The sequence below is a fragment of the Sprattus sprattus genome (assembly GCF_963457725.1).
Source record: "Sprattus sprattus genome assembly, chromosome: 13".
In the NCBI taxonomy this organism is placed as follows: domain Eukaryota; kingdom Metazoa; phylum Chordata; class Actinopteri; order Clupeiformes; family Clupeidae; genus Sprattus; species Sprattus sprattus.
Genome location: NC_137911.1, coordinates 3,632,912 through 3,777,090, shown reverse-complemented (window position 1 = coordinate 3,777,090; position 144,179 = coordinate 3,632,912). Strand labels below are relative to the sequence as shown.

The 144,179-nt window shown below is 41.3% G+C and overlaps 5 protein-coding genes across 7 annotated transcripts; 2 read left to right on the top strand and 3 right to left on the bottom strand.

Moving 5' to 3' along the window:
- Positions 1-33,505: 33,505 nt before the first annotated feature.
- On the bottom strand, positions 33,506-92,541 carry col12a1a (collagen, type XII, alpha 1a). 3 transcript variants are annotated; one of them, XM_080850116.1, is made up of 66 exons: positions 92,426-92,541; positions 91,454-91,557; positions 87,903-88,019; positions 87,632-87,775; positions 87,230-87,280; positions 86,688-86,951; positions 86,307-86,471; positions 86,019-86,192; positions 85,486-85,779; positions 84,757-85,359; positions 83,659-83,937; positions 83,235-83,510; positions 82,714-82,989; positions 74,402-74,671; positions 72,534-72,800; positions 72,022-72,214; positions 71,796-71,917; positions 69,674-69,823; positions 69,442-69,561; positions 69,104-69,268; positions 68,838-68,984; positions 67,927-68,069; positions 67,170-67,299; positions 65,824-65,969; positions 65,043-65,166; positions 64,779-64,915; positions 63,568-63,697; positions 63,205-63,344; positions 62,983-63,115; positions 62,859-62,882; positions 62,619-62,758; positions 60,456-60,585; positions 60,186-60,325; positions 59,799-59,928; positions 58,600-58,742; positions 57,062-57,191; positions 56,821-56,963; positions 56,514-56,643; positions 55,956-56,075; positions 55,631-55,777; positions 55,344-55,460; positions 54,243-54,395; positions 54,056-54,130; positions 53,830-53,969; positions 53,604-53,727; positions 53,198-53,341; positions 52,808-52,972; positions 52,673-52,711; positions 52,302-52,440; positions 50,859-51,001; positions 50,326-50,435; positions 42,833-42,991; positions 42,443-42,520; positions 41,184-41,270; positions 40,659-40,712; positions 40,183-40,278; positions 39,783-39,836; positions 39,204-39,257; positions 38,987-39,040; positions 38,466-38,537; positions 38,096-38,131; positions 37,793-37,859; positions 37,509-37,691; positions 37,332-37,409; positions 35,828-36,001; positions 33,506-34,431 (listed from the first exon to the last, which is right to left on the bottom strand). In XM_080850116.1, the coding sequence occupies exons 2-66, from the start codon at positions 91,521-91,523 to the stop codon at positions 34,277-34,279; spliced, it is 9,357 nt and encodes a 3,118-aa protein (XP_080706242.1). In that variant the 5' UTR covers positions 91,524-91,557; positions 92,426-92,541; the 3' UTR covers positions 33,506-34,276. The 3 variants fall into 3 exon arrangements, with proteins under 3 accessions (XP_080706242.1, XP_080706244.1, XP_080706243.1); XM_080850117.1 differs by lacking the exon at positions 33,506-34,431 and adding an exon at positions 34,469-35,585; XM_080850118.1 differs by lacking the exons at positions 65,043-65,166; positions 65,824-65,969.
- A 1,315-nt stretch (positions 92,542-93,856) lies between these two features.
- On the bottom strand, positions 93,857-96,582 carry LOC308373894 (cytochrome c oxidase subunit 7A2, mitochondrial-like). Its single transcript, XM_080849557.1, has 4 exons — positions 96,487-96,582; positions 95,547-95,636; positions 94,224-94,308; positions 93,857-94,061 (listed from the first exon to the last, which is right to left on the bottom strand). The coding sequence occupies exons 1-4, from the start codon at positions 96,511-96,513 to the stop codon at positions 94,006-94,008; spliced, it is 258 nt and encodes an 85-aa protein (XP_080705683.1). The 5' UTR covers positions 96,514-96,582; the 3' UTR covers positions 93,857-94,005.
- Positions 96,583-100,934: 4,352 nt separating this feature from the next.
- Positions 100,935-107,149, bottom strand: tmem30aa (transmembrane protein 30Aa). Its single transcript, XM_080850646.1, has 7 exons — positions 106,717-107,149; positions 106,416-106,535; positions 105,581-105,688; positions 105,341-105,428; positions 105,083-105,229; positions 104,736-104,948; positions 100,935-102,613 (listed from the first exon to the last, which is right to left on the bottom strand). The coding sequence occupies exons 1-7, from the start codon at positions 106,963-106,965 to the stop codon at positions 102,420-102,422; spliced, it is 1,119 nt and encodes a 372-aa protein (XP_080706772.1). The 5' UTR covers positions 106,966-107,149; the 3' UTR covers positions 100,935-102,419.
- Positions 107,150-110,567: 3,418 nt separating this feature from the next.
- lrrc74a (leucine rich repeat containing 74A) lies at positions 110,568-131,110 on the top strand (the record flags this gene model as incomplete). The annotated part of the gene is made up of 12 exons (XM_080849689.1): positions 110,568-110,720; positions 110,962-111,069; positions 113,891-113,984; positions 114,075-114,124; positions 114,206-114,287; positions 114,398-114,483; positions 125,388-125,582; positions 126,037-126,132; positions 126,475-126,618; positions 126,810-126,914; positions 129,683-129,768; positions 130,525-131,110. The coding sequence occupies 12 exons, from the start codon at positions 110,568-110,570 to the stop codon at positions 131,108-131,110; spliced, it is 1,785 nt and encodes a 594-aa protein (XP_080705815.1).
- Positions 131,111-134,385: 3,275 nt separating this feature from the next.
- rps6kl1 (ribosomal protein S6 kinase-like 1) lies at positions 134,386-140,093 on the top strand (the record flags this gene model as incomplete). The annotated part of the gene is made up of 10 exons (XM_080849688.1): positions 134,386-134,521; positions 134,958-135,082; positions 135,489-135,581; positions 136,175-136,222; positions 136,880-137,012; positions 137,266-138,354; positions 138,800-138,889; positions 139,165-139,247; positions 139,685-139,780; positions 139,983-140,093. 10 exons carry the CDS (start codon positions 134,386-134,388, stop codon positions 140,091-140,093), a joined length of 2,004 nt encoding a protein of 667 aa, XP_080705814.1.
- Positions 140,094-144,179: the final 4,086 nt, after the last annotated feature.

The window sequence follows — 144,179 nt, the reverse complement described above, 5'->3', positions numbered from 1 at the left end:
TGTGATAGAAATTAGTTTTCTACTATATATTGGAAGACTCAGTCCGTGGATTTGTCAGTCATGTTTCAGGTTTATTCTTATAACAATGGCGGCCTACCATCGTGAGACAGAGGCTTGAAGTCACACACTCACTCACAGTGTTTTACCTTAGCTTATCTGCCTTTCTCTAGTGAGAAAGGCTCTTATATACATAATGTTTAAGGGGTGTTACCATTGATTCAAAATAGGCCATGGCTGCAGACACCTTTGTCCCAAACCTGGGGGGAAGGGAGTTCTCACCTCCACCCCCAGGTCTGAACAAAGAGCCCTCACCAAGAAATGTTTTAATGCCAATAAAAGTAATATATTTATACTAGGTATAAATAAGTTGGAATTATTGCAACTAACCAGTCCCTTCATATGGGGTCTTTGTACATAGCCTGGAGCCAGACATGCAAAGGATAGGTGATTAATGACCATATTATTAGTTTCAAAAGGACTGATGGACACAGATAGAAAGACAGACTTGTGTTTTGAAAGCTAGATGCCACTGACTAAAAGGAATTGGGTAACTAATTCCACCTTTAAATGACTACAGATGAAAAGAGTCTGGATTGAGACTTGCTGCAGTATAATGACAGCCATCGTAATAGAGCAAGAAGGAGCATTAACCTGAATGGAGCCAGTTATGGGTGGGTGTCAGTCCAGTAGCTACTCTTGAGGCAAGCATTAGTGACTTACATTTTATGCCAGCAGCCACAGGAAACAGCAGAGAGAGAGAAGGTTATAGGAAATAGGATATTTGGCTTTTTAGGTCCATCAAGGATCCAGAATAGCACTGTGATGCAGGTCATCTGCAGGTTTTTTTCCCCATGCTTCATGGGCAGAACACAGATAAAGACTCTGCAGTAGTCATGGCAGACAAAGCCTGCTATCTGCACAGCACTTGTGTGGCAGAAGGGGAAGGGAAACAACAAGTGTTGTACACAGCATGCATTTGGTAGATGAACATAATATATATACAGACATCCGTTGGTAAATACATGATACAAACAAGACCAGTTTAGTGGGTATACACTGTGATCATAGGGTTACTGCTACAGGGGTAAGGGGAGTAGGAACAGTAGTAAGGAGAGATAAGAACTGATGAGTGGGACACAGCCCTCACTGACTTCAGGGTTGCTTTCACAGACAACAGGCATGTTTTAATGGAGTCTCTTGAAACTGGACCAGCTTGGGTCAAGTAGATAAACCCAATTCAAAACTTATCTCATTCTTGAGTTTATAATTATTCAATAAGGATGGGTAAGCAAAAGCTCTTTGATCAGCTTGTTGATTCAGGTACCATGAGCCATTATGTTGTGGGAAAAGGAACTAAAGGCAGTGATTTACCATGGTCATGAGTGTAGGTATGCAGGTCTGAGAGACGACCTGCAGCAAGTCTGAAGAAATGGGCTGTAGAGGACATTGGATGGTTGGAGTACTGTGGTTGGGATGTATCCCCCTCAGTAAGATGGAAAATGAGGAAGGAGATTAGCCATTGCATGGAATTAAACAAATCATGAAACAAAAACATCCTTCGGCTCTCACTAGATGGAGAAAAAAAAATCCAGAATCCACAGCCAAATGACCCACCTCATGACTCATGATTTTCTATGATCAGATATGTCAAGCAAATAGTGAAGAAAAGTCAATTTCCAACTTTCGTGTACATCAAAATGCATTTCTGATCTATAAATTGCACACTCCTGCATTTTCCATTTGACATATTCTGTCTAAAATGTATGTATTTTATATTTAGTTTTTCCTATGTTTAATAACTTAACTTAATATGTGTATAATAACTTAATATGTGTATTGTTTATTGTTTATTGTGTACGTCTATTGTTTGCACTAATGTCCCACAACAAAATCCTGGTAGGTGAAAACCTACTTGGCAGTAAAAACTTTTCTGATTCTGATTCTGATTATAATTAGAGCCATTTATGGACATGTCTGGTGACTGACTGAAGATCTGATTATAAAATGGGAAAGGTTCATTTTGTGTTGCATTATGAGGATATATATTTTTGAGACATATTTTGGTCACAATGAAACTCCATGGCCATGCGCTATCCGACACAAAGTATGTAAAAGAAGTTGGTTAAAATCACTGCTTTGGCTTTTGTGCAAGTTTTTGAGGAAACCAAGATCAATCACAATGAAGAAATAAGAGACAGTGGGAAAGTAAAGGGAAGAGTGCAATACACATAAACTTGGGCTAGGACATACTTGGAATCACATGACCATAATTCGGGAAGAGGGCAAAATCACACATTACAGAAAACAGATGTAAACAGTTATAGGTAGAGTTCCACAGAAGACACAGAAGAGTTATTATAATTCACATTGTGCTCATGGAGAAAAGTCTGCATTTCATTTTACCATTGCTGTTTATTTCATCAGTAAATAGAATAGAATTCAAATAGAGAAAAGAAAACAGTTTTTCCAGTTGCATAAACATCTGTTTTAACTTGTCAGGAGCACCCTACTGCCTGCAATCTACCTGAGCTGTGGAAAAACTGTGGCTGACTGGATCATCTGCAGAACTCTTCCTACACACAACCCAGATCTCCACGATATTTGTAATCATATTTTTCATATTATTTGTAGTTCACTGGAATAAATGGTGGATACCCAGCTATGGAAATAAGCAGAGTCCTGAAGCAGGGTGGTGGGTTTCATTATTGTAAATAGAAAAAATGGCTCTTCCTTTGGTTAATGACAAAAAAATTACTCTTCTGTGCCTGTGTGTCTTCTGTAGAAGCAGCATCACACCGATAAATAAAGGAGATGCTTGGGTAGAGTAAAATGGAAAAGGGTAGAGAACAGGCAATGTGACTTTCGTGAATGAAACCATAAAAAGGGAAGCATAATTGTAACATATCTGTACTATTAGTCATAATTACAAAGTAATGTGGGGACCAAGCCAAAATAGCCACGTCCACAAGAAGGCCACAGACCACTAGATTCATATATCTGACATGTACCAAGATACAGTTTTTTGTTGGCCTTCTGGATTCCATGAGAGCACCTATCTTAGTTAGATTCTCTTTTCATTTTTATTACTACTCAAAACTTAACTTCATGTAAAGGTTGTAGGTAAACTAGTTAGTATGCAATTAGCATTTGACTGCATTATCTACACTTGCATCTCACAAAAGAAAGAAGAGGAGATGGGAAGCTTTTCTACGCCTGATTGATGTAGGGAGACATAAGGCAGGTTTTTACCAATATGTCCACTGTGGATAAAAGTATTTGAAAGTCACTGGTGCAGACAGACTTCTCATGCACTGCACATTCTTTCTGATAAAATTGTTTCTCATATCATTCTTTAAGGATGTCAATAAATGTGCCAAACAGGTGTTGTTCCGATACGCTTCAAGACATTGGGCCCTATCTTGCACCCAGCGCAATTGACATTGTCACCGACGCATGTATCACTCCTATCTTGCACCCGGCGCACAGCGCGATTTTCCCTCCAGAGGTGCGCTTCGAAATGAACTTGCGTCGACATGGGCGGGGGCGGAACAGAGAAGGCGTTTCTCTGGCGCAAGTGGTATTTTGCAGTTTCAAAACAACGCTGTGCGCCGTGCGCCATTGACCACAAAAAAGCTGGTCTAATGTCATAGGCGCAATGTCTAAAGTCTGTAACGCGTATTCAGAACACTATTTTAAGGGCGCATGTGCTTGCCCGCACAGTATAGGACCTATAGGCTACACTTTACTTTTGTCGTCTTCACGAGAGATTTACACCAATTTTTTGGCAAGCCATATATAATTACAAGGAAAATAAAGTATTTACCACATGAGGAAATGATTGTGATATCCGTATCTGATAGGTGAAAAATCACCCTAGTAAGTTCAGGACTCCGGAGCTGCATGAAAGTATATTTATTAGACAGACAAACAACAACAATTGCAATTGGGCTCCCCTACCAGCCGAGGCTGACAGTGAAGCCCTGATAAACTCTTCGCACAAAGTTTATATAGTCAGAAGTTTAGCTTTCAGCAGGGATGATCACGTGGTGGATTTCTCACGTCCGAGGCTCCCTGTCTTGCAAGGATGGCAGTTTTGCACAAGGTCGGAAGAAGCACAGTTCCTTTCTTATCTCCTCTGGTCTAAACATGCTCTTGTTCATATGCAGACTTAGTGGCACCTAATATTCTAGTTACACACACACACAGAGAAAAGCCATGCTCCTGCTTTCATAAGCACATAATTCACAGGAATATATTCAAACAAGTCACTTGATTATTATATTCTTAAGTCATTAACAGTGTTTGGAAATAATCTCTATCAGTATCCAAGACATTTTAAAACTAGGCATACATCTAGCGTACACATTGACCCAAATGATTCAGGTTAATTGAAGCTGCGTGACATTTGATTTATTGTAAGGCTTTGTTGCATTTATGTAATGCCAGTATTATTATAAATCTTGTAAACTCATCTCTGTGTATGTGGACTTTATTTATGTACCTTGGGTTTGGTCAGCTGGTGCACTGGCTTGGGTGCCGATTTCCATGCCCCCAAATCCCTGCACGCTTTCAGGCGTGAGGGTAGACGTGGCGATGTCCTCTGCTGCCGTCAGATCCTGGATCGAGGCAGATCCACCTCCCGTGAGGCCACGATAACGTGTGTTACCTTCCAGCTTGGATGTCCCACGTCTCCGGACGTCATTATAGCGTTTTCGGCACCGTTTTCGGGTGCCCCGTAGCAGAAACAATCACGGCAATATCTTCCCATGCTTGCTTGACTTTGCTAACTTTTGGAGAGTTTCTCGCATCCCCATATACATCTATCTCCCGGCTTTTTACAAAGCCATACAATAAATCAAATGTCACGCAGCTTCAATTAACCTGAATCATTTGGGTCAATGTGTACGCTAGATGTTTGCCTATTTTTAAAATATCTTAGATATGGATATCACAATGATTTCCTCATGTGGTAAATACTTTATTTTCCTTGTAATTACATATGGCTTGCCAAAAAATTGGTGTTAATCTCACGTCGGTCTCCTCGGCTGTGAACTTTTCTGGTCTTCCACCAGGTAATTCCGCCATCAAAATAACAAGCCGCTATGGACTGTGCGCTCCTCACTCTTAAAGGGAATGTGAGATGACGCTCGGATTGGTTTATTGCATATTACGCCCAAACCACACCTATGGCTGAGTAACCTCCTTTGGACCAACCCTTTTGACACTTGCGCTGGACTCAAGTGTGTTTTTTCCGCCGTTAAAATAGCAACTGCGCCATAGAGCCGCCCACACAGCTACTCGCGTTTGGCGCCGTCCTACTTGCGTTTCTGATCGGCAAGATAGGGCCCATTGAGTGCAGTGCAGCCTTTTAGCAGGTACTAAGGAAATGGAAAGTCCAAACTAGTCACAAAAGCAGGGCTCCGAGAGTGTGAATGAAATTAGATATTGGGTGGTAGGAAGCTACAGCTATGATGTAATATGCTTTGTTCATTGTTTGCTAGCAATTAACTACATGGGTAAATAGGGTGAAAACATTGGGTTTCTATATTCTGTTGACTTTCTGGTAACAGGAACAGAAGTCTTCTTTCATGGCCAATATGGAAAAAAAGGATCTGGAAAGCATGGCAAAGCTCAACAATGTCAACCCCTCTGATCTGTACTTGAGGGGTCTAAATACTTGAATAAGATATGCTAATAGTATGGAGAAAACTACCATCTAACGCTATGGTCACACCGTACTGTACAACTAGGACACAGAAACCGGGTGCAACAATTCAAATGCACGTGATTTCAGAATATTGGGTTGCAGTTTGTTTTCTTCCTTTTTTCCAAGAGAAGTAGTAGTAAAGGATGATTTAAAATGCTACTGAGATGCTGCAAACAGGGCCATCGCTAGGCACACTGTGATACTAGTAACAACAATAAAAATAATCCACAATCTATTTTTCAGACTACAACACCATTAAATGAACAGGCTATGCACTAAATATTTGACTAAAATAATGAAGGATTGGGGTCCTCCCATCCTACAGAATGCACACATAGGCCTATCACAGAATAAACTTCAAAGTTTCAGCTAGCTGATGTAAGAGAGCTAAATATCTTAGCCTATAGGCTACATTTAATGTTACAAGCCTAGTCTTTGGGGAAATAAGCTAACAATCAGCATTAAAGTAAGTGAGTAAGTTTTTTGTTCTAAGAAAGTAGTTTAACACATGATAAACACATACCATCCGTTTAACACATCAGCCTCTCCTGCTTCAGATGTAAGTTTAGCCTCTCAACCGATCTGCTATTCCTCAAAGTAAAGCATGACATGTTGCACTCCTCAACAAAGACACAGCTCCATTTCGCTTAGTGCAACATTTACTGGACATTCCCACTAAATGTCCCTTCTAAAGCAGCTTGCACACTGCCCCGACAAACGCCAACATTCTCCAACAAACGCCAACAAACACCAACAGGTGGGTCAATGTGCGCCAGCAGTTTGTGTTCGTTGGTCATTGTCGGGTACTGTCGGAAGAGTTCAACATGTTCAGTCAGGTCTGGTAAAGTTGCAGAATGTCTGCCCAATGTAGAGAACATTCTGACAGCTCGTTACCTTGAAAACTAGGCTCAACTCGCGTTCATAACATCATCGAGCTCCCTTTAATGTCGTAGTTATGTTGGTTATCCCAAACCAAACCAACGATTTTCTAGACAGATATTTGTCTATTTTAACTTCTACGACACGTTTAACACTGCAACGTGTTTCTAAGTATTAATATTAATGTGTACGGTAACACATTACATGAGTACATTTGCGCTTATGTTAGTTATCAGCCACACCTACTTTGTTCCAATTACTGCGTTGGTTTTCGAAATATTAATATGCACGCAGCCTGCCTTTACATACTGTCGTATTAAAAGTTTTGGCACCCTCTGAGGCTGCATGATAATTTGTTCTGTCTTCACCAAAAAAAGATCACAGTGGTATTATTCATTTTCTATTAAACACTGAGTACTGGGGTGTTTTCCAGACAAAGACATTTAGTGTAGCAGTATTTAATTGTGTGAAATGAAATCAAATGGGCTGAAAAATAGGCTGTGCAAATATTTAGGCACCCTAATCATTTTAATGATTTGAATACCTGTAACTACTCAATACTGAATAATTGCAACACATAATTAGTCTGATTAGCTTGTTAAGCCTTCAATTCAATAGAAAGGTGCATTCAATCATTAGGACCGCTCTTCAAATGTATTAATTGATCTGATGACAGACCCTGGCCGCAGCTCTGTCAAGTACACATCTAAGATCTGGGAACACTGGCATAAGTGCCTTTTTTAGCCCTTCTTTCCTTGTGTATTTATATGCATTTATGAATGTATATTTATATGTAATTTATTGATTTTATGTATTGTACATCTCCCATGTGGGCCTTGAGCCTGTAATAAAGTTTATTAATTCTCCTTGATTCTCCTCTGAAGACCGACAACATGGGGGCCTCAAAACAACTGTCAAATGATCTGAAAACAAAGACTGGCTGTCTGTGCGTATGAGCCAAACTACAAGGCACTCACAGACAGTGTTCAGTCACAGCCACCACACTGACTTGAATTTACTTTAATCCAAGAAGTTAACAGACCAGCATTTCCCCTATACATTTCATTGCAGTTTCCTCATGGCATTAACAGATCGAAAATAGCCTTTCCTTTTCATCATTTCCTGATAAAAACGATTATATATATAAATATGGGAGTCATATCATACTGTCAGAGTTGTGGGTCTGAGAGAGGGGCAGTTAAAGTCAACATAATCGTGCACTTATATACTGTGCACTGAGGGCCTGATTTACTTACATGCGACCGCTGCTTAATCTGCGCTTGCACATTAACGCACAGTGTTTTTGCGCATTTTACTTGGTATTTATCAAACCAGATCGCGCTGGGCAATCTGTGTTTACTCCGCCCTATATAGGAACTGATTTACTAACACTGCGACCGCTGCTTAAACTGCTGGTGCACATTAACGCACAGTGTTTTTGCGCATTTTCCGTGGTATTTATTTAGGAAGAGAAAATGAAGGTTCAGCGGGGTGGAGATATATATATGTTGGTTCACGTTCGCTCAATCACTGAACCTGATTCAATGTGTGCGCTGCTATATTGTTGTTCTGCCCGCCATCACCTACAGCGAGATGTTTAAAAGAACACGATTATAAAGAATATGCTATTGGTGGCATTAATGCATAAACTGTCTATTATAACAATATAGATGTGTACATGGCGAGATTAATAATTTCTACAAGGGACATGGGTTCACTACAATATATATGGACGTGGGTGCAATCAATGGTTCCGATTACGTTCGGAAAGTTTGCGATTTCAAAGTCCAGAATTGCGTTCAGAGCCGAACTTGCGGCATTGTATGGGTAGCTAGCGATAGTCATGGCTCTGTGTGTGTGTGTGTGGGTGTGTGTGTGTGCGCGAGTTCAATGCCTCTCTCTCTCTCTCGCTCCTGCGGGCAACGAGAGTGAAGTGTCTTTCGCCCGTGTCTGCGGGGCAACGTGAGTTATAAGTCAATGTTAATGTTGATGGTGGAAAGGGGAATTCACTTTTCCACAAACTGGTTGAAATTATCCGGAGGCCAATATTTGCAAATTAGTTTTAACAACTGATGGAATGGAATGTGATCGCTGGGTGGAGGGTTGGATGTCTCTCTGATCTGGTCCAGTAATTGAAGTATTGCGTGGCTGGTTAACCTGTACCGTCTAATGATTTGTGGTTCGCTTAACTGAAAATGTGTTATACGAGTTGAAAAAAATATTTCTGTGCGCTGTCTCTGTCTTCTTTCTTCACCTTGCTGTTATCACTGCTGCCATATCAACGTTTTCAGACTCAATGGAAATGCGCTTCCTGGTTAAGACGTGCTTTTATGAGGCGGAGAATTAGCGCGCAAATCGGAGACGTGCGCTTGCCAGGCAGTTTATTAAATACCACGCAATACATCATTAGGCGCACTCCTCCCATTAAAGTGCGCTTCACGCCTACGTTACCACCCACGTCTCCGTGCCATCCCACCTGTTGGCAGGACACACCCTCAAAGCGTTAATATGCGACTCTACTCAAATGCGCCCCCTTAGTAAATACCGTTTTATGTTTACGACCGCTATTTTACGCCAGACATGGGCACAATCCTGTTAGTAAATCAGGCCCTGAGTATAGTAATGTCTAGAGCACGTACAGAGTGATACAGATTGCATGGGTTGTGCAGAGCATGTACATGCTAAAAGTGCAGTACACTGCAGAGAATGCATAGCATGCTGTTAGCAATATAGCTAATTCTGATACCATCAGAATGTAATGTAGGCGAAAATCCCCCTAATATAAATATATTTCTTCTATTCCTCTGAAGATTAACTTTCTTTGCGAAAGTAATTGTGTATCGATTGTACTAGCCTTAGAGCCAAAAATGACTGAGAGTGCATAAACAGCAATGTACACACAGTGTGTGTCAGCATGTTTGTAATTAAACAGGATATTCTTCAAAATATTAGCTAACTAATACATAGAGTGTTTGATCCTCCTCACAATATGATTCTAAACTCTAAAACATTGCTTTGACATTCCTCTACCCTCCTCACGCAAGCATTTTGTCCTGGGCTTGGCCTCCTTTATCTCTCATGTCCTTCTGCTTTGTCCATCCTGATGCTTGGCTTAAGTCATTCTTCCATTGTTCCAACTGCGAAACTCCCTAACAGCAGGTGTATACAGAAACTAAGCAGGCCACGGAAATGCCTGTGAAATACCCCCATCATGCACTCTGTGTTCTCCTTCTGGTCTGTGAAATACCCCCATCATGCACTCTGTGTTCTCATTCTGGCCTGTGAAATAACCACATCATGCACTCTGTGTTATCATTCTGGCCTGTGAAATAACCACATCATGCACTCTGTGTTCTCATTCTGGCCAGGGTTATCCGAAAAAATGTCAGGCTGCACTGAACAGTGTGGCCAAGCCCTCAAGTTTCTAAAGAGTTGAGTCTTAGTCGTACCACTCTAACTGAGATAAGATCAGATGGACTCAGGCATGCTCACATGGGGTGAGTTCAGAATGACCTGTCTTGACATGTCTGTAAATGACTATATCTAGACTTGTTTACGACAGTCTTTTAGCACTTTTCATCATCCAAGATGTCTAGGTTTTATTTGCTATTTGAATGACGGCGTGACGTTTTCTTAGGATTATGAAAGAAATTACTGAAACATATTAGAAAATGGAATCATCTGACACATAAGAAATAAGAGACCTATGGCTGATTTAAGATGAATTACCCTGATCTAAACCCTGATGATTCACACTCATGTGTGCACATTCTTTCCATGTGAAAGTCTGACGGCACAAACTGCAGGGAGTCTGATAGGGGTGTCTGGCGTTCCCACAAGTAAAAAACCAGGATCAAGGAAATCCTCTACCACTGCCACTGAGCACTGCCAAATCCACAAACGATGAAAGCATCTGCATCTCTGTCTGGCATTGCACACTGATAAAAACTGATAGCCAAAGACATGCTCACTTCTTGACTATTTTTAGGCCCCTGAAATGGTTTGCTGAAGTGACTGGAAAAGGACATGAGGGTATTTGAATCAACTGCAAGTAATAATTTAAATTGCGATGAGGTAAAGACCAAATGACTAATAAAAAGGAATAAAGAGGTGTTTAAATGGTAAAACTCTGTGAATACAAGCTGTTCCATTCTTTTATAGTGAAGTTGATTATTGTTTCTAAACATAATGCACATGAAGACATGGACAAGTAAATTTGCTAAGCATAGACCAGATTTGGCCATATATGTAGTAGCACAGTAGCCTACATTGTAGGTAACAGAATGGCAGAGGCGAATTGATGTCCGAGTCATTGTTTCCAGGGCAGTGTTGAGCTGGGACAATATAACCGTTCCCACTTATTATGAACGCCACGCGACAGCCCCACTAGATTAGCGTGGAACCATTGATTTTCGTTTTGATCCGTTGCACCCCCGTCGGACTGGACCCCTTTTAAAGAGGGTGGGGCGATTCAGTTTTCTGTGAATAAGTCGAAAACCGTAGGGCCTAGGAGGACCACTTATTTCATGTATAGTGCCACCTTGTTACAAATGAACAGAGATGGGCAGTATTTCAATTACTTGTATTTGAAATACTAGTTAATCTGCTTTTGAGTATTTTGTAATTTGTATTTGATAGGGCTGATAAAAAATTGAATGTAATTTGTATCAAAATACTTTAGAGTGGAGTCATTTTGTATTTAAAATACTCAAATTACTTTCTCCGGTGATTAGGCAGAAGGAGATTTTTTTTTTCTGCCGGATTCTACCACGAGACCATCTGATCTGCCTCTGAATGTCATTGTCGAATCAGTCAATTTGCCAAAAGTGTTGCTTCTTATGCTTCGTTACGCCACTGAATAGCCCAAACCTGAATGTTCTGTTTGTATAGCAAATTGTGAGAAAACTGAAAATTCTGAAAAAGTATTTCCTGTATTTTAAAAATACAAAATACATGTATTGTATTTTGTTACATTTTCTGGCAACAGTATTTTGTATTTTATTTTGATACATTTATTTGACGGGTATTTTGTATTTTGTATCAAAATACATTTTGATGTATTTTTGCCCATCTCTGCAAATGAAAAAGCAAAAATGGAGTGTTATAAAAAATATTAATTGTAAGTTGACAAGATCAGAACTGCACGAAATCGGGGTGTGGGATCATTATGACACCTTCTGATTGCACGTTAGGTTTCGTGGAATTCCGTTCATGGGGGGCATGCAATAAATTGATTTATATGGTTATACACCAACTGGCCTGTAGGTGGCGCGACACAGTTTTGTTCAAACATCCCGAGAACCGTAGGGCCTAGGAGGGCCAAATTGTTCTTGTATGTTTGTGTTAAGGGGCCATGTCATCCCATACCATAACCGGAGGGTAGCGCCACTATCTCAGGGTCTGGGGCGACCAAGAGGGCAGACGCGACCGGCTGTCAACCCAGGGTGGCTACCGGACGCAGAACTGCCTGGGGCCGGAGGGACGCCCAGCCCTACCGGGGAACGCTCCCCTGTCGGCGCTTGACTCGCCCCCTCCCACGTCGGTGCGTTCTCATAACGCGAGACGTCTCTGGGCCCTGGCTATAGCCATAGCCACACAAATGTCACACCGGGGCGTCACTGCTCAAGCTGCCTCCAGCAGCGGTCGCTCTTCTCCCAAGCATGACCACCGTCAGGGTATGCTTGGCGCGACATATCTGAAACACAAGAAAGATTAAAAGAGCACACTATTACCGTAAACCAGAGGTTAGCAACCCAAGCTAGCAGGCTAGCCCCATGCTAGTAGGCTAGCCAACCAAGCTAGTAGGCTAGCAAACCAAGCTAGTAGGCTATCAAACCTCGCTAGCAGGCTGGTCAGAGACCGGCCAGCCTTACAAGTTAGACTTTCTGTACGACGAGTCGAACTTGTAGCACTCTTGAGGTAGTGAAGGTTAGAGAACCTCTACGAACCAGCTCATATCAAGTTAAGTTTAAAATAGTAACAAGTAATACGACCGTCAGGAATGGAGCGTCGAATAGTCCTTGGAACGTCCTAATATTACGCAAAGATTTTGAAAAGGAAGATGGAGGAGCGCACCGTGGTTTTTATAGGCTCCGGTGGGGGCGGGGCCAGAGTGCGGCGCACTTCTCCCTCTATAGCGGCGTGAATGAATAAGTTCTTCGAACAAGTCCATGACACTAGGTCAAGTCCCGTTATTATATCGCAGTTCCTGCGATAAGGAACTGCGTTATCTCATGGTACATGGCAGTGACAAATCCAGATCTTGGCCTCGCCAGTTCAAATAAAATGTGGAATGTTTACAAGCGGGCATCACAGTTAAAGTTGTATTAGTATTGATTGATTCACATCGATATGAATGGATTACATGACTAACAAGTGGTGGAAGAGGAATATAAAAATATTTGTTCAGTGAATTAGCGCGTTCTGTCCAAAACAGTCACATTCAACGTTTCAGTTTCAGTTTCGTTTCAGTATTTCAAAGTGAATGAGAGGGAGCACAAGAACAGTGGGCATCTAGCAGCGATTATCATATCATAGACATATATGATGCATGTATGTATGTCTATGGGCAGGATCTCAAGCATGTTGTTGTTGTCCAGTTGTAATCTAGTTTCGAGAGTTACATGCGCGCGTTGTTCGATTTCCAGCGCAATCCGATCACTTATCTGGGGGTGTAAATTGGATTTCAGTCGGATACAGGAAATCTAGATTTGGGGAGTTACATGAATTGGATCTTCGATTGAACCCCGACTACGCTAGGAAACTGAACACATGTAACCGCACTGACTGTTTTGAATTGTAACAGCAGTTACATAAAATCTAAGTAAACAAGGTATGCGTTTTCCTGCCTGCAGTTCTATGCTAGCTCTAATAAATGAGGTTGATACATCTTTAGAAGTGCCTTACGCCTCTTCTGACTTCCGCTGGAACAATTGTAGATAGGTGCTACCAAAATGGACCATGTTTTTTAAGCCTGATGTATGACATGCCCTAAATAGATTAGCCCCATGGATGGCCTCTGTGTGATTATAACTGTTTCACAGTTTCAGCCCATTCTCTAGTAGTCTAAAGGCACTTTCAGTGACTCAAACAATGCCTTTGTTTTATTTTGTCAGTGAGGCTGATGCTGTCTTTTTCCATTTAAATATGTACATTGTTAGCTCTTTTATACAGAATTGATTTACAACACGGACATCAGTGTGTGCATGTTGTCTAATTGATCATTCATTGTTACATTTTGCTCCAGTGGACAGTTTCACTTTTTTAGGCTGCAGTTGAATATTTAGACGAGACCACAGTTAACCAGTCAATTTGACAGAGCAATAAGTGCCTGCCTGACTCATCTCCGACTCCACTCGAGTGATTGAACGTTCCCTTTAAACATGTCGCTGGGAGGCAGCACAGCGCTTTTTCACTGCCGTGTCCGTGCTCCAAATTCATCCAGTTGTAAACTTGGCCTTACGGAGCAAACACCATGGCAACGGTCCAGGAGATCCCATTCTCAAAAGGCAGCCCTGCTGCTGAGTCACTGGATGACAGCTTGACTCATTCAAACCAATGGGGGTTGGAGCACAGATAATACTCACAGTGAACCACCACAGAAAAGTGATTAAAGCAGCTGTCTTGAAAGTCCTGTCTGCAGACAGCCTACAAGGGCTTGCAGCTGCTGCCTAATTTTGGCATCTTCTAAGGGAACAAAAGTTGGTTATTGTGGAAAAAAGAAACAGGTTTTACTGGCACATTACAATGTGACTAAAATATTCACACTATTGCTGTGAAAATCATCAGCCATTTTTTTTTTTTTTTTACATTTTGGATATTTTCTTAAGTCAGACAAATGTGATGTGATGGAAAATGGACCACTTTCTGAAAATGGGTGGAAAAAACTTCAAAAAGACTTAGATGTAGCTTTGTGAAGAACATTGAGAATTATGAGTGCTTTTTACTCCGTTTACTCTTTACAAGATTACCCCTAGTGTTTCACAGGCTCACATCAGACATCCACACCTTTGTGCTCCAACAGCTTTTACAAGCTGTCTGTTTACTGTACCTGTTTATGGCTGGGAAGAGTGCCCCAAGTTCAGCAGTTAACAAGCCCAGGTTGGCATCTTAGAAAAAGATGAATGAATCAAGAGGGGGCAGACACTGCAAAGCCATACTTCCTGTTCACATACGCTAATAAAGTATCAGGCACAGGCACAGGCACAGACTTAGGCTACCTATTAAATTACCCACAAAGTTTGAAACTGGTATCAACTACAGTCTTTGAATGGTGGTAGTTAGTATTGAATGTGAAGATGTGCTCTAGTCTTCTTCACTGCATGGGGAAATTAAATTAATCTGAAACATATTGTATGCACAGACCCCCTAAGGCCCAGTTTTGCTATTTTCGGATATAAGATGAATAACTCAGACATGTGGGTAGTCATGTCCTTTCCTGGTCCCAATGCAACAGAGACTGTCTGATGAATTTTACAGTGCTATGACTGATTGTCTGTTAATCAAGCCCACATGGTCATATGGAGACTCTTTGAATGAAAGTGGGTGTCGGACATGACAAAGTGTCATATGACAAATGATTCGTTTTTTTCTAAGATGCTGTTACATTGCCAACATTTGTTTTGTTATATCTTGAAAAGGTATATTGCACCAAGTAAATCAAATCTCAGCGATATCTGTACACATCATGGTAAGACAACATTCTGCTCTCTTGGCATTTCCTCTTTACCATAACATATACTCTCCACCCACTGGTCCATAGCCACCTCCTCTGAAGGAGAACACTGGGTTATTACTGAGACTAGTTTCCTCTGTATTCCCATGCCCCCCTTGCTGAAGGACAGTTGGAAATGTAAAATAAAAACAGCATGGGTCCTTTTCTGTTTCATGAGCGTTGATTACTTTTCATGCCTCTGGCCCCCAGGTCAGTGAGACTGCACCGCGGGGGGCTGCTGGAGTCGCACGTGCTAAAGGGGGAGGCGTTATCCTCTTTCAAACCTACAAGTCAAATTTGGGAAACCGACTAGACCAATGAAATGTGTGCTCTCTCAACTCCTTTCACAACAAACCTTTATTGACCTGTAAAGAACTGGCTTGCTACACATTTGACAAGTGTCAAACAAATAAGCTCTCTGCAACAATGTATATTTTCACACCAGCATCCAAAGCATCTAATCTTTTTTCCTGGAGCACTGAATATCTTTTTCACTTGAAACAATTTAAAATAAAACATTTTTCTAGGTTCTCTGGAGATGTTAACTGGTATTCACATAAGATGATAAAAACTGTACATGCCATGTGGTCACATTTGTAATCTGTAGGGGGCTAATAATGAAATACCATTCTAGCGTGAATGCCAGAAGATGTCAAAGGGCCATGGAGTGAACTAATATACGTGCATATCTGTACGTATTGTCCTGGGTTTGGTCCATTAACAATGCATCATTGTCAGTTGTATTGGTGGGCATGTTTTATGTCTGATTGTATGAAGAGGCAGACGAGGGCTTGTTTGTATTCAGTTTTAATAAGTACATTCTTCCTCAACTACCACAGATGATTCCAAGCACACATAAATTAAATTGTTCTATAATACTTGTTGGCATCAATAACATCAACAAGGACACAGCTTTTTTCATAGCCCTGTAATTTCATTTCATAAACTGTACAAACCAGGAGTGTCAGATGGTATTTGTTCTCTTGACAGTAACAGCTGTAAAATGGATCCATGGTTCAAGATAATTGCTAAATCATACAAGGCTGTATAGTATACTAGCCTAATAATTTGAGAACAGAAAACCACAGCACCACTATCACATAATGAAGGCAACCTGATTATGGCCTACAACACAAATTAAATGCTAATATCAACAGACAACACAAACACAACACAGACACATATGTTTTGGTACACTTTCCTAGAACAGTGGTTCCCCAAAGTGTGGTGCAGAACCCTAAACAAACAACGGTCATTTTGGTGATGAGTTTACAGCTTACATAATATGGTAATTAAGCCTACTGTATATGCTAGAAGGCATAGCTATCTTAATTATGAACATGAACATTAATCGACCCAAAGAATGGAATAAGACACAGCTAATCACAAAAGCACATTTGGGCCCAATCTCAATACTTCCCCTTACCCCTTATCTTCCCCCTTACCCTTGAAATTGCACGTTCATGTGAGAGCTAGTGGTGTCTCAATACCCAATTTGATCAAGATTAAGGGATAAGATTGAGGGCTATGTACCCCTTATTTTTAAGATTATCTGAGAGCTCACTTGCTCCTCCAAGGGCTATCCCAGAGCACATAGCGAAACCAGCTCGGGAATTTTCAAAAAAACATGGCTGCTTGAAGCAAGGAATATTTTACATGAATAAAGCTATCTACACAACTTTTGATATGTTTATAATGACTCGGTTTGATCTGAAATGTACTACACGAACGATGCATAGTACTGTAGGTCTTAACTGAAGCTTTCAAACGGTAGTTTTAGGATACAATTAGCGCGTATACCACTACTTCATTGGCTTATATGGTAGCTTGCCAGCTAGATGCTACATACACTACATGTAAGTATTTTTGGCTTATAATTAATTTAAAAATGACGACAGTCTTGTTTCGTGCTCTACACAGTTGTATACATATATATTTGCAACCATGTTCTTCATTAGACTTTTTTTAAATCGCTAGTTTCATAGCTCATACAGTCACGCATGACGTACCCTAAACCGAGTGGCGTCTCATTTCATAGGGGAAAGTTTTCAGCCCTTGGCCCTTACACTTGCAAGTGCTAGGGTTAAGACAAGACAAAGACAAAGCAAAAGGGGCAAGGGGAAGAATCGAGATTCGGCCTTGATCTTGCTAGTTTTGATACATTTTAAAGTAACAATGTGTAACAATTTTACCAGAAACGAGGAAGCAAACAGGTTTCGCCGCTAGGGGGAGCTTCAAGCCAAAAACGCCTTAGTGCTGCTTTAAACAAGAGCTCTTATTAAATAAAATTTAGGATTTAAAGGGGATTTAACTGACAAAATATTTTACTTTAACTGATTGATGAAATAAATTGTAGAAATGTATAAAAGAATGTTTAAAAGAAAAGCTATGCAACAGCTAATGGGCATCTTTTTTTATTTTGTATTATTTAACACGCTATGGGGTGCCCAATACGTCGATCGCGATCGACTGGTCGATCGCAGGGCCAATCAGAGTAGCTCACAGAACTCAGCCAAAAAAAAAAACGAAAAGAAAAAATAATAAATCCCGTTTTCAGAAAAGCAATTCATCCTACCATATAATGATATTATAATGTGCCCGCTGATTGACGTGTAGACAAGTTTGTTACACCATTACCATAACAACCATAATGTATCTACCTGATCTCATAGCCTACTACAGACAAGCCCAATTGCTTTCCTTTTACCGCTTAATTTTCGTTTTCGCTGTAGCTCGATTCTCTGTGTAGTAGCCTACAAAAAAAGTTTCAGTTTGAACAGTGAGTTCTAGTATGAGAGTGTGTACTGTGGGCCAAATGCCACTATCTATGTATGTATGTTAAAAGAAAATCCTAGTGTTAAAAAAAGTTAAATTTCAATGTGTGGATTTTTTTTTATTATAAATGTAGGCTACTAAATTGTATGGGCAATGTAATGTCACTGTATGAAATCACATGCTGATTATTGTGGATGTTACTGTTGTTATTTCCAGGGTTGGTATGGAAATTAAACTCAATCTTAAATTAATTCAACTTGTCATTTAAGTGTGAAACCTAAGTGAAATAGCCCGTATGACACTGTGTGTTCGTTTTGGTATTGTACATTTTAAAAAGACACATAATGTGCGTAGTAAGTGGATCATTCTGACCCAGACACTTAAAAGGTAGATCACCATTCAGAAAAGTGTGGGCACCCCTGGGCTATAGGCTATATGACTGACTTAGTCCAGAAAATAAACAAGAAACAGGCCAACTATACAAGTCAAATTAAAAAAGTTCCTAAATAAGGATGGCTGTAGGTTAGATATTATTCATACATTTGTATTCATGAGAGAAAGTCAGTGCAAACGTCCAGACAGTAACATAACATTTGTAGGCACTAAAATGTTTGTTTTATCTGAAAACTGTCTTAAGGTATAGTAAAGACCAATCTTAAGAAGTTATCTCTTAGAGTAGGTATACCTAAACTAAGGACAATCTGGGAAACGCCTTGAAACATTCAGGTACATCTTAAGTTATAACTTACGACTGATGTAGCGCTAACAAGGCTCTGGGCAACGCTCCATTGGTTTTCTGTACCCATATCATAGTAGGCCAGGGATCTTCAACAGGGGGTCCGCGGAGGTACTGCAGGGGGTTGCGAAATCTTTGGTTGATAAGACAATTTTTTTTAATATTGAAAAAAATAATAATAATAATTCAGCCAATTTTTTTCCCCACAAATTTAAATGTCTTCCGAATCAGAATTGTATTTAATCCCTTTACATTTACATTAACATAAATCCAACATATTGTAGCGAACGTATAAATTGATCGAGAAGACGTTATCTTTCAGTCCAATCGACACATTCAGCTACCCACAGGAGCTCTCTCAACCTGGGCACCAGTTCACTCACAGCACCTTTCATGCAAATACGACAGCACAGGCACTAGCCAATCAAATCGCGTTTCTGCTCAAGTCTAAAGAGTGCGAAGATCAAAAATAAGAGATGGCGGACCAAACTCCATAGCTGGTCTTGTTTGTACCTATAAATTGTTAGTTTGACATTTTTTTGCTTAAATTTCAAAAAATAAATAAAGAGAAATAGACACTGTACAAGGTCAAAAAACGTTAATTGTAGCTGAAAAATAAGTCTGAGAGGATTTGCGAGGTGTATGAGCCCCCTGGCTAATGTTAGCATGCTACTACCTACAATCTTAACAACTTGCTAGCGGTGTGATTGGTTTGTTGACCTGTCAATCTCACTATAACATATATGTTGTCAACACAACTCCATCCGCCAGACTCCTCCTCCGTCATCCGTTGGATCGTGTCAGTCAGGAGTTATTGAAAAGAAGATACATCTCACTAATGTGGGAGGATGTGTGCCATCGAAAGATGCTTGAGGATTCACTGTCCCTTTTTTATGTATGATGAAATAAAAACATATATCTGTGAATTATTTTAATAAGTTGAAATTAATTGTTAGCTCAGAGTTGTTTGCAAGTGGTATGTTTATAAATGGCAGTGGCACGGCCACCCTGTACCTTTCATGTTGTTAAATGTTAAATTAAATTCAATGTTAAAAAATGTTAAGTTAAATTCGTTGTTCAAAAAAGTTAAAAAATACAAATGTTAATGAATATATTAACCTTTGTATTATTTGAATAGCTGAGTATCGAATACACAATAACAGGGTAGCTATGTTTATTTGGCACTAGGCCCAGTATATTATAAACAAATGCAATTTTATTTTATGCAATTTATAAAATAGGGGGTCCCTGCTCATCTCGCCATCAGTTTGGGGGTCCCTGGCCTGAAAAACGTTGAAGACCCCTATAGTAGGCTATTATCTGTACCCGTATCATAGTAGGTTATTGGTTACTTGTCCCGACAGATGTAAGCCTACGTCACCTGTCCTCCAAGGACCTGCCAGCCCGGGGCTTAAGCCCTCCTCAGCTCCGTTGTTAATCCGGTCCTGGTGTCAGGCTTCTTTCATTTCCTGGACTATTTAATCAGTTGAATCTTAATCACAGGGGTTAAGGGGCAGTTTCATTTGATATTTTTTTTGTAATATGTACTTATGCCCTCTATTTCAGGTGCTTCTTGTGCCAAAGTGTATGTTTCTGATATTAGTAAGGCCGTGTCACTAGGTTTAGCTGAATGGTTCGGTCAGGAAGTCTGGGGCCTAAACATTATTGTAAAATCTCAACATTAGTTTGTTTGCCATGCTCTAAGTTCTTGCAACTCAGCTGACCAGCGTCCAAACCACATCTCACCACTTCTGTTGAGCTATGACATGCCACTCTTTTCCATTATCCAATCGTGAGGCAATGGTTAATGTGGACTTTTGGAACTATGTGCCAGTCTGGGCAGAGGCAAAGCATTGGCACATATTTCTGATTTGAGATCATGATTCACTCAAGTCACATCTACCAGCCATCAAAGACGGAATGAAAAGGGATAAAAGTGGAAACAGAGGGCATCCCATCCTCACCCACATGCCTGCCAAAGTCAACAATACATCACACTATAAACCATTTAAATGGGGAATGCATGAAGGGAACTCAGACATGTTGTTTATGGTTACTTGCCACAAATGTAAAAAGTTCAAAATTTCATCCATAAAGTCATAAGTTATAAGAAGTCAGCTCAATTGGCAGGTAAAGTCCTAATCAACTAGATCATGGGTTTGATTGCCAGGGACCACCAATGAAAATGTATCTACTATGCTGTAAACTACTTTGAACAACAAAGTCTTTAAGAGTAAATTCGAGTCTATCCAACATTACTTAATCTAAGTTCTAACATTTATTATCGTTTTTTTTAGAGCTCATCAGTGCTGTGACAGAGGTGGTTAGTTTGGGAAATATATCATCCAGGAGGAGAGCATCTTGGTGCATCAAGACAGTTAGCTATCAGACATTTCTGATGCAATAAAACATTTTGTTTCTGTAAATGTTTAGTTTTTGTTTCTTGTAAATATTTGTTTTTGTGTAAAATTTGGCATTTATCATTTTACACCATAACTCACTACCACAGCCCCTTGTAACTACAGCTTGTCAACATAAAGCCAAGAGTCAAACATTTCTCTGAGAGTGCACACAATGCAGACATATCAGGGACTGCATGAGACTGTGCCAGCTGATCATTGCCTAAATAGCCAAGATCACACCAATGAAAATGGGACCGCTTTTTGGTTGTTTTTTAATGCAATCCATTTGTCCAACCATGACTGTATAGGCCACGTGTGGTCTCATCAAAATGTTAATGGTTCAACATTTCCAGATAAAACTAAACATTTCACTAAAGGCTATTATCTACAATATGAAAGGATTTGTAGACTTGCGAATTACTATCGACTTTTCATTTACTCATATCCAAATGTTTTGCATTAACACCACTCCCTTAAAATGATACGATAGAACATTTAACAATCAGTCTAAAGGCTCACATGAAGTCATTATTGTGTTCCCCCCCCCCCCCCCCTATACTGTACATCAAACATATTTTGTACTGAATGTCTTTCATCTCAGCATGGAAAACTGTGCTTTACACCGAGGCCGCACGGCATACAGCATGCAGAGCCACACGTGTACGGTCCTCTGGTTTACATTAATACAATGTGCTGAATTCTCCGTAACTCTCACATGCAAGCCAGCACCAACAGTTATGTTGCCGGTCACATGGAGTCCATAGATGCAGAGAGAGGCATGTACATGCACTCATGAAAGGATGGATTCTTCAGGTGAGAGTTGACAGAGGCCATGGAGAGGCTTGTCTCGGTGTTTCTCAGCTTTGAGTTTTCACACTGAGAGGCTTGTCTCAGTGTTTCTCAGCTTTGAGTTTTCACACTGAGAGGCTTGTCTCGGTGGTCCTCAGCTTTGAGTTTTCACATGGAGAGGCTTGTCTCAGTGTTTCTCAGCTTTGAGTTTTCACACTGAGAGGCTTGTCTCAGTGTTTCTCAGCTTTGAGTTTTCACACTGAGAGGCTTGTCTCGGTGGTCCTCAGCTTTGAGTTTTCACACTGAGAGGCTCGTCTCAGTGTTTCTCAGCTTTGAATGGAAGCACAGAAGACATTAGGCAGAAAGACATCTGCAAAGTCAATCACTGATAAAAATGGGACCATCAGTGAGCAATATCATACCCTTGGAATGTCTTGTCCCTGCAGATTTTAGAGCAATTTTCTTTTTTTTGTTGTTGATAATTTTATAGTTTTATTTGTAATTTATCTTTATTCATCAATTATATCAGTTATACTGCAGCAGTGTGTTTATCCTGTTGTTTGAAAAAACAACAGATGAACAAATGACATTCAGATACTTTTTATGGTTCATGTTATAAAAAAACAATGGAATCTGTTATTGTAATTAAGAGTATTACTGTTAATCAACAGAGATTAGAGACTGTGACATACATTACATACATGGCCACTCAGACTTCCACATCATTCCACACAAAGTGACCCTCCAGAAAGTTCTTTGATTCCAGGCATGGCTGAGCACCTTTAGAAGTCCTTTGAGTTGTGCTATGCGTTCAGTAGCATAAAGGCTATTCAACACTGTAACACCCTTAAGTAATACCATTGATTGTATCATCTATTGTACAGTAGTTGAGGTGCTGTTTATTGTTGATGAACATCAGTTGTTTGAGTTAAATTATACAGGAATGACTTGCCTTTGCCAAGTCTGACAAAACAAATATTTTGTGTGGGGAATACAGTCACCTCCCACATTCTGCCTTCTGTTTGCACTCATGAACCAAGACCTGTCACAGGACAGGAAGACGAACACCAACATGACTCCTCCAGCACTCATGAACCAAGGGCATGTCACAGGACAGGAAGACAAACACCAACATGACTCCTCCAGCATTCCATTAGCGCCTACTCACTCACAGAGTATCTGTTTAGCAGAGGGCCTGCTCTTCTAACTCATGCAGTCCCTGGGCTTGGATGACAAGGTATTGCAGTGCTGGACACGACCTCTGACCTTTTGGTAGACTGGGAACGCATCCGCACTGATTTCACATAGGCAGGTTCACATGTGTTTGCATGACTTCCTTTTGCTTTCCTCCTTGTAAGGGCCGTGGTGATTCACTTGGCTGAACACTCAGCCTCCGGACCCTTCACCACCCACAGAGCAGGCTGAGAAATGAGAAGGTGAACGCCGCCACACATCTGTCCCCTTCTCTTTCAACATTTACCCAAACACGGGGACTCACCTAGTCTGAGACCATTTTTGGTTGTGTATTAAACCGAAATGAATTACTGACATCCAAGGGAATCTTGAGGTTTCAGGCCAAAGAGGCTATTAGCTCATACTGTTTATAGAAAGACAAAACAAATAACATTTCAGCTATGGTAATAGCATTAGAATCCTTTTAGAATGAATAAGCACTCATTTATATGAGATTTAATACATAATATTTAGTTAACTGGGATACAGGTATACACTGTAAATTATACGGGCATGTTGCTGATCTGAGGTGGTTAAAATAAAATAAAATAAAAACAATGCTCAAAATCATATACAAATAATGTTTTCCCTGACTACTGAGATGACCCCATGTTCCATTGTGATCCAACTTTACAATCGTATAGTCAATTCTCTGTTTACCTCTGAGTAACCTGACACCTTCAGTGCTCCCAAGTTGTCCCATGTTGTTTGTAAGAGGGTTGGAATGACCTTATTAGTCCACACCCAATTCATCTGTGGCCCATACCATCACACATTTCCTTTCCACTTGGCAGCTCAGGTTAGACTTCCAAATGAATACTCCTCAGGGACATATGAATGTGTTAATGTGATAGGACTGCATTTTGCAAGTCCCATGAGACCTGTTAACTCCAGGCACATACAGGACAGTTTTGTTCTTAAAACTGAATTAGAATGTAAAAAAAACGTATTTAGAATGATTTGTATAATTTGGCATTGGCAGTGACCTTGCCAGTTTCATTTAACCGTTAAGCCCCATAAGCTATATTGTACAATGAAAATAACATTTCAAAATAGTGGTTTTAATATTTAAATAATCTTTAGTGAAAAATACATTACTCATGGCTACCCCTATGATGTCACATCAGATTTCCTTCCCTGGAATCTATCAAATGAAACCACGGGCAAATCAGTTTCTCACAATGCTCTTACACCATACTTTTACCACATCTTTCCCTTACACGACAACATTGCTAATTATGTCAGTAAAGTCTCTCCTCAGAATGATGCAAAGCTTCTGAACTACAACTCACTGTGAAGAAGTCCGAGAAACCCCACCCTATGACAGCCCATGGTTCTGAAGGACCTGCACCGAACCCCATCTGTACAAAGACTGATCTACTCTTGCTGTGAGCCATGGGACTAGATAGGACTGTTTTACGGCATGATTCTACATAGTTTCAGAAGCTCATTACTTATGAAACACATTACCAAGAGTCCTTGCAGGAACCTGGAAACATTTATCATCTTTAATCCCTCACAGGCACCCAAGCCACCAAAACATATTTTAGAATGCAGCTATGACTGATATATAAAAAAAAACATTCAAATCTTCTCGTACATTAGCGTTGTAACCTTACAGCATTGTTTTAGGTAAGTGAAATTCAAAGTCTGCCAGGGTAAACATGGGAATATACGGCAAAGCCTGCTAATCAAGTTAGCACTTGTCAGATTTGAAAACAAACCTCTCTGCTCCTTCCTGTTCTCCCTCATCATGCTGAAATCATACATTCCCTGTTTAGACTGATCTCCCGGCGGCCCAGTCCCTGATTATGAGCTCCGCTTTGCTTCTGCTTGATGAAAGGTGCAGACTCTCACCCAAATCTCTCTAAAATGCAACCCTGACTGTCCAGTCAAACTTAAAGGAACCTGTCCACATGAAGATATGCTTTTGACCTCATTACAAAATCTTACTGCATTTTATGTCTTGATAGGATGATGTTGAATGTTGATACCCTCAGGTTTTAGTCTCATATCATGTAACAAAATCATGACTGAAGATAGGGTAATATACATGACAATCCCAAAGCCATTTGAAATGTACTCATAGTCTTTAAGGTGAAAATTAATTTAGTCACATTTAGTCATTTAAAACACTCAATTTAGTGACAAAAAGATTGACAAACACCCCCCACATTGTGTCAACCCCGAGTTGCAAACTTTTAGAATATGATTTATAAATGTCCAATAATTTGCCGCCAAATACTTAACACACCTCTCAAACAAACACAATGTGCTATGCAAATGCAAGACACGTCTATCAAAAAATGTTTTGCGAATTAAAATGTTACTCACAAACAAATAAAGGACATATTCCACAAATGTAAACTAAAAAGGGACATAAATAAACGATGTTTTGTATATCTGTATAATCAGTTTTACAATGTACTTTTTATTTTTACAAGTACACAGCAACCACAACATTTGTGGATCACTTGATTTTTGGCAAAGGCACCAAAATAGCAGGTGGCAGTACAGGGGGGGTGTAAAGAAAGTTGATTTGTTTTGTTTTTATATTAGTCACAAAACTATTTTGATTGTGTTGTTTAATTTTCGTTACATTGTTATTATCAGGTGGTATTATCAATAGCTCTCTTTTCCACATTACTTTAAGGTATATCACACATTGCGTACGTGAAGCTAACTATAATGCTAGCTGTTTTACTAACGCTATAATGTAATTTATTCCACCCCGGTTTGTACAACACATCCAAACGCTGTGCTCTTCTTTTAATTGTTCTATTTTTGATATCTGGATGCGCAATAAAGTTTCAGTTTGCACAAGGTCAGACTTGGTAGGCTATTCATTATCTTTTGTGAAGTAGGATTATAGCCCTAGATCTCCTACTTTTAGCCTTTGCACTCTGAACGGTCTCCAGCTTTCTTTGTGTCCTTTTCTGTTGACCTGAAAGGAAAACCAACTTTGATTTCATAACCTGTCACATCCATGTGACCGACATTCTTTATAAAGACCGTCCAGAAACCCATTACTAAATCCCCAATACTTGAAACTTCGGGCTCTAGTTAGAAAGACACAATATAGCCTTGCCATCATAAGGAATTGTTACATTATATATTTTCTTTAGTTATACACAGGAAATGTTACAAATTCCTTGTGCTATTGGTTGGAGACTTTCAACATCGCCCAAACCTCTCCATGTAATTTGCAAGTAGACATAATATCATCATCATCGTCGTTTTTATAGGAACTGCTCTTTAATGCAATGTGGTCTATCTTTTTGTTAACTTATCAAGTGGTAGACTCAATTCAAAAATGGGAAAATCACAATAATTTAAACATTAAGATGAGAAAAGATATTGATATAACTGACTTTGTCAGTGGATTCATGTTGTTTCCAGCCCGGGTTGATTGGATCATTTTAGACAGCTGATGGATTTTGACACAAAAATAGCCTCTGGACCATAGCCTTCTTTTCGAGAGTGGAAAGAGCTTGTTAATGAGAGAGGACATTAGGGCTGCACACCATGCACACCAACCAAACTGAGCAGAAATTATTTTGAGGTTTACAGGATTACAGCAATTTTGGTGGGATAACATTATCGCTACACTATAACCCTTTGGGGTTTGATGGAATGGGAGGTCCAAGCATGAAGTCCATTCAGAATGCAAAGACATAAATAATGCATACTGAGACTGAGCTCTGCTAATGCTAACTGAAACTTTGTTGTGCATCCAGGTATCAAAAATAGAACAATTAAGGAATAAGCACTGCATTTGGATTTGCTGTACGAATCGGGGCAAACCAGCTAACATCATAGCATTAGTAATACAGCTAGCAAAGTTAGTTAGTCTGCAATGTCTAGCTATCTGTGGGATAAACTTTAACTTAATGGGGAAGATTAAGATATCGTACCTGATAACAAAGATGTAATGAAAATGAAAGAATCAAAATGATTTGTGACTAATATAAAAACAAGACAAATCAACTTTCTTGTTCTGTAGTTGCACGATCCACAGACAATTTGATAAGGTGAATGGAAGGCAGATACCCCTGTAGTGCCACTTGCTGTTTTGATGACTTTGCATTTGTGGAACCTGTCCTATTTTTTTGAGAATAGCAAAGTGTTATTTTATTATTATTATTTGCAAGAACATTAAACTTCTTTGATAGATGTGTTTTGTATTTGAAAAGCACAAATTTATATCACACTATGTTTGTTTGCAAATAATGGGGTATTTGCAAATCTTTTTGTCAATCATTTTTTAGATTTAGTCAATGAAGCCTCACTATTGTTAGTCTATTTTTAGTAATAGGTCTATTTGATATAAAAGTACATGCAGTAAATGTATTGAATGTCTGATTGTCATATTAAGACATCATGCAGTAAAGGCAAAGATACATTGTATATCATTTTCTGAAACCAAAACAATGACCTAACAAATTAATAAAAGGTTTCTTTGTGAGCGCTTATGTTAATGTTGGATCACTGCATGTAGTAATTTTACAGAGCAAACTAATGAAAAACTTGATTGGAGCAACTAGATTAGACTCCCCGATGCTAATATTTGCTAACAAGACAACTACTCAGGATTGCTAGGTGCTTTGTCAAGCAGCACAGGGCCCTGTTAGGCGTAGAACTGAAGCTAAGATAATCAGTCTAGCTCGCTAAATGAGATAATCTAGCTCACTAAATGAGAACAGGCTATACCGGTCTGGCGACGGGTGCTAGACTACTTTATCGTCAAGTTAATGTTTCCCAGGCTAAACTCGTAAGCTAAATTGCGCGTGCACGTCCTGCTTCAAAAGGCAGGAAAGGTCGATCAACAAAACCATGATTTTTTTTTACGGTACAATAGTCTAAACTCAAAGAAAAAGACTCATTTTTTTCTCCGCTAAGGCAGGATATGACCATGAACGCGTTATGAAGAATTCAAGACCATAATCATGTAAAAATCCAACACGGCCACAGCTGCGACAGCAATATAAGAAACTGTGTAAAGGCTGTCTAAGACGTGATATCTTTTCCAAAGTCGAATATGTGACTTTGGTGCAGCAGTTAGAGCTCATGGTTTGCATGCAACAGATCGCTAGTTCAACCCCCCTCGCCTCCGTACTAATTGTAGTTCAGACAGGAAACTCTCAGAATAAGTAAAAGATTTTATTAATGTAAGTACAAGGTAGTATGTTTGGTCGTGGCGCCCTAGACCTGCTCAAGCTGCTGCTGCAAGATAAGTTGCACATTGCAACTGCTGCAGCAAAATAAGTTGCACATTGCAACTGCTACACAAGACAAAGCTGCACATTGCAACTGCTGCTTAAACACAATTTACACTGTAAATTACTGCCACAATAAATACAAGCAGGATTTAACGAAAACCCCCTTTTACTAGAAGCAGATCTAGACAGGTGGAGCTGGGGAGGAGGAGGGAGCAAATAAGCGGCGTCATACTCAAAGCTGAGTGAGCCTGGAGACCGGAGGATTTAAACTAGCGCGGGCGTATGAGAGCGAAGGTGATTGGATATGTTGTGTTGTCACTAATTAGGGGCGCCTCTCCCGTTTCCTTTATGAACTTGGTCATTTTTACATCTCCTTGTAAATCGCTTTGAATAAAACGTCTGCTAAATGACTAAATGTAAGTGTATTACAGTTTTTTACAATCGGATACACACTAAAATCAAAAGTGTAACACAACTATCAAAACCTTCACTCAAGGAGCAAAACAACGGCTCAGATCTGCACAACTATAAGCACATTTAAAAATCACACTTTTTGCGAAACCATACACACAAGTGATTTGCAAAGCACTAAACACACTTTTATGCTTTAGACACAGACGTATATCAAGAGGTCACTTCCTTGCAATTCCAAAACACTCTGTCAAGTTACCACACCTATGAGCCGGTCAAATAAACACAGCCATCAAGTGCCCAAACACATGATTGCTTAATTGTAGACACAACAAACAGGTTTAAGCACTATAGAAATGCAGCAGATGAGTAACTGTAATCTGTCTTCAACCAAAATGGAAGGAGTCAAAAGAAGAAGTGTGAGGGTGAGGGGGGGAATCCACAAAGGAGGAGAAGGAGGAAGAGGCCGAGGCCATGCCATGAGGCTGAGGTCAAGGTGGAAGTAGAGGAAGAGGAAGACCTGTAGCAGGAGGAAAATGTGCTCAAAGAAGACCAAATGTATCAAATACAGTAAACTTGAAAGGAGGACAGGCCCATATTCACGCAAGAACAAGATATAGAGATCATAAACATACTTTTGGCAAATACGTAATGCTATCAGGCTCAGAGAAATTCAAGCAAACATTATCAGTGACCATGCCATTTTCAATACAGTAATATCCATCAGGTCTCTCAGTCAACACTGGCGACACTGACAAATCTGTACATTTTACTGTAAATGGAATTGTAACCTGTATTGGAAACATCTTTTCACCTTTGTCTGATATTTGCTGAGCTTACAATGTTATGCACACTACTGAAGTAGCATGAAAACTGGGACATGTTTTGTTGTGATTCTCCATGTTGACATGTTGACTGATTTGGGTATATGGAGAGAATTACGTAAATAATATTTTCATCAGCATTGGTCTTTCTTTGTGTACTTCACTTACACTACTCTAATCACTGAGAAGTAGTATTGCTAAAAGTGTTTTAGGTTTATAACAGAAGTGTGTAAGTGGTACAAACAGAATTCAGTATATGCAATGTGTGTGTTTCATATGGTAACAAAATATGGTTTTGTTAAATGAGTGTGTAGATTTTACGAGAGTGTTTCATTTTGCAATGGATCTGATGTTTTTGCTCATTGGGTGTGTGGTTGTGCTTATTGTGTGAGGCGATTGAAAAGCAAAACAAAGCAGTCAAAATTGTGTGTATCCGATCGTAAAAAACTGTAATAAGAAATTCAATAAATTGAAGCAATGAAAATATATTGTGTGTATTTCTCTCTTCTTATCATGCATCCACCTTAATCATTTTCTGCACAAAAACTAGACACGTTTGCAAAACTAGACGTTTGCAATGATGTTAGTTGCATTTGGTGATGACGTATGGTTAATAACATCGTCCTTGGTCCGTGTATCTTCTGGCCAACCGATTTTCGTTTTAAAACCAGGAAATGGAAAACGGACAACGAGCCGTCTCCCGTCTACCGTCTCGGAGTAGGAAAATGGGAAACGAGGAACAAACCTATTTCCCATTTCCCATTTATTTTCCAAACGGGGAACGGGTCGTTTTCTGTGGTTCGTGTGCGTGGTTATGAATGGAAATTCGGGTAAATAAAAACAGGGGCAATTTTCCATCACTGATTTTGCATTAATATGACCCGGAACTTGATGTCTTTTGTCACGGTCTGTTAATCATGGCTACCGTTGATGAAGTTGTAAGCAACAAGTGTCCGAGAATAGTAGGCTACACCATCAGCGGACTGGCCCCGAGCTGCAAGACCCCTGTCTCCATCCTCCACAGGCACCAGGATGTGAAGATAATGTGTCCGAGGACAGTGCACCATCAGCTGACTGGCCCCGAGCTTCTAGGCCCTTGTTTTCATCCTCCACAGGCACCGGGATGTCAAAAATATGTGTCCGAGGACAGAGCACCATCCACGGACTCTCTACGAGCTTCCAGGCCCTTGTTTTCAACCTCCACAGGCACCGGGAGGTTAGAAATATGTGTCCGCCAAAGATGCACCATCAACTGACTCTCTACGAGCGTCTAGGCCCTTGTCACAGAACCAGTCCCGGGTCATATTAATGCAAAATCAGTGATGGAAAATTGCCCCTGTTTTTATTTACCCGAATTTCCATTCATAACCACGCACACGAACCACAGAAAACGTTCGAAACGTTTTGAAATCGGAAATCGGAAATGGGAAATAGGTTCGTTCCTCGTTTCCCATTTTCCGACTCCGAGACGGGAGACGGAAGACGGCTCGTTATCCGTTTTCCATTTCCTGGTTTTAAAACGAAAATCGGTTGGCCAGAAGATACACGGACCGTCCTTGTAGAAGGGACATGATAAAATCAAGATCTTAGGTAGGTAAAACAACTTTTGCCGATATCTCCGTAAGGGAGATGGGTTATGTGCTCAAATGTTCTGGGATCAAAGACGTTATGCATCCACTCGCAAAAAAGCGCATGACATTCAATGTTCGTCTGTGGTGTTTGCAATAAATGACTCGAGAAGGTCTTGTAAATGAACTATTCCTTGTCGGCTGAATCGGTAGCGCTCATACAAGGACTGTGGGATCCCTCCTTTTGCTGGGGGGTGTGGCAAACTTAATCCAGGTACTCTTATTTTAGCCTGCCCTGGAGCAGGTTAGCGCTAAGAGATATGTTACTATGGTAATTTATCAGAAGTTGCTTCGCCGAACCCGATAAAGGAGCGTTCTCTTTTTTAAGCCTGGAATCTAGCTCGCTAAACCGCTTAGCGAGCTACGCCGAACAGTACCCAGGTGAGAATTGTGACGCACATGTAAGTAAGATAACATTAGTTAGAAGCTGGCTAGCTGGATACAGCTGTTGTCCAGTGCAATGTAGTTAGTTGTGGCATAAATATCAATCTTAGTTAGTTAGCTAGTGTCATTCAGTGGTGTAATGGTCCCTGGAGAAGTGGGTATACTTATTTCTTTTAAGCAGCCCATACAGCACAGGATAAACGGCCTGTTTTGAGAAGTGGGTATACTCAATGCTGACTGAAAAATAAGTGGGTATACTCCATATACCTGCATATACCCTGGACTACACCACTGGTGTCATTCACAAGGCTTAGGTAATTGACTTCTGTAAGTGGTGTGTCTTCCGATGTGCGTGTTGTTCTTCCCTCCTTTGTTGTTCTCAGGTGGCTTTTCTCTCGTCGTTCTGTCTTCGTTAGTTTGCATAACAATGGTGGCATAACCTAGCTAGGTGAAACCACTCATCAGTTCCGCAGCTACGGACTCACTACACTCATTATTATCACAGGAGCGAAACAAAGGGATGAACAGGAAACCAATCGCACGCAGGCTCTCATAATTTAGATGAAAATGCAGGCTAATTTATTTAAGGTTTTGCCTTATTAGTGAATGCCATTTTAAAGTCCACATTCTGGCTCTACTTTAAGGTCTTGTCTTGTCAAGAAACAAGTAGACTTCCAAAGATTAATTTCATTTGTCTTGTTAGCATCATGTTTTAGTCACTGGGAAAATGTTTCTTATAGAACATTAATGAACACTGTGACCAAAAAAATAAGCGTTTTAGGTAAATAAACTGATGTCCAAGGATCAGTCACACATCACTGTAAAGTTGTTGCAGCAGTGCTTACTTCATAATATATTTTTTTTATGGTCACTTTCGGTTACACTTTGTTTTACCCTGATTCATTGCAGCTCCTTCAGAAAACCTGGTACAGGCCTATTCTGACCAAATCTTAAACTCGTGACCATTGAACAATCCTAGTTTCAAACTCAGAGACATTTTTTTCAGAAAAGATTTGACTTGCGAAAAAAAAGGACTGCATGCCTGCAGGCAATTCAACCAATGGTGATTTAAGAGAACCCTATCATATGGAAGAAAACATGAAACATTCTAAGAACACTCAAAGGGAATTAAAGAAGCTCTTGTGAAATACTTTATTTTCGAGAGATATATTTGGGTAGAGTTTCATTTGTTATGTCACTTGGTCCCTAATAAAAAACAGCAGACCCATATCATATAAATAGATAACCATATCAGTTATGTACTGTTCTATGTTGTATTAATGTCATGGATTTCATGTACATGGTACAGGTTTAAAACTGCCTTTTGAAAAATGTTCAACACATCTGTCAAAGCAATTGCTCGATCACACAATATAGCACATTTTGTCTTACACTTCACACTCAGAGAATGTTATGTAACATTTCATTCCAGACTACTGGCTTGCAGGCCCGAGTCAACTCCTCCATTGGCTTTCTGACCATTTCCCCCCCCCTGAAAAATGTCTTTGATCGACAGTTCAAGAGAAAAAGTGGTCAAAGATGACTTAAAGGGCACAGCTTCAAGGACATGCATCAGTGACCTCGATGAATTTTTAACAGATGAAAGACTCAAACTATTTCTTCTGTAAGATGTCGAACGAAGCACTGATAACAGTTTGCGAAAATACCATTTTAAAATGATACATACTGGACTTCAGTATGCTAAAAGTAAAGGCTTAAATTTAATTGATCCACTCTATCTGAAACAACCTAATACATAGATATTACCCAGTTAAGACTTGTGAAAGAGGATAAATTAACACAGATTACCAATTTTCAGTAGTTTTATTGAAAAATGTCTCCTCTGGTTCAGAAATAAATAAGAAAATAAGGCTGTGGAATTCACAATGTGCAGTTAAAACAACTGAAGCAATTCTATGTCTATAGTCTTGCACACAAATATCAACTGCATTGGTATTGATATATAAAAAAACTATATTCTGGTTTAAAAAATCCTTACTAAATATACAACACAGTCATGCAATTCCACCATCGGTAAGTCAGCTGTGAGTAATAAAACAGGTAAATAATATTTTGTCTGAAAGAATAAAGCCACATTTTGTATAACTGAAGGTTCACATGAACCAATCACCCTCTTAACTTGAATGGAGAACATACCCCAGATGATGACAACACTTCCACATTTCATAATATAACAGAAGTGATGAGCGGACACTAGTGGTTAGTTTCACACAAACAGGTGAAATTTGATGTCAACATCTTAAGTGCATTTTAACGCTGGCCTTAAATGAACACAGATGAAGATATGTTACAGGTGATGACACCAAACAGGACCATTAGCAAACACATAGGGCTTTTAAATGAAATCATGATAAAATGAGATGTATTTCCACGGAACCTTGATAAGGTACTATGCAATGGTTTAGAAAAGTGATAAAAATGACAAGCTTTTGTTACTGTATTTCATGTTTATAGTGCTGTGACTCTTTTCTTTATATCTTTCCACATTATCTTTGAAAACAATGAGCATTTGAAACAACTTCCAAAGATACAGAGAAAACAGGCTTCTTGGCTGATTATGATTCTATCCTCTTTTTTTCCTCTCTTGATAGAGATCTCTTTCCACGCTGGTTTTGTAAATAACCGGGGGATTGTATTTCTGTCTCAAAATCGTCAGTTGCTCCCTCTGGTATGGGCACAACACGGTTGTTGGGTTCAGGCTGGTAACCGTCTGGTTGGAGACAGTGGGTTGTCCAATTGAACATAAACTTAGTTTTGGATTCTTTTCATGCATAAACTGTCAATGTTGTAGTGTGTACTGTAAACATATATCATTTAGTAAAGTATATGGAGAAAAATTCATCATCTCGTTTTCATATAATTACAAAATAAAACAAAAAAAAAGGATTCATGCTCACTTACAAACCTTAATAATCTCAATCTAAGAGACATTTCCTTAAAGAATCTTGTTAAAAAAGAATGGTTTTACTTAAAAAATACATAGAATATTTAAAGTTCTTGTGAAGATAACCACCAGCCATTGGTTCCCTGGGAGCCATCAAGGCCCACCCTCATATCATATTGAGGTATAGCATGAACATTAATTAATACAAAATAAAACAAGAATAAACACAAATAAAATTACAAGATGTGACCTATTGTGCACCAGTTATGCAAATACAAAGATGTTTCCATGGTTACATGTACAAATGGGCACATGCTACATTGGGAACCTGAGCAAAGGCTGTTTACATCACTCAAGGTAAAAATAACGAAAGAAGGTTAAGTTGGCAGTTAGCAAGCAGCGAGTTAAAAGGCACAAGCTCTGATTGAGGTGTTAACTTAAGGTTTATCTTTTTTTTATTCAAACATCATTTACAAGGCACAATTAGTTTATTTACAGGTAAGTCTTCCAGGCTGAAATGTTTCGTCTCAGAGGGGAATGCAATCATGCACTTTAACTTCTAAATATCACAAAGCACACTGAGATTTAGCAGCTAAAGTGTTTGACTGGACACCCCCCTCGTCTCAGCTACAACATCCACTTTGTTAGTAATTGGACATGCTCCTTAAGTCAGGGGAAGCCCTGTAACCCAGTTTCCTACGGTTTGGGATGCAAACAGGCCACCGTAGGTTGCGCTGCCGTTTCGTAAAAAGTAGCTGTGAGATGATGTTAGTGCCAGTCCACTTCTCTCTGGGGTTTGTTTGCTTGTTGCTTTGTTTGTTTGTTTGGCTTGGATTTAACGTCGCTCAGCAAATGTTCATTCATCATGTCCATGGTGGTTATCCTTAAGGGCACATCAGCGCGTGCTACTATTTCACAAACTGGACTTTTGTTCAAACTGTAAGCAGCACAGGCGCTCTAGAAAGCTTACTATGCTGTACCTGCAAACAGGTTAAAAGGGGTTGTTAAATGTTTTCAAGGAAGAGATTAATGATTCATGCCATACTGATCTAACATCACTCAATACACAGGCTGATGATTTTCCTTTCAGCATGTTTAAAACACAGGCAACTTAGGAAGCCATTAACAGAGCTGATATGAATCTGTTAGCTGTCTTCATAAAATAAACGCATCAACTTTCTAGCAGACAGAGCCCTTGCCTACGTCAGATTGTGGGACTCACCCTGATATCCTCCTTGTCCATTGTAAGGAATGCCAACACACTGAGAAGAATCACAGTACCCAGGGGGTCCTGGTGGTCCCCTCACTCCTGGGGATCCCTGCCGACCAGACTGACCACGCTCCCCAGATGAGCCAGAAGGACCAGGGGGGCCCGTCTGCGATTGGCCTTGTGGTCCTGGAACAGAGAAGGTTTGGGGGGGGGGCAAATACATGTCATCGGGAGCTTGCTGACATCACCATCTGTCCCAAGTGGTCATGATGCGGGGGGAAAACTGGTCTCTAGCACTGTAATTTAAGTGTTTAGACGGCTCAATTAAAACACGAAGGGGAAAGCATTTCGTTCTCTGCAGAGTTACCCCCTACCCCCGTCTGTCTAGACAGCATAAACCAAGTTTGGGATTTGTGTTCCCTCTCCCCCGTCTGCTCTGACTCGCTCCCTTAAATCAGCACATGTGCTGTTGATGAAAACCTCCAGAGAGCGAGCGCTCGTTGAAGGAACAATCTGATTATCCGCCCCCACCTCCAGCCTGCCGGCACCCCGTCCCCCCCACCACCACCCCTTAAACAATGAGTCATCGTCGTAAGCTTCCTCCTACTGTACCGCATTCACACACATTTTGCCATCAGTTCATTCACAGAAACAAGGCTTGGCAGTGGGGACCAAGGGAAACACACACACATAGTGGACTGCTTGTGCTCCCCCCCCCCTTCTCCGCTCCTCAGAGCTCATTAGAAATGAGCTCTTTAGCTCTCAAAGGCTCAGAGCAACTCACTGAATAGTCATTTGGACGTGGGTGATGGTCATAAATGCTGATATGAACATTTCTTTTATTTGTCTGCCAAAATACTCAGCAGACCTCATGGCTGAGCTGTTGAGAGTTAGGAGTTATGATCTCCATGACAAAAACGGTCTAGTAATGACATAATTGGGTGTTCAGCCTATCGCTCTTCTTCTTGTATTTACACAAGCCTTGCCTTTCTTGACTGATAATGGACACCCTGCAAGTCAACTGTGCGTGTCCATACCTGCAGATTAATTATAGTCTGATGTGTAAAAACATCTGTGCTATGTCAGTCACCGGCAACAGTGACATAAATTCAGGAATAGAGAAGTGTGGCTGGAAATACATCTGACCAACTGAGATTAATTTATGATGTGCAGCTGCCCCAAACCAGAGTTCATGGGACACAGGAAGGTGAATCTGAACACCCCCCTTTCTTACCAGAATGAGTCCGTCTTGACTGTGATGTTTGGCTTTCCTGTGCCCTCTCAGGGGGGCCTATGGTCAACACGCATTACAAAACTCCAACACTTGAGATGAGTAATGGCCACAGAACTCCACAGCACTCTCAACAGGGCCGTTACTGAAGCTCCTCTTACTTTTGTTTGAGTTGTGAAGAAGTGGAACCACACGCAAAGCAAAATGGTGTAATGAATGAATCATGACATTAGGTGTGACAGATCAGTTTGGATATGATTGGGTGTGAGGGGGAAAGATGCGTACCAGGTGGGCCAGCTGGTCCTCTCTGTCCTCTCTGTCCAACCCCGTTGGTTCCTCTCTCACCCTTCTCCCCGGGCATTCCTGGATGATTGGCAAGAAAGAGAAAGGGCCGAAACACTCAGTAGTGCAGGTCACCCGGTGAAAAACATTCAACAAACAGACTTGAGAAGAGCTCCTAACCTCTCTCTCCCGGGGATCCTTGTAAACCAGGGTTTCCAGGGAAGCCGCTGCGTCCACCTTGGCCTGGTTCTCCACGTGGGCCCTGACTGCCAGGAGGTCCGGGAGGCCCAGCAGGACCTGAGACGCTGCTGCGTTGACCACTCGGGATCTGGTTCAGCATCATGTCGATTCTGCTCATTTGTCCTGTGAAGAGTTGACACACATTAGATGTACACAATGGCTCTCTGATGAAAGAACGCATGAGATATCATTAAGGGCATGAGATATTTATTAAGGGCACTCACGGTTGACCAGCTGCTCACACACTTGTCTGGCAATGGAGCGCATCATGTTTTGAGATGCAGCATCTCCCTGACAGTCACAGAAAAAAATCATTATTCTCAAGTCTTTGGTGTCTGTTTTCAATAGTATGCTACAGAACCGTGTGTGTGTGTGTGTGTGTGTGTGTGTTTGTGTGTGTGTGTGGTGTGTGTGCATGCGTGTGTGTGGTGTGTGTGCGTGCATGAGTGTGTGTGTGTGTGTGTGTGTGTGTGTGTGTTTGTGTGTGCGTGCATGAGTGTGTGTGTGCGTGTGTGTGTTTGACTTACTTTATCTCCTTTTTCTCCTTTATTACCGAGTGGGCCCTAACATCAACATGAAAGAATTGAGTGTTAGTGTTTCACAAACTTCCAAGTTCAATGTCTTTTACAGTCTTCAATGTGAGACTAATTGACACCACAGTTTCAAATTAAGAGCGGTTGTAATTCCTGAAGAGACTTCAACTGGCATTTAAAGGACCTAAAGTTTTATGTCATGTGATTGCTGCTGATTAAAATTAGATTTCTCATACAACCACTGGTAATAGATTCCTCTATTGTTGCATGGCACAACCATTACAGTGTTTAGTGCAATATGTAATATGCCTATAGGTCTGTGTACAGTATATTACAGAATAGTGTAACCAAAGCATAAACATACAGGAAATCCTGGTTCTCCCTGTTTCCCTGTTTGTCCTGATGCTCCTGGCATTCCGGGTGATCCTGGGCTTCCCTGAAAGAAGAGAAGAATACATTTATCAGCTGTCACTCTTCTAGCTATGCTGGGTAAAGTGAACCATCACAAACGCTTCAGGCTAACAACTGGGGCTCTATAAGTACTAACATATGATGGGAAAAAGAACCACAAATAGGGTTCAGCAGAACACAAAGACATAGAATAGTATAGCCATGTGAATCCAGTGCTGGCGAGATGCCTGTTGACATTGAGGGGCTATTAAGTGGAAGCAAGAGGAAACCACAGCATAGAAAATGAGATGCACGCTTTATTCTCATCATGGGAAAGCTACGGCTACAGACTTCACCTCCTGAAAATGGCAGACCTAAGCTCTGGAGCCGGAGGGTAATTGCTGAACATTCATCAGAAATGAAAGTGCACTTGCTTTGCATAAGGATGGGAGAAAGGGGAAGGAAAGAAAAGGGAGGGGGAAACGTGTCCCTCACCATTTGTCCAGGCGAGCCTCTGGGTCCAGATGGGCCCTCTGGGCCTGCTTGTCCCTACACAGGCAACAGAAACAATCACACACGCTGCAAGTGGAATCTGCCTTAATGGCTGGATTAAGACTGATACAATAAGAACACCATTTAGGTTTGGGGCATCTGAAGTTTTAATCTGGAAAAAGCCACTGTAGGTGGCATCTCCTTGTGCGATGTGTCTTACCCTTCCTCCAGTCGGCCCAGGAGGGCCGGCAGGGCCAGTAACACCAGGAGGACCCTGTGACAAGAGAGACACGTTCCTGTCAACACAGTACTGTATTTGGTTGTTTACACAGCAATATAGCAACTTTACGTCTAAATCGTCTTCCATTTAGGATCTCAAGACATGACTGAACCAAGTAACCAAAGTGATTAATATGTAAAATTGTCAGTAATGCCATGAATGAAAGATATGTGTATTGCTAAGTGCCACAAACACATTTATAGATCAATTCATGCTAATTGCACAACAGTGACTATAATTCAAATCACTGAAAAAAGCCACTACATCAGTGAAGAGATGAAATAAAAAAATAGGACTGCCATCATGCTTATTTCAATGAAATCTATGAATGAAATCTCGCTGTATCAGTCTGATTTCAATGGACATATTCTAATCTGAGTTTTCATGAAGATGTCATAGTTTGTTGATCATTTAGATGAATGCATGTAAGCGTGCTCTCCACAGAACATGACTTCTGTTTGAGTGGGAGTGTCCAGGTGAGAGCTGACGTGAACATTTGGCCCAAATCGCAGCACTTACAATACGTCCAGTGATTCCCGCATCACCAGCATCTCCCTTTGGTCCAGGCCGGCCCTGGGAGACAGAAGAAAGCCTAAGGAACTTCCACACCACAGGCCGACATCTAAAAGGCTACACGTATCTATTTCACTACATGTAATTTATTACATTTTCAGGCATCACCTCAAGGAAAAGGGAGTGACTGGACTGAACATAACTCAGCTCAAATATATGGGTTTGAAAAGCTTAGCTGTAAATCAGAGTCATGTAGTGCTACTCCTCACTCACAGCCACTCCCACGGAGCTCAGAGCAGATGAGGAAATGCTAATAAACGCCATTGAGTGAGTAGCAAAGGCTCTTGCACTAAAAGTGGACCGATAATGTTGACATGTTTCTCAGCGAGGGTTATGCTAGACTTACAGGCTCTCCTGGAATAGACAGTCCACTGGGTCCTTGTGGGCCAGGTGGCCCCATTGGACCGAGGAGTCCTTGCTCTCCACGTGGACCAATTGGACCCTAGCAGAATTAAGAGAACAATAAAAAACATATCACACTGCTGCAAATATAGAACTGGAAGCAGTAAAGCCATCACAGAGTAAAGCCTCCTGACAACTCCCCCAGAAAACTCTAAGGTATCCCATACTGAGTAATGGCAAAGTAAAGAGGCCTTGTTTCCCATTGAATCTAAAAAACTTAGCTAGCTACCTTTAAATCACATGGTGGGAGTATGTGTGATTGAGTGGAGTAAATGATTTCAGATGTGTTTGTGTGTGTGTGTGTGTATTGTGTGAGTGCACTTGATGCAGACTACCACTTGGTGGCCATTGTTCCACAGCTGTGCATGGTCTCTTTTCTATCTCAGAAGGGAGGACAAGTTATTTAATGGGGCTACTTACCGAAGGGCCTGAGTCGCCTCGGTCTCCACGAGGGCCCTTGGTGCCAGGGGCTCCCTGAAAAGACAGCACAGAACAGAGTCAGCCCTGCCCTTTCTGCCTGGAGACATATCCAGAACATAAAGCTGAAGCCCTCAGGACCCCCAGCTGTGGAGGGTTATGGTCCATGCACATTGCATGCTTGCTCAAGGGTTTTTCTGAGTTTCTATTCACCATTCATTTCTCCTGCTCTGCCTTTGGTAACATTTTCTCTGGCTGGATCTATAAGCTACCAGTGGAAGACATGTATGCTACTATTGCTAACACAATGTTCACTTTCTTGGTCCAACGCAAAAATAATTGGAGGATAGGAGGTGTCCCTTCTTTATGGCTAAATCTAAAGAGCAGGCATGCATTAATGGACGGAGGGAAAATGCCCTTCCATCCCTGTAACGGAACACCTTTCACATCATCACAGGCATCATGCAGAGTGGGAGATAATGACTTTGGGGGGACTGATGACTGACAAGAGAGGTATAATGGATTTACCTGAGGACCGGAGGGCCCCTGAGGACCAATGCTATCCTGTGCACATGTGCAGGAGTGGGGAAGAGCCGGACATTTAGCCTCATCTCTCTGGGAGGGGAAATAGGACAGGAAGAGGGTGGTAAAAAGAGAAGAAGACAAAGAGAGTGAGAGATGAGTTTGGGTTCAGAAAATTACATTTTCTAGGCGGCTGCTCTCCGTGGGGCTCTCCCTCTGGTAGCTGAGGAGAGGGATCCACTGACCCATGGGTCCAAGGTTGGACTCAGGCTTCAGACACGAAGCACCACATCACTGGTCAAAAGGAAGCAGGAAATTGCATTCCGCCACCCCACTTGAGTTCATGGGAAAGATCCCAGAAACTGTTCAAACACATTAGGGTGAGGACACAAAGAAGTTCTTGCTCACTGAAAAGAACCGTTGTGAAAAAGGCTTGCTAACTGACATAATTTAAAGGTTAAAACGTATGCTCTCTTTGTATAGATGAGGTACTGTGTAGAATATTACTAGGATACACAACATAAAGTCCATTCATTTGACTTTGTTCTGCCTGACTGGGTAAGCATTTATGGACATCTAAACCAATTATCTCTGCAACATCAGAAATATATAGAGCCATATTGTACTCCCAAGACAAAAGTCCAGGCAGCCAGGGACAGCAACGTTCTGTACAGCGTGGCTGAACAAACTAGCAATGGCAACTTGTCTGCATTACTGGAAGACCATTCACCCTTTTTTCATATCAAAACGACTTCACTTCATCTGAGGAGATCCTCGCAGTGATAACCTAATGTGGCATGTCTGGAAAACCAAACAGAGTATCTATGAAATACGATGGAATGCAAGTCATGAGCAGACACACTGACTAGTCATCACTAAGATGCTCCGAGTGGTACGCTGACACGAAAAATCACACAGACATTCTCAGGCAACCACTTGCATGCTACATCTGCACGCACACATACACACATGCATGTGCATGCAATAACATGCACCACAACACAAGAAACTGAGTACACTTTTCTTCATCACTCACTTGTCTCTCAACAGGCACACAGCCCATTCTTAACTGTCAAGACTCCTTTGAAGAAGAGCAACTCTAATGACACCCATAACAGCTCCATCAGAAGGCATGGGGATAGTGAAAGAAGATTGAGCTCTCTTCCTGCCAGGGTTCAGTGATCCAACTGAGGTGGGGGGGGTTGCATAACGACAAATCCTCCCCTCTCTCCCAGCGAGTCTATCTGTACTGAAGCACCACTTACCGTCGCTGGCAGGTCACAACATCTGTCTCTGGTGGTCCAGGCCAAGCTGCAGACAATATCAAACATCTGGAGCTGGAACTGCAGAAGAGAGGAAAAAAGGGGCAGAAACGGATGTTACAGATGGCTTCCATTGACTCCAAGCAATGGGGAATGCAAAAACATGGCCACATGCGCAGGGCCCACAGTACACTGGGCAGGTAATAAACAAGTGTTCTGTGCAACTATGCGTCTAGCGTAGGGCATTCTGCAGTGGGTGGACTCGCCAAGTTTTAATAGCCCATTGATGGACAAAAAACTCAAAGCAAAACAATGGGGGTTTTGATTCACTCAGATAGTGGATCCTCCTGGGATCACACTCAGTGCATTTTTTTCCAGCAATTTTTCACTTACTGTTGCAGACTCCCTTTTAGCACCACCAGACTTCGCCATCTTGCCGAGAACCTCATAGCCATCTGTGGAGACATTCCCGGCCTCCTTGATTTCTTTTTCGGCGACCTCCTGGCAGTCTATGTTCAGTTTAACATTCTTTGGGGTGACTGTGATATGAAGCTGGAAAACAGCAATAAATAAACAAGAGCATTCTTAATCTTTCAATGCAACAGTTAAACACTGATCCTGTAGAAACTAGATGTAACGCAAAGCATTACAAAATATGACCGCCGAACTGTTCAGTAGGTTTTGGCACAGAATGAGTCATGGTTGTCAGTGTGTTTGTGTGTTTTTATGTGTTTTGTGCGTGTAAATTGGTTCAGTCACATGTGAGGTGTGGAAACAAAGTGAAGTTTCCAACCACCAACAGGTGGCGCTATAGGTGATATCAGTCAGGCATATGTACGCATTCGGGCCGGATCCAGCGTCCACCCTAAGACATTTTCTCTGGATAAAACAATGTATGCAAGAGTTATAAGAGACTTTGGGCCTGATTTACTAACAGGATTGCGCCCATTTCTGGCGTAAAATAGCGGTCGTAAACATAAAACGGTATTTACTAAGGGGTAGAGTCGCATATTAACGCTTTGAGGGTGTGTACCTGCAAACAAGTGGGATGGTTCGGAAACGTGGGTGGTAACGTAGGCGTGAAGCGCTATTTAATGGGAGGAGTGCGCCTCATGATGAACTGCGTGGTATTTACTAAACTGCCCGGCGAGCGCACATCTCTGAATTGCAGGCTAATTCTCCGCCTCATAAAAGCACGTCTTAACCAAGAAGCGCATTTCCACTGAGTCTGAAAACGTTGATATGGCAGCAGCAAGGCAAACACATAGACAGATACAGCGAACAGAAATATTTTTTTCAACTCGTATAATTCATATATTCATAAATATGAAATTAAACTTTCCGAACGTAATTGGAGAAATTGATCGCACCCACATGCAAACAGTCCCACCTTCAATCCACGAACACGGTTACCGAAACAGAAAGCACACATATTTAATGAATGTCCAGGTCATATGTGATGCCAACATGACCATTACTTACGTGGTAGTGGTCTGTCCATGACAGTTTTATCTTCCGGAATAGTGCCATCTATCCATGATTGAGCAACGGTGATTTTGAGAGGCCTGGCTACTTGTATTTGTTTCAGTGGGGATATATTGTAGTGAACCCATGTCCCTTGTAGAACGTATTAATCTCGCCATGTACACATCTATATTGTTATAATAAACAGTTTATGCATTAATGCCACCAATAGCATATTATTTATAATCGTGTTCTTTTAAACATCTCGCTGTAGGTGATGGCGGGCAAAACAACAATATAACCCATTGAATCAGGTTCAGTGATCGAGCGAACGTGAACCAATATATCTATCTCGCTATCTATTCGCTGAACCTTAGTTTTTTCTTCCTCGAATCTCAATGGTTGTAGTAACTTGCTGGCAAGTTCTCCAGTCTATTAACGGTGCGCTAAATAATGATTGTCCAGCGCATATCTGGCTTGATAAATATCACGGAAAATGCGGGGAATCACCGTGCGTTAATGTGCGCCTGGCAAAGGCGCAGATTAAGATGCGTTCGCAAATCAATCTTAGTAAATCAGGCTCTTTAAAGGGCGGAGTAAGCACAGTTTGCCCAGCGCAGATCTGGCTTGATAAATACCACGGAAAATGCGCAAAAACACAGTGCGTTAATATGCGAACGCAGATTAAGCAGCGCTCGCATATTAGTAAATCAGGCCCTTTGTGTTTTGTGGCAAGCACTGGCAAGTTGGCAAAGTTTGACGGTCTGCCACGCCCATACATCCCGACTAATGAGAAAATCATCTATAACTTTTAGTCGCCCATGGCTGAAGAGTAACCTGACCACTTTTCAAGGCGTTACCATTACATCTGTCGGAGGAGTTCGAAAACGCATCTTCCACTCAAAATGACCGACTTCCTGTGGACCTGCCACCATGGCGTCAAGAGACTCTTTGTTGCATCCAAGCATGATGAAGATGTGTACCGAATTCCGTCAAGCTACGCCAAAATAACCCCAATGCGCAGGTTTTTTTTGCAATGTTCTAGGGGGGGCTACAGAGCCATTTTGCTCCATCCATGGACAAAAACACTACCGAAGATGGACGGTTACAGGCTTGATGTCCCTGGCAAATTTGGTAATTTTTCTAGCACTTTGACACTTTGATGTGCGATTAAAACACCTAATTTTTGCTTTTGAATTTTTAACTAGGTGGCGCTATACATGTAATGACTGGTTATGGTATGGGTTGACATGGCCCCTTAACACAAACATACAAGAACAATTTGGCCCTCCTAGGCCCTACGGTTCTCGGGATATTCGAAGAAAACTGTGTCGCGTCACCTATAGGCCAGTTGGTGTACAATCATATAAATCAATTTATTGTAGGCCCCCCGAGAACGGAATTCCACGAAACTTAACATGCAATCAGAAGGTGTCATAATGATCCCACACCTCCGATTTCGTGCAATTCTGACCTTGTCAACTTACAATTAACATTTTTTACAACACTCCATTTTTGCTTTTTCATTTGTAACTAGGTGGCGCTATACATGAAATAAGTGGTAGTGGAATGGTTGACGTGGCCTCTTAAGACCAACATACAAAAAAAATGTGGTCCTCCTAGGCCCTACGGTTTTCGACTTATTCACAGAAAACTGAATCGCCCCACCCTCTTTAAAAGGGGTCCAGTCCGACGGGGGTGCAACGGATCAAAACGAAAATCAATGGTTCCACGCTAATCTAGTGGGGCTACATGCCCACCAAATTTCGTGCACCCAGGTGTTTCAGTGTCCCAGTTCGTTGACAGAAAATCGGCAAAAAAAAATAAATAAAAAATTAATAAAAAATGACTAAACCTATATGACCGCCCGCCGCAGCGCTGTCGCGCGGTGGTCATAATGATTTGGGACTGTACAGAGTCCCTACTATTTCAAGACTACTTAAAACTTTTGCAAGACACATATAGGAGACGGAAAATATCCCCCTTTCATACATTGAACTAAAAAGAAAACGAACTGGTTCAACCCATCTCAGAACACCATTTTATTGCAAACTATATTTAGAAAGACATTGCAATTAACAATAATGGTCGTTCTAGAGACTTGGGCCTACAATTAGGTCAATTATAGATTATTATTGCATTATGTAGGCCAGTGGTCAAAAGTGAAGGAAAAGCTTGTGTCAGATGTTTTCTGATCAATGGTGCCGGGAGGACGCAAACTCAGAACCCTTCGTCTTGTTTGCATGAGCGTGTAACACCAGGGCCACACAAGAGGTGCAACCTTCCAGCTCATTCTTTCCGTACTGTTCTTGAGAACCAAAAGGCTTTTTTGTTGCCATTTCCTGTCAAGAACAGCTTCACCACATCTTGGTATTACGTAATTTTGTGGTATGCCATCAAAAGTACTCTTGTTTCCATACTTTCCTTCATAGTTGCATTTCTTGGTCTACCCATCTGACAAACAGTCTCTTAACACAGCTGACTTTCTTACTTTTTAGTGAACGATACAAACCCACAGACTGTAGGTCATCTATCTTGGCAATTAGTGGAGGACTAATCAACTTCCTTGGCATGACAACCCAGTTGTTGACTGCCCACAAGTGAAAAGAGGTCCAAGACTGTGGCGTAGACTAACAGTAAGTTCTTTGAAGCGTATTCCTCTGAATGACGGAGAGTTTCAAAAGCTGTATAATCTCAGACATTGATGTTGAAATAATTATAACCGGGAAAACCATACTTTGTTGGATGGTAATCTTTGTTGCAGCATATCTCATTTTCATCATGGTATTAAGAAGCAAAATGGACATCCCTCTGATATGCGGAAAATTCTCCGATTTGCAATCACTAATTTCATGAATATGAAGACAAGCCTCTTTGAAGGATAGGAAAATATAACACTCTGGAAGAGAGTAATGATCTAAGCAGCGAAGGCCCAAGTCACACCCTCTCTAACCCCCACAAGCCTGCTTTTTTGGCTCTGCTGATATGTTCCGTTCTCACACACACACACAGTTGGATCCTCCTGACTGGCTTCTGTGGGTGTCTGTGAACACCCAGCATGTGGTTCTGTTTTGGGCTTCTCCTGTCAGGTTTCCACCATGCCTGTCTCTCTCCATTTCATGCTCTCCTGGCATGGCTATCCAGCTCTCTTCCTCCATTTTCTCTCCCCTTTCGCTCGGTGACAATTACAATTCTCCTCCACCTCCAATCTTATCATCACCCCAGTCTCAGTTAAACGTGCAAAGTCAGGTCTAATTTAAATCCTGGTTTATAATCACATTCATCAGCCCTCCATCTTGACAGATGACAGTATGATTCACTGGTTGATGGTAACAAATCAAAATGAATGATATATAGGTACATTTTTCTTACTGCCACAAACTAACAACTCAAAACCTAACTCCTCATATTAATTATAACGGTCAACGTGGACATATGTAATGACTACGCCTCAAATTGAAAGGGTTTCCCCAGTGAATAAAGAGGCCAAATTCCATTCACAGATATTGCATTGATTGTTAAAGCAGTTTCACGATTCATTTAGTCCTCTAGTATACTTCACTAAACATTGGGATTTCTAAAAAGACCATTGGACAAAGTGCTAGAGTATAAAAAGTTAGACATGAGAACAAAGGATAAGGCAAAGATGTGGTGCGGCTGCACATGGGTGGATTGGCCAAAGCGAGGGCTTTTAAAGCTGCTTTGATTTCTAAGGCCTCTCTCCCCGCTCCCATTAACTGCATGTGAATACTGGCGCACGTTCACATCGGATACACGAACGGAAAGTTTGAGAGTCTGGAGGCTTTTAGGATAATAATACAGCAATTGTAGAGTTTTAAAACCTGAAAAAACATCAAGATAATAAAGTGCAAATGTTGTTATTTATTTTTTGTAGTTAACACCTTTTACAGCAAATGTAATCGTCTAGTTGTCTGCTGAAGCCACTAAACTACAGGTAACTATGCCAACAAGGGCTTCTTCTAATTGTTGTCAATGCCAGTCACAAAATCACAATTTTTTTCTTGACAGACCTTCAGAAATGTAAATCCTAAGCATTAAAGATTTCCAAAGGGTCAAGTCTCCATTGAGTGAAACCATCATTTTGGGTTTTCCGAACATGGTTTCCTTCTATGATCAGACTTCCTTTACTGGCATGGATATAACTTCAGTGCTCCACTGTTATGCTGAATTTAAGGTAGTCCACAATATATTAAAGCTGCCCATGAAAATAAACAGTAACCACATGATTTGACCATTATCTGATACAGTCATCAGCTGACTGCTTCAAAAAGGATGGCAGTGAGGAAAGAAATCCTGCTTTTCAGATGCATGGCAGAAGGACTCTGAGCACCCTCACTGTTATGACTTTTAAGTCCTCACAGCTCTGAGCACCCTCAATGTAATGACTTTTAAGTCCTTACAGTTCTGAGCACCCTCACTGTTATGACTGTTAAGTCCTCACAGCTCCATGGTTTCAGTGTACGGCTCAGATCTTTTTCCCCTGTTGGGTGAAGCAGTCTTTAATCTTGTGACCTCTATGGTGAGTTTAAGTTCTCCCATTGGTCAGGGTGGTTTGGGCCAGTTGAGGTTACTCTGTGAGGCCGGTGGTGAGTGAGGAGGAAGCCACTGAACACACAGAAGACCACTGCAGTGCTCTAACGGTTTCTGGACCCAAAGGACGACAACTACAGCCCAATAAACTGACTGGCCAGGGCTAAACTGTAATCCAGGCACTACAGCAACAGTAGGGAATAATAGCATTCCCAACTTGTTCTCTGATGTTCTCTGAAAGGACCTCTAATTATTTTTATGTCTGCTTTGGACAGAATATGTTCTGTTGAGTGTACAAGGCCACTAAGAGGGTAACTCTTTGGTAAAACTTAAAGCTGTGTACAGGATAGTATATGTTCCCTGCCCTTTGATGGTCTCCGCTGTAGGTTAGTGTGGCTCAAACTTGCCACAGGCAATGAATGTGAGGGCTCAGCATGCATCGTTAGTGTTATGTTATCAAGGGTGAACAATAATTCTACAAGACTCCAACAAGGTCCTCTCTAAACACTGTCAAAGGATGATAAAAGAGATAGATAGTACTCAGCCTCATGCAGAATCCCATACCTCAGTCATGATGCTTTCTTTCTCTGGGAAAGTGCGCACAGGGATAGGGCCACTGATCCCATAGATTTCTAAAGTTTTCCAAGTGTGTTTCAAACTATGTGGTGAATGAGTCACGACAGCACATTGCTCTATGACATGTTTATGTGAGTGAGCCTGAGGTTTCATGACCTTTGAAAGGTATGTTTTCATGTGAAATGACTTACATTTGAGCAGTGTTCCATAGTGTTTCAAAAGTGTTTTGAGGAACATCTACTAGTGTAAAAAGGTTTTAACCATACTTGTTTGACACAGTTTAGAATCTGATAACTTACAAGCATACTTACAACAGAACAAAGCCTGAAGTGTGTGATGGTGGCAAGTAATATGACTTGGTGAGCGGGCACAAACATTTTAACAAGGTGAAAATCCAAGTCAGTTAGCATAAGCATATCAATACTATCTATCACTGGCATTGGTTCTCTGTACATTTTTGGTTGGTTTGCAACCACAACGTACTTTCCGCCAATCATTATATTGCTGAAATAAAAAGTGTAATGAACATTTCTTTGATGACCAGTGACCAATTCAGTTCGAAATCTGTTTCCAACCACAGAGAAAGAAAAACAAACCGGGGATGTATTTTATTGCCTTTGCTAAACAGCCTATTAATAATCCCAAGTGATCATTCCAAAACATCCAGCTACCACTCTTTGTGGAGGACTCCCACTGTTTCCAGTGGTGAATGATTAAGAATGGCGTAACCAGATACAGCTCGTCTAAACATGCACGGATTCCCTGGAACCCCAGTGTCATTGGAACCCCGTACAGGACTGCCATTGGGACCATTGAGAGGCGCTCTATGGGCCTCAATTACTGAAAACAAACTGTTTACAGCTTGTGTTAGGTCATGGAGGTCAACAAAAGCCCTCTGACAAACAACCACATATTTATTCACTCTCTGCATTATTAATCAGAATGACTATCGACAGAACCATTAAGAATCCCAGGGTTCTTTCAAAAATTGAAAGCCAGTGAAATGTTTAAATACTTCAAGCTATTGTAGCGATTATGTTTCTGGAATACTTAAGCTAGCTGGATTTACATTCTGATATCTATCATGAGAAAATATCTGCTGATTAGAATAGAAAAATGCTCTGGACTCTCTCTGGACCGGCCCTGTAATCAGCAGCAAAAATGTCAACATGGTCCAACTATAGGAACCAATGAGGGCTCTTCCAAAGACACAAGGAAGGGAAAGACCACTTATGACTGTTTAGTCTGGTTGCAGTTATATGAAAGCATTTGAGGTCAGTTTAAATGGTGCCTACCTTGTGGAAGCTCCCATGGAAGATCTTCTTCACAGGGTCACTATCAAATGAAACTGTCTGAAGCTGACCCCTGGTGTCCTTGTTGTAAAATGAGATAACCCTGCTGGAGGCTGGAGAGAGGGAAGGGGGTATTAAGATCAGAGAAATGGTACACAAAACTAGAAGGTAACATTAAGAGAAGGCAATGCAGTGAAATGTCTGAAACAGTAACGATGCTGGAACCTTTATTTGAACGCTGCCAAGTTTGACATGGAAAGGAAAGTGCCTAAAACGTGCAGTGCAGCAGAAAGGGTCCCATTCTGCCAGTGCTAGATACAGATGCTCATTTGGAGGTTTGGAGCCCCTCCTTGAAGCAATTAATGTGAGAGATCAATGCAACTTTTGGGCCTGGGATCCATTTAAACAGCCAAACTTTCTAAACACTGTTATTTGGTATGGAGGGGGGAGGGGGTTCAGAATCTCCAGTGAGTACAGATGGTGGTCATGTTAGTTAGTGATGTACTCCACGCTAGCCACAGAAATGGGGGACCTACGGTTGAGAGTGACTCCAACTTCTGGATTGTTGTTTCCATCTGCAATTTGCCATATGTCAAAAGCTTGAGTGGGGGTGTCAGGCAGGAGACGGAGGAGCAGAACGATGGTGAACGATGGTGGCAGTCCGTCTGGGTGGATCTCCCTGGGAAAACCAGGAAATGAAAAAGTTCAGCTCTTTTCTTTTGACTAACTTTGCTGTTTTGAATGGTTCCATTGTTTGCTGAAGCAAGTAAATGATACTTCAGGGAATGTAAGACTAGAGCCTGGTGCTCCATTACTGTGCCTAGCTTTTAAATATGACTTGTAAATAAACACAGCATACATTTCAAAGTCCATAAACTGCAGACATCCATGCCTAAACTACTCTGTCCTCTGGCAGACAGAAAACCACAAGGACACATTTCAGTTTTACAAAATGCAGTGTGTGGCCAGCCGTTAGTTTCTCTCTCTTTAAATGTAAATTAAAAGCAACTGAGACTACTAAGGTATCGTTTTCAGGAGAACCAGCACAGTTAATGGATGTCCTCTGCATTGTGATTGGCAAATGCATAATCATAAGCCTGCAATCATTTTTGACATAGCTTGCATAACAGCTCCAATTGACCACAGTAAAAAGCTGAAAAATAATCACAGCTGTTGGTGGGTTGTATCTAGAAAGAGGTCCCCTGCCCAGCATGAGAGTTGGAGACCAATGGCACACCCCTTATTCACATATGGACAACCACCAGTTTCTTTTTTTGGTACATGATATTTTCTCAGTTAAATCATAGTCAGCTATGGTGTTCTCCAAGGTCCTTATTGAGTCCTTCCAAAGAGGTTCAAATCTGATGCATAAGTGACCTGGGAGGCAGATGAAGACAGAATCCCACCGTCCCCACAAATCCGAACAAAGACCCAAAATCGCTCCCAGGCTTAAAAAATTACAGCACATTAGAAGTATTTTCTCCCCTCCCTCTGTTGTGAGAAACGTTTCCATTTGTGTAGTGGCCTATACCACGCTCAAAACATAAATAATTACAAAAAACGTTTCCATTTGTGTAGTGGCCTATACCACGCTCAAAACACAAATCTTTACAGAAACTTTTCCATTTGTGTAGTGGTCGATACCACGCTCAAAACAGAAATCTTTACAGACTAATTAACAAGAGGCTGCTTTGGCCGGTAATGCTTCAGCAAGGTTCTTGTGTGACTATGAAACCTTGACCTTAACGCCCCAATGTTGCCCTTACTATGACATGCGTGGGAGTTCACATCATGGGAGCATTATATCCCAAAATCAAATCGTTTTCTCACAGTCACACATGCTTGGCTGAGCGTGTTGCTAATGTGAGTCAAGAGGACTGCAGCTGATGTTGCTCTTCAAAGGCCATTAAAAATAATGGCGAACATTACAAGAGCGTGAAGGTCTATCACTGCAGTTTCAGTGAGCACACACCACCTACTTTGTGGGAGCAGAGATGAATGCGTCCTTGTGAACTCTGTAGGTGATGAAGCTGTTGAATGTGCCTGTCTCCATGGACACTCCGTTCATGGCGGCGAATGTCTTGTCAGTTACATTGAAGGCCTCCAGCATCCTGAAACCTACAAATCACATTTCATTCAGCGCAACTTGTATAGCCCATGCTTGAGCGCACAAACGTCCTGATACAAACAATTAATGTTTACTTTAATTTGGTTTGAATATGATTAAATGCACATTAAATAATCTGTGACTTGTTCTGGGTCAAAGGTTAACAAGAATCAATGTATAGATTCCCAGAAAGAATAAAGGTGTTGGACTTTGAACGGTTGTCCTTTCTGTCCTCATTCTTACCAGGTGTTGTGAAGCCATCCAGGTAGATCAATGGGCAAGCTGAAAAGGCAGAATACAACATGGTGTGAAAAAATTCCATGCTTTCAGTGGTCATCATTGTTTTATTATAAATTAAGTAAGATGATAGGGTCTTACTTGACGTTGCAGTTTCACAGATAAATGTGATGAGATTATCCTGGATCTTTGTGAAAGCATCAAAGTCGTCGACCACAAAGACATGTCTGTCACTCGGCTTGCTTCCAATGTTTCTCAGTTCTACAACATCCACATCTGCGACTCCGATGACAAACACACTGTAACCTGCAGACAACCACAATCATGGTTAATGCTAGACACCAGCACTTACACCTTCTGAATAATAATGGAACAATGTGTGCATAACCTAGTCACACACCAGTCAAGCAAAGGCTTAATAGCAAAGCCAGTGATCAAAATGTCTTGTCAGCTTTACCATAGGTCTATGCCAATTTTATTCTTCATTTGATATATCCTTGGGATGCATTTCTGAGGATTTCTCTGACTTACCAGAATGCTGGATTTTCATTGCACTCTTCTTCACGTCATCTTGAGCACGTCCATCGGTGACAACAACCAGGACCTTAGGAACGGGCCTTCTCATGCCACTGTCTGAGGTGAAGACCTTCTCGCTGACATACTTCAGAGCAGCACCTGATCCAAACATGAACATTTACTGACTGAGATCATGGAGGCAAATGAACAAAATGAAGTTGGAACAGTTCCTGAACAGTAAAAACTATACTTCTCATTCAAGCCCTCTGGAAATGTGATGACTGGGCATGGCTATTAGTGACCTCAATGTCATGACCAAAACATTTTAAATGTATCAACAAAGAGGGCAGAGAAGCGTATCTTATGTTTAATTCTAACATTGTATTATTTGTATTTAATATCTACGCTAGTTACTTGTTACCTGTTTTAGTGTTTCCTCCTCTGTAGCGAACCAGTTGTAGAGCCGCCAGGGCCTTTCCTTTTTCCTGGTAAGTGTTCAGCTTGAACTCGGTCTTCGCCTCATCACTGTACTGCACGAAAGACACCTGTTTCCACAAAAACAAAAGTCAGCACACCGATGCCTGTTGACAGAGAGGTGTTCCTGAAGGAGTTTGGCTGAGGTGTAAATGAGGGGGTCTGCCACGCACCTGCATGCCTTCATAGTTGATGATGTCAAAGGAGCCGATCATATTGAAGACGAACTGGATGACTTTGGCGAAACTCTCATCCCCAATACTCCAGGAACCATCGATGAGGAACACCAGGTCAGCTTTGGCACCTTTGCAGACTGTGGCAGAGAAGCACATGTTGAGTTTGCTGTGCAAACACTCCACATAGATGGGAAGTTTAAACAGATGATTGTCTGAAACCTACCCTCCAGGGCACCGGGGATGGTGGGTGGTGGAGGTACGGTCGGGGGCTCGGTTGGTGCTTCTGTTGGCTTGACCACTGAGGAGAGAGCCAAAGGTTACAACATTAAGGGATTGAATCATATACATTTTAGGTATGGTGGTCAAAAAAGAGCATCGCAATCATCTGATTCGAGGGGAAACGTCCTTACGGGTTCTCTCCTTGACACTAACTCCAGGGCCCTCCAGGTTGGGGGTTTGGGTGAAGACGGTGGCATTGTACAGGGCGTCTGGAGTCAGCCCATCGAAACAGTACTGGCTCTCCGCTGCTGTAATGGTTACCTCCTGGGCGCCACTGTTGGCAGCTGTGAGAGAAAGACAGAGCAACTTTAGCTTGGGCACAGTGGAAGAGAGGCACCATAAGTCTAGGATACATCAGATAAGACTGAAGTCTTTAATAAATGCCACTGCAGTGACTCATACCTCACAGGCAATTCGCCCTTAATCGAGCAGCTGCATAATTATTTGTATTTTGGTTCATTAAGAAAGTAGTAATGACTGCAAGTGCTCTGTTTTTGCTCAACTAAACGACAATTTATATAAAACATTTACATCAGGCATATGTATGAAGAAAATGTGCCACTGGTAAATAGTATATGCGCTCTACAAATGACTTCTCAACAGAATCACTAGCAGATGATGAACAGGTACCCTATGGAGAATGAGACTATGGCGTTCTAAAGCAGTAGCCACCCTCTAACACACACAAGACTGCTTCAACTTGGCAAGCGGCTAAGCTTCCATCTGTAATTGCTACCATACTCAGACCTAAATATTCCAGCATAATGTAGCTCTATTTTACAGTTCTCCTCAAGTCTGCGAGCTAATAAGAAACAGGGGGATCTAAGCGCAGTTGAAATGAGCATAATGTTTTATTGTTAGACTTTATAACAGTTGAACCTTGAAGTTATTAGCTCCTCGATTATCTGGGCATGCAAACCAAGAACTACAGTAAACAACTGTGAGGTGGGTGGATTACTTCTGCTCCTTGGGGCATAGTACATGTCAATAAACATTATATATGCTTGGCCATGAAATGTGCACGACTGAGACAGAGAGATGGTGAGTGCAAGAGCTAATTTTGGAGTCAGTTAAGAAAACAAATTGCATTAGAGATCTAATAGCACACATGAGCTGTACTCGACATAATGAGGATATGGAAGATGGTTTTCTTTGGACTTAGAGATCTTTTAGCTCACAAGAGCTGTAGAGTACAAAATGAGGATATGGAAGATGGTTTTCTTTGGACTTACGGTCGAATGGGTTGACCTTGAGCCTGTAAGAGGTAGCTGCTCTGTGTGGTGTCCATTTGATGCAGAAGGAGTCGTACCCAACATTGTACGTCACAAGATCAGTCACATTCAGAAACACTGTAGAGAGAGATGAGACAGAGTTGGAAGTCCTCTGATAGCTCTGATTACTGATACATATATTAAAAAATATAGTTACAATAAAATGTCTCATTTCTAATTTCTGCCATAATCTGTTATTCAAATGGGAGAGAAGTTCATGTGAAAAGAGCTGGATGTGAGGTACATACGAGTAGTTCCTTGTCCAGGCAGAACTCCACTCAAGCCAGCCTCATACTGAGCGTACAGTTTCAGATCGTAAGTGGTGCCAGGCTTCAGGTTGTGCAGGTGGTAGGTGGTCACATCTCCAACAAAGGTCTCCATGGACTCATCAGTTCCTGGAGAAACCAAACATTTCACCTTGTTTGATGACACTTAATATTAACGATACTGGGATTGTGTGCAATACTGTTCTCACTTATATGACGAAATTACATTTACTACAAACACCCACTGTCGCTATTTTTTAGTTTTTTTTTTTTATACCAAAGGGATCTGGCATTAAAAAACTCTCACCTTCTGGCTGATAGACCAGTTTGTATCCCTTAACTTTGGAAGGGGCAGCGTCCCAGGACACCCTGAAGCGTGTGTACCACTCATCGGAAACACGCAGGTTCCGGGGTGCCAGCAGGCCCACTGGGAGGGAGGCATCAGAGACAGGAAAAACACAGTGAGAGATCGCCTGCAAACACTTCACTACCATTAACCTGCCCCTGGGTTCCTTCTCTCCACTCTTTTTTCTCTCCATCTGGAGAACAGCCAGTTCAGCCGCTCTCCCTGTGGAGAACAGCCAGTTCAGGCGGCCTGGCAGGGATCGCTCATGACCATGGGCAAAGACCAAAGATTGCTATCGTTTCAATAATCTGCTCTGATGTTCGCTGCCTTTTGGACTAACTGATGACTCTAATAAGACCCCACAGGGGCAACAGTGTGGAGAGAGAGCAGGAGTTCCATACATTAGAGACAGATACATTACATACTCATAACAGAGTTTATATACATATGTCTATATGTTTGCATACACATGTGTGTGCTTCAGGTATGATCAAATGCTTGAACGTATTAAGCTCCTACATGTGTGGCCATCTCCAGAGAGCTCTCCTCCAGGTCCATCGGGGTAGATGGCAACCACGTTGATTTTGTAAGGGGTATCAGGATCAAGATTGGGCAGGATTGCATTGTTCTGGTTCCCGGGGACAACAGCCTGCACAAAGAACAACAAAACAATTTTCTTCAAACCCTATACCTGGACTTGCAAAGTATTTCACCTAAACTTATGACACATCTACGATGGTGTAAACTATCAAACAGCATCAAACTGCTTTGTGTGCTGGGCTGAACTACAATGTAGCAGGCTACGTTACCCCTTGAGGCCACTTACAAATTCCTCAATGGGGTCTCCAGTGGTGGGTGCGTAGCCAATGCGATATTGTTGCACGGGCCCTTCAGCATGCTCCCAGCTGACTGTCAGGCTGCTGGTGGTCGGATCATAGACGCGGAGGTTCCTGGGCCCACTGCGTGGCACTGACACATACAAACAAAAAAACAATGTCAGTTAAGCCTCTCACTTTACTTAGTGTCGACTCTGCACCAATGGTGTGACATAAAGGTCTGCTACTTACGTGTTTTGCCATTTGAGCTCACAGCAGGGCCTTCCCCGTCGGCGTAGAGGCCAACCACGCTGACCGAGTAGTCGGTGTCTGGGCTGAGCTGCTCCAGGGGAGTGGTGAGAGTGTTCCCTGGCACCAACACCTAGAGGGAAACACCAGGGATGAGGCTCACACTCTCTCAGGGGCTCCAGATTGTTTGGCATGCTCGGGAGTATTTTAATTCATACCTATACACCGTGGGTATACTACATAAGGTTACTCAAGGGCTGTATTTAGACTCCATAGTTTATGAGGGAGAACTGGCATACATAATGGTAAAAACATGTGCTGAAGACTTTGAATATCTAACTAGACTTGCCATGTAGTTCTAGGAAGGTTTCCTGTGAGAAAATGAAAGGAAGCGGGGACCTTGTGGGGCCATCCACTCCGGCTCTGCAGCTGACCTTTCTCTGTCTCTGACATCTGTTTGTGTCGTCTCTCTGGGGATATATATCTCTTGCCAAACAGCTCGGCCTCCCTGAACAGCCACTTGTGTTACCGTCGCAAAAGCGAAAGGGAGCGCAAGTATGCCTTTGATGTGCCTCAGGACTGACAGTTGTTGCACCGAGGAACAAGTGATGAGTTGATGGTTGCCAAAAGTCCTCTGTGTTTTTTTTTGCCAGCAGGTCAGCTCCAGGCCTAAACAGGACCTTCATGCCCCTGATGACAGGAGGTGTCAGTGAACCAAAGTCTTCTGTCTTCTGCTTATCCTGTCTTTGTTTCCTACACTGTGTCATGGCTGAGAAGAAGCAGCTAGAGACCACCACTCATCTGGCCAGCGTGGAATCTGCCCCTTAACCTGTTGCATGAGGCTGAATTATGCCCTGCGTCTCCTAATTATAACCGCTAAGTGCTAGTGCTGTCCTTGAGTCTGAACACTTTTGGTGATATGTTGCAGACTTGCAATATACCCCTTTGTGCATAAGTGAGGCTGTGTTATGTGAATCGAGCTACATTGCGAAAGATGTGGAAAACTGGCTGGTCTGCTGGAAAAAGGTAAGACCAGAGTCTATCTTTTCCCCTCATGCAAAATGCTATGGCCTTGGAAGAGGCTGCATTGTGGCTAATAACGAAATAAAAAAGAGTGCACCAATGGATTGCAATGTAATGTTCTTGCGCCTTCAAATAAAAAAGTGGCCTTTTGTTCCAAATGTTTCCGACAGATGTTCGTTTTCATGCAGTGTTGAGCTACACAGTTAGAGCAGCCTGATGGGTCAGTCTGCTTTCAAAAGCGCTTTACACCCACTCTGTGGGTCACATGACCCGTCAGGACGGCAGGCCTTAACAACCGCAAACAATTTGACTAAAAGTAGAACAATGTTTTTATATGTACGACACATGTGCAGAGGATCTCCAGTCTATTTATGAGTTGAATAATGGAAGCTGTTACAATGCTTTTAGGGAGCACCTTGTAAAGGCACTTTGACCCCTGCCCTCTGACCCAGCTGCTCTGCTAAATTAGAGACTGTGGGAAAGCCTGTGGGGGCTGCAGGCAGCGGCTGGTGACTCACAGACTCCGAGGGCCGGTCTCCTCTCAGGGGGGCATAGACCACGCGATACTGCAGGACCTCACCAGAGGCAGCCTCCCAGCGTGCATCCAGGCTGTTTGTGGTGGGGTTGTAAACCTGGAGGTTTCTGGGAGGGGAACGTTCCACTAAAAACAAAGACAGAGATCGAGAGAGAGAGAGAGAGAGAGAGAGAGAGAGAGAGAGAGAGAGAGAGAGAGAGGGAGGGTTGTAGAAAGTGAGAGTTGTCATGCACCATTAATTATACACACAAACAGCACTCTTGAGAATAACGCTGATTAGTTACAGCTCAGAACCAAGATGCTGAAAATGAAAACAGACAGGGATTCTAACCTAAAAGTTACCTGGTATATGTAAACTGTATTTTTCACCACAAAATGTAATTAAAAAAAGGTTTTACCACCTTTGGTTAAAATTGCCTTTAAACTCATTGCCAAGGATCACTGCCATGTAATAAAACCATGAAATACACAATCAAGGGTCTTTTCAACCACATCAGATGTTTAAAACCTATGGTGTAAGTGATACAGAATGCCTCATTGTTTACCGCTATTAAGAATGGCAAGATGCCAAGAAGAAAGCCTACACACTTGAATAATAAGGCCATAAAACAATTAAAATCACAACAGCCTATTCTTTCCCAGTCAGGCTTATTATATATATATATCAGAAGGCCTGTGGCCATTTAGGACGGCATACATGCAACAGAGGCATATTGCTAACATAGCGACATCACTGAAGGACAAAATGACCCCAAAGACCCCTGAAATGAAATAGCCTTTTGTTGAATTCTTCAAGGGGAGCAATGGGTCAAAAGCAATAAAAAAGGCCCCCTGTCATGACTGCTCTTTCCTAAATGGAAGCCGATTACTCACATCTGCCTCCGACGGCAATGGCATCACTACCAGTCATTACACCCCATAAACGGAGCTCATTAAGTCCAGACTGGAGACACTTTTATAGGGTTGCTAACACGTAGGCATGGTACCCTGGGTAATCAATCCGCTGGAGCTGGAGCTGACTCATGCTTAGATACAGGGCCAGATCTGAGCTCCTACTGACAGAGGCAAACCCTGCAGGCTACCTTGGAAACAGGCTGCATGCTTGGGGTGCAAAACAAAGAAATGCTTGATTGGATGACATGTTATCTGGATTCAATGTGTGTATTGAGAATTTGGACTTACATGTCTTTCCGTTCTCAGACATTCGCTTGCCCTCTCCCTGAGGGTACACGGGTGCCACGGTGACGGTGTAGAGGGTGTCGGACATGAGGTTCCTCAGAACGGTGGTGGTTGTATTACCAGAAACCTGAGCCTTTAGGAGCACCAAGAAACCAAAACTCTCATCAGTCTCCTACTGCACAGTGTAGTACACATAATGTATTAATGCTGGATCATCTATCAGACACAGACATCATCAAAAGGTTGTGCCACTTACACACTACAACTGTAACTTCAAGGAACTACTCAACCAGAACAAAAGTTCAGACATCAAGAATGACAATTGCATAACCAACACCATGACATACATTTTATTGTATCAAGTTTTTTTTGTTAAGACTTGTGTCCTACCGTTTCCTCAACACCGCCTGCGGCAGGTACGTAGTAGATCTTGTACTGGCGGACATTGCCCTCGGCTGCCTCCCAGCTCACCTTCAGAGAACTGGTGGTGGGGTCTGTGACCTGAAGGTTCCTCACTCCGCCCAGAGGCTCTGCCCAAGCAACCATCGAACACACACAGTCTCAAACACTCAACCGCGGTGAAATGTGAGATAAATAAAAGACATCACAAGCCTTATTATCCAGCATGCCAGTCTGAGGACTCCTTGGCTAGCCACTCACTTGTGGTTCCTTCTCCATTTAAGTCCAGGGCTTCTCCAGTGCCGTAAACAGCTGTCACCGTGAGAGAGTATGTTGTCTCTGGAGTTAGTTTCTGCAGCGTCACTGTGTTCTTCTTGCCGCCGATTTGAGTCTAGGGGGAGGAAAATCAAAACGTTGAAGAAGACCTAGGCAGAGCATCAAATTTCATAACACAATCGGCAGAGGGGGATTTAAATTTACATAGATGTCACTGGCCAGTTTATACAGTACAACTACACTGATAAATCACTCCATGGTTTGGAGTCTTGTAAATATATATCTATTGCCATGTAATGTTGTAAGAAGAAAGAAATACAACTGTGGCATCAGAGGGTCTACTGTACACATCAAACTGGGTAAACATGAAATGGGCTCTCAGGCTCATGACATACACACAAGAAACACTTCAAGAAAGCCCTCTGTCCAATCAACAGCACCATCAAACAAAGCCGACATTTAACTGAAAGTTTGGGAAATAAACCCTGCAGAACATGATTGCATATTAGTTTCCAAGGCTAAAATAACACAAAAAGCATTTTTGACTCCAAAGATACTAACATTTATATGAATGAATGTACAAAATCTATTATTTTTTTTAAATGGCCATGTGCTAAAATATTGTTCAAATGTCTTATTCTGATTGATGCTACAGGCCACATCCTATTCCAATATAGCTCAGAGGTGAATATGCCTCAAACAACAAATGTGACAAAGGCAACTTCAAATGGACTCCATATGCTTATTCCGTTGATGATTAAACACTCGAATTACCAAAGTATGCAAACTTGGCTTTGCCACTGTGAAAACTGAATTAATTGAGCTATGAAAAAAAAAACACTGTGAACATACTGGGATCTTAAAAAATCTCTGTTGTCCAAGGATGCAAAGAACACTGTTGCATTTTTGTTGTTCCATTAAGAAAGAGGATCTCAGTCCACTAATGGCCAAAACAGTTGGAAGGATTGTCAAAAGCTTGAGAGCGGGATTTACTGCCCAGCCTCTGGCTACAGGACAGACACTGTTAAAAAAAATAAAGAACACAAGGTCGCTACTATACACAGATGTCTGGCCTAGAAAAAGAGAAACAGGCTGACTGGCCTTGTGTGTGTGTGCGTGCCTGTGTGTCTGCGCATGCAGTTGTGTGCACACAGACATGAGGGGAGGGCTGTATGTGTGTGTTCAGGAGGCGGATGTCACTCTTTGCCAGCTCTATCATAAAGCGACCAGTCAGAAAATCAGTGGAGAGTTTAACTTGGGTGAGACAGTGAGAATCTTATCAGCAGACACTGGCAAGCTCTGACAGAAGTGGTCTCAAATCTTTCCAGTCAGTGCTAACCTGATTTTCATCGCCTGATGTACAAGGTGTGTGGATGTGTGTGTGTGTGTGTGTGTGTGTGTGTGTGTGTGTGTGTGTGTGTGTGTGTGTGTGTGTGTGTGTGTGTGTGTGTGTGTCTGTGTGTGTGTCCTCTCTCTGAAGCAGAGCTTTTCCAACAAATTGGAAATAACAAGAGCTCCCAAAGCCCTGCTATATGTGATGAAAGGAACGATGAAAGACCAGAGGACTTGGCTCGCTGCTTGGAGCCATAGTCCAGCTTTCCAGCAGTGTCTCAGTGTTAAGCAAGCAATTTCATCAATGCAGTCTGCTGATGGCTATCGTGACAAAAAGGGTTTCCTCTCATTTAGATGGGAAAACATTCCAGTTCCGAAACACCATGGAAATTCTGTGTCAACAAATAGCTAACATATCACTGAACATTATATGAGTCACATGACAGCATGCAATACAAATATCAAGGAGAGGGAAAACATGCCTAACTTATATGGCAAAAAAGTTGTTATCAAAATATCCAGATTCGAAAATGGACCGTAAAAAGTACTGTAAGTGCTGTCCAACTAAACTGTGGAAAGAATGAAAAAACATCTTGAAGGGAGCCAAGAATGGACAAAAATATCCAGAGATAAAGGCAAGCCTAAGTGGATTACTCCTAATACATTCACCAACTAAAAGATAACACTGTGTGCAAGGTTCTGTTCAAAGTCACACTTCCATCATTTGATTTGCTCAGTGACCTCTTCCTCTGAGACGGTTTCTAGGATGCTCTGGAAGACCCCCCACTTGTGGAGAAAGATCTAATTGGTACTTACTGACTGGGTCTTGCCGCCTGCGACTGGTACATATGTGATCTTGTAATTCTGCACACGGCCTGGAGCGTGGTCCCATCTCAGACTCATAGAGGTTGTGGTTTCATTGGATACCAGCAGGTTTGTAGGTGGTCCAGTGGGGGCTGGGGAAGAGAGAACAGTCAGTCATATCGGTTACATCTTTATTGACCTCTCTGCATTGTATTGAACCCCTAATTAATTTACGATGAAATGACCACTTACCTGGGGTAATGACGATCTTTGGCACTATGGAAGGAGAGAAAAGGCAGAGCCATAATTAGGGATATTAGCACACAGGCTTGATTACACCGTTTAAACTGTTTAGTCAAATGTTGGGGTTTCTTACGGGTTCGCTGCCTGCCAAGCAGGTCCTCGCTCTCCGACTCGTCTGGGTAGATGGCAGTCACAGACACATCATACGGTGTGTCCGGCTCCAGGAGCTCCAGCACTGTGGTGGTGTCGTCAGCATTCAAGATGTCCTTAAAAACAGAGGATGACAGATGGATTACCAAACCTGTTAGGCTGAATGCCAGTCATCTGAACACTAGTTTCAAGCTCAGGTGCTTACTTGTTGGAAGTTCTGCTCGCTTTGCTTTTTCCACATAATGCGATACAGAGCAACATCAGGTGCTCCATGTTCCCAGTGGACCCTGAAACTGGTCTGGGTCACCTCAGAGAAGCGGAGGTTTTGAGGTGCAGGGACAACATCTGCCAAAATGAGAATAAAGTTGTAATTCAAATTTGTTACGTGATTAATCCATTGACCTGGACATAAAAAGATTGCCATATTGATGTGTCGAGCTTTATAAATGAAATCAAGTTATTCACAAACAGTACTATAAGTTAGGCCTTGTGTGTGTCTAACTGAAAGGTGTGCGGCAAATCTCAACACAGAATTAATTCCACGTTATGTGGAAAATAACCCCCTTACCAGTGATGGCTTGGTTTAGCATGGGGCTGCCAGTTCTCGAGTCGTACACTGGAGTAACCGCAACATCATATTCTGTTTGAGAGATGAGGTTGTCCAGGAGTCTTGTTGTCACATCTCCTCCAACTTCAAGCTGAAAGGAAAGAAATAGTCACTATAATAGAAAAAAGCTTCAACTCCCTGCTATCCTTTGCATTGGCGCTAACTTGCTCTGACATTGTCTAAGAAATTCTCAATAAAGCAATCAGCTTTATAGGTGATATTAGAATGGTGGGTGACGTATTTGCTCATTCATATTTTGGGAGAAGGAACATAAAAAGTCTGGGTCAAAGACAAACATCCACTTAAACTCTTGCTATGGAAATACCAAATGTCTTGTAAATATGCCATACCTATCTCTGTCAAAGTTCTAGGCCCATCGAGCTAGACAGAAACCTGGACTAAACGGTAATGCAATATGCTTGAAGTTGTAAATCCACAGGTGTGGCCTCTCTGGACTGAAGAAGCGCTTCCTGTTTCCACCGTGAGCCATCGAACCAATAGCACATCATCATCCATCAGGTAACAGGAAACTTTGCCAGTTTTGGGCAGTCAGTGTCTTCTCAAGATCATCTTGTAGCCTCAATACACCTGGGTCTCCCAGCGTGTGTTTATTTTATCTCCAGCTCGCCAACAAATTACACTTCCAGCCGCAACCACGCCATGATTTATACCTCAGGATGCGATGCAGGAACTTGGCCAAACCTTCCATCGCCAGAAAACTTCAAAAATTTCCAAAGCTCTCAAAACACAATGCATATGTCCACACTAAACGGGTATTGGATGGATAGTGGACGTCACATCTAACGCAGATTATTTTATAAATACTAAGAAAAATATCTCCTGAACACACTAGGTCATGTCTGTTGTCTCCATATCCATCTTCCAGCAGATGCTCAATCATTTCCCACCAGTCCTTCTGTCTGTCTCTTTCTCGCTGCACAGAAGTCTCGGAGAGTTGCCCATATAATCTTCCCACCAGCTGCTCTTCCATCCATCCACTCACCGCAGAAGCCACGGCGATTAGCCCACAGAATCCATATCAATCAGCGATGTGTCTCTGTTTTGGTGGGCAGCCCAGCATGTTACGCATACAAACACGGAGCTTTCCGGTGCATCGTGTCCCACTAAAGTGAACTGGAGAAGGCACTGGAAGTACAGGGGTGAGGTCTTACCTCTTTAGCGTCAGAGTCCTCTGCCTTGTAGGTGATGATGTACTTGCGCACGGGTCCAGGGGCCGCGTCCCAGTTCAGGAGCATGGCGCTATGAGTGACGTCTGTGATCCTCAGCTCTCCAGATGGGGGCATGGGCACTGCGGGGAAGAAAGGGATAGAGCCCAGTGGAAGAGAACACAAAACAAGAGAAGGCCAGAGAGATTAGGATCAAGGAGTGGGGAGTGAGCCAGTCTCGGCGGGGTCACAAGACCTATCTCCACGTACGAGTTACACCCTGATCTGTCAGCGGTTGGCTGACTGATTGGCCGTGCAGGGCGAAGACGGAAAGTGTGTATGCCGTGTTGGGGATCAGCTTCTTCAGCTGGATGTCCGTCTTTTTGGTCCGTATCTGGGGAAGCAACCAGGAGAAAGTGCATTAGACGGCCATGTCAGTGATGTCAGGAAGCAGCACGCTAAAGCGTCCTCTTGGGTTTGGGTTAGTTCCCCTCACAGTGTTTTCCAGAACAGCGGGTGGGCATCTGCAGACACAGTGGACAGACATAGAGGCTGTTCTTAAACACCTGTTTTTCCAGAGCTAATGAACCCCTCGGCCTGTGTCCAGTGGACATGAATTGTCTGCCAACACTGACTAAGACACTTCACTCACCGAAATACTATATATCTCATGTCTCTATTTTAACATAAGACATGATTATGACTGGAAAATAGAACATGAGCAGGCTTAAATGAGCGAATTACTTTTGGACCCTTTTGTTCTGGCCTTGAGAAGAAAGCTACACATCGCACATAAACATATACACATACTGCAAACTTGGGCACAAACAAGACATATCATGTGACAAAAAACCCCAGACCATAAAATACCAAATAGCATCTAAAAATGAGCCATGTCTATAGCACTACTTTTCCTTTCAGGATCTTGTCCCTGATATGTCAGACACCTCATAATACCCTAAATAACCCATGAGGGTATGACCTCAGAGTGGTCATCTCAGAGACCCCTTCCCCGCCCTCTGTTCCCTGAGGGTGTTCAGCATGTACGTACCTCTGCCTCACGTGTTGGTCTGCTGGCGTTTAGGGCACTGTACAGCAGCATGTATCCTGAGGCGCCGGGGGCAGCCTCCCACTTCACTCTCATGGTGGTGGCGCGCTGGTCGTAGACGGTCATTTTCCGCACCGCATTAAGACCCACTGCAGAGGGGGGGACAGGCTTTTTCTCTCGTTTCGTGCTCTCCTCGATATTCTAGCTGGACACCCTCGGGAAGGAGCGCAGGCACCGAGGGACACAAGGCACGCCATTCACAGACGGGTGATGGCCACACGGTGAATGGATGGCACATGGCGGGCATCAGGATGCCACAGTGATGGGGTGAGCACACTGGATGATGGCAAAGCATGATGGGACAAAGAGCATGATGGACAGCGTGATGAAGAACATGAGGGAAGGCGGGGGACTGATGGACAGCGTGATGATGAACAAGCCAACGGACAAAGGATGGGATGGTGCTTCTCCAGAACATCTTGCTCTGTCATGCCTCACATCCATGTCCAATGAATGAATGAATGAATGAAGAAGCTCGTCATGACTCGACAAGTTCTGGTACGACTGCAGACATTGTGCACTAGATTGAGCATCACATCACATCAGTGCAAAACACCCTCAGGCATGAATGTCATGCCCATGTGACAGACTGCGACACCATGCAACAGTGGCATGCACAACATAAACACGTTTCAACAATGTATTTTTCTGTTACAATCAAACAAAAGCTGCCAGACGTCATGTTAGGTTTAGGCATTTGCAAATATTCGTGTTGACAAACGCACACAGTAAAAGCACAAGCACACACACACACACACATATACCATACTGCCAAAGGACAAAACAGGTTATTGTTTTGTTCAATTTTATAGAAATGTATACTGTACAGCAGAAAAGTCTGGGAAGGGCTGAAATCCTCTGAAAAAAGGGTACATTGCAAGGACAAGAAGAGGTCCTTTTGGAAATGGCTTGGCTTGAGTCAATGCCAGTGATTACGCCAGTTCTGGCCAATAAATGCCCAGCCCAAAGTTTGCTGCAATCACTATGCATGACGGAAATATATTTTCCGGTGATCCAGCTCTATTCATGTTACCATATGTCTTATTTCTCCAACAACAGTTTTGCCAACATTAATAAGGCCAATGGATTTGTAATACTGGACTGAACAATCACATGTTTATCTGGGTACTGCACCTCACTTAATTTAAGAACATCTGTCAACTGCTTGTATTGGGTTGGAATTTGCATTCTCTCATCATTCTACTCCTGAGAGGGCGGGATCTGGATGGAAAGCACCAGAACACTAAAGACTGTGGTGAAGGGGAGTGAGAATGAAGAGAAGAACTTACGAGTGGTCTCTGTGCCCTTCAGAGGTTCACTGCTCTCCTCCCCGACCACGGCGTAGACAGTGACCAAATACTCAGTCAGTGGGTCCAGGCCCTCAAGAACAAGTGTGGTCATGGTACCATCCACAAACACCTACAGATGGGAGACAAGGCCAAATGAGTCATTAGTTTTAACTGTGGGAGACCACATTGAAAATGTTCTTTTCTGGAAAACTCCATTGACCACTGTGGGATGGATATTCTGTCCCACAGTGATTACCAAAAAAGTCAACACTGAAATGCAAACCCAGCACATTAGCCAGCCTTTGAATCATACAAATGTGTTTTAAATTTGGGCTTGCACTCGTGCCGAAGCAACTGTGATCAAAAAGAGCGTGCTCCAACAAGTTACTATTCATTTTTAATGTTTAAACAATGATGAAATGTCATACAAACCACATAGAATCTACACACTTAATAAAGAAAACTACATCTTGGCCTTCCTTAGTTATAACAATGACAAAGCCAAGTTTCATGTCCAAAAGGCTCATGCTTACTTTAATGTTGGTGTTCAGCTAACTATTGCTGGAGCAGAAGGAGCAAGAAATGAACAGAGAGTTCCACATTCCACAAAACAGCTGGAAATCCCCCATAAACACTAATACATCTACTAGTAGCAGCTCTGATTATTGCTTTGGCCCAGGTGGATCATGCACGGCAAACCCAAATGAAAGATGATTGTTTTGTATGTCCTTGGAAACCAACTGTGTCCTAACGATACCTGTTGAGCTTGTGTTCCAGCTACAGTTATGTACTCCACACGGTACTTCTCCACGGGGCCATCGGGGGCAGTCCAGGTTGCGCGGAAGGAGTAGTGTGTCACCTCCGAGGTCACAAGGTCAGTAGGCCCCGCCAGCCCACCTCCTGAGGGGGGATCATATGATGAGGTAATGAGGAGAGGTTGCATGCCAGACGTTCTCCTAAAGTCTTAAGACTGCGGTGTTTGGACTTTCAGTAAAGGCACTATGTCTTTGTTAAAACATAACCTTAAATCTTCACAAAAGTATGAGAGAACTAAGGTGTAATTTTAGTTGTTGACTTCTACTTAGTGACACATTTCAGTAATTGACGTCAGCATAGTTACCCTACCTACTGGCACAACTATTGACTACTTCTCAATGCTACATTCTAGTATCTAAGATCCAAGGTGACTGCCTGGGGGCCTAACTCATGTAATCTCATAGCATAGCATCAGTTTTCATCACAGACTTATCTCATAGCATAGCATCAGTATTCATAACAAATTTATCTCATAGCATAGCATCAGTATTTAATACAGATTTATCTCATAGCATAGCATCAGTATTCATAACAGACTTATCTCATAGCATAGCATCAGTATTTAATACAGATATTCATAACAGACAGCTATTCTACGTATAGACATAGAGGCACGTAAGATCTGATGAACTTCTACAAGAAATCAAAGTGGGTGGTCTGGCCTAACCAGTTTAGTACATTACTAAATAATCATTATGAAACCCCTGAAGGGGGTGAACACTAATCTAAGATCCAATGTGCAAATAATCTGTGAGCAGATTTGGAAAAAGTTGCTGAAAAAGGGGAAGGAGAGAAAATAAAAGAGATTCTCTGATGGTAGAAAAGTAGTAAAGTAGACTTCAGATAACTTACCTGGGCCCTTCACACTGTTGCAAAGATTGTCGGAAAGGTCATCGACAATGTCCAGCAAGAAGGAGAAGTCATTCACATTGTACATGTGGATCTCATCAGGATCTGAGGCAATGGACCTCAGCTCATTCTCATCAGCGTTCTTCACACCTGTAGACCAGGGCAGCATACATATATCAACCTTGCAGCCTTGTTTACAGTCTTCTGGCTTATTTCAGTGACTTTCATTTAACAAACACAGTTTTATTCTCATTCACACAATGACTTACCGACAGCATACAACTCAATGCCCTGATCACGCAGGTTCTGAGAGTTGACAATAATATCATCCTGCGACTTGCCGTCAGTGACCAGCACTCCAATTTTACGGGCTTTTTCACGCATTCCAACATTGGCTTTGAAATTGTTCTGGAGAATGTAGTTCAAAGCCAAACCTGTGAGGAGACAGAAGATGTACGTCCATGTTGATTGATAACCTCTGACGTAGGACATTTTTATGCCATGGAATTTGCCTCGATAGTTGTATTAGCAATAAATGTCAGAATGCATTTTGGTTTAATTCTACCAGGATTCTTAAACATCTTTATGATGTTGAACCTCAGAGTACCTGTCAGAGTGTTGCCTCCCTTGTATGGCAGGTTAGCCACAGCATCCAAAAGCTCAGTTCGGGTCTTGTGTGTGTTCAGGTGCCACTCAGTCTTTGGGTCTCCACTGTACTGAATCAGACCTAGAAATGGACCAAAGGTGAGTATTAAGGCTAAAACACAGGGGCATATCTAGGTATAGACAGTCCACAATAGTTGGTATTCAGTAAATCTAGTTATATGTGAGAACCTTACCAATCTGGACACGGTCTGGGCCAATGTCAAAGACGCCAACCATGCGGGCTATGAAGGCACGGATGGTTTTGAAGTTCAGGCGCCCAATACTCCAAGAACCATCCACCAACAGGATTAGATCTGCCTGGGCTGTGGTCTTGCATGTCACATCTGCGTCACCAAAAGATATGCTATTAGAATCAGAGCCAAAAAGAGATATACAGTGGCTGATTGGGCAGCACGGAAGAAATTGATTGATGAAATGTGACAAACAGGAAGTGTAGGAACATAAAGAGTGACTGAATGGGATGAAAACAGCATAGATTTGAGGAGAAAAGTCAAGGCAAAGCATCAAACACTTTGACACACAAGACTTTAGGCGCCACTTTATTTGAATATTTGAACAACATTTAGTTTACACTAATTTTCCTCATGCACAAAATCCACAGCGAATTTATTCAAAGGCGCAACGTCAAATATTTAATTGTGCCTTTGTCTGATTCTTCTGAACGATCGTCCGTTTCTGTTGCACAACAAAAGAAGCCCCCTTGACATGTGATATACGAGGCTCTCCTCTATGCCAATTATGGTGCATTCCTTCATCCGGCTCTTGCCCCACTTTTTCCAGACACCTGCACGAAGAGGGGAGAGGAAGGGGAGGGGGAGAGGGAGGAGGAGGGGGAGGGAAGGGGGCAGAGCACCACCCAGCAAAAAGGCTTTTTTTTTTTTGAAATCCCGGCACAGATGTGCAGACATGCAGACATTGCATAATCGTCGCTGTCCTGCAACTGAAAACAGGGTTACATGACATCTGATTTACTGCCTTTCACTGGTTAGAGAAAAGAGACGCAAACCCAACTGAGGAACATATGCAGAGAGAAAAAACACAGCACATCAACCCATGTGAAGGTCTTGAAGTGTGTAAAAACTTGTGTCTGTCAGACACGATTCTGATTGAATTACTGAGCACATTACTAAGACACAGAGGAAGATTAATGGAGCAAAACAGATGTTTGTCCTGTGCAAAAGTGTGTAGCCCCTTCAAAAACTTGTGCTGCTCGAATGCATTTAACAGTAATAATGCCTTTAAACTGTGTCACTGGTGCATTTATGCTTTCACTAGTAATTATCTGGCTGGGATGAAGAAATGTTGTGACTGAACCTGCACATACAGTAGTTTGATGATTATTTGAGTATTACAAATCCTCAAGTCTGGCCATATATTTCTTTAATAAGAAAATATCTCATCCAGGCTCCATGAATTTTGGGGTTTGAGTTATTTAAGGCTCACTGTTCCAGTAACCTGAAGTAATGATTTACTTGACTCATAAAGAATCATGAAACACCTGCTTCAGCGCTGGGGTGTTGAGATATCTTTCCAAATATTCATTCTCGTACTGGGCTTTCCCTAACTAACAAACAGATGTCAGACAGATCAAAACTAAGACCTCTTTGTGAGTGCTATCATCAGCAGATGTTATATGCATGCCAGCAGAAGTATAAAAATACACTAAAAAGCCCATAACTGGTCTTTTGTAATTAAAATAAGAAAAAGAATGTTATTGATGAAACCTTCTGTTTGGAGCTCTAGACTGCTCTCTCACATCTGCCCAGGGCAGACAAGGCCGGCCACTGAATCTGCTCTCAATTAGAGACGGAATTCCTTCCCTGACAATCCCTTTGCAGTCCTCCGTCTGACGCGTCACATTTTCCCCACCTCATGCTCTCTCTCTCTCTCTCTTCTGTGAGCTCCAACTCACCGATTGTAAAACATTAGTAATTATGAGCAGACCATTTTCTGACAATTGAGCACTTTTAGGTTCAAAAGAAGTCTACGAGTGCGTGATTAGAACTTGCACTTGCAATGTGGATTTCCCATTAGGTCTACTTGTTCGTGACACCATCAGCTCTGAGGAAAGCCTTTCAAATAATCAGTTTTTCAGTGAAGGAATACAATGTGCTGATTGTTAAATATGTTAAACAAATGGTCAGTGCCATGTGACAGAACTCCCAATGGAACTTGACTGTGGTTATAGCATCCTAGCGCTAAAGGAGGAGCAGAGGCTTTGCTATGGACATCTCAATATGGACGACATGGGTCTCTGTGTGGGCGTGAGCAGGACCAAGCACCGTGGGGCATTACCTGGGGCGTAAAAGGGTATCTCAGGTGCATCAGAGAGAGTTGTCTTCTCCTCTCCAGCCAATGGCATGCTCTGCCCTCCTTCAAACATGCCAATGACACTTACATTGTATTGGGTTCCAGCCCTGAAAAAATATTAAACGTCAGTGGCCAATTTGCTGCAATCCAGTGCATGACTATAATGACTAGATATTCATGCAGTCTAGCATAAACCTAGGATGTGAAGTACCTCAGTTCCTCCAGAACCACTGTGTTGTCATATGGTCCTACAAGAAGCTCTCCCAGGTCTATGTCATCACCAATGGGATGGAAGGTCACTTTATACCCTTTCACATTCCCTGGGGCCGCGTCCCAAGTCACCCTGAAACTGGTCCTAGTGGGTTCAGATGTCTGCAGGTTTCTAGGAGCTTTGTATGGGGACACTGGAGGGGACAAAACGGTCACAAAAGTGGAATATGTGACTCTTTGTCAAAAACGTAAATCATACATAAGCACCTTCTGTACGTGTTTCAACATAGATATCTATTCATGATGTATTGTGCGAAAACAATGAACTGAATGCTATGTAACGTATTGCAACAACAAACTCCATTTGAAAGATTTTGTATTGCATTTTGAACTGGCAATCTGATAAAACTGTCATTATCTCCATGACCTAACCACACCCCCCACCCACCGCATCAAAGCCTTATTAGCACTGTAGCATCAGTAACCCATGTGTTTAATTATGGACCAACGTACGTGTCGTTCCTACTCCTTGCCTTGCTTTTCCTTCTCCTTGCCTGTAGACAGGCACCACTACGATGTCGTAGGTGGTCATGGGCGTCAGGCGTCTGAGGACCGTGGTGGTGGTACCTCCTGCCGTCTTGGTGGCCAGCTGGCGGCCTCCGATCTGCGGCTTGTACGTCAACCGATAGTTGACAACATTGCCTGGGGCTGGCTGCCACGTCACACGCATGCTCTTCTCCGCCTCCTCCGACACGGTCAGCACCTTGGCAGCGGCGGACACTGCGAATGTGAGGAAAGCACCGCTATTAGACACAGAAATGACAACCTCTTCGGGATCAGTGGGTCTTTCATAAAACAACAAGTTCATTTGGACAATGTGAGAGGAAAACAGGAGGTCTCTCTAAATCGTGTGAAATTAAGCAATTGGAAAATGTAAATCCCCTAAGTTCACTCTGAATACATTTTCCACACTTTGGGGCGCACGCATCCGCCAAGATAGATCTATTTAATTCCATGCCGGATGTGAAAAAAACCATGTTGAGACAGTTGATTTCAAAGCCAAACACAGACATTCTATGCTTGCCCACAAGGTTCTCTTTCCATATTGCAAGCCACACTATGGTATTGGCAGAGGAAAGTCAAGAAAAAACACTCATGAAGATCCTTGGAACATCATTCCAAATCTGCTTTTTTTCTTACATGAATGAAAACCATGATGCCTAAGTTTTCACAGTGACCTGACTGAAATAAAGCAACCATATGAGTGGTTTCAGGCAGTAGAGACCACGAGTATAAAACATACAACCCCCATGAGGTGCACTCAGGTTGTTTTTCTGTTTAAATTGCACTCTGCCTGGTCGCTGGTTGACACATTTTTCCGTTAGCACATTTTGTCCCAGTAACCAGTGCATAAATTCCCAATTCCGAGTCAGTTTTAGCGCAAGTGTGTGCTTTTCTCATTTCGAACGGAGAAATAATACACCTCCACATTCGACCCCACTACCCCCAAATATGTCTGAGACCCTCAGCCACCTGATAACAGAGAACAGGTGTGACACACTACGTCATTGCCCCTGCAAAGTTTTTTTTTCACACAAACATCACACATTCTTACACAAACACACACACACACACACACACACACACACACACACACACACACCTCAAAAAGAACAGGACCTTGCAGCGGCATTTCTAAACGAACAGAAAAATCCCCCGCCAACATAGATGACGCCAACCGTGCTTAAAAGAAAGAAGTCATAACTGTCACCTATTTCACTTTTTCCACATAAAGCCTGGCATGAGGCTGACATTTATGTCTTAAAGGTCCTTGTTTTCTGCATTCCTGTAAGTCTCAAGAGACTATGTTTCTTTAAAGTAGGTTAGGATATAGTCATTTACTCTAGTATATACAACTCTTAGCACACATCACTAGTGCTTGTGTAGTGATGTTTATAAAGTATTTAATCCCAATTAGCTCTCTTCAGTGCCCTGGATGTTGTGGATAATCAGTATCAAACTAGTACTGTAGGTACAGTAGTAATACTAAAGTACTTTAAGTACTAAAAGTACAAAATGTTTTTGTCACAAGCCACATTTAAAGATTAAATGTTTTTCATGTTTGCTGTGCAAACAACACACGGAATTGACTCACATCATTACCATGACAACACATTTCTGATATACTGATTTTTTCCAACTTGTAAATGTCTATATCCCATTTGGAGCAGTAGAGCATTTTCACATTATACATTTCAGTTTTTTTCTTTTTTGCTTTCAGGACTGAGGTAACCTGGGGACGGGAAAAACCCATTTGAAGCAACAAGAGGTAGAGGGTCTCGGCACCTGGTGGAGACATTATGAGGGAGGAATGAGCTTACCATCTGTGGTCTCCTCTCCCACCAGAGGCTCCCCCTCTCCGTGGCCATAAGCTGCGTAGACAGAAACCATGTAGCGGGTCTCTGGCGTGAGACCGTCTAGCACCGTGGTGGTCACATCTCCGGGGACCGTCTTCTCACCCGCCTCATCAGTGAAAAGGGATTTCCAGGTGACCCGGTAGCGCCGCACGTTGCCAAGGGCCGCTGTCCAGGAGACAGCAAAGCTGGTGTCGGTAACGTCTTTCGTGACCAGGTCCTTCGGGGAGCCAAGTTCTGCATGGGAGAATGAAGAGAGGTTAGAATGGAAGAATTAATTCCCCGTCACACATAGATAAATATCACATGACAGCTAGGATCAGGGAGCCAAGCAAGCAGTCTCGGCTGACATTTGAAGCAATCAAACTCCATCTAGAACAATCCCTTAATTTCTTTGCGGCGAAGCAAAGATTCAGCCCAGTCCAGACAGAACTGCACCAAAGCCCCTGACAGGCGGACTTCTCATCCTGCTTAACCCTTTGGGCCCTTTTGGGCTTGAAGAGATTGACTCTGTCCATAATCAGGCAGCCCTGACAGAGGGAGCTGCAAAATCCATCAATCTGTCAGGCATCTCGGGAGTCTCTCACTATTTTCATTTTTCCATCAGGCACGTAACCCGATCTACTAAATGCTATTTTCAAAAATTGCAGATGGTGCGCCCTCTTCCGCACTCTAGGGAGAGGGCTGAGGGGCCAGCAGAGAAGGAATAATGGGACGTGAAATGGTGGGCGACCAGTTTTGCGGTGGCGCTGATGACGCCCATCCAGGCAACGCTTGGCAGCACCAGACGGGCTCCCTCTCTCTCTCAACACTTCATCCAAGTATGCAGATAGGCCACATGGTGGCTACCTGTCTACGGCTTGCCTTGCAGCCTTAGGATGTGGTCTGGCTCCCTCGTTTAGTTTTCCACTTGTAGATGAAATGTTGATTCAAGTTGCGGGGGCCACAATGCCAGTGACTGTGACTCCAGAAACTAGTCAAAAAGACCACAAGACTAAGATCAGAGAAAACGTTACTGAGTGCACACAGTTTCTTTCCTACCCGAGTCTGAAGTTGTCAATTCTCAACTACAAATCAAGAGGCAGTCTTACGTAATATATCAAGACATACAGTAAGCTCATGAAACAGCACCATCATTAATTTTTAAATTCACTGCTGACTATATTATGCATTTCAGTAACCTAACTAGTTCATACGTGTTATATGTCTGTATTTCTCTACCTAATACAGATGTGGAAATGGATATTTATTTAAGGATTTAGTACGTGTCAAACTTCCTTCAAGGGAATGAATAACGTTAGGAGAAGATCCGGATACCAAACTCTATGAGGAATTCCAGTCTTTTGAGTGCCTGTCTAATATATTGTGCCGTGGTAACAGCAGTTTCCAAGTGGACTTGATCCAGGGAACGCCTCCCCTGCCAAGCTCTTAGAACTGAATTTACCGACGATGCACAACAGGGACCAGATCACATGATAATGACTTCTGCAGACAAAGAGACACATTTCCACCATTCAAATGTAGAGGAGAGATCCAGTGCCTCAACACATTCATTGGACTGTTTGTTTGATAAGAATTCACATTTTTTGCAAATTTGCACACAGAAAAGCTGAGAAGAAATATATGGTACTAAAAATACCCACCGCCTTTATGCAGCCTATAAGTTTATTAAACGTTGAGAGTTTGAGAGTTCCTCAGGCAAACTGACTTACAGATCCATCAATCAATATCCATTTGTACATTATGTTTTTGTTTTGCTGTCTATGGCTGTTTTGTCACTTTAGTTCAGAGTATCTGGGTTTGATGTAATTATTAAGTAAGATCTACATATCACAAAGGCCAGCAATCAGGGTAGCCTGACAAGAAAAGTACACCTCCTGACTGGACAACAATTTAATGACCTAAAGGAATGGAAAGGACATTTCTCTGTGACATCAATTTCAAATTTGACTAGAATGTGGCATATCTTTATCCTTTGCCATGTTTTAGCAGTTAACAATCTCAAAATGTGTACTTTAGATGGAAAGAAGGCTCTTCAGCAAATTCCACAGGGAGGACTCTTTGACCAGTTATGTTTGGTCGAAGTAGCTTGTGGGAGAGCCAGTGACATTTAACATGGGCATCTTACCCAGTAGGACAGCCTTAATCTTTTAAATAAATGCCTGATGTTGCAAATAGCTGGCCAACTTCTCTCTCATCCTGTCTGCCTTTGATATTGGTTGTTGATGCAACCCTGCAATTTAGAGTGGACCAAAGCCAAACTTCCACTTGAAAAGCAGCCTTCTTAAAGAGAGACAACCGCTTTTTTCGTGTAAGCTACTTAATTTCAATATATGTGGTCAGATGTATCTTATTTCAGGGCAGCTTCTCATTGACAAAACCAGGTGAGCCCATCAACCATGTCACTCTAATGCTAAAGGCGGTTTTTTTTGTCATGGAAAATTTCATGACTTCCTGTGTTTTATGGGTTCTGTTCTGGGTCCACATGGGTGTTCATTTGGCCCTGTAGCGTCCAACTTCACTGCTGGCCAAAGGATGCCCTTTTCTGCCCCTCTCCTCAGACAACCTCATCATGAAACAGGAGCCAGCATTGGGTCAGAACTCAAAGGGTTGGCACATGCTCAGTCTGCAAAGCCAATTTTCCAAAAGATTCTTTGTAAGATGAAACACAACACACCACTATACCATGGCCACCTGATGTTTCTAGTCAAGTAATAAAAAATAACTTTTTTCTAATTAAACCTAAAGGGCGTGAGTGTAATGCACGGGGCTCCGACTGTACCCTTTCACACACACACAGTGAGGTTTGATGCTGACCAGGAGGAAAGCACTGGCCAAAAAACACTGTTAACATCAAATCCTCCCCCACCCTACCACAAGCGCTGACGAAATGGAGTAACAAGCAAGCGTGCATAGAATTCTACTAGGATCAGACGGAATTCCTGAGCTGTAATTATGTCTTCCCACCAGCAGGGACAGAGCTCCAGTCCGCTGTATGTCATAATCCGGAGGACTCCGGTAAGACCAGAGGCGGTGGACTATGCATCTATGTAAACAAAGCTTGGTGTACGGACACTGCTATCATCGAGAGTCACTGTTCTGCTAACCTTGAATATCTCATGGTTAGGTGTAGACCTCTGCCCAGAGAGTTTACATCTACTGTTGTGACTGCAGCCTATATCCCCCCAGATGCTAATGCTAAGCTGGCAATGAAATAACTGCATTCTGCCATTAGCAAGCAACAGACTTTACACCCGGAGGCAGCCTTTATTGTTGCGGGTGACTTTAACCACTCCAACCTGAAGACTGTACTCCCCAAATTTCATCAACATGTCTCCTGCCCCACTAGAGGAGACAAGACTTTGGACAAAGTATATACAAACATGGCTGATGCCTACAAGGCAGCCCTCCTCCCCCACCTAGGTCAGTCTGACCACCTCTCTTTGTTCCTTCTCCCCAAATACACACCACTCATCAAACGTGTGAAACCCACAGTGAGGACAGTTAAAGTGTGGCCAGAGGGAGCAGACTCTGCACTACAGCACCGGTTCGAACACACGGACTTGAGTGTGTTTGCCACTCAAGCCACACTGGACTCCCACACGGACATTGACTCCTATGCCTCATCCCTTCTGGACTTCATCAACTCCAACATCGACAGAGTCACCACACTCAAGCGTATCACTACCTTCCCCAACCAGAAGCCTTGGATGAACAAAGAGGTCCGCCTACTACTGAAGGCACGAGACACCGCTTTCAGATCAGGTGATGCTCAGGCCTACAGTTCATCCAGGGCTGACCTGAAGAGGGGCATCAAGCAGGCCAAGCACTGCCACAAGCTAAGAATTGAGGAGCACTTCAAGAACAACTCCGACCCCGACGCATGTGGCAAGGCATCCAGGCCATAACAGACTACAAACCCACCAGCACCACGCCCCATAACAGTGCGGCCTCCTTCCCTGACGAGCTGAACAGCTTTTATGCACGCTTTGACAGGGACAACCAGGAGGCTGCCATCAAGGCTGTGCTCACTTCAGACCACCAACCCCTTACACTCTCCTCCACCGACGTGTGTGCTGCACTGAGCAGGATTAATGCACGCAAGGCCGCTGGCCCTGATAGCATCCCTGGACGGGTGCTCAGGGCCTGTGCTGGGCAGCTAGCTGAGGTCTTGACTGACATATTCAACCTGTCTCTGGCCCAAGCTACTGTCCCTGCGTGCTTTAAAACCACCTCCATCGTGCCGGTGCCAAAACACTCCACTGCAGTGAGCCTTAACGACTTCCATCCCGTTGCACTCACCCCCACAATCATGAAGTGCTTTGAGAGGATGGTCCTGGCTCACCTCAAAAGCTGCTTACCACCCACACTGGACCCTTTTCAATTCGCCTACCGCAAGAACAGGAGTACGGAGGATGCCATCTCCACAGCATTACACTCCGCCCTTTCTCACCTTGACAGTAACAACAGCTATGTGAGGATGCTGTTTATTGACTTCAGTTCAGCCTTCAACACTGTCATTCCCTCCAAACTGATCACTAAACTCAATCACCTGGGTATCAACACTTCTCTCTGTAATTGGATACTTTACTTTCTGACCAACAGACCCCAGTCTGTTCGGTTAGAGAACCACACCTCCTCAACCCTCATCCTCAACACAGGCGTGCCACAGGGCTGCGTGCTTAGTCCTCTTCTCTACTCCCTCTTCACCTACGACTGCACTCCTGTACATGGTTCAAACACCATTGTCAAGTTTGCAGACGATACAACGGTGATTGGCCTCATCAGTGACAACGATGAGTCGGCCTACAGAGAAGAGGTCCAGCACCTGGCGGTGTGGTGCGCCGACAACAACTTGGCTCTCAACACCACGAAGACCAAAGAACTCATTGTGGACTTCAGGAAGAAAGTTGGCACACACACCCCCATCCATATCAACGGGATGGAGGTTGAGCGTGTTGCCAGCTTCAAGTTCGTGGGTGTCCACATCTCCGATGACCTTTCTTGGACCCTTAACACCTCCTCCATAATAAAGAAGGCACACCAGCGTCTCTTTTTTCTGAGGAGACTAAAGAAGGTCCACCTGTCTCCTCAGATTCTGGATCATTTCTACCGCTGTACAATTGAGAGCATTCTCACAAACTGCATCTCAACATGGTACAGCAGCTGCTCTGTTGCCGACCGCAAAAGACTGCAGAGGGTGGTGAAAACTGCCCAACGCATCACCGGTTCCACTCTCCCCACCATTGAGGCTGTCCAGAACAAGAGATGTCTGTGGAGGGCATGCAGCATCATCAAGGACAGCTCACACCCCAGCCACAGACTGTTTGCCCTCCTCCCCTCTGGGAGGCGCTACAGGGTCCTACGTTCCCGTACCAGCAGGTTCAAGAACAGCTTCATCCCTGCGGCTGTCACCCTGCTGAACTCTGCTCCACGGGGGTTAGCCCCCCACCCCTTCTCACACCCCCACTATACTCACTTCAACCCCCCCCCCCCCCCCCCACCCCTACCCTGGCTTGACTGCCACTCACCCTCCTCTAGCCATTGAACATTTGCACTATACTTCACTTCACCATCCCCCCCCCCCCCACCCTGGCTTGACTGCCACACACCCTCCTCCAGCCACTAAACATTTGCACTATACCTCACTCTCCTCCCCCCCCCCCTAAACCTGGCTTGACTGCTATACACCCTCCTTCAGCCACTGAACATTTGCACCATAATGTATTTTTAATACTGTATCCACTTTACTGCATTACCTGTATTGATTGTACTTTTCTACCTCATTCACTTGATTTCACTTGTTACCACCAGTTTACTTTCACCTGCACTTTATATATATTATCATACCTCACTCTTACCTCAATTGCTGCTATTCAATTCTGTTTATATTACAATTCTGTGTCATATTTAACTCTTACTGTACATATCATATTTATTCACTTAGCCCACCCTACATTTGCACATACTCTGCACTTTTATTGCTATTTTGCACTTACTGGTTAGATGCTAAACTGCATTTCGTTGTCTCAGTACTTGTACTCTGTACAATGACAATAAAATTGAATCTAATCTAATCTAATCTGAATCTAATCCACTCCTACCACAAGCCTGTCCCTCAGACCACTTGGTGATTGTGCTGACTGGATGGATATGCCTCCCACTGAGGGTGCCCAGATGCTGGCGGCATCCAGCACAAAGAAGGGCCTTGTTTCTTATGACAACATGAAACCCAACTTGGGTCAAGTCAGGAAGGCTTTGCATCATTCACACAGAGACCGTCTCTGTGGTGAGTCAGCACATCTCTGCGTCCATAGTAGGCCCTAAATCACCATGGGCTATCACTTTCAGTGGACTGGGCAAGGGGAGGGGGGAGGTTGCTCCTGGGGAATGTTTATGGCCACTGGTCATGGTTTCACCTCACAGGGAGAAAGTTAAAGCGTAAACCACAGTAACTCACCTCACAGGGAGAGAGTTAAAGTGTAAACCACAGTGACTTTTGCTGGTGGAACACTTCCCTGTTGTTCCCCAAATGTGTGGAGCTAGGCTTGTAATACGCCCCCCTGTTGGAATGGCCTCTGTAGTCTAAAATGTAGCCAGCCCTTAATGTCATCCCTAATGACCAGACTGCTGACAACAGAGAAGGGAAGCCATCGAGAGACAAGGAGGCCTCTCTGTTTCCTTGGTGTGGGAGATCGCTTTATGCCTTTGTGGGCAGTTTACTTTGAGGTAAAATGCCTTCATTCTGGCCTTAGCTAACTTCATCCATCCAAATAGGGCACGCTAGCTGTAGCTCAAGGGTCTACCTTTAAATCTAACCACTAATTAGACATGGAATGGGGCTCTGCAAAGTTTAGTGGCCTAAGTCATTGCTCTTAATTTAACTTGTCAGAAAATGAGTAACAGGCACCATAGAGGTTAATCTACTTGTAGCAACTTGGACATTTTCCTCACTTGCAGCCTTCACTGCAAATCATGCATGTCTATCCTGTCAGGTCCCCTGCCTGAGGCCTTGAGCTGACCCAGTGCCTCTGAGTCTGTAACTATACACCAGCTCTGCTCATTCTTATCCTGACCCCTGATTCCACACATGACAATCACAACGCACATCTATGCTGACAAGTCAAGATGGGGCTGTAGATTTGATCAAAGTCTGTCCCACTGATCAAAGCTACTTTGGCTGTGTCTTTGCATAAGTGTGTAGATCTCGTCTTGATACCGGCCCTGCGTTGACCTTTCTGCTGATAAGCCGACATAAACGTGTCGAATCAGTGGCCTGTTGGTTCCAGATGAACGAAGCCCAGCGACCATGTGGCCTCTGACTGCCCCAGGGTGCTAGTCCTTCCGGACCCCCGCCACTGACCCCTGTCCATCATAGAGGACTTACCTCTGCAGTGGCCAATGAGGAACAGATGGGTCTAATATTTGTTATTCTTACAGGTCAGCCCACTGGAGCCTTCCTCAGTCAAAACAGTGGGGAAACATTCCTTTGACGGTGACACCAGCAATTACAGACTCTGGTAAGTGAAGCTGCCTGCTGGTGTGAGGTATTAAAGAATAGCATGTCATGCTGAACGGGGTTCTCCGTATAAAACACATTTGGGAGCCAGAACAGCAGCCTGCTAGTAAGGCTTGTGTGGCTTTATGAGAGCGGTTGTTGCCTCCACCCTGTTTCCACACCTCAGCTTGCTGGGTGGGAGTTAGACTTCAGGCCCATCTCGGCGACATATGGATGACACAAGCCATGTTACTGAAGCAATATGTCGGGAGGCTTTGAAAATTCAGCTTTACAAAACACAACGACTTGTATCCATTGCACGCCACTGTGAAGTGGAAAGAGAGAAACAGAGAAACAGAAATGTGGACTGCACATGGGTAGGACATCTTGAACAATTGCCTGGGATGAAGGCTTGACTGATCTACTAGAGGGCCAGGAAGTTTATTCAAAACAGCACAACAGTGCCCGTCATATTTGCGCTTAAATTAAATGTGATCAAAAAGAAACATTGCCTCAAAAGTAGACCTGAAAGTAACTGAATCAAATCCTCAGCCCACCCCCCAGCCCACCATGTCAGATCCAATCAATCAAAGCAGTTTCAGCCTCACAGAATGGAAGCAGGAAAGATGAAAAAAGCCAGACCACAATACCACCACAAAACCACCACTGGCTCGAGTTCCCAGCACCAGCAGTGCCTAGAGAAACTTCTAAAACCTTGACACCAAACCAAACCCACTGATGTATTTGTAGAGCACAGATTCAACAGCAAATGTCCCCTTACCTTCCAAAGTGGTGCCTTTGCCCAAAAGTGGGTTGCCAAGTCCAGAGGAGTATCGTGCGCTCACAAACAGTTCGTACTCGGTGGCCGGGTCCAGATTCTTCAGTTGCAGTGTGGTGGTGTCACCCTTCACTCCCACTTCTTTCCTCTCTCCCACACCCTCCGCTGCCTTGTAAGCCACTCTGTACTGGGCTACGCTCCCAGGGGCTGCCTCCCACGAGAGCCGCATGGTGGAGATGGTCTCGTCAAACACCCGCAGATTACGTGGAGAACCGGTAGCTGTAGGGGAGTTACCAATACAAATGATATATAAGCCCTTATTTGTTCCTCTTTGCATGGCTTTTTATAAGGTGGACCATCACATTAATAAGCTCGTTCACAAACATTTAGATGGTTTGAATTTGAAAACACAGCTTTTGTCAATGGCAGTGTCACCATTGTCTTAGCTACCAAAAACCATCATTTGGGTAAGTACGAACACAAGATACATGTTCGCTCTCCCTCAGGATGGGAGTGTTACTAACCTTCTTTGGTGGTGCCGTCAATTTCCATGGCTTGTCCCAGGCCAGATGAATACTCAGCAATTACCGATACACGGTAGGTGGTGATGGGAAACAGCTCCTGCAGCACAATGGTGGTTGTTTTACCATCTGTTTCGGCCTCCAGCCGCTCCCCGGAGCCCGAAGTGGCATAGTAGGACAGCCGATACCTTAGCACTGATCCAGGAGCTGCTTGCCATGACACTCTGAAGCTACTGGTTGTCTCCTCTGTCACCCTGAGATCTCGGACAGTTCCTTGTTCTGAAATAGATATGGCTCTTGTTAAACAGTGTTCATAAGGGATTACCAACTTTTATAACGGCTGAATCCCAGAATCAACTAACGCAAAAAACAACACAAATGCCCTCTTCACTTTGTTGTTCGTGACTGATCAGATGTTGGGTCTTACCTTCTAGTGTAGTCTCCTCGCCCGAGAGAGGAAAGCTGTCTCCCTTGTCATACTGAGCAAAGACATTGACTTCATATGTGGTCAGTGGGATGAGGTGAGGCAGGATGGCTGTGGTGGTGTCCCCTGGCACTACCAAGGAAATGTAGTCACCAGTGGTGTCTGCGGCAGGTCGGAAGCGCACCAGGAAAGACGAGACATCTGCAGAGTCTGAGACCCAGCTGGTACGGAAGCTCCTAGAGGTAACCTCAGAAAACTGCAGGTCTCTAGGAGCCAGAAGGCCTGTGAAGAAAACATGAGATTAAAGATAACTCTACACTTTCAGTTTCATTCCTGCTGAATGACAGATCACTAAATGTTCCTCTTTTAACACCAAATGCAACACTCAAAAATAGGACACCTAAGCCATAATAAATGTGTATTCAGCAAATATTTCCAACTGATATATTTCCAAACTGAGGAGCAACAGTTTGGGCCAAGGCAGTGACACATACTTTGTTGAAAAACCTCCTTTGTGGATTTTATCTCCCTTGTCCAGACAGATCATTACAAATAGCTTTCGTTTTTTTATTAATGTGTTGCTACTGAGGCAATGAAATGCATCCACCGTCGTGATTTAAAAACGCAATCCCCCTCCAATTAGGATTGTAATTAGGTCAAAATAACAGTGCGCAGGATGTTGCCATAGCGTTGAAAAACGTAGCGATAACACATGCTGTAACAATATCCCTTGAGATTCAGGCATCTGGATCTCTGGTTTTAGAGGCATGCTCGGCTAGGAGACTTAAAACAATCAAAGGCACACTTGTGTTTGCCAGACGAAAGACCAGCTGAACAAAACAAGAGATTTCCAAGATTGACATGAAACAGATCAGCTCTGCTCACATATACTTCATGAGCACAATATTTATTCCATGCCCTGTCAATTAAAGCAGAGTTGTTTTTCTATTTTACTACAGGTGGGAAACTTCTCAATCTTTTACTGTTGTCTGAACAACTTCTCAATTTCTCAGTAATGAAAACATTCACCCACAGCAGAATAATAACTTGATACCTGCTATAACCACAGTAAATACATGAATTTATTTTCAAGTCACTTACTTTTTTTCTTGATATTGAGCAGCTCCTGCTCAATCCTGAGGCAGATGGATTGTGTGAGCTCCTTAGAAATTCTCTCGAAGGCATCAAAGTCCTCCACCTCGTAGACGTGGGTATCAGCTGGATGATTGGCAATGGCCTCCAGCTCAGAACGCACAGCATCTTTAACACCCACAGCAAAGATCTCCACATCCGAATTACGTAGGTTGGTGGCGGAGGCTTTGAAGGAGTCTGAGGACTTGCCATCTGTGATGAGGACCATGACTCGTGGAACATTAGCCCGGGCCCCCCGGGTTGTCAAAAAGATCTTGTCCCGCACGTAGGCCATGGCCTTCCCTGTGTTGGTGGAACCGCCTCGATAGGGGAATGTCTTTACAGCCTTCACCATTGATGCAATGTCATGGTGCTTGTTGAGATAAAACTCAGTGTGGGGGTCCCTGCTGTACTGGACCAAGCTGAGCTGGACCTTGTTGGGACCAATATCAAAGGAGTTGACTAGAACTTCAAGGAAACCTCTGACTTTGGCAAAGTTAGCCAGTCCTATGCTGTAAGATCCATCCACCAGAAGGACCAAATCTGCCTGCACATCCACTCCAAGAGAACAGTCTGTGAAAGAGAAAAAAAAGATGTCAATGTATATTTCAGTGCATAGTGCCACTGTACATACAGTATGTGTGTATATATATATATATATAATTCATTATAAGCAAGCAAGGATTGCGTCAGGCTCACCAAGGGAGATTTTGATAGGCTGTGTCTTCTCCATGGCCATGACAGGCTCACTGGGGCTCAAGTCCTTCAGTGCAAACAGGCTGATCTCGTACTCTGTCTCTGGGGACAGGTCTCGCACATTGACCGATGTGTATGTGGGCCCTGTGTAGAGCTCCTGCCTCTTACTGCCTGCCATCATGGGGGTGAGCTGGAGCTTGTAGCCTGTGACTGTGGCACCAGGGGATGGGTCCCATGTCACCCGCATTGACTTGGAAGAGATTTCAGTGACTTCCAAGTTTGACGCTGGTTCAATAACTGTGGGTCAGCACAAAGCATAAATGTGAAGTACTTTCAAGCCTGACTCTGGAGGTACCCTACCCCTTTATTCCATTACCCTCTCGCCCTAAGGTAACTACAAGAAGTGTCAATACACATACGAGCCAGATGTATACAGCTGCCAGTACTTACTTACTCAAATATAGTGTAAATTATCTCAGTGCCTAAAAGCATGCCATGCGGTTATTAATGGTTCTCTTGAGTTGGCTTGTACTCACGTTCCTCTCCACTCATGAGCGAACTCAGCTGATCCTCCACCCCTGAGCAGACTTCAGTGATGAGCTGTCGCTGGACATCTTTGATCAGGTCAAAGTTGGCCACATTGTAGACATGCTTGCTATGAGGAGTGGAAGCCATCTCGTTTAGCTCCTCCTCGTCGGCTCCTTTGATGCCTACGAAGGATGAAGATAATGAAGATAAGATGACGAAGATGGAGGAGAGATGAATGTGTGTCCAGGCTAGGTCCACTAAATAGTTGCAGGGTGATGATGATTTTTAACTCTCACCCAAAACAAAGATCTCAACTCCAGTATTTCTCAGTCTCTTAGCAAACTCATCAACTGGGTCCTGGGATTTGCCATCTGTGATGACCATGGCTACTTTGGGGAAGCCCTTTCTTGATCCAGCTGGCTCAGTGAAGGAATTTTTCACCAGATAATCCAATGCATCACCTTGGAGAATATATCACACAACATGATGAACATCGATGTACACATTGTTCTATGAAACTAAGAACAGTAACAGCTATAAAACTAGGAAATCTATTGACACTGCTTGTAAAACTTTCATAGCCTATTTTCTACCTCAGCAAATCACTTGCTTTATTGTTCCACTCTGGCTGCATTACAAAACTTAAGACTTAGAAGACTGCTGTGCACATGATGTACCTGTCATTGTGTTGCCCCCTTTATATGGCAGATTTTTGATGGCTCGCAGAAGGTCTCCACGCTTGGAGTGCTGCTTCAGGCTGAACTCGGTGCGGGTGTCGGTGCTGTACTGAACAATCCCCACCCTGGTCTTATCCTCATCGATGTCGAAGGCACCAGCCATGGCTCCGATAAAGGTTCGGATGTACTTAAAGTTATCCCGCCCGACACTCCATGAACCATCCACAAGGAAGACAAGATCTGCTATGGCACTGACCGAGCACTCTAGAGACAGTGAGAGAGCCAGAAACAGCTGAATTAAATAGAGATGTTTTCACCATTAGACAATTTTTCCTTGTGACTTCAAAATTGTCTATTGCATTTGGATAAACACAAAATTCTCATGGGAAACACATACTGCTGTCCACTGGAAAAAGCAAACAGAAAAATCCCATAACATCTGCTGAGTGGATGAGGAAAGTTAAGTGTAACATTTTTTGGGGGATAAGGAAAATATTTCAGTAAAGATAACCATATTAGGAAGTGTGGGATGAGACACTTACTAACTGCATCGGACGGCTTCCTTGGAGTTCCACTCGTGTTACTTGACTGGACTAAAAAGAAACATGTTAAGCTCTGTTATTCCAAGGAATGTTCATAGTTCTTCTGGACATCATTTACTGTTGAGATGCAAAGGCTTTAAAGAACTAAAAACAACCCGAAATTGCTAACATCTTTAAAAATGATTCTGGTAGGCACAGTGCAGCTCAGTTTCTAAGCTACTAGAAGTAAAAATAAATAAAATGATTTGTCATCGATACAATACATGCAAGACTGATGGCGTGAATATGTTAGAATAACATATTTATGTGGAATATGTTATAAATAGGAGGGGAAGATTCACTTTTTTTCTCAATATGTATTCATTTGTATTATACATATGTTGATGTATTGTATGTACTTACTTGTCAGTTGGCCAAAAATGGGTATACTCTCCTCTGTCCCAACATAAGAGTTGATTGAGACTGAGTAGTCTAAGTCTGGAGTCAGGTCGGTGATAGATATAATCGAGGCTGAGGCAGGAAGGCTGAAATCTTTGGCTGGTTCATCTGCAAGAAAATAATCAATATCCATACCTATTAGTGAACCTACATGCACTTTCATAGAAGTACGTCTTGAGCAGAACATATTTGACGTCAGCTGATGCAGTGCATTGAACCTAAGAGGAAGACTCACCTGTGTCTGAATCTACTAGTATTCTGTACCCATGTATCTGTGATGTAGGGTGCCTCCATGTCATCTCCACAGTGTTCTCATTTAGGATTTTAAATTTCAAGTCTGAGGGAGGTTCCACTGTAAACAAATTTGTTATCAATGTTAGTTCCTCTTCATATAAAGTTAAATATGTACTGAATTTGTAATAATTTGATACTTTACACAAAATATTTCCCAACGACAAACACTTCATGACTGAAGTTGACCGTTTCGTTGTTGGGCAGGACAAAAAGAGCCCACAAGGGGGGCCAAGGACAAGGTGACGAAAAGGTAACATAAAGTGACACATATATCATAGGGAGCCATTTTGTGGTAAAATGGCTTTTGTTTGAATTGCAAAAACCAGGTAACTCATGGTATGCAACTCAAGCACAGAAAGTCAAGACTCAAAACATGAAATACAGACTACCTCCACACAAATATACCCAATGCGCAAACATTGAGGTGACCATACACAACATGCTGTATGCAATCAATTCAAAGCATGCCCAACCAGCCCCAACATATTAACCAATTACAAATAAAGTTGCATCAATACAACATGACAATACAATGTTTTCATTCACAGTCAATGATTATACAATGGAATCCAAGATGCCAGATCACAGTTGGGGTGGAACTGACATTATATTATGCTATATGTTATATATACAGAGTATATATTCACATATGTCATATGTAAGGTGAAATCCTTCTATGTCTAGACTTTAAATGGCACACATCCATTGCAAACCTCTTAAAAAGAATACACATTTGTCATAGAAGACTTTTGTGTACTTCCTTTTCATTCAGAAAGTATACACAAGATGCCATGAAACAACAGGATACTGCTCAAAACAAAACAAAAAAAACTGAAAGGACATTTTAAAATTGATTGATCGTTAAAAAATGACGACAGATGCATTCTTGGGGGGGAAAAACTACTATGAACATGTCCACACTGAGGTTGTTGTCACAGCATCATGCATCATGTACATGGAAAAGGTGTGCAGACCAAACCGGAAAAATATACGAACAAACATTTTCATGTACAACAGGGACCACAGAGAGAGACCATAAATATACTTTAAAATGATATTCCCAGGATGCTGCTCGCATGCCAGCAATATTAGAGGGGATTAAATATGATGCTGTTATCAGAATGGCAATATCAAATCCTCCAGTAATAAAAGGAATAAGAAGTGTTTTAAGGGAAATGTAGTGTCGTTTTATTTCCATTACAGGAACTGCCAATGTAAGGCTTTGAGAGGGGTAGGTAAAGTAAATCTATGAGTTGTATTCATTTTCATAGTTTTAATAGAAATAAAGGGAAAACACAAGTCTACTGAAGACCTAACCTTAGGGGGAGAAAGACAGCATGGTGACACAGGCAAAGCCTATCCATCAGTATGCTTTAGCAAAGTGGAAGGTCAACATGAATTGAGCATGCAAGCTGGTATGGGTGTGGAGGGGATGTGTGTGGTTAGATAGTAAGTGGGTGAGAATATCATTTTAAAATACTGAGTAGAGGAAGCCACAGCTCACGACACATCAGGTGCACAGGCAGAAGACACACAGGACCTGAGCAAGAAGCTTAGGCCATGGAGACCACTCAAATAAAGAGGCTCACCAACCTGCCACGTTCAACTGTACGCTGCTCTCCTGTGTCCAAAGGGCCCCTTTGCTGGACCGACACACATTGTGCTGCACGGGAGTAGTCTTCACCAATTCCCAAAAAGCGAACCATTGCCGAACCATAACATTTACAACATGTGACAAACGATTTGCACACGTGTTGACATCATTGATTTACTCAAATGTTTTGCCCAGCTTTGAAACGATACGCAAAACACAGCGTTCTTGAACTGAAATACCAGATACATTCATACAAATATACACATTGTTTGGAAGTATTATGATTGTTTGCATACATCCACCATTCACAGTTCTTCATTGCCATTGGGCGTGGCAAAGGGTCCCACCAGCTTAAGGAGAACACCTCTCCCTCTCTCAAGAGAGAGAGTCTGGCCAGTGTCAATAACCTCCGTCTCCAGGCAGCCAGGCATTCATTTTGGCCTGTGCAACTGCCAGGCAGCTAGCAGAAAAGGCTAGTCTCCCAGAGAAGGAGAGCAGATGCCAAAGTAATTCCACAACATGTGCTGACATTAAACATTACTGCATATTAACTTTCCATATGAATTGCAACTCAGCATTTTCGAAAATGTCTGAAAGAAGCCTAAAAGGCTCTTTGTCTTTGTGCTGTCTGAGGACTAATTTGCCTCTCTCATATTACATCTTTCCATTCTGTTTCAGAAGATATATGGGAGAAGACATCTGACTCCCCAAAAACCTTTGAGGGGAAAGAATCATAAGTTTCCATTTGGTGTACCAATTTACTGCAGAGCCTATACAGTTCAAATAAAACATTACAAAAAATAATACTGTGAGTAAAACCTGTCATGTAGCTTAATATTTTGCTATTGAATTTAGCATATTGCCTGAATTTAAAGCCATAATGGGCAATTTGTTGCAAACATACTTGATACTTGATTTAACTTCAGATCTTAAATATCCTCTTGAGAATTGAATGTCTTATTTCATTTAGGTTAGGTAGGCCTAGAGTCGTTTTTACCTTTTTGGTTAACAGGATAGGTCTGACAGCCTTTTAAGTTTAAAGAAAGACTGAGTGACTTTCATCTCATATTGATGACCTCATATGTGCAGGTATGTAGGCTACGCTATATTACTACACTTCTTCAGACACACTGTCTGAACACTGTCACGCTGTTTCGGGATGCGTGGAAAATCATTCAAGGCTTAAGAAAGGATTCTGCTTTGAGTTCATTCTTCCTCATATTGGTCTAATTAAATCAAACGAGTCGTTACATTGGTCTCCGTCTTGACATTCCAAGGCCCACGTTATTTACACTTAGTAAGTTTCAATAACTCCATACCATTACATATCGACATTCAAGGAGCAAAGATGAGACGTCGTTGTGTGGTGAGAACTGATAGAAAATCGATAACAACAACAATCGCCGCCATTTTCTTTATTTTTTGTTACCTACAATAAATAAAGCAGGATTCCAGTCAATGGAAAAATGGCCTCTCCCCACCAGCGATTGTTGTTGTTTACGATTTTCTATCAGTTCTCACCACACAACGACGTCTCATCTTTGCTCCTTGAATGTCGATATGTAATGGTATGGAGTTATTGAAACTTACTACGTGTAAAAAAGACTAGAAATTGAATGTTTATTTTTCATTGAATGTTTACATAAAGTTGCACTGGGTGCCTTTAAAGAGAAAGAATTTTGGTGCCATTTTGTTAAACACACTGGTCCCGCTTGTGTAGCTGAATGTCTCATCTCAAATGCACAAATAACCTCATAACATAAATGAATGGACAGTGAAATGTAGATCATGTAGTTATTGCTGATGAATCACTGAAGAGAAATCCATTTGGAATGGTACACAGAAACGGAGGGAAAGAAAGAGGGAGGGAGGGAAGAAGGGTGAGAATAAAATATTACCTTGTGCCTCTACTGAATTCAAGAGCAATACGAGGAGGGCGGCTGTAGCCACCGATAGCCTTATCTTCATTTTCAAGCAGGGGGTCAACAGAACATGAATAAATCTACAAAGACACATCAATGATTTATTTATTTCCATGCGTCAAAGACAGTAGTTTTTACACATCTCTAATGGCCTATAACGAGTTAAAAGTAAATTCAAAGCAGTGCAGCAGAAAAACCTTTAATCACGCTTATTAGCCTGTTTGGCTAAATTAGAACTAACAGCCGACCATAGACTTTGCATTAATTTCTAACAAAAAACTTTACTTCTAAAAGTTTATTCAGTCTTCTTAATCTAATTCTAACCGCTGGAAATCTGTTTTACAGTGGAATCCGCTAATAGTCCTCATCGGCCTTAAACGAATAGTCTATGTTCTAATTTAGGGAAAGGTCACTAGCAACCGAAGGAGAGCTCAACTTGATTCAGGAGGATTTGTATGGTTATTGGGCGCCCCCGAGCGGTTATACAATTAGCCGTCGGTTGCAAGTAATATTGAGAGAATGCAAAGAGCACTACTCTAAAAAATCTTGCGGAGGTCTGGGTAAGAACCACTGAACCACTTATGCAGATTTTTCTAAACCTCCGCTCTAACTGAGATTGCCAATAACCTAAATGGTTTGACAGTGTTATAAGGTTTAACATTGACAGGCTAAATAAATGAAGCAGCCTAATTCAATAAAAAATAAACAGATACATAAATAAATAAGTAAATCAATAAGTAGCCAAACAATTATTAATTAAAATGTGTGGAATCCCATGACAAAGACTATAGGCTACTGTTGAAAAAAATAGCCTAGAATTTATAAAAACAAAATGTGACAAAACCTGAAATAAATTGTATCTAAAGTCTCCGTTTACTTTTAATAAGACACCAATGAATTGATGAACAGATTCAATAGACTAATAGGCTACTTCATTATTTTACTTACCTGATCAGCTTGAAAATGTAATAGAGAACTATGCGTTTGCGGAGATGCCCCCCTCAGAAAACCGGCGAAGCTCCTATACTGGGTCCTGAGAGAAGACTTCTCTAGTTCACTGCTTGAAGCTCAGTCTACAGATGGGAGCTTCTTGAAGGACAGCCTCTTTTCAAGTGGGACGGAGCTTTCCTCAGCATGCGACTAAATAGGGGGCTGTTCTTGCCTTCACTTCAAGAAACTAAGGGAAAAGGAAACTCCTGCCACAAGTAAGACGAAATCCCCAAGTCCATGACAGGGTAGCCTACCTCTGGCACTATTTCCTAGAACCCAAAGTCTTTGTTATTTTAAAATAAAACCACAACTATTGTGAGCTTTGTCATTTAAGACCTATAACCTACATTAACTGATGCACGTGTAGGCCTTGCTGCTGCAGATATCTCGGCGTTAGGTTATTATACGATTTTACCCAAACGAAATAGGCTAGGCTGCAATAATTAATAGTCTCAACAGAACAACAGCAACAAGTCAACTGCGAGGATCCGTGCCTGTATTTAACAAACACCGGAAAGTTCGTTTAAATGGTCCATTTCATTGACATATTGGAATACATTTAAAAATATAAGATGTCTTACAGTAAACCTTGATAGGTAGGCCTAGATAAATCCCCACACTGCCAAAGATGCCATGCTTCTCAAAACGCATCAGATATTAATTTCCTAACACATTACTGGTGAGATTTAACGGAAATTCATTAGGCTACTCAGGTAAATTATCTAATTGTTTAATAATTTACATATCAATAACAATGATTATCATTGTATAATAATAACAACAACCACCTTGGCATACACGAGTGTCCGTCAGAGCATTTCTCATGTGCTTTTCAGTTTGTTATGATTTCGACCTTTCCCCACCCTGGACAGCGCGTGCCATAGTAAATGCTGCCCTCTAGTGAATTGTGAAGTTTACAGTTCAGAGAAAACGAGCTTCTAAAAGAAGCAGCACCAGAATTACATATCGTTGAAGACCCATTTAAAAAGATGTATCAAGTATCTTGTTTTAGTGACAGTCACGTGCTCACTTGGTGCAGTTTGAAAAGCAATGTATTAACTACTGGGTTTAAGTACCACAATAGCCAAATGTAGACCTTTCCACTGAAGATGACAGCACTAAGTTGTTCCTGAGGTTTAACAATTGATTGTTCATCTTGGGCTCTACATTCTCACATATCTTCCATTCAGAGGCAATTACTTTTTCTCACGACTAAATGTCCATTCACTCCCACATTCAAAATCTCTTAAACTTCTCAAAAGTAACTCAATTATGGAGTTCTTTTGTTTGTAACAGTAAGCAGTAATCTTACTTTGGTTTAAAGCTCCAGTCAAAGTATTTAAGAGGTTGCTCATGTTAACAAAAAATACAAGTTCCAAGCAAGCTCCAAACATTTTTATTTACTATGCTTGATTGGTGTTCCAATCAAGTATTGATCCCATGCACATTAAATAATTCTCATAGACATGACAAAAGACCTGATTACTCATATGTACAATTGGCAAAATGTTGTTGTACACAAGGGCAAGTCAAATGGATCACTTCTTCTTAGGTGATGCTGCTGATAACAACACATATACAACATATGCACTACCTGTTCAAAGAGAGAAAAAGAAGCATATATAAGAAATTACATTTGCACAGGAGTTTTTTTGTATACATATGAAACAGATTTTCATAAATAACAAGGTTAGACCATTTAAGTGATTTTAACAGATCATATGATTCTAAACTTGAAGTCTTTAAGGCCACCCACCAAGAATAGTCAAGCCCATGGTTGCCCTGTACAGAAGGGCATCCTTGGCTCCTCCCTTCAAATGGATGGGCATCCCATTGTCCTCCTAGACACAGAGATCGAACACATTTTAGCAGGCAGACCAGGGTGCTCATTAGATCTGCTCTGCCAGAAAAGCACAACATTTACACAATTCATTCACACAAATTATCTTCTCAGATTAACTTTTGGAAGTGGACTTCGGCATTTTTTTTTTTTAAACTTCTACAAGCTTTCCAATGAAACACAACCTGTGTATGTCCTCTGTCATCTTTGCAGGAATACATATGAAATGCTTCAACTGGTAAAGAAACGGTGGTAACATAGCCACACTGCTATACGGCCCAAATCCAAACTAAATCATGTTAATGGCTCTCTGTCCATGAACTGGTGAAATAAGTGAGGGATGATGTATAGTCCGCAGGTCAGTATCGTGAAATAAATCCCGACAGGACGAAAAAGGCACCCAGCTCCTGAAACAAAGATGTGGCCTGAATTCAAATCGATATCTCTACTCTCGTCAAGTCATGATTTAATGCAGCAATTTTAATGCAGTCTACATGAGACTATGTGTTTTGCTCTATGGATTGCCATTGGAACAACAACATATATATTTATAATTTCTAGTTGCTACAGATGAGTTAGAAATCCTTAACTTGGGTTGTTTTTCACTGAGTCGTCCAAGAGTTAATAGCAAAAAAAAACATACATCCGACAGGAATGACAATCAGATCAATGTGATACTAGAAGCAGAATTACTTACCCTAAATATACCAAATGTGTGACAATGTTATAATTAATATCACAGTAAACAAGATGTTATCCCTTATCCACTGTAAATGTGAATGTGAAATGCAGGTAATATAAAAGCGATCTAGTCTTTAATGTTTTGATATATAACCACAGAGCATGTATCAGCCTCGATCACAGCAAAACAGCTTTTCAAGCAAAGCCCTGAATCTGATAGGTCCACTGGCATGTTACGGTGCATGCATGTATTAGGGTCAACACAGCCTTAACTACCAGTGAAGCCCTGGTAAGCATAGCTGTATACTTATCTGGTTTTCTACAACGGCAGAAATAATAAAATCACTCCAGAGCCTGGGGATAAAATGAAGACTTAACCATAACATTATCATTACCATTATCACATCAACACACTCATTTGATATTACTATTTCTATAAATAGAACAATGAATGTATGGATGTCAGGGAGTAATGCAGCTAAGTGGCTGTGAAATTCCATTACAATAGAAAATGTCAATAAATCAGGTAAATACATTTTCTCTTTCAAAGTGACTCACCTGAAACAACTTCTGCTTCTGCCGGATATTGTTTTCGACTTGCCGACGTGCACTACTCGAAATAGTCCGCCGGGAAATTTGTCGAAGGGCCTAGAAACACAAAATGCACGACACAAAGATTAACTGTGCATTCAGATAATGGCAGAGTTTCAAATAATAAGTACACAATAATATACTTAATTCACAATCTATAAATGTGTGTGAAATGCAGTGGAGGGGTTTAGGGCACACCTAACCCTGCATGCCCCATATAGAAAAGACATATAGAAATGTCAATAAACTACGTCACGAGGGCTATTAATAACTCCCTGCATAGCTAGGTGCATGAATCATTTCAAATGCTTTATTCAGACGAGGTGGCTGGCATATCCTGCAATCTATCTGTTTTGGGCTAAACACATTAATTTATTTCAATTGGTCTCCGAAAGGAATAATTTCACCCACTTTTAAGAATTTAAAGACATGGCAAATTTAAGCAACAACGAAACGTCACAAATTACTTGTATTTAAATGTACTGGAAGACTTTTTGTAATATCGACAGTCAGTCAACAATTAAGTATATTTATGCTCAAGAATAAAACAAAGTGACATCAATGTGACTGTGTGTAACAGGTTCCAAGCTAGGGTTAGCTAACGTGACGTTTGTAGTGATCTCTATACAAAAATAGAGATCTCTGTACAAGAATCCAGCCACCTTTAAGGGTTGCCCTCTTCAGTAGCTGTTCGGTTGATGTCAAAAATGTACAAACAGCGTTATCCTTTACACAGACTACTGTGCCCTTAATCTAACGTTTCCCATGGACAGGTTAGCTAACGTTAGCTAACCTTAGTTTGGTAACGTTGCTTCACCTGAACTTAGGCTTTTACAAAATAGTATTCATATTCAGACCTCCAACTTCACATTATAAAAGCCCTAAGAATTAAAAAATATTCACTCACCATAAAGTGCCTGTACATGTTGGACATTTTCTGTCTTTCTGACTTTAACTGGACAAGCACAAGGACACAAACCGCACTTCCGATAATATCCCAGGTACCCTTGCGAGCTATACGTATTTCCGTTTAGACAGCGCAGTTCTGGTAGCAGCAGTTAAAACTTCCGGTCAGTCCGAAATCTAGCGTAAATGTCGTCAGAATAAAGGTAGAATACAAACGTACAGCTGAACATCGGTTTTGTCGAGAAACATTTTTTTTAATATAACGCACTGATGGCAATGGGGAGGTTAGTATGTTAATAGTGACGATTTCAGCGTAAGTATTCAATGTTTTTAGATACACTGATATCAAATAGGCTACTAGACATGCTAGATATCACTATACTTAAGCCAAACAACACAGCCGTAGTCATCACAATCTTAATTATCATTATAGGCCTATGTCTGTGTACTTATTGTGGCATTTTATCTGTAAACAATATGACTCAACTGAGTTCCATTCGCCAGATAGATAGATAGAAAGCATGTTCTGTCTTGTGATATGTCAATTTTGGTCTTCTGTTATACCATCATCAGTTCAGTTTATCTTGATCTCTGCTTGGCTGGTTGGACTTGACGTTGTTCCATTGGTCCTAATGAGATCTTATCCATAGCTTAAAAACTGCCCCCATAGCCTACATTTTAACTGACATATTTTTGTTTTGTTTTATATTATTTTTAAATGTAATATTGCATGTGCTTGTGTTAGTATCATCACTGATCAGTTACATTACAGTTCAATGAATATGGCTACAGCAACAACAGGTTCTTCCCATTAAAATCCCCCAAACATTTACTTATGTAACTCTGAGGGGGGACACTGAGACATACACCACAGGGCTCTATTATCTCATGATATTCAGACATAAGTGTTGCTAAATACGACTAATTAGTCCATTTCCTGAGTTGCTTTTGTGGCATAAAGGGGAAATTATGTCTATGAAATCACACATAAATGCTTATGTCTCATCACCACAAAGATTAAATCAAATTATCATAACAATACTTTTAAGGAAACCTTATCAGATGAAGGCCTGTTTTACCCCTTGTGTCATCCAGGGGGCATTATTACACATTTCACATCATAAGCACCATAGGGCTAGAATGGCACCTGGAAGATCAAGCAGTAAGCCCACCAGCCAGCCTCTAGAGCCTACAACAGCAGGTGCTCAGGAGTTCATACAAGAGGACGACCACGCAAGCACTGGATTGAGGGAGTTGCAGAGATTTGACCATACATTACTGCAAGGGTAAGTTATAAGCTACCGCTGCATGGACCTAGTAAGTACAAAATACTCTTGACCCGGGACATTGTATTAAACTTGAGGGTAGAACAGTATTCACCAACATTATATTTACATAAAAAGTATATACATGTGATGTGAGTCCTTAGTGCAGCCCTGCTAACACCCGCTACTATTTGATGGGTTGTTAAGTTGCTGTGACACTATTTAAGGGCACATTCTCACATCCATTTTGGTTTGTGACTTTTACTGTAAGTTGTCTATAAATCAGATATTAACCTCTCACACAAACATGTGAAATACTCTCATATACACATACTGTATACATTTTTCTAACAGAAACCACCAAATACACTGACTCGATTTTATTAGATGGATTGGGGAGCATGAGCACCTGGCTGTTCACACATGACTCCTGTAGCAGGTTCGGTGGGGCTGACCTGAGTGGGAGCTATATGACTCAGTTCTGTCACCATCGTGGCAGGCGTGGGAGAGCCGGCTTGGGCAGCTGGGTGCTCTTAACCCCATTTAGACACTTGACAATTTGTTAAAAGTGTATGTGTTCGCTTGTCTTATTGTTTGTCATCTATGTAAGATTTATTTATTTTATTTTATTATTTTTTAGTTATCTTCAATTATTATATTATTATTCTATTGTTAGTTCAGTGTTACTACCTTCGAAATCCAACATAGCTGTTATATTTCAGATTCCCCACCATGTTGTGTCATCACCACAAAATTGGTTGAAATGTCACAGAATTGCCCTGCTTGTGATTAAACACAGTATGACCAAGACATCACAATATCATTGATAGATCAAAAGTCCTTGTTTTTCTGTGAATCATTTCTATAGATGCTATTTGTATTAGGTAGGAAATAGGCTCTATTAGTTTAAAGGTCTTTCTTATACCTAGGCGTAAACATCCCTTCCAAACTGTCCATACTTTTTAGCTTTACCCCACTAATTAAAACAAGGTCCCCCGAAGAGGGGGGGTGGAGGCGGGCCCAAAAAACAATCAAACAAATAAATAAATATAAAGGTCCTTCCCAAAAGGTTTTTTTGACTTAATATAGTGTTGAAAAAAAAAACACTGCATTTTATAACATTTATGACATTATAACATTATATAACTTTATTTGCATTTGATGCAAAAAATAAGTATTTGAACCCCCAAGCAAACAGCAAGAATTCTGGCTCACAATGACCAGTTATGGGCCCAAGAAGCACACAGATTAGTACTCATTAGGTCTAACAAGGTACACCTGATCTCAACTGGTGACGTTTATAAAAGAAACCTGTCCAAAGAATCATACTTCACACCTTCAACCTCACCACCATGGGCAAGACCAAAGAGTTGTCCAAGGACGTCAGAGATAAGATTGTAGACCTGCACAAGGCTGGAATGGGCTACAAAACCATTGGCAAGCAGCTTGGTGAGAAGCAGACAATTATTGGTGCGATTATTCGTAAATGGAAGCAACACATAACAAATGTTAATCGCTCTAGGTCTGGGGCTCCATGCAAGATATCCCCTTGTGCGGCATCAGTGATCATTCGAAAGGTGCAGAATAACCTCAGAACTACACAGGGGGAGCTTGTGAATGATCTCAAGGCAGCTGGAACCACAGTCACCAAAGAAACCATTGGCAACACACCACGCCGTAATTATTTGAAGTACTGCAGCACTCGCAAGGTCCCCCTCTGCTCAAGGAGGCGCATGTACAGGGCCATCTGAAGTTTGCCATTGCACACTTGAATGATTCTAAGGAGGATTGGGAGACAGAATGTGGTCAGATGATACCAAAATCAAGCTCTTTGGCATCGACTCGACTTGCCGTGTTTGATGGTGGGGGAATGCTGAATATGACCCCAAGAGTACATCATACCCACCATCAAGCATGGAGGTGGAAACATTATGCTTTGGGGCTGTTTCTCTGCCAAGGGTACAGGACGACTCCACCGCATCAAGGGGACTATGGATGGGGCCATGTTACGTGGAATATTGGGCTTGAACCTCATTCCCTCCCATTGAAAACGCAACCTTAAAGATTTGGAGAGGATCTGCAAAGAGGAGTGGACCAAAATCCCTCCTGAGATGTGTGTAAACCTGGTGACCAACTAAAAGAAACGTCTGACGTCTGTGCTTGCCAACAAGGGTTATTCCACCAAGTACTAAGTCATTTTTGTCAGTCAGTTTTGCTAGGGGTTCAAATACTTATTTTTTTGCATCAAATGCAAATGAAGTCATAAATATTATAAAATGCATTTTTCTGGATTTTTTTGTTTTATTATTCTGTTTCTCACTGTTCATATACACCTACCATTACAATTATAGATCACACATTTCTTTGCAAGTGGCCAAACTTGTGAAATCGCCAGGGGTTCAAATACTTATTTTCCCCACTGTATGTAAAATCAATATCTAGGCTAATTGAACTCAGCCTACAGAATGACAACAGGAAAAAAGTTATACTATTATTATCACCTTTATAAAAGCAATATTACTGATATAATAAAATAAAGGTGATCCCACGGGTTCTCGTCACTTATGCCTCGCCAATTGGTGTAAAATGACTGAGTAGTAGACTAGCTGTGATACACAATTAAGCTGCACATTTCAACATGTTCAAGCATCCAGAATTATTACCACGGTGATGACGTTTATAAATAAAGTAATTTGTAAATCCGTCAAGATTTCAGAAAGATAAGAGTGTAAACGATTGTGAAGATCACTGACGTTACCTAACGTACCACTGATCCCTCCAGGAAGTTATCCTGTCGCAAGTTGGCCTCCTGTGCGGACGTTCAAGACTCCACCGTGAGACATCTAGCCTTTATATAGGATATCTATGCTCAACACTGCTGAGATGTGTAGAAGTAGACTGGAAGTTTGCAGTTTTTAGCACTTAAACAGAAAGTGTCTGAGATTGAAATTGCAGGCTCCCTCTTAATTCGATTGAAAATGTGTGGGTTTCTTTTCTTTCGACAAAGAAAGGAAAAAAGATAGACAAGAAAACTTTCAGTGATCCCAAACAATACTGTATGCCCGTGTAAATGTTAGCTTAAAGGTGCGCGGATGGGTGAGAAATTTGAAATTCTGAGGTACATACATGAAGGCGTTATCAAAGTAAGTCCCTGTTATAAGACCAGACTTAAGCATATATGAAGTAAGCTTTAGGTTAATTTATTCATTTTAGCAATCTCCAGCTGTCCAACAAAAAAATATATATATTATATATTTGATTACATTTTCTTTTACGTCGCCAACAAAACTCAGATTACAGGCTCAGTTATCTATGCACCATTGACATGATATTTTGTTTATCACATAAGTCTTCATAAATGTCAGTATTAATATTCATGATTCAAACATTGGAATTGGCAAAGATACCAAATTTAGTTTTGGAGGTGTATATAGTCGTCTCCTTATATCTATTCTTGTTCCATTTCAATATTTATCTAGACATGTAAAAGAAAGTGTAATCAGCAATATACAATAAATAATCCAAAGTACTATTTTTAAGCTCATGTAAAATTTAAAGTGCATTTTTCTGATACTACAATATTTGGGTTTTAAACCAGTGAAAACAAATGAGAGCATAATAAAGAACATAAATGATTTTCAACTCATATGAATTGGTCGCAATAAATATATATATTCCTTAAGAGTGTAAAAAGGTAAATAACAACAAACAACAAATCAAAACCTTAATAATTAAAGTATAGCCCTTGATTGAAATTATAAACCAAACCTACAGCATCCATTTAAAATGACACATATGATTAGGGTGCATCTGATTCAACAAACATAAAGCAAAACCAGGCAAGAAGCAGGACTGACTTAGTCTGACATCAATTTGCAATCCCCATTTAAGCCGATTAGATATTTGCGTCAGGGCATAGCTGCAAAACCATACATTCAAAAAGCATAAAAAGCATATTTTAAGCACCCATTACCTTCAGTTGGAAACAAACAGGACAGAAATGGAAAAACAGCCAAGGAGGCATCCTTCGTTCCCTACAACCCCATTACTTCATAGCAAAAGACAATCATTTTAATAGGGTTCATACACAGCTTCAGAAGCGTGTGGCATAGAATTAGCAAAACAACTTTGGTCAGATCAGTGTGGCAGTTATGGCCTTAACTGGTTTCAAGTATAAATTACTGAGTGGTGTAGCTTCGAGGCATTGTGCTTGATTTTGGTATTCATGCTGTGTATGAAACAGTCCAACTGTTAAACTTCAACCTAGAAACTTTTTTTTCTAGCAAACTGCCACTGCAATCCAGTGGTATTTGGCAGGATTTCTACCGGATTAAACTGAGTCACAAACTTACTTCTATCATGTCAAATCAACACAACAGGGGAGACCATAGCTCCGAAATGGTATAGAAAGTCACCAGCATTAGCACAAATAATCCAAATGTTCTGTTTGTGTGTTTTCCTATATTGATATATAACCATTGTATGCATTGAAACAATGCGTACAAAGTTGAGACTGTATATGGATTTAATATCTTCTGTAACTTTGGAATGTCACTACAGTTTATACACAGAAAATGAGCCATAAATTAAGCCAGTAGTCCATGCAGGGGTTCAGTAGCTACACAGGAAGACGCATGAGCACCTCAGGCTCAGATGAGCTCATCTCGTCTCAGTTGTTGATGTCTGCGTTGTTGTTCCGACTGCCATACTTGTGGTGAATGATGAGCAGAACAACACCCAAGAAGAAACACACTGAGCCTACAGTGATGTAAGCAATGCCAAGGAAGGGGTTTTTCCCTCCCATCCAGGAGATGGTGCTCAGGATCATACGCTTCTGGCCGTCGAAGCTGCGCACAGGGTAATCTAGTGGTCAATTATTAAGGGGAAAATGTGCAAGTGAACTATAGAGCAAATTAACTCTGAAGCTAACAATCGTTCATGAGACAAAAAAGATCCAATACATGTTTGTTTATACCTCAGAAGCAGCTTAAGTGATATAGAATAGTGATTCATCTTTTGACCAGAGATTATACAGTACTTTACACTGTGTGCACAATTATTAGGCAAGTGAGTATTTTGACCATATCATAATTTTTATGCAAATGTTCCAACTCCAAGCTGTATAAACTTGAATGCTTATTGGATGTAAGCATATCAGGTGTTATGTATCTGTGAAATGAGGGAGGGTGTGGCCTAAGGAGATCAACACCCTATATCAAGGTGTGCATAATTATTAGGCAGTTTCTTTTCCTAAGGCAAAATGGGCCAAAAAAGAGATTTAACTGACTCTGAAAAGACAAACATTGTATAAAGTCTTTCAGAGGGATGCAGCACTCTTGAAATTATTAAGATATTGGCGCGTGAACACAGAACCGTCAAAGGTTTTGTTGCAAATAGTCGACAGGGTCACAAGAAACGTGTTGAGAAAAAAAGACGCAAATTAACTGCCAAAGATTTGAGAAGAATCAAATGTAAAGCTACCAGGAACCCATTATCATCCAGTGCTGTATTCCAGACTTGCAACCTACCTGGAGTGCCCAGAAGTACAAGATGTTCAGTGCTCAGAGACATGGCCAAGGTAAGGGAGGCTTAAACCCGACCACCACTGAACAAGACACATAAGTTAAGACGTCAAGACTGGGCCAAGAACTATCTGAAGACAGATTTTTCAAAGGTGATATGGACTGATGAGATGAGAGTGTCTCTTGACGGACCAGATGGCTGGGCCCGTGGCTGGATCAGTAACGGGCAGAGTTCTACTTCGACTCAGATGCCAGCAAGTTGGAGGTGGGGTACTGGTATGGGCTGGTATTATTAAAGATGAGCTAATTGGACCGTTTTGGGTTGAAATTAGTGAAATGGACTCAAAATCAACTCTCAAACCTACTGCAAGTTTTAAGAAGACACTTTCCTCAAGCAGTGGTACAGGAAAAAGTCTGCATCTTTCAAAAAGACCATGATTTTTATGCAGGACAATGCTCCAGCGCATGCATCGAAGTACTCCACTGCGTGGCTAGCCAGTAAAGGCCTTAAAGATGAAAGAATAATACATGGCCCCCTTCCTCACCTGACCCAAACCCTATTGAGAACTTGTGGAGCCTTCTTAAACAGGAGATTTACAGTGCAGGAAAACAGTACACCACTCTGAACAGTGTCTGGGAGGCTGTGGTTGCTGCTGCACAAAACGTTGATCGTCAACAGATCAAGAAACTGACAGACTACATGAATGGAAGGCTTGTTACTGTTATTGAAAAGAAGGGTGACTTTATTGGTCAATTATTTATATTTTTTTAAATGTCAGAAATGTTTATTTGTATATTTTGAGCTGTTTGTGTATTATTCTTACTTAAACAGATGAAAATAGACAAGTGAGATGGGAAATTTGTTGTTTTTCATTTAGTTGCATAATAATTATGCACACTCATAGTTGCCCAATAATTGTGCAGACATAGATATTCTCCTAAGAAAACCAAAACCTCACTTTTACTTTCTTAAATATTCAGGTTTGAGGTTATTGACATTTTGTATTGACCGAGAGCACTGTAGTTGTTCAATAATAAAATTAATCCTCAAAAATACAACTTGCCTAATAATTGTGCACACAGTGTAGAATACTAACGTTTGAATGCTTCATGCTTCAAAAATAGAGATTTTAATAGAGAAATAAGATAAGAAATATCAGACACGTGTCAGCCAATCAGAAAAGTGTAGGCTATATTACGGTCACCAGGGTATAACATTTTTTAATGTAGGTATACTACAGTGTAATGTAGGCATACTCAAACATACTACTGTGTTTCAATGTAGACCTAGTAGACTTTGGCCAGTGAATGGCGTAAACACTAAAAAAGCCTTTAATAGGAATAAAGTTCCCCACCCCTGCAATACATGTTTGTTCAAAATTCACTCGATAAATGAAACATGAACTCTATCTTTTTGAAAGTGCAAATACTAAAGGTTATTGCTGATTATCTGGAAAGGATACTGTAGGTTATGTTCAGTGTGTAGTTTCCTTGGGGTAGCGTTGGCATCATGTTGTCCTTCTTCTTCTGGATGATTCTGTAGAGCTTCCTGAAAGTGGGAAGGGCAGCTGTGCGCATCCACACGATGAAGTCTTCATTGATGAAGCCGTTGTTGTCTGGGTCATTAGGGTCCAGCTCATAGACAGGTTTCCCCCAGTTAAGAGGCTTGGACGTGCCTGAAATAAGGTTCAAATTTCAATGTAAGTTTCTATCTTTACCAGCACTCTTATGTTCATGTGTAATGCTTCAGTATTAGAAGACAGGCCACTCTAATGTTCATATGTCATACTTCAGTATTAGAAGCAAATACCTGCAAATGCAGTTGTGAGATTGTTGTCGTTTCCTCCAGGGTTCCTGAACTTCACATGCTTGTCAGTCCACCAAGCAATACCCTTCCTCATTAATGGTATGCTTATGAAGGTACCATTGGGAAAATTGTAAAACAGCTCCAAGGTATCTGGATAACGACAAAGTTAGGATAGTGACTGTTCAGTGACTAGTGTCATTTATTAATAGAAAACCACAAATCATGGTCAAATGTCCCCAGTCACTGTTACATGCAACTTACCATTGAAGAGACTGTTAGCAATAGCACCACAAGGGGCTATGGATAATCCATTACTTTTGCGGTAAGGCTCACATTCCTTACTTGGATTCTAGAAAAAAAAATATGGGGAAAAGGTATAACCATATATCTCACGTCACTTTTCCACCCTGGTTAATTTACTAATGAAAAATCTACTATCACTCTGTGATACATTTGCAATAAGGACAAGAACAACAAATCGAAGAAGACGTCCAACTGTACCAACAATGAGTTCTTATCACCATTCAGCTGGCTATCGTCCCTAGATTTCACATAACGTCTGTGGTTCTGGTAGAAGTTGGACAAGCCGTAGTACATGAAGACATTGCTCTAAAAGAATGTAGAAAACATCAACTGTAAGTACATGCACAACCACCGCACAGATGAAAAACAAACAATCACATACAAACACATAAATTCTCTGTTACAATAGAGAACAAAGACTACCTACAGCGCACATGATTGACATTGTTATCAAATGTATCACACACCAAACAACCATTTCAACAATTCAACTTAATATTTAAACAGTTTCAATCTTCCCGTCTCAACACACACAAAGGACACATCAATAATGGAACCAGGGCGAAGCTTCAAGTGTAATCAATGTAAGGCTATTTCGAAAGTAACCCCAATGAATATTTAATGATGGCCAAGGGCATTGTAGTTATTTCAAATCACAAGAAGGGCCAATCCATCGGGTACGTATACTTAGTTGCCATAGTGCAAACTATCTAAGCTTTTACTTCCATTTTAATCACAGCAAAATTACAGCCCGCGAAGACATTCACATTTAGTCATTTAGCCGACGTCTTATCCAAAGCGACATACAAAGGAGAGAACAATCAAGATACGAGCAATAGAGACCTAGTGTAACAATAAATAGCCTACTATTTTACATAAGAAATAAAAAAAGTGCAGGAATGTTACTACTGTGAGTGCGAGTTAAGTTCTAACACAGTTATCAACACATCATAATTTACAGGGACTATAACCTAACCAAGAATCTCAATCGATAAAGCCTCCAAAATGTTTCACACAACACAAGATTTACTACCTCAAAGGGTTGGTCGAGAACGAATGGAATCGAGCATATGCAGGGAGTTGTATTATTCCAGCTGTAATTATGAGCGCAAACATAACAAGGACTGGATACCTCCATGCCTGTGTAATCGATCTGAAACAGTCAATATAAAGTAGAACATGAGAATATCGGTTTACATTTTCAGTCGTTTCCCTCAAAGTTGTAAAACTGAGGAGTATTTCTGTTTTAATCATGATGTTTACACTGACAGACATCCAGAAAATAAAGTCATGTTAATGTTGTTTGCGTGGATCAGAAAAGGAACAGGGCTCACCTCAAACTCCTTTATGTTGTTGGATGTGACGAACAGACCAATGCCGATAGGGATAAAGATCAGTCCGATAACGAAAAAAGCTGGGAGGACAGTGCCGGCTGTCAAAATGGGCTGCCAAGCAGGCAGTCGTTGCTGTTTAAACGCAGTATTATCCGGCTTCTTGACCTTTACTGTACCTGCTCCACCGGGGCCAACGGCTCCTGAATGGTGACCGTCCTCTTCTTTAGCATTGTAGCTTGACGCCATCATAGCTGCTAGTTAAATTAGATGTCACCGAGTCGAGTAACGTTAATCTACCCCAACGCAACGTCAGACACAGAATACGAGTAGTTTTATGAACAATCGCTCCGATCGACTAATTAAAAATAAATATTACATAAACCTTTCAGCAGGTAGTAACGTTCGTCTAAGTACAGCTACGTTGCATACCTACCCATACCTTAAGCTGTTTTTTCCGTGATTGACAGGGTGGTAAACACGGAAGAATTTCGACCAATAGGATCTGCTTTGGGCAATGACTCCAACAAACGCACTTTCACTTCCGCCATTCTACTCAGTTAGGGCGTGACTTGTCATTCAGTACAAACCGGATATCAATTGTTGTTAGGAAATGTGGCTCGAAATTTGCCAAAAATGTCAAATAAAAGTGAAAATACATTATACAGTTATGATACTGCAAGTGTTTTACACTTTGACAAGTGTGTGTAACAATACATTAGCTCCTACAAGCTCCTTTAAGAACTGCTGTTTAATGTTCAAAATCCGGTTTAACCTGGCACCCCCACCACTATGCAGCCTAGTCAAGTTTAGAACATCAGCAACCAGTGCTACTCGAGGGGCAGCAAGAGGAGACTGTGATATTCCTTTAAAAAAAAGTGTATTTGGACAGTCGGTTTTCTCAGTTAGGTCAGCCCAGGAATGGAACCATCTCCCACAGAACATTAGAGAATCAACCTCATTTAACAGCTTTAAAATAAATCTTAAAAAATGGTTAATAACTAACCAAAAATGTGAGCATTAGTGGGTCAGTAGAACTTATATATTTCATTTCATTTTATTTTTATCTTTAATTTTATTTTTATCTTGTCAATGTTATGTTTGTATATATATGTATATGTGTGTATATATATATGTGTTAATGCCTTTTTAAGTTGTTTAGCCATTAACACTCTGGCAGGGGGAACTAGCCTTTTGGCTACAATTGGGTGCATTTACATTTTAATGTTTATTAATGTACACTGTCCCTCTTCAACAAATAAACAAACTCAAACTCAAACTCAATACACTACACAAGGAAGGATTTTTCCTCCTCCTGTTTTGATTATACAAGAAGTTTATTATCTGTATTATATTTATTGCCATGGTCAGAAAACATTGTGAAAAGGACGTCGGGTGTGGGTCAGGAACATCAGCTCTGCCTGTCTATAAATAAAAGTCACCACAAACCACTGAATTTTAGACAGAGAAATACATTTTTTTTTAATAAATCCACTTGGCCTGGGAAGTTCTGTTCACTCAAACAACATTTTGGTGATGTTGACAAATATGATTAATAGCCTAGGACTTAAGTCATCTCATAGTGCTATTGCTTTGAAAATATGTTCTTGTAACCTGAGTAAAGATAAGGTAGCCTTACGTAATTGGCAAGGGTGGCTCTACATTAGGGGGCCGGTGGGGCCTAGCCCCACCATCAGATGTCACTGTGGAGCAGTGCATGACATGGGCAATAATACAATTTCCAGTGTAACAACAAGTAATATTGTTTTCTTCATAACTCAATATTGTTGCGTGTTGCTCCATTTGACATTCCAAACATCTTCATGTACCTAAGAGTAAAGACACTCCTTCAACCTAGAGTAGTTCAAGAGAAAAAATGGCACTGCATCACTGCTGAAAATATTAATCTTTATGCCAATTAACACTGCTGAGTCGGAGAAAAACGTGTTAACCTTGAAAAGGATTAAGACATTTACACGTAATACCATGGGGCAACAGAGGTTAAATGCACTTGCTGTGCTATTAATTGAAAATTAATTAATTAATTAATTAATTAATTAATTAATTGGTGGACTTTGACAGAACAGTTATTGTCTGCCCAGATGAATGAATCTTTTCTTTTCCGAGCAATGAAAGTCACTGGTGAGTTTAATGAAACACTCTTTACCCAATCTGCAACATCTTTTTTTTAAAGTGGATCAGTAATATGCAGCAACCACCCTGTCTCTGGTGCCCCTCACACCATTGTGGCTGCCCGTGCCAGGATTGTTGTGGTACTCTTCCAGGACCGCCTTCTTTTGTTCATCAGACAGAACAACCAGCCTCATGTAGCCTACTGTCTGCTGGGGCCAGTATAGAATAACTGATTGTCTATTTAGAAAGGGAAAACAGACATGTTTTACTGACTTGCTGTCACGCCAGCGCTGAGCCCTGCTCCTGCAACGCCCCCTCCTTATTCAATTCACCTGCCTCAGTCAACTTTCCAATCTCCTGATTGCCTGATTATCTGGCACCTGTCACTCCCTTCACCACTATATAAACTGCTCACTCCCTTCACTCCCTGGTTCGGCCTTGTTGCAAAATGACTAATCTTCACGAAGCATCAAGTTCCTGACTACGTCTTCCACGATCTTTCCTGCTCCGTTCCCCAATTTCCACGTCTATCGTCATCTCACCTCTTACGCTCCTATTCTCCAGTGTTTCGTTATCTCCCGTTTTTGAGTTCACCGGATCATCCCTAGTTTAACATCTGAGCGTTATTTACACTAGCCTGTGTTATCTCGAGCTTTGTGTTTATTGGTGTTTATCGTCATCCCGGTTTGCTTGGGCTTTATAACTTCTGAGCGTTATCCCGTTTTGGGCTTGTTCTTCCGTTTGTTCCCCTTGTTACTGGTTGTGTCCATTTAACTAATGGTGTGACCGTTAAATCTTCTGCTGTAAATGGTATGCCTTATCTGTGCCATTGGTTATCAGACAATGGTAATAGCACCATTACTATCTATTCTGCTGGACATAATCTTCTTTAGGCCTACAAGCTTCTTTTTTTTGCCTTTTCTTAATAACGGTCTTGTTTGACCTCAGGTAGTAGGCTTACTAGTAGGCTAATACATGGTATTGTTGTTGTTTATGTTCTATTCACCAGCCCACATTAGAAGCAGAAATGGTTTACTTGTCTGTTTTTTCTATAAACACAGTCCAGCCAGACTTGAACTGAATGTGAGGAATTCCTCATTTCTGAATTAGTATAAAGGCTGAACCTGTTCAAGAATCCAATGGCTTAACCCAACACCTAGAGTAAATATTTTATGATGCTCTTTCCATTGGTTAGTACAAGTTGTGACAACAAGGGTAGCTAAAGTTTCACAAAAGGTACGGTTGCTAAGAACATATTCCATTCATTTTGATGGAAGACATTGAAGAGACAGTAATACTGCAGTTAAAAACATGATTACTTCATATAATGGACAAGCAGCAAGAGGAGATTAACCAGGCATGCTTGTCAGTAGACTCCCTTAGCCTTACAGATTGGGACATCTTACCCCCAGTCACCCAACTGGACGATGATGAGTGGGACACAGATCTGGAGCCTGAGGGTAAGACAATAAAACACAATCTTTCTATCGTTTGCGTTCAGCTTGTGAAATGGTATAGAACCCTTTACAGATATAATTTTGAATGATCTAAACATTACATCTGTATATTCATACACATGAATTAAACAAAACAGACATGGCTGTATCTGATACAGAGCAGGTTATCACACCTTATGAATGCAAACTAAACACCAGTTCATCATTTCATTTCATGTTAATGATTCTCTTCCCCCACCAGAGGTCAGGAATAGCAGAAACGACATGTCAGTCAGAGAACTATACTTGGAAGCCTGTAAACTGGTTGATGTGGTTCCTGTCTCCTATTTCCTGCGTCACCTGGGTTCGGATAGGCTGAACCTCACACACCATGGCCTGGGGCCCTTGGGGGCCAAGTCACTGGCCATTGCCCTTGTGGTGAATTTACAATCTTTCAATATACTTTGTCACTCCAATGTGTCCATGGTTTCCTGTTGATATAAAAGACTCCCAGTTTAAAACCACCAGTCCAACGATAAACTTTGACAATGAAATAGGCTACAAAGCATCAAATCTGTCCGAACAGATCACTGCATTACATTCGACATCCTCTAAATTAAATGTTGTGAAGCACAAAGTCTGCATTGATGTAAGATTTATGTTTTCTGGTTACTTGCAGACTGATATGCACATCACCACTCTGGAGCTTGCAGACAATTATCTCCTAGCTGAAGGGGCAAAGTATCTTGTGGAAATGCTAAGAGCAAATTTTACCATCCAGAATCTGGTGAGTTTGTGAAAGCTACAAAGCCGTTTTCATCATAAGTTAATAGTGTCTATGTTGTACCTTATATTTACAGTTTGGTGACTTTAAACTTAAACTCTGTATTAAAGGAAAACTCAGTTTCAATTTGTTTAAGTATCGACAATGTTAAATGCTAATGCTTACATCTAGAATAAACAGTGCCTGAGGGAAGCGTTTTCATCAAGAAAGGAAGTGACACTCCATTCTGTTGAAAGGAATAACGTGATACCAATGTTCATTTTTGTGTAATACTATTCTTGCTTCAGTCAGTTGCGTGCATATGGAATTGAACTACACAGATATTTTTGCACAGATAGTTTAGTTCTATTATCATAGTTCAGTTCTTAATCATGTAAAATAGAGTTTGGATCTCAAGGTTGTGAAAACTGCAAAGTGTCACATGGGTAGTCTGAGGAATAAGGTGACCAGACGTCCCCGGTTTCCGGGGACAGTCCCGGTTTTTCGTTTAGAAAAATACAAACATTACACTGTTCTGGAGGTGTTTATGTGTCTGAATTGAAAATGTCCCCGGATTTTGTCGGATTCAGGGTCTGATTCATTTACTTGCTGATTCCAAAATTGAGCCGTTTGGACATTGTACAGTCAACCCTTGTATCATATTGCCTTATGTCCAGTAATGTTGACTGAGATGCTCATTTTGATTATTGAGATCCACAATGGAGATATGAGTATTTTCAATGCCAAGCTCCAAATTTCAGTCATTGCCACTGATAATGTTCAGCCTTTAAAGTACAAAATATGTACACTTTGGCTGAAGGTTTAGCATTTATGTTTCATAATAGGCTTTTCATAAGAGACCAAGGTTTCCAGCTCCCCATTCCATTATTTAGGTGTTTGCCTTTGAGGATATGGCACTCAATGTAAATTTACTGGAACCATTTGCAATAAGGCCTGTGTTTGTGTTGAGGCCCATGTTGATATTTTAAAAATAGAGAAAGAAAATGATGATAGGGTTACTCAGAGTGTTGCCAAACAGAAGGAAGAACTGCATAAACAACAGCTATGGATTATGGGTAATTGTACCATTGAATGACAAGAGGGCCTTAACTTGCGCTGTATGTTGTGTCTCCAAAGCTGTACATCGTTTAATGTCAAGAGATCTGGAATGGACGTGATATAAGTTAACCAGGTAAACAAGAACAAAGATGAGCTGGACATAAGGAGAAACCATCAAGACCTTTTATCCCTTATCCAATAAAATCTGTAGTGCCACACCCAATGGATAAAGGCTAAAACCGAACCTCCATCCAAAACTCTATTTACCCTTGCTCTACTTTTCCTACTTTGGCCTATGTGAATGCATACTTTGGTACATTAATGATATATTATTATATGGCAAAGACAGTACGAGCGTTCTGATTGGCTAATGGGTAGTCATGACAGACGGGTATTGACCTCCTCGCCAGTCTGCTGGTCTGATACAGATCTTTTTTGCCCTCTGCAGCATCTTAAAAATTAGGGATATTGATAGACATCAAAAGCCATGAGGAAATTCAGAAGCAGCGAAAATGTGTTATTAAAAGTGTTGATGAAGACTAGACTACTATAGCTTGAATATCTTGTGTTGTTACTTGCCATTTTAGCTGAGCCATGTTCTCCGTTTTCTATTTATCATTGTAACTTGAAATTAGCAAGTCATTGGTTGCTAGGCAACGCCTAAAACAAACTGTTTCGTGTAGTGGGAAGGCTTGAGAGCTGAACAAAACAACATGATTTTTATTAACAATTACCATTTCTTTTCATTTAAAAAATGAAAGGAGCTAAAACTGCCATATTATAAACAACTTACTAACCTCAAACGTCTGGTCATGCCGGGAAATGCCAGACTGAGGCTTTGCCGTATCAACCTGGCTATCGCATGACCTCACTCTGGGTTAGTAAGTAATTATTATATTAATTAAATATATATTATATGGGATTCTCCTGTTGTTGAACTGATGTTCTTTTAGCCATTCTTCTTTATCCTACCACCTTTGTGACCATTAAGGCCGGTACTGGTTGTGTGTGACACCATTTTATATGATGTGCCATTCTGTCTGTGTGCTTGTGTGTCTGCGTGTGTGTCTCTGTGTTAAGGTGACCAGATTTCTGAGACGAAATCCGGGGACAATTTCAGTTTAGATACGTTAACAACTCCAAAACATGTAATGTTTTTGTCTTTGTAAGCGAAAAACGGGGACACTGACTGGAAAAACACATTTCATTTGTGTCTTTTAAGAGACACAAGAACATACGTTTTTTTTTTTTTTAGTTTTTAGGTCATGTAGGCTTAGGCTACCCTTATTCTAGGCTACGTGAATGGTGAGACTGTTTTTGCTTCCTCATCTTGAACGCAACCCACTGCCATAACATCAGCTGTTTTACTAAACTTGACAAAGACATCTTTAGTGTAATGTTATAGTGATAAAATAGACATCTGACAGCCTGGCACAGGGCTATTTGAAAACGTAGCCTATACAATATAAAACGAAAACGTTCGTGTTCAACGAGGCTGTATCTAAAGATTCTACAGTGCTGCATATTCCACCAATCAAAAGAGCTTGCTGCCCTGGCTGCTGGCTGGCATGTTTGAGCCTGTGGCGTGTAGGCTACGCAACTAAACGTTTGTTCATTGTTTTCTTTCTTTCTAATTTGTATCCCGGGTCTGTCTGTGAAAACCGGGGACATTTCCGGGGACAGCTCCAGCCGGGGACAGGCCACCCAAAACGGGGACTGTCCCCGGAAACCGGGGACGTCTGGTCACCTTACTCTGTGTGTGTCCGTGTGTTTCTGCCTCACTCAGGACCTCTCCAATAATCACCTTCAATCTGCTGGAGCTGAGGCCATGGCAAAGATTTTACTGGAAAACATTTCTATCAGATCTTTAAAACTGTCAGGTAATGATGAATGCTGAAAAAATGCCAAAGAGAATAAGTCCAAGTCAGAAATAAAATGTAAGATATGGCTATTTCTTAATGTCCAAATAGGGAATGGATTCATTGAGGATGATGCCAAGTTTTTTGCTGATGCCTTGGCGGTAAGTTGGTGAGCATGCCAAGGCTAATGTTATTTTAGTCAACCACAACTTGTTTCGGTGATGGCTTGTTCTTTTCAGCAGAATAACTACAGAGTGAAAGAACTGGATTTAAGTCACAATCTGTTTGGTGGGCGCGGGGGAGATCATCTGGGCCAAATGTTAGGTAAGGTAGAAACATTTTGGTAAAACAACAAACCAGCTTAATTTGAAAATATACCAGGAGGTCTACATAAAACATTGTCAACTTTTGTTATATCTGATTTAAATCTACAGCCAACAATGAAGGCTTAGAGACACTAGACCTCAGCTGGAATCATCTGCGAATGAAAGGTGCAGTGGCTTTTTGTGCAGGGCTCAAGGTGTGTAATATAACATACATACATACATACTTTACATTACTGTACACATTCTATATTGATTGGGTCTTTGGTTATAATAACATCAAAATAAACACATTAAACATGCGCTTAAACATAAATCAACACATTAACACAATATAAAACACATAAATCAACACACGAACATATAAGACACATACGCACTAACACATACAGTGCCCTCCACAATGATTGGCACCCTTTGTCAATGTGACCAAAACAGGCTATGAAAAAATATTTGTTTGCTGTTTATCTTTCACTCAAAATATTAACAAAAATCTTACCTTTTCATTGAAATATATATATATTTTTTTTCATTAAATAAATACTATTCTCCTAAACAGGTGTGCCACAATTATTGGCACCCCTTAATTTAATGTTTTGAGCAGCCTCCCTTTGTCAAGATAACAGCTCCAAGTCTTCTCCTATAATGGGTGATGAGGTTGGTGAACACATGGCACAGACCTGAGACCATTCCTACATACAGTATCTCTGCAGATCCTTCAGATTCTGAGGTCAACACATTTGCAGATTCTGCTTCAGCTCTTCCCACAGATTTTCTATGGGGTTTAGGTCTGGGGACTGTGATGGCCATGGCAAAACCTTTATTCTGCTGTCGGAGAACCATTTTTGTGTTGATTTTGGGGTGCGCTTCGGATCATTGTCCTGCTGGGAGGTCCAACCACGGCCCATTTTAAGCTTCCTAGAGGTGGGCTGTTAGGTTTTTATTTAATATCTGCTGGTATTTGATGGAGTACATGATACCATGTATCCTAACAAGATGTCCAGGGCCTTTGGAAGAAAAACAGCCCCACAACATCAGAGATCCGCCACCATACTTCAAAGTGGGTATGGGGTGCTCTTCTGTATGGCTATCTGTCTGTCTACGCCAAACCCACCTTTGATGTTTGTTGCCAAGAAGCCTTATTTTGGTCTCATCTGACCATATAACTCTAATATAAAAGTCTGACTTACATTTGGCAAACTGTAGTCACTTTAGTTTGTTGTTGATTGACAGCAGAGGCTTTTTTCTGATAACCCTCAAAAACAGCTTGTGGTGATGTAGGTGCAGTCTGATGGTAGTTCTGGAGACCTTCTGACCCCAGGACTTAACTAACCTCTGCATTTATCCAGCTGTGATCCTTGGAGATTCTTTTACCAGTTGAACCATCCTCCTCACGTGCGTGGGGTTAATTTACAGATAGGTCCTCTTCCAGGCTGATTCCTTACATCTCTTGTCGCTTTTAACTTCTTAACTATTGCCCTGATTGTGGAAGTGGGTATTTCCAACTGTTTAGATATTTTCTTATTTCCCTAAATCTGGATTTTAGCAGCTCAACAACTTTTTGTCGCACTTTGACACTGAGTTCTGTTGTCTTTCCCATCTTGATAAATGACTAAGGGTATTTGGCCTGTGTCGCCTCATATTTATACCTCAGAAAAGCAGGAAGCCATGGTTGACCACTTAAGAGTTCCTAATGAAACAGGTGAACTCGAAAATATAAAACATGACTGGTAATATACTTCAGTTAGATTTTAATTATAGGATTTGTTAAGGGTGCCAATAATTGTGGCACCCATGTTTTGGAGAAAAATATTTTATATAATTTCAAAAAAATAAATTCTTTCAAGAATTTTACTTGGATGAAAAGGTAAGATTTTTGTGAATATTTTGAGTGAAAGACCAAGATGATAAACAGCAAAGATATATTTTTTCATAGCCTGTTTTGGTCACATTCACTAAGGGTGCCAATAATTGTGGAGGGCACTGTATAAGACACATACACACTAACACATGAAGGACACATACACACTAACACATACAGTATAAGACACATACACACTAACACATATAGGACACTTACACATAGTTCTCCTTCCTGTGATTTCTCCTCCGGGTCCATGCTTCTGTTCCATTATTAATTATAAGGCTAAATATACAAAAATCATGCCATATTCTACCAAACTGTATTTCTGTCCTCAGACAATGTCTTTTCTATGAATAATATTTTTTTATCAATCCATTCCATGTCTGCATGGCAGGCCCCATTTTACTCAAAAAAATGGAGGAGGAAGAGTCATATTTATGTATTTTACCTTTAGCATAATATACAGTATTCTAGATATAAGCTTGATTTCTATGAGGCCCATATTTTTCTTAATGCTTATTTTATTTGTTAGATGCAGAAGTGTTTTCCAATTAAATGTTTGTATCTCATGTTAAGATCTTTCCCCCAGTTATCGTATTATGCTCCTATTAAATAGTTATATACCTTACCTATCAATTCCATTTTTTCTATAAATAACTACCCAATAGATGCTGGTAGCACATCATAGTTTAACACAACATTCTTCAATAACCAGCTTTTCAGTTCATCAGGTTAAATGTGTTTTTAAGCTGTTCACATGGGAAAACCCTATTGTGGGATACAATATCCGTTACAAATTCCACTTTTGATTCTAGTTAAGTTATGAGTTTTGCATGGGAGCGGATGGATTGTTGCAAAGATAGGTATTATTGGGCACACCAATGTAAACCCCTGAGATGTTTTCATGCTTCTAAAGTTCTATTCATGACTAAACTACAGGTTCTGATCTTACGTTTTTTTAAATAGATATAAACAAGTTATCTGGCCTAAGTCTTATATATTTATCCATGGTTCCTCATCTGGGGCCGTATTCACAAAGCCTTTTATCTTACCACTAGGAGTGCTCCTAACTCGCGCTAAAACCTTTTACGTAGGAGTAATTTCTTAAAAGTGATTCACAACGGCTCTGAGACCTACTCATACTAAGGATAATACCAACTCCTAAGCTTAAGATAAAAACTCCGTTGCTATGGATGACGTCCATTCTCATGCACGAGTTTAGAAGCGGTGCGTACGGTGATTGGTTGCTGACAGGTGCTCTCATTCAAAACTCAGTCCTAACATCCCCCTAACGATCCCACTAAATCAACAGAAAATAAGAGAATAACCTAGGCTTCAAATGAAGTCATATTAACTAGTTATGGATAGTGCACTTAGCAGAATGCACACGCATGATGACAAGTTTGTGCATCCAACAAGAATGACGCTTTGCACGTTAGAGAAAGAGAAATTGCCGAAAAAAACACGGAAATTGCATGAAATCAAGGGAGTAATAATTAAAGCTCCCTGCAAACTATTAGGTAATCGCCATATTTCCAGCCCTTAAACACTTCAAATATCAGTCCATACGGCTCTTTAAGTCCTCCTGTCATAATGGACGAAACGAGGGCGAGACGTAAGAGAAAGTCGAACTGGTCCCAGGACCAACTGTCCATGTTGGCCCAGAGTGTGCTGGAGAGGAAGGGAGTTATAAAAGCTAAATTTGGCTGTGGGGTGACAAAAAAGAAGCGTGAGGCATGGGAGGACATACAGCCGCGGAAAAAATTAAGAGACCACTTCAAAATTATCAGTTTCTCTGGTTTTACTATTTATTGGTATGTGTTAAAGTAAAATGTACATTTTTGTTTTATTCTATAACCTACTGGCAACATTCCTACCAAATTTCAAATAAAAATATTGTCATTTAGATCATTTATTTGCAGAAAAATGACAATTGGTCAAAAAGACCATAAGGATTGAAAAAGACCATAAGGATTGAAAAAGCGGACTGGAGGTTCTTCTAAGTTCGTCTTCTCTGATGAGTCCGATTTCACAGTAGGTGCAAGACTCTCTGGCTTGTAGGCCTCTCCAGGTCTGCGTCTAACCATCAGACGACCATGTGTTGGGCAAAGCTGAAAATTGGACTCATCAGAGAAGACGAACTAGAAGACCCTCCAGTCCGCTTTTTTCAATCCTTATGGTCTTTTACAAACCTCAGCCAGGCAAAGTACAACGTTGTCCCGGAAGAAAAACTTGCTTCCTTTAGCTCTGACAATGTTCCCCAACTCTGAGAAATGTTTTTTCCAGCAGGGCAATGCTCCATGCCACACAGCCAGGCCAGTAAAGGTGTGGATGGAGTACCACCAGATCAGGACCCTGTCATGGCCAGCCCAATTTCGAGACCTGAATCCCATAAAAAAACCTCTGAAATGTGATCAAGAGGAAGATGGATGGTCACAAGCCATGAAAAGAAGCCGAGCTGCTTGAATTCTTGCGCCAGGAGTAGCATAAAGTCACCCAACGGCAATGTGAAAGACTGGTGGAGAGCATGCCAAGACACATGAAAGTTGTGATTTTAAATCAAGGTTATTCCACCAAATATTGATTTCTGAACTCTTCCTTAGTGTAAGCATTAGTATTGTGTAGTTTAAAAATGAATATGAGCTTGTTTTCTTTGCATTATTCGAGATCTGAAGACACTGCATCTTTTTTGCTATTTTGACCAATTGTCATTTTTCTGCAAATAAATGATCTAAATGACAATATTTTTATTTGAAATTTGGTAGGAATGTTGCCAGTAGGTTATAGAATAAAACAAAAATGTACATTTTACTTTAACACATACCAATAAATAGTAAAACCAGAGAAACTGATAATTTTGAAGTGGTCTCTTAATTTTTTCCGCGGCTGTATGTGTTAACATAAATGCTTCATTCCCTGCCGTGTGTCGCTCTGTCGATGACTGCGAGAAGCGGTGGTATGCGCTCCAGTCACAATGTAGGATGGAGATTGCGGAGTGGACTTTAAAAGAGCCGTCGCGGCTACAGGTATTGTGTCACCAAAATAGGCCTCATGCGTATACTTGCATGTTGTAGTTCAACTGTGCTCCCGGTTGTGGATTGAGGAAGGGTGTCAAAAGCCATGTCTTGCATGGATGGCCACTGTCACCCAACAAGTGGCATCCAGCAGGTACATGGTGCCGCTCAAAAAGCTGGCGCAGACCGCGCTCTCCATTAAAATGCGCGAATCGTGAGTAGATCCAGGCCACTTCGCAACAATATCCATGATTGTGAAATTTGGATCAAACACTATCTGTGTATTAATTGAATGTACCTTTTTGCGGTTTACAAAGACGTCCTCATCTCTGGATGGAGCAATTATTTTAATGTGTGTTCCATCGATGGCACCCACGACACCGGGCATTCCTGCAAACGCCATGAAATTGACCTTGATCCTTTGAAGTAGGCGATTGTCCAAAGGGAACCGGATAAACTGTTGTACAATGTGTGGTCTACAGAGTGCGGTGATTGTTTGATGAATGAATCGGCTTACTGATGATTGCGATATTCTGAAGTCGTCTGCGTTGCAAAGTTGCATTTTCCCCGTAGCCAAAAATCTTAATGTTATCAAACATTTAACTTCCGGACTGATTGGGTTGTTTCGGATAGTTGGAGACGTGATTGCATCCCGCACTAATTCTAGTAAAATGTTGATGCCTTCACGGTTTAAACGATATCTTCTCAACAATTCAGAGTCGTTCATTGTCTCCAACACGTTACGTCTGGCTTCAGCCATTTTAAGACTTTTTGTGAATAGGTCTTAGTGACTTAGGAGTCCTCATGAGGAGTTTTAAGCTGTCCTAGACTTAGGTGCTACTTTTAGGGATAAAATATTTTGTGAATTGCTCTTAGTAAAAAAAAAATAGGAGTCCTAAATTTAAGACTGACACGCCCATTATTTTTAGGAGTTTCTCCTAAATTCGCCACTTATGAGCTACTTTTAGCCCTAAGATTCTTTGTGAATACGGCCCCTGATCTATGAATGATAAGGTTGATATAGAAGGCTTGTGATAAATAATAGTACAGATCCACATTTGGAAAATGAAGGCCACCTTCTCTGCTGTGTTCTGAAAAAGTTTTCTTCTAAGTCTGTGATACTTATTAGACCAAATAAACAAAGTAAATATCCTATAACATTCTTGAAGAAAAAGCTTTTAGGCCATCAACGTTATCATCTGAAAGGTGAACAGAAATGTAGGCAACCATATCATTTTGATCAGATGTAGCCTACCGATTAGATATATCTTTTGTGAATGTAGGTTTACACCAGTGACGTGCGGTGAGGTTCGCAGCTGGTGAGGCACAGAAACCAGAAGTGATTACGTCATTCCGATGTCTAGTTGTTTAAAAAAAATAGAAATGTTTACATGTATTTATGCTTATGGTTTAAAAATTGTCTTCTCACCAGAACTGAAAAAACTTTGTTTTATTGTCTAATACTATTACTTTTAAACGATTATTATTATAAGAAGTTATGCGGCTAAATAGTCAACTGACTTTTACGAGGCTATAGGCCTACAGCTAAACGTACAATCGGTGTGGTAATTGAACTTTTACACCGTGTCAAATAAGATATTTATAGTTACAAGGTAGCGTATGTAGCCCTCCCACCAATGATATGGCTCATTTCAATTTGTCTAGGGAAAATATAACCTTTTACACAACTCGGCAGTGATGGGCAGTAGCGTCACTACTTGTAGCGACCCTACTAGCTTAACTACTTGTCAGTAGCTTGGCAGAAACGTTGCTATTTTTGCTACAAAACCAACCAACTTTTAGCTAAGCTCTTTTATTGATCAAGTTCCGCAGTAGCGTCCTCGAAAGCTAATTTATCCTGGACCTTTCTGATGTTCATTCATAACAGGCTTCCCTGCAGCCATCAAACACAAAAATTAAGCAGTACATCACTTTAGGCGAGACGAGTGAAAATAGATAGATAGATATCGTCATTTCAAGTACACCAGACGCTGCTCATACATTTAAAAAGAATTCTCCGCTAATTTTAAATGGGTAGTTTGCATGCAGATTCTAGACAACCGGATAACTAGAATGCTGTTGATATTTAGATACAGATACTTTTTTTACAAGAGACGAGTGAAACTAAATATGTTTTCAGATGCCTTCTTTGTAATCCAAAGAAAAAGTTCCTGTCAACGTCAATGACATCCAACACAAACATACGAACACACAAATTTCATCCATTCAACCGTTTTTATCTGACTGACAGTTGTGTTGATGCCTAAAATTGCATTGACTTGGCATGCAGTTTGTTTAACTGAAAGTAGCTTCTAATGTATCAAACTACTTTTGACAGGTTTATGATACTTAGCTTGCTACTTTTTTTTTTAGTAGTAGCTTCTGTGTAGTGAAGCTGAATTTATTGTAGCGTAGCTGATAGCTTAGCTCACTACAGAAATCAAGTAGCTTGCCCAACACTCAGGGATTAAAATTAACTTTTTTCAACACCGTCCCGGAACCGTCCCGAAAACCATTTTCAACCGTCCCGAAACGTCCCGGAACCGTCCCGAGTTGGCAACACTACACAGTTGAACTCGGACACTTGAATTCGAACGGTGCAAACCCATGCCACCGTTGTGAGCGACTTCCATCGCTTTGAGTGGGCGTGGTGTAGCGTGTGGAAATAGCATGCAGTCCAACTGTCAAAGACGACACCAAACAATCTCATTGGCTGCTGCCGGGAAATATCGCTCCTCATTTGCATAAGTTTCAACATGTTCGAATTTTCAACGGACGCGTCGCTCAGATCGCTAATTTACGTCACAATGGATTGGCTCCCATTGAAATGCATTGGGTTTAGAGATCGCGTCGCTCACAACGGTGGCATGGGTTTGCACCGGAAGTTGACAGTTACATATTTATTTGCACAACGTATTAACAAGCAAACAGTTAAACACCAGACATAGCACACAATACCAAAATATTCTACTGACCGGTATAATTTAAAGTTGGTGCACTCGCAAGCTCGTAATCCATTCACGGTTCCCCTGCACCTAGCAGCCTTTAGCGAGGTTTGTGTTGCCCATATGTCCCGTTGGAAAACATGAAACACTCCAATGCAAGGTCCCAACCTTCGGTCCCGTCGTTTGAAGCAAACATTTTAGCTCCGGCATTGGTCTCCCATTATCAATCATTTCTTGTTTGGACCAAAAGTCCAGTTTTGAGAACTGCTTCAGGTTAGCAATGTAATCTTCCATTTTCGCTGTCAAGCTCAAGAAGTGAAGAAGAAATCCAACGTCAGATTATATACCCAACAAGTGCCCTCTCGCTCGCCTCCCTTCTTGAAGCAGTGGTAGTGCGTGCCTCCATTGCAATATTTTTCAATGCGTTTTCAGCTCAACTCAAAAGGTTCTACGCTTGCGCACGCATGCGTAAAACCCAGTTTGGAGTGATTTCGCAATCCTAGGGGAGGCACCATAGACATGTATAGATAGACGCCGCCTCCACTGCTTCAGCCCGTTGCCTCGGCGAAACGCGTCGCTGCCATTTTGGCAGAGGAGCTCTCTGCCGTCAGAGGTCTGTCAGACGTGTCAAACAAGCGCAAGTTGCCAGGAGCTGCGGTTTATCTGGATAAAAATCACGATAACCTTTTACATTTCGCAACCAATTTCATGGAGTATTCAAGGGTTTATGCTCTACGTGAAGTGTGTGAACAAGATTTGCCTCTACGTTACTTTGAATCTCGCTAGTTAAATCGCCAGTCATACATGTGCATGGGTCTATGATAAACGCTCACTTTTCTTGCACAGCCCGTGCACTTTGAAAATACTAAGATCTATAAACTATCGAAATAGGGCTTCTTTAGTTACTACGTATTGACCATCATTAAGAGAAAGAGCATACATCAAATAGTGAGAAACTGGCAGTCAGTGTGTTTTTCATAGTTTAATAGTTCCTTTTCAAGTATGTGCATTAAGAAACCTTGAACAGTGCAATTGGCAATACACATTTATTTCACAAATCAACATTACAAAAAAAAGCTATATATTTCTATAGCAGTAAAAATATTCACATCTCAATATATACATACACATCTCAATAGTTGAACTGTAATATAAATAACATAGCATATATATAATACAATATAATATAATGACTCAGTATAATGTGCAATGGAATAACATATATATGATATATATAATATGTGAAACAATATAATATAATATATTTTAGGTATATATTCATATTATATAATATATATATATATATATTATATAATATTATATTTGTACATTTGTGCAATTTGACATAATATACAATCATGCTCATAACATTTTCACATCTATGTAGTGCAATTGACACAATATATAATTTCACACAATATATGATATAATATAATAATTGAATCTAGGCTAGAACCCTTTAAAAAGTATTGTCTTGCTGAGCTTTTTTCGACTGTTGCCAGTCTGTAATTGCAGCGTGCTCAGTTTTGCAATGTAGTGCAGACTGGTCTTGTGAAATACAGACACAACCAATGCCACTTCCCACTGTCTCCTCAACTGCTTTATTTGGGAAACCTTAAAATTGCGAGAAAGGTTAGCTAGCCAGTCAGTCAGATTCATAATACAGATGTATCTTTAAAAAAAAAAAAAACATTTAAAAAGAAATAGAAATAACGTTTAAAACGTCAATTTCGGCCGGCGACTGACTGCAGGTGCATCTCACAGGTGCATGTAGAGTATCGTGACATTTTTTCCGTAGTTTCATTCATTACGTGACACCTTCATATTGTAGAACCATTACATATACAGTGGCATGTTTTTTGTTTTAATCTAGTCTCTTTTTTAAATACATCACAGAGAGAAATTAAGGCCAGTCGCTCAGCCGAAACGCAGCTTTCCGTCGCGACCATAAATGCTATATAATTACATTATACATACATTGTAATTACTCACAAGCAAGTAGTGGTAGATTATATATATATATATATATATATATATATACTGTATATCCTATAGCCTATTTCTTGACAATATTATCTCCTGTTGACGAACGATAGAATAAGGCTTTGCTCACCATGTCCATTTCACGTTAGACTAGCTATAGTCTGATTCTGGTGGCAACTTAGCTGTCTCAACAGCTCTTAGCTCTCAACATAACACATGATCTACGTGACATGACTGAATATTACAATTACAAATAGAAACCATTGTTTAGTCTTACTTGTGAAAGGTAATTCCTTGCGATCTTGTTTGAATCGTCCTGACGGTGGTGCACCCCCAAGCGGCGCTTAGTTTAGCAGGCATCTTCACTCCGGAGACGAAATAACTCCTGTAACAAAATGGCGCCGACGATTTATGCCGTCCAAGGCCGAAGGGGGCGTCTACCTATATGATGTCTATGGCCTACCCTGCCCATAGACTCCAATGCATCTGCCTCCCTTGACGGCACGCCCATGTTCATTGGCTGATCACTGTCACTGGGAACCGGAAATGCTCAAATTCAGCGATTTTGATAATAAAAATGCTCGAAATGATCGGAATCATGCAGAAATGACACTCTTAACACAGATAACTAGAGAAATATGAATATTTATTTTATAATACATAAATATATATGATTATTATAATTTTAAAAAAAATATATTTAAAAAAAAAAAAATTAAATATTTTTTTAATATTTTTTTTTTACTTTTCTGCCTCCTATGGGCTCAGATACACATACGCGTTTTTGTAAAAACGGGACGCGAGCAAATGCATTGATTCCTATGGTACGGCGCGTTTAAAGTGTGCGCCCCTTCTCCACCACGCGTTGCGGCTTTGAAGCGTTTTTTAGGTGCACTTAAAAGTTGAACTATTCTCAACTTTCCAGCGCAAGGCAGGGAAGCGCACCGCTTCTGTTTTGGCCGCCGCACTTTGCCAAGGCGTTACTGAAGCGTTTCTGCCTGAAAAAAGACGCTTATGTGTATCTGAGCCCATAGACTGCACGTCCCTGGTTTACACTCTATAGTCTACATTAAAGCTATTATTTATTGATGCGCCGTTAAGTGTCAAATCTTTCCAGAAAAGTACTTTTTCATGGACACCAGGCTGGGGATGTCAGTTAATATTTGATTTCGACATATTCATATTATGATGTGTTTGCACTTTCAAAAATAAATACTGTGACATTATTTGGCATACAGCAGGAGAAAATGATGGATGAATTTTTTATTTATTTTTTAAAATCATGACCTGCTTAGGTGAATATGACCTTGAAGTACTTGGACCTGTCATGGAATGGCTTTGGTAATGAAGGGGCTCTAGCTCTTGGGGAAGCACTGAAGTTCAATAACACACTTCTGCATCTGGATCTTAACCACAACCGGATCACTAATGAAGGAGTTAGCATGTTCTGCAAGGGCCTTGAAGCTAACGAGACCCTTAGGGGGCTACAGGTGAGTGTGAGTTTGAGTGGGGGAGTGAGTGCTGCTATATGGAGGTGATGGCCAACAGACAAATAGGATCTAGGACTGAGCTTAGTGAATTCATGGGATAGGATGAGGGTAGTATGGCCTTAAACATGTATAGTGGGTAGAAACCCAACATTGTTAGGGAAGGAGTTAGTAGCTCCTTATGTATTGAAGACATATGTGTCGTTCCTCAAACAACAGAAGGTGTGTGTGTGGGAGGGGGGAGCAATTGGGGAAAATCATTATATGTGTTTATTTTGTCCTTTGCCAAATATTAGGACAACGTGCCAAAGTATAAAGGTTACGTAAGTTACAGAAAGGCCTGGAATTACTACACATTTTGACACAACATTGTGCCATTGCAGATCATATTGTTCTCACTTCCTTAAAAATGCACTTCTGATGAGAGCTCTCATGAACATGCACATTCTGTCCACAGTTGGCATATAATTCCCTTACAGTGGAGGGTGCACTGGCTTTGATCCATGTTGTCAAGAACACCCCCAAAACTGGTTTAGAAGATATCAATATTTGTGTAAGTCTCCTTTCATCATTTCCATATCATCACCATGGAATATATCCTCACCATAACCTTCCAAATCCTTGAGGGGGTAAAAAGGTCTCCACTTGTAAAAGTCCAATCCACACAACTTAGGCATATACAAATGTAGTGACAACATAGGCACTGAATTTACCAACCAAAAAATACTGTTTTGAAGGTAATGTTTAGCTATGTGTCCATATCCAACCCAAAGTGTCATAATGGAAAACCTACCAGCCCTATTCCTAAAATATAAGTTTAATACTGTCACACAATGTACATACAGAGTGACTTTTATAGTTTTGTTTTCATTTGACACTCTTTGCTCTCATGTAGAATGTGCTGGTGAATGAAAATTTTGTGCAGCTGCTGGAACTAACTTGTCAAGAGCACCCAAACCTTCAAGTTCAATATGGGGGTGTCGGTGGTTTTATAGCCAAGAAACCCCCAAAACGTCTTGATCCAATGAAAGTCATCCAGGTATGTTTTGTAAAATATTGATAATATATATACAACAATATTGATTGATAATATATATACAACAATGTGGTTCATCTCCAGAGGTCTTCACACGTGATCATTAAGTTGGAATGTATGTGAGGAAAAGTAAATCCCTTTTTGGGAGTTTCTCAGTAGATAACTGAGCATTATATATTTTTTCTTAATGTGAGGATTACCTTGACCACCGTAAACTGCGCTTGTGGGACTTCTTCCGAAACATTGACAAGGATGGAACAATGCGTGTTCCAGTGTCAGACTTCAGAAAGGCTGTTCAGGTATGTGCCCAATAATCTTATGCCCGTTAAGGAGGAATGAGTGTTTACAAATAATCTGACTCCTGGCTGGTCCAAACTCATTGATAGTTCAGAGCAGAGGTGGAGAGCTGGACAGTTGGAGAGAACTGTGGGCTTTTGACTAACCGCATTAATTTCATTATTAGAGCCACATACCTCCTAAGACCCGCCCATTCATTTTTGTCCTCTGTGGAGGACATGAGTCTGAGGACTTTAAGTTAAGCACTATCAATGCAATCTTTTTGAGTCCTACTGTACAGTGAAGAGGACATCCTGGGCTTTCTAGTGAGGTCACAATTGTGGGTGTGTGGCAAACAGAGCACATGGACTTTCTTTTCAAAATAGCGGCAATTGCACCATCCACATTTTATGGCAGGAAGGGTGGAAAGTTACCGATTTTTGCAGACATTATGTTTCTTTTGATAATAATCTAATTGTTTCTTCAATATAAGAGTCTTAACTACAATTTAGAAAGATTTCAGAAATGTACAGTCATTTTAACCCTTTGAAAACACAACTTTTATTTAGTGTCCTCTGTAGTGGACAGCGGGACGTACTACCACTTCCTAGAGTACTGCCAGTTTTAACCACTTTCCATACTCTAGGAAGCAGGAACTGAGTGAGGCAGAAAAGATATTACTAAGAATTGATGCAGGGGAGTCAGATTTAGAGCTGTCAGGGGATGAGGAGGGCCAGGCAGTTGAGCTGGAAGGTGAAAGCTCAGAAGAGGACATATCAGCTTTGGAGGAGACTGAGCAGGGAGAAAGAGACGCTGACGGTCCATTATGTGTTGTTAGTTGTGTTATTGTATGTTATTTTTTTAAATGATGTTCCAGTGTTCAGATATGTTTCCTCCAATGAACTAGTTCTTTATGATGATGAAATGAAAATACATTTTAACCAAAAAACACAAGAGAATTCATAAATTGTTTTGATCAAGCAAGACCCGATGTCCACTACAAAGGACAGATGATAAAAAATAAAGAAATATATTTTTTGAAAAAAAAAATATTTGCAATATGCCTCTTTCAGCCGCAATACTTAAATTATCCCCAAAAAATCTGAATGTCAAAACCCTTTTTCCTCCGGGTCTCACTTATGATGGCCTCCCAACCTCCACAGAACCTCAGTCATTGGGTGGGTGGCGGAAACTGTAAGTTGTGTATCAGTGTTGGCTCATTAAAACATATTCTGTCTGGTTGTAAAACTAGCTTGACCTAGGGTCAAACAAGGCAATGGGGTTGGCCAGCACACACAAGACCAGTGGAGATACTGTAGGTGTTGGAGCTTTGTAGCTAAATCAACCTCAATGCTTCTCTCTAACTCTTACCCTAACCTGGGTTTGCATCCAATTTCTACCCTTACCCTAACCCCTTACTCTTCGTACTCCCAAAGGGGGTAACCCCCTCCCACCCCTTACCCTGGACAGCTGGAGGCATGCCATGTTATAATGAAATTGATGTTTAGATACTTAGCAGTGGATTGTTCAGAAACTGAGATATTCATGTGAAATCTTTTTGTATATCTTGAGATGTATGTCTTTGTCCCTGGTGTTGACATGTGTACTGATCCATCGTGAGAATGAAGGGGGAGGGTCTGAGTCACCATAGCCACTGTTGAGCCTTCTGGAGGTGTCACAGGCCTAATTCAATGAAACACTGATGAAGGAAGGTGTCCACTTGACAACCCCAGTGAATTGCTCATGAAGGCATCTTGTTGTTAAGAACTGTTAAGCATTGTTAAGCATCGGTACAATGTTTTATAGTGCTCCCTGTTGTGATAATACTTAGGGTAGTTGATGGGTATGAGTATTTGAGAGGTATGGTTTTTCTGTTGGAAGCAAACAATAGCACAAGGAATTGAACATCTTTTTCTGTGTATAACAAAAAAAAAGGCTTTTCATGCTGTTTCCATACTTACATGACTTCAGTCATATGCGCTAAAAACATAATAATCAACCTTTGCAGTTTACACCTTATGTTGATGGAGACTTTACATTCTAAAGTATTGACATCCCTAGGCAAGATAAGCCAAAAAATAGTGTTGATATCACAATACTATAGCCTCTCATTTGGCAGTGAAAATAGCTCAACGTCGAGGTGGATTTGATTTGACACTACCTGCATTGAGGGTTTCAATAATATTCCACCTCTAAGGTTAAAAGTATGAATAAAACCAATCCCAGTGCATCATCTGCAATTTAAACTTTATTTATCAGGCACACAAACATCAAACTCGCACAGATTATAACATATCTATCATCAGCAGCTCCATAGTGGTTAGTAGCAAGTGTTGGGAACATTTTGCGTTGCTCGGTTTTGATTTCGGGTTCCTCTTTACTGTATTTAAGCTTACATTTGACCATGTTTTCAAGATAGCAGAAGTCAAAGAAGCAGGTGGCCATTCATTACGTTAGCAAAGCATTACTCTTCCAGCAAGTCTGGTGGACAAAAGGGAAACGATACTTTTTTAACTGGAAAAGCTAGTGCACACTCTCTGCAATAAGACTCCCTGTAGCCATCCTCAGTAGATTTTGGAGATCAAGTATTTTAGGAGCTGTGACTATGGAATACTTTTGTAGGTTTTTTGATAGGTGAACATGTTCCAGAATCATCTATAACATGTAAAAGACACACTGTATTTTAATCAAATACTATCATCCATTTTAAAACATCTAATAACCATACACTACTAATAGTATTACATATGATATGAGTGTGTAAACTGTGCCACCTATCAATCTTGTACAGCAATCCAGCATTCCCTTGGACCGGTTTCAGATTGAGGAATTAATCCAGAGGCTGGACAGAGAGAGAACAGGCATGGTGGACTACAGGTGGGCATACTTCACATGGATTGAGTGTACAGCAGTCATCTGACAGTTTATCTGTGTGAAAATCATTATAGAGTCATTGAAGAAGTAAGACAGTGTAACAATTTAACACTTTTTGAGGTACTTTTGGTATCATCTGCAAATTAATTTTGGATTGAATATGGTCACTTGAAGTAGACAAACACACATGCCATTCCTACTAGTTGTCCAGGCTATGCACTGTGTAGTCCTGTGGTCCAGGCTATGCACTATGCAGTCCTGTGGTCCAGGCTATGCACTATGCAGTCCTGTGGTCCAGGCTATGCACTATGCAGTCCTGTGGTCCAGGCTATGCACTGTGTAGTCCTGTGGTCCAGGCTATGCACTATGCAGTCCTGTGGTCCAGGCTATGCACTATGTACTCTTGTGGTTCAGGTTGGAACACCCTGTGGAAAAGTAAGAAAAGTCTTCACAGCACGTCATCTCCAGCAATATTGCCAAAAGATACGAGTTAGCAAGCTTTTATAAGTGGTCATTTGGCTGTTGGGGATGTTTGCAAGGTTTTTGCATGTTTTTGCCTCGCTAGCTTTAGTCCAAAACTCCATCATGCTGCTTTATTTAAATGCGGTGAATGACAAATTAAAACTTCAAAAATGTCATTACATTTTTTGTTTTAAACTTTTAAAAATAATTATTTCGGAAGATATCCCCACAATATAAATTATCGCTTCCTTGACCGTGATAAGTAAAGTCTAGCCTTCATCTACTTTTGATCTTTAGGGGCTTGGCTGACACCAGGAAGCAAATGATGAGAGACCACCGGCGACAGCTTCGCAAGGTGGAGTCAAGGCAGAAAAAAGAGAAGCAGAAGAGCGAACGCATCCTCAAGACCTTTCAGAGCGCTGTGGAAGCCGTCACCCCCCACAGCTCCCTGGTCATGTCACCAGGGGGCGCCAAAGATGACTCCAATGGGCCTCAGCATTTCTCAGCCACCCCACTCAGCTCCTGGCACCACATCGTCATGTCCAACAGTAGCCGCTATTCTGTCACTAACCTGAGTAGCGAGCATGTTCACCTGCCCATGATAGGCGGCACCACTTCTCAGTGTTCACCATCTACCCCCGCTATGCGCTCCTTCTCCCAGCCCAATCTCTATGCTGATCTCCCTCACTACACTCATGTCAAACCCACTTCTGCTCAAGGCTTGCTCTCCATCTCCAATGTGGGCAAGGACAGTTACAAACTCAGCCCAACTGCTAACCACTTAACCAGGTCTAGGCCGGCCCTGAATAAGGCTAAGGGCACAAAGGTGAAGAAGAAGAAAGCCAAAAAGCATATGGAGAAGAAAACTCAGACATTCCCCTGAAAAATGATAATGACAAACAGAAAATGTTCATACAAAATCTTCTAAAAGTCCTTTGAAGTCATATCTGAAGTAATTTCAATCATATGCAGCTGGGTCAAATAAGTATGGAGCAAGTCACCATTTTTCTCAGTAGATATATTTCCAAAGGTGTTATTGACATCACATTTTCACCAGATGTTGGTAACAACCTAAGTAATCCACACATACAAAGAAACCACAACAAACAAGTTCAGAAATTAAGTTTCGTGATATAGTGTGAAATGACACAGGGAAAAAGTATTGAACACATGAAGAAAGGGAGGTGCAAAAAGGCATGGAAAGCCAAGACAACAGCTGAAATCTATCAGTAATTTGAAAGCAATCTGGCCCCTTGCAAATTAATATAAACTGGTTCAGACCCAACTGATGGCCTATAGAAAGGTGTCTCATTACCAAGGTGTCACACAAGAAACATCTCATGATGGGTAAAAGCAAAGAGCTCTCAAGACCTTTGCAACCTTATTGTTGCAAAACATACTGATGGCATTGGTTAGGGACGCATGTCTAAACTTGTGAATGTTCCAGTTAGCACTGTTGGGGCCATAATCCGGAAGTGGAAAGAACATCATTACACCATAAACTGGTGAAAAATGTGATGTCAATAACACCTTTGGAAATATATTGACTGAGAGAAATGGTGACGTGTTCAATACTTATTTTACCCGCTGTAAGTCCTGTAATGTTGCTACAGAACATACACAATAACTACTGAGGGATCCATCAGAGTATGGCCTGTAAGAAGGGGAGGCCAAGGGACAGGGACGAAGGGGAGGCAGACAGGAGAGCTGATGGGTGAATAGATGCATGCATTTGTCAAAGAGTAAACATGCAGCAAATGGTGAGTTAATACAGCTGAATAAAACAAATTTGACAAACTATTTTTTTTATCAGTAAAACAGTACTGAAAATATCTATTTTAGTTGTGATATCAATGGAACTCTAACCCAGAACACCATCACAGGTTGTTATTAAGACCATGCAAATATGAGAGGTTGAGGTGTTTATGGATAATGGGTAACACATTTTAGGGCCATATAATCCAAAATAAAATGTTATTGCCCTTGGACTTTGCTTAGCTTCCTTAACGGTAATTAAAAATTAACGTAAGGGTAACAGACTTTAGGACTGTTGAAGGACCACATGGAACATTCTACACACAGTTTCCCCTTACAATCAGTATCAATCCCCCTTCCTCTCTGATTGGCTGAGGTCCGACTGGCCCCAGTGTAATTTGACACCATGCGGTTCACTGCACTCGGAGGGGCTCAGCTGTGGTACTGCCCTGCCCCCACATTGTCTGAGAAGCACTTGCAGCACAACGCTACCGCCCTCTCTCCACCAAGGATATTGTTCTTTGTGTGGTTATTTCAGCGGGTGGCTCTAGTAAATTCATGTGATCGCAGCATATACCCGTCACAGACACCGTTGATATATTTCCTTATAAAGATGTTTCTTTATAATAGAGGGAAACAGATTCATTGGAAAGATGTATTTCTTGGAAAGATCGAAGACTGTCAATTATTCCTAGTATATAATAAACAAAGCTCTGTATCTTTAAATGTGGGAGCTGAGGGTTATGTGATGGCATCATCAGCCAATAGGCTTTGATAATGTGCTTCTTCCTCCACCCCTGACATCTGGGAGCGCCTCCCTATACGGTTGTTGGTGTTGAGCAAGTGATGGATGCAAGATGTGATGGCAGACTCAAAGAAGGTACCGTGCATTGTGCCTTGTCTGTGTCATTGATGTATCCTTCTGTACGTCTTTCTCTCTTAGCAGGGAGGAGTACTATGGATTGTATTTTGACATGGTCATGGTTTGGTAATATTGGTGGTCGAGAGCTTCATTTTTTGATCGTGTTAGTCTCGCATTGCTGTTGGTTTCAGTTCTGTATTTACATATTAAAAGGAGTTTTGAGAATCCAACTCGGATTTTGACCTATCAGGATACATCTTAGTGAATATGGCTTAAGGTTGTGATGATGACATATGATGCGGTGCAGTTCCTCTTCTGACTGTTTGCATGTGACATGCGCGCTAATCGTACTATCTTGTGGATTTCAAAAGAATAGAGAAGTCAAGTGATTCCATGTCACTGAGCTTTACATGGATATTTTAGCCTTGCTAATGCAGAACAACACAACAGAGCGTCTTCACACAGCTCCTTATGTAAGCCTGTGCCATCAGTATTGGGGCACCCAAATGTGACCTTCTAAAGAAGTCATGCACATGATACAGATGTGGAAGTACAAATCCAATAATGAGAAGACACATCATTTAAAGAAGCTCAAAAGTGTCATATCAAAATGGAATACTAGCATATTGTCAACATGTGCTTTCTAACACACAAAATGATTGCCTGCCAGGGATCCCTGTTCCTGTAAAAGTTTGATACAGGTACAGGTACAGATAGATTGATACAGATGACATTTTAGCTCCTAACTGTATGGCCCAGCCCAGGAGAGACACTGAGGTTTTTGTGAATGTCTATCAGACTGTCAGTAGAACCTTCCATCTGAATCTCAGCAAAACCATGAATATTACAAAAAGTTTTGCAGCAGCGTTGATAAGATCATTTGGATTGCTAAGTGAAAGAGGTTGTTATAATTGGGTAAAATAATATGCAAATGAAACAATTTCTTTGAAATTGAAATTGAAATCTAGAATTGAATGAAATAATTACAAAGTGTTTTTAACCTGAACTCCACTTGAACACAGAGCGAATAGTCCTCACACTATATTATAGGATTATTAAGGATATCCATTAGAAGGAATTTTCTCTAAAAAGATCCAGTAATTCACACAATGAGGCTTCTACTTAGGTGTACAGCTAAATAAATGCGCTACTGTACTACATTGATAAGTGACAAAAGTAGCCTACTGTACTGTCCAAATTTAGGTGGTACCAACAGACACTTTTATGAGGAGGGGGATTTATTGAGTATTAGCAAATCATTATGTTGTGTTGTGTATTATGATAAAAGAAAAGCATTACATACCCTTAAAGATGGAATATATGCATTTCATTCCTTTGTTTTTTGCCAAACGCCTGTGGCTTCTACAGTACTTCTGAGTAGACATCCAGGACTATATCCAGAAGCTGATGTTGGGATACATTTTCACTGGACATGTGGTCAAATCTAAAGGACCTTTCAGACACACAGATCCCTGCCTCAGGGTGGTCTTTTGTGGCACATAGTTTCACGTGGAATTCCACAAAGCTTACACTGGGTAGACATGGCCAAAACGGATTACCTGGTGGATGCAGCCAGGCAAATACGTATGGCACTAGACCGAGAGGTCGGAGAGGACTATGAGGCTGCTTTCAACTACTACAAGAAAGGAGTTGATTTGTTGCTAAATGGAATTCAAGGTACTGCACACATAAACACATTCATATCAAGAAATATATACAATTAAAGTGACAAAACTGGTAACAAAGCAACACAAATTTAAATGATCAAACATTTATGGAAGATGAGAAAGGAAAACTACCACTTCACACGATATGAAATGATGTTGTCATCACCATTAGCCATCCAGTATTTGGTATCAGGCAAAACTATACCTACAAATATTTATAAAAAGTTCTGCTTCACACCTACATATGTGACAAGCCATTCTAATCTTCACGCTGTTAGGATATATATTATATATACCATTCCAATCTTCATACTGTTGGGATAGATATTATATATACCATTTATTGTAAATTGTTGTATCAACTGGCTGGATCCCACTTGTGTGGAAGTTAAAAGTAACACGTTACACCAATCTCCTCTCACACACTAAATGTGTTGTGTATGTAGCAGACCCAAATAAGGAACGTCGTGAAGCAGTGAAGAGAAAAACCACCCAGTATCTAAAGAGAGCCGAAGATATCTTCATCTCCCACCTCCAAAACAGCTACCAGAAGGGAGGATCTCAGATGGAGGTATGGGGCAACACTGATGCTCTGCTGCCCTCACGGCTCCGTCGGTGCTTCTGCAGTAACCACACCGTCATATTGCTTTCATATAAGCTCCTTTGCTGCATGCCACATCATCAGCGTCTTTACCACTACTGCCACAAGCATACATGCATATGTATTGATTAGAGTAAGAGCGTCTCTACCAGTACTGCCACAAGCATACATGCTTATTTATTGATTAGAATAAGAGCGTCTCTACCACTGCTGCCACATGCATACGTACATGCATATTTATTGATTAGAGGCCTTTTATCGCATGCCCATATATACAAATAACATCTGGGCCATTTTCAGAGGATGAATGACAGATTAAACATACAATCAAAGCACTTAAAGTCAATATGGTTATTCTGTCTGGAATGATCAGCAGGGTTACAGCAGCCTAAGGTTCCGGCCAATGAGACATCTGAACTCACCGGTGGAAGATCTAAGGATGTATAAAGTTGTTGGCATCATTGATAAGGTTTGCAAAATACTGTTTTTAATCTAATCTTAATGTAGTTTTTTTCAGTTGTTTAAGTTAATCATGACTTCATTATTGGATGCACACATAACCATATGACACCAGTGATGAACTCATTTAGCATAATCTGAGAACCATTAGAGCACAGCAATTTGAAGACAAATGCTGTCAGTTTGAAAGGCTGTTGTTTATAAGTATTCTTGACAAATAGTTAAGATTTTTTTTTTACTCTATCAACTTGAAGAGCCGTATGATTATGTAGCTTTAGGATAACAAGACTCGTAAAATGTTTTGCTTTAAAAGCAAGAAAAGACAGAGATCCCGAGGAATGGATGCTGGGCACAGCACCCTTTAATGTCTGTATATAGTGTATATAATGTCTATAGTTCTCTACCAACATACTCAAGTGCCTGTTGTGCTGTTTGTTTTACTCCGCAGCAAAACAGCAAAACATAGCGGAACAGATTATGCTTTCACATGCATGTCTCACATCTCCGTCTGACTCAAACTGGCCAACGACACACTCCATTACAGCTCCTTTAGATTCCACTTCCTCTCTGTTTCCTCTTCATTGAAGTCTGTCTGTTTTCTAGGTTCTTACTGTTCAAAGTCTGGATTGCAAGGAAACATTTGTGGTTAAGGTAATTTTATAAAACTTCTTTTATATTGAGCTATTTGTAAAAACAACAACAACAAAAACATGGGTCTTGGATCTAGGTGTAGATTTTAAATAACTCAGTGTAACCCTAGGTGTGAATATATACATATACTTACTTTCACAATCAAGTGTGTGTCCCTAGGTGTGAAAATATATATATTCTTTCATAATCAATTGTGTGTCCCTAGGTGTGAAACTATATATACTGTATACCTACTTTCACAATCAAGTGTATGTCCTTGAAACCCTCTTGATTTTGAAAGCTACTATGCTCACATTTGACTAATCGAGAAACATGCAAAACTTGCGCATACCAGACACCATTCATTTTCAAGGAGAATGTTTTCTCTATACTGTGTCTTAGTGGTCCTAAATTGTGTGCCTTCCACTGTTTTCCCTGGAATTGCCTAGAATTAGTTTGATGCCTATATAAAACTGAAATATCTTATCCGACTGTTGTTGTAATCAATAATGTGCCTCAAACATCAAAATATAATTGGACACCTGTGGAATAGTAAGCTTAATTTAAGTAGAAAAGTGTACACTTTGTGTGACAAATATGGCCATTTCGCTATTTAAAAGAAATACTACAATAAGGCCTGATCAAATGCAATGACTCTACCACTCTGTCTTCTTTAAGAGCCTTCCCAAATCGAGTGTAAGTAGCCGTGATAGGCCCACCATCATCCCCCAGAATGTTCCCTTTATGGTGAAACTTGTGAAGTATTACGTCAGTGAGGATGCGCTCTATCTGCATCTAGAACATGTGAAAGGTGAGGAACAGAAGATTCCCAATGACCAGCACTGCTTGAAACATTAAGAAATAACTGCTATTGAAATGTGGGATTTTCTACTGCATGTTTTGGGAGTGGATGGCAATAGTACTTTTTGTTAATCTATGTCCATATTAAATCTTATCATAAAAAACTCCAGTCATACAAAGTAAATATTTCTCATTTCACAAAAATATTAAGTGTATCATGCAGGTTAAATAGTTCTTATTAATATGTTTAATTTTCTGTACAGGAGGGAGGCTATTATCCAAACTGCACAAACTCAGGGGTCAGGCAGCCAAAGAGCATCCTGACTGCTCTAGTACCAGTCAGCACAAGATCAGACTGAAAAACAGCTATACATCACCAGCTATCAGTAGGGAATATGGTCAGGATGAGGGTCAGAATGACAGAATTACCAAACTCACAGAGGGGGAACCTCCAGACTCAGACTCCCCAGCATCGTGGTACGAGGCACAGCACCGACTGGAGAACTCCCGAACTCATTCGTACAGTGAGGAGACAGGTTGTTTGCAGCATTCTAAGTTGGGGATACAAGACGTCGAGTTCAACCAAGAGTTGGTAAATACAGCAAAGACACCGGTTCCAACATCTTTGCCCCTCTCCAAGAGAACTTATTCCACTCCCACAACACAGAGCCAGTCAAGTGGGATTATGCCAGCCCAGACCAGCCAAGGACCTCAACAAGTCAATGGGATCATCTCGGACAACCCTCCCTCAACAACACAGAAGCAGATGTCAAATGGGGAGATGGGTACAGCTGTTGTTGAACCTGTTTCCTTTCCCAGGGTCATGAACTTAAAGGTAAAAGGAGAAGCCATTAATCCAAGGTGCAATAGAACATCATCCTCAGGGACCTTTTGGTCACAAACTGTCTTGCATAGTAACGATTCTGGCATGCTGCACATGGCTGACTCTGCTGGTAGGCTATTAGGAGACATATCGGAAGAGAGGCTGAAAAAGCCTGAAGAGGAAGAGGGATGGGGGAATCTGGGTTTACTTGACAAAGAGAAACTTCAGGAAAAGAAATGGGAAAGTGGGTTGGGTTCAGCATCATCTAGCCTCAGCAGTGACACCTATACTCCAGTTGAAACCAGAGTCTGTGACATGGAACAGATCATTGAGGTGGACGGCTGGTGCCACATACCTCAGCTCAACAGGCAGGTTTCCAGAGGAAAGCCCCAGTATGGCCCCTGGGGACTTCCTGAGGCTGATGTAAGGACATGGGGAGCACAAATCCTTGTGGCCCTGGAAAGCCTTCATGACCAGGGTATCATCTGCTGTGATCTCAACCCAAACAATATCCTTCTCAGTACCTATGGTGAATATATATATTGTCATACACTGTTTTTTTGGTATGTTTTGGCATATTCACTACATATTTCATTATTAAATTGTGTCAGTCTTCACTATAAAATATCTTCAGGTCTCTCTGGGCCAGATCTGACTTTGGGCTTTTAAGGTGACAGTACACAGTCTGGAATTAACTAAACAAACTTTTGGTTTTGTTGTAAAAAGCATTGCAAACACGTCACAACCTAGCCACAACTTCACAAATGTATTACTCATCTTTCCTATTCTGTTTGACTCTGCCACTGTTATGCACCCTGCCTTCACAAGGTGTTGAATGGTTTGGTATGAATGTGGGTGCATATAGTAATAGGATAGTTGTATGCTGTAAGAGATGTCTGACTGTATGGTAGTTGTATGCTGCATGAGACAAGTCTTAAATGAGAATAAAACTGAATGTGAATGTTTTTGAATAGGTAAGATATGCCTGACATACTTTGGCCAGTGGAGTGAAGTGCAACCAAAGATGTGTCCTAAGGCGATGGAACAAATGTACTGTGCTCCAGGTAATGGCAATTAATGTATGGTATCTTGATTTCTTTTGAGTTTGTATGGAAAAGTACTATACTGAAGTCTTAAGGAATGGACAACAATGACTACACTATGAAGAAAAAATATTATTTATAATTTTATTTAAACCTTTACCATATATTCAAATATTCATATTCAAAATATCTCTTTCTGGTGTCTATAGTAAATTGGCCAATCCTATAACATTTATACATTTTAAACAAGCCTCTCAGATGTGAAGATGCAAGTGCTTGATGTGTTTTATCAACAGAGATTGGTGGTATGGCCAAAGTCACAGAGGCATGTGATTGGTGGAGTTTGGGGGTCTTGCTCTTTGAACTTCTTACTGGGATGGTAAAACGCTTTGCTCTCTTTGAATGATATCCCTACATTTGTGCTAGGTTAGGCTGAGTTTACATGTAACCTCCTTTTCTTACATAAACTGGTTGTTTTTCATGTAGAAAAAAAAGCTGTTCCAAAATGCAGTTCAGAGCAGTTTGTTACCATAACAACTTCTGTTGACCTAGAGATAACTTTAGGAAACAGACTAAACCAGTCAGAAACATGGCAGAAACACTTAAATCAGGATTCAAAATAACTGTTTGGTAAGTAGTATAGTGGTGAAACAGCCTGTATAAGTAAAGCTTCCATTATTTGCCACCATCCAATACCATCATTGTGCCATAAGGTCATAAGTCTGTCAATCTGTCCTAACCATGAGCAAATAAAAATGTTTATCCACCATAAATGTCTAAATACTGTGACACTGGTCATGTGCCTCTGGCCCCCAGCCGCTGTGGCAGTGCCACCCCACTGCAGTGGACTCTCACACCCAGCTCCTCATCCCAGATCATCTGAGCACGGCAGCAGCCTCGTTGATCACTGAGGTAAGACCTGTTTTTCTCCTCTCTCACAAACACACAGTATGAAGTACATATACATGTTCTTTTGCCATACACCCCATCCCATCTGATGAAAACACATTCTATTATGAATTGTGACTCACATAAACACATATTAACATCTATAATGTTGATATCCAGATACACCAGCCTAACCTCTTTATCTGCGTCTTTAACGTCTCTACAGCTCCTGCAGTTTGACGCTGGCTATCGGCTGGGCTCAGGTGGCGGTGGTGTGAGTGACATCAAGTGCCATCCTTTCTTCCACTCAGTGGTATGGCCCAGTCTGGACAGTTAATGGCTGTCCCACAAGATACACATCTTGGGCTTTTTCAGACCATAAGAACTTTCAGATTCATGAAACCGTATCAGGGTTTTTGATTCCTAAAAACAATGTCAACTGTCAGCTCCTCAGGGGTAGAACCAGAGCCCAGGTTGAACTCATTCTCCAAGCTGATCTCCCAGGTCCTAGAACTTTAGAGAATGGTGGTTAGAAACATGCTGCTTTTGCTTTTGCTAAGGGGCCTACTGCTAATGGGTGAAGGACAACATTGATTTCCCCCTGGTTTTGTAATCTTTATTTATAATCCACAGCTGCGTCCACTCCAAACTTGTGCTTTTTAGAGTTCTGGTCATAGACAACTACTCTTCTCCAAAGTTCTTAAACAATATGGATTTAATTGGTGCCCAAATTGGAAGATCTTGGGACACAAAGTACCAAGATGGGATCATGAGAATGATTGGTAATGGGGAGCCTCTATGCATGTGCAATGCATACTAACAATCATTGTACTCACCTTATTTAAACAAGGAAACCTCACTGAGAACCACATTCTCCTTTTCAGAGGTGTCTTGTATGCAAAATGTTTCAGACTTATAGGGGTAGAAATCCATTTTTGTGGACATAAGGAAACAAATAATAGTTCAAAATTAGAAATCAGTTTGCTGTTATCTGTCATACAAAGCATGTGTATTACTCTGTTAGCTGAAGTCCTATCTCCCCTCCCTTTTGATTCTTTCCTCTAAATCCATTCAGTAAGTGTAAACCACCCCTGGTCTATCCATGTTGTTCTTTCCTCTAAATCCATTCAGTAAGTGTAAACCACCCCTGGTCTATCCATGTTGTTCTTTCCTCTAAATCCATTCAGTAAGTGTAAACCACCCCTGGTCTATCCATGTTGTTCTTTCCTCTAAATCCATTCAGTGAGTGTAAACCACCCCTGGTCTATCCATGTTGTTCTTTCCTCTAAATCCATTCAGTAAGTGTAAACCACCCCTGGTCTATCCATGTTGTTCTTTCCTCTAAATCCATTCAGTAAGTGTAAACCACCCCTGGTCTATCCATGTTGTTCTTTCCTCTAAATCCATTCAGTAAGTGTAAACCACCCCTGGTCTATCCATGTTGTTCTTTCCTCTAAATCCATTCAGTGAGTGTAAACCACCTCTGGTCTATCCATGTTGTTCTTTCCTCTAAATCCATTCAGTAAGTGTAAACCACCCCTGGTCTATCCATGTTGTTCTTTCCTCTAAATCCATTCAGTGAGTTTAAACCACCTCTGGTCTATCCATGTTTTTCCTTAGAGCAGGATCTACATACTTACCCATTGTGATAAAGACTATTTCATATATGGCCTGTGTCTGCACTTTGGGCTCGTCTGCCTGGTTTAATACCTGTGATGATGAATGAACGCCTCCTAGTGGACGAATTGAATGGAAGCCCTTGTAGTCTTACAGCAGTTACCATTATGACATACACCCACCACCAAAACTTCTTTCACACCCGAAGAGAGAGGGACACTTCTCTATTGATTTTTGGCATTTATATTGTACTTCCATTTTTTTTTTTTTAATCAGACCTGTGTTTATGCAATTTAAGATTTCGTTTGAAACCTGAACTGGACTGTAAGGTATACAGTGTGTTGATGGTCAACTATATATAATGCAACTACAAACATTGCATGAATACCCAATCCATTGTAAATTGAAGTCTAAATAATGATGTTTTGGACACCCAGGCCCTGCCTCTATACAGTAAATATCTGCAAGATAAATCTACTAAAAGCTTTTTTTGTAATGTTGTCCTGTTCTCTTAATACCGTCTCTTGTTGAGAAACTATAATGCATGTTTAGTATGTCTCTAAGTTAAACGAAAACCACTTCCTGACGTGCAAGTCTACATGTGAGGTAGCCTTTGTGGGTTTTGTTTCTGTCTGAGTCCTCAGGCCACAGGTATTTCTTACATCTTCTGCACTGGAAAAACCTATTGTCTGGACGAAGTCCTTTAGCATCATGGATGCTAATTAAGAAGTTCATTTCACATTATTTCCCCCCATTCTCCAGAAGTCTTTTCTTTGGAAGGATTTTGAAACACATGGATACCCTTACCCACCTTTTACACCCTAACACACGTTTGAGTTTTGTGTTATTTTTAGAGGCAACATCTCAGTAACAAGCACAAATTAAAACAACGTTGATGACATAAGACATAAGCGTATGCATTCTTTCAAATAGTTAACAAGTCACATTTGACTTTTGAGTCCATTTCAGAATGGCACACAGACGAGTGTAGTAGATTATGAAGTGTAATGAATTTGTCTCTGAAAAGTGCTTGTACTAATCCCCTCTTAATGTAAGCCAATGGCGCCACCATCAGTAACTACGGACAGCACCTACTCTCTCTTGTCTGGCATCTGCATTACTTTTTCATAAAGGTCAACCCATTTTCGAGGTCGAATGTTCACAGCTCTCTCCTTTCCCTTCATAAAACACACATTATTTATAGATACATCAACAGTCAGATGAATGAATGAATTAAATCAACTTAAACACTTTCAGCATGTATGCAGATTTGTCCTCCTGTTGTGGAATCAGAATAAAGTTAATTTTATGTCATCCTTCTGTTTGCTCTGATGCAGGTCATCTTATATGTACTATATCTTCTTTATATATATATATATACAGTGGTGGCCAAAATTATTAGAACACTAGGCATATTTAAGAGGTTTCAGTTGTTTTTGTTGAATTGGCCATTAAAATACCCTTAAAACTAATGAAATACCTACAAAGTCATCATTATGCTCTATAAACCATAGAATAGAGCTATCATAAGTAGATTAAGGTCAATTTCCGTACAAAAACAAACTAGGCCTATTTCACTGTCAATGTCACACAATCATGTTCCTTCACAGAAGAAGCCAAATTACTTGTTTTATCATTGTCAGGTGTGGTCGTGGTTAAATTGATGGTGATGCAAGAGTCTTAGGACACAGCTCGTGATTCTTTTGAATGTACAAGGCCTATCTTCCGCATTAAGTGATTGGTAACATAAGGGGTTTGTCACTGAGGCCACACCACCTATTGTTTTAGATTCAAAGCCTCTAGAGGCAGTCTTAAAGCAAATGTTGCTCTTTGAACATGGCTAAGGTGAAGAATGAGCTAATGAGTGAGCAACGGGTTCGAATAAAGGCCCTTTTTGATGCTGACTGTAGCTACTGCCGCATAGCCAAGGACTTGACATTCAGTCCAAGCACTGTAAAATACACTTTAGAACGCCATGCCACCAGAACCGAAATGGGAGAGGCTGAAAAAATAAACTGTGTGAAGTGAAGCATCTCAGAATTCTCAGTCTTAAGGACTGAAGAAAGACTTCAGGAGAATTGGTGACGAGCTCAACACCACAATGGCTAATGGTTCAATAGTGTGCCCAAGAAATGGGAGAGGCTGAAAAAATAAACTGTGTGAAGTGAAGCATCTCAGAATTCTCAGTCTTAAGGACTGAAGAAAGACTTCACGAGAATTGGTGACGAGATCAACAACACAATGACTAATGGTTCAATAGTGTTCCCAAGAACTGTGCGTCGGAAGCTGTGAGAAAAATAACTTTTTGGCAGAATAGCAGCACAGAAACATTACCGAAAGAGAAAAATAGAGTGAAACACCTGAAATTTGCAAAAGAACACAAGAAATGGACAAAGAAAGATTGGTATAAAGTGTTGTGGACTGATGAGTCCAGGTTTGAATAGTTTGGCAACAAGCGAAGAGTGTATGTTTAACAAAGTGAGGGGGAGAGATATAAAACCAAATACCAAATATTAGAGTTAAAAGTGGATAAAAACAGTAGGAATCACTTCATCTGATATTTGTTGTGCTCAGAACAACCATCTGCATGTTTCATTTACATTATGAAATTAAATAATGTTTCGGATACAAAAAAAAGGTCAATATTCTCAGATCTGTAAGGTGTTCTAATAATTTTGTCCACCACTGTATATATATATATATATATACAGTACCTTGCGTAAGTATTCACCCCCTTGGATGTTTTACCCTTTTATGGCTTTTATAAATCAGTCATGGTCAATATAAGTTGGCTTTTTGGACAAAA

Bases quoted from the DNA above. Each gene is read 5' to 3' on its own strand.
- col12a1a (XM_080850116.1), bottom strand. From the start codon at position 91,523: ATGAAGATAAGGCTATCGGTGGCTACAGCCGCCCTCCTCGTATTGCTC. The intron at 69,824-71,795 runs GTAATGCCCCAC...TTGGTGACGCAG, and splicing joins GATACCCTTTTACGCCCCAG to ATGTGACATGCAAGACCACA. The intron at 68,985-69,103 runs GTAAGTCATTGT...CCTGGTCTACAG, and splicing joins CATTGAGTTGTATGCTGTCG to GTGTGAAGAACGCTGATGAG.
- LOC308373894 (XM_080849557.1), bottom strand. From the start codon at position 96,513: ATGTCCAACATGTACAGGCACTTTATG. The intron at 95,637-96,486 runs GTGAGTGAATAT...TTGTGTTTCTAG, and splicing joins ACATGTACAGGCACTTTATG to GCCCTTCGACAAATTTCCCG. The intron at 94,309-95,546 runs GTGAGTCACTTT...CTCTGTGTCTAG, and splicing joins AGAAGCAGAAGTTGTTTCAG to GAGGACAATGGGATGCCCAT.
- tmem30aa (XM_080850646.1), bottom strand. From the start codon at position 106,965: ATGATGGCGTCAAGCTACAATGCTAAAGAAGAGGACGGTCACCATTCA. The intron at 105,689-106,415 runs GTAGTAAATCTT...ACATTCTTTTAG, and splicing joins TTCTCGACCAACCCTTTGAG to AGCAATGTCTTCATGTACTA. The intron at 105,230-105,340 runs GTAAGTTGCATG...GTCGTTATCCAG, and splicing joins TGCTAACAGTCTCTTCAATG to ATACCTTGGAGCTGTTTTAC.